We start from the raw sequence: 125,136 nt of genomic DNA, 5'->3' as shown, positions 1-125,136 counted from the left end.
CACCCAGATTGGACCGACCGTCCGCCCTGGTCGAGCGCCAAGGCCGAACGTTCACCCAGATTGGCAAAAAGGACCGAGCGTCCAACGCGACCGGACAGCAAAACCATATGCCCGCCCACCCAGGTTAACATCCCTGGCCGGCCATCCTTCCTAACCTACATGGTTAAAGGGTGTGATTGGACCGTCGTCAGGCCCACTAAAGGTAAAAGGGTCGTTATCAGGCCCACTAAAGGTAAAAGGCTCGTTATCAGGCCCACTAAAGGCAAAAGCCCATTACAATCAGTATAAATAAAGGTTCCAGGTATGAGTTCTGGACCAACTTTCCTTACAATGCAACACATGCATCACATATTGCTCTGTCATATTACTGACTTGAGCGTCGGAGTGCCTTTGGCAGGTACCCGACCACCCGGCCTGGAGTAGGAGGACCACCACTGGGAGCGCGTAGGGAGAAACCCGTCCGGCCTCCAACCTAGGAGCAGCGTCAGTCCGCCACTGTGCCGTCTGCCACATACATGCCCGGCCTCCTTCAGCTCGTGGGATTCAGCAACGACCGTCCGGTTTGCGCCAACTTCCAGCGCCCCCGGCGCCAGAACTGCTCGATCTGCATCAGCCAGTGACTGCTTCACCGTTCGCCCGCCCGCCTTTACCGTTCGTGATCGCCCGCCCGGTCTTCGACAAGCAAACTTGTGTGTTTTAACAGGGTCCTCACGGACAATGTCGAAACAGATAATAATGTGGAATATATTTATTTCTTTTTTATTTTTATTTATCATAACAATGTTTTCCATTTATAGTTATAGTTGTATATTCATTATATTTTATCCATGACTCAAAGATTAGAAAAAGAAAAGTGACATGAAAGGATAAGGAAAAATAATAAAGTAATAATGACTATTTGCTTGCACGCTAACTTTTTTTTTTATATCAATCAAACCACAATAACTCTAATCTTGAAGGAATTGATTCAAGGTCATGGAATTCATTCTAATGTCTTGAAATCCATTACATTGTCCTATAATCGGTTACGTTAGTTTTGAAATTGAATACATGAGCTTTGGAATCAGATACACCATTTCCTAAAACCATATATGTGACCTCAAGAAATTGGTTAGGCGAACTCTTGAAATGAATTCTAATTTGTTTGCCGCTTTGTGGAATAGGTTGCACGTCAAGAGAAATAGATTCCTCCTTCGTCTTCAACCTTAATTCGAGCTTCACGAGAATAGAAATCTGCGACAATATAATCAGTTTCTTCGTTCGACTGATTCTCAAAAGTTGAATGCAAGGTAAAAGAAGTTATTCAAGGATAAAAATAATTTTTCAATCTCATAACCCTCGTATCTAAGCATATCAGCAAAAATTGAAAAAAAATTGAATGTCGTAAATCATTCCTTCCCCTCATTTCCAAATACACAAAAATGAATACTACTCATATTGTGAATATGTAAAAAATAATGAATTACCTAGCGAACACAATGTTAAGGATTTAGTTTTGTGAAGAAAACTGAAAAAGAGGGAAAGTTCCTCCGACGAAAATGGATTGAGAGGGAAGGTTATAAATTTAAATTAAATTATATTTTATTTACCTAACAAAGCGTTGGGGACCATGCTTTGACATATTTCATTTTTTATTGTAATTATTTTTTGGATAAAGTTTCTTTAACAACCAAAATGTTGCCAACTTTTTGACAACGCGACGTGGCGGATGACAATTGGTCCGTTTCAAACGTTACTTTTTAAAAATGAAATGTACGTTGAGGACATTTTGGGAAGGCAGAGAGAAATTGGTTTTCTCCTTTTCAAAGTTTCATCTCAGGAAGCCAACATTTATTTTCATTCGCGGTCTCACTCTCTCTCCCTTGTCCATCTCTCTCAACCATTGGTCTCAATGGTCTCACTCCCTCTTTGTCATCTCTCTCTCCACCATTGATCTCATTATTTTTCCACCAGAGTCTCACCGGATTGTTTCTCTATCTCGCTCTTCCTCTCCATCGAAGCATATTTCCCCCTTTCTTCATCTCTCCCTATTTTTTTTGGCGGCTTTTTCTCGTTGTCCTCTCCATCGAAGTACATTCGACCTCTTCCCCATTGTCCCGATGTCAATCAAGGAGTAAAGGTGTGTCCTTTCTTCAAGGTTTCGGCTTTTCGCAATGTCGAGGTTTGTAGCACCAATGTAAGTAACACTACATTTGTTAAAAGGCTTGATGAATGTGTTGATGGTTTTGGTGTTGTGGTAATATCTTAAAGTTGATTGTGTTGATTTCAGGAGGAGTTGCTCGGATTTAGAAAAAAATATGTATGTGACTGGATTGTAGACAATGACAACGTGTGAAGAGAACAAGTGCTGCTAGACTTACAAGTATTATAGGATGTTGAGTTGTTGTGTAGAGATTTTGATTGTATGAGAGTTGTACAACTTTTTAGTATAGAAAGCGACATTATGCATGATGGATAATATGTACTTATTAAATATTATATTAATAAAATTTTAATTTTGATTAATACAATTTCAATTTTGTTATAGTTTTCCTGTGCTTTTGGGCGAGTTTTTCCACTTTTTAAGATGGATGATTGAGTTTATTAAACATGGCTGGGGTTTACTTCAGTAATTTACACTACAGGCCCTTAATTTGTTGAGTACAATTCCCATTTACGTGATTTAGACCAAGTTAATTGAGTTCCATGTCATTGTTGCCCCAATAATGCCCTAGTAATCGATTACAAGGGTCCTGTAATCGATTACTAGAGGTCTACGGGCCATTTGTACAGAAAGTTCAACTTAACTTCCAAACTAGAAGAACAAGACACCCCAAGATGGTTTTGCCTCTATTCTTGTGATTTTTCCCAGTTTTTGAGATTGGTGAGTGAGTTGTCATGGGTTGTGTTTAGTGTGCCAATGAAAATGTTAGGGCATGGAATTGTTGAGAAAAAAATGTCATTTAGGTGCTTTCATGTAATTTAGATGAGCTCCATAAGTATTTTTGGCAATTTTCTGCTCTGGTAATCGATTACTGGGGTCTTGTAATCGATTACCAGAGGAAAAATCGTCATTTGTACAAAAACTTCAACTATATTCCTCAGTTGGATGAATAACACTCCTCAACTCTGTTTTTCTAACCTTTGCTGTTTGTTTTGCTCTTAGGTTTCTCCACCAAACTCCAAATGAGTTGATTCTTGTTTTGTTGGCATCTAGACTCAAAGAGCTCTCAAATGACTGCTAACTCATAATTTTTAGACCATTGTACTAGTAGTAATTAATTTCCCAAAAACAACATTTTTCTAAGCTTCCTAAATGAGTTTAATTTCAAGTTATTGTTTCATGTTTGTTATTTTAGATGGGTAAGTGGGTTTAATGGTCATGAGTGGTGTTTAGTGCACCAATGAACATTATAGGTCATTGAATTGTTGAGAAAAAAATGTCATTTAGGTGCTTTCATGTAAGTTACATGAGCTCCATATGCATCTCTGGCCATTTTCTGCCCTGGTAATCGAATACCATGGTCTTGTAATCGATTACCAGAGGAAAAATGGTCATTTGTATAGAAACTTCAACTATACTCCCCAGCTGGACGAACATCCCTCCCCAAATCTGTTTTTCTGACCTTCGTTGCTTGTTTTGCTCTTAACTTTCTCCACCGAACTCCAAACGAGTTGGTTCTTGTTTTGTTGGCATCTAGACTCAGAGATTTTTAATGACTACTAATTCATAATTTTTAGACCAATGTAGTAGTTGCAATTAATTTCCATATACAACATTTTTCTAAGCTTCCTAAAGGAGTTTAACTTCAAGTTATTGTTTCATGTTTGTTATTTTAGATGGGTAAGTGAGTTTAATGGTCATGAGTGGTGTTTAGGGAACCAATGAATGGTTGAAAAAAATGTCATTTAGGTGCATTCATGTAAGTTAGATGAGCTCCATAAGCATTTTTGGCCATTTTCTGCACTGGAAATCGATTACAGAGGTCTTGTAATCGATTACCAGAGGAAAACTGGTCATTTGTATAGAAATTTCAACTATACTCCCCAGCTGGATGAACAACAGTCCCCAACTCTGTTTTTCTGACCTTTGCTGTTTGTTTTGCTCTTAACTTTCTCCACCGAACTCTAAATGACTTGGTTCTTGTTTTGTTGGCATCTAGACTCAAAGAGCTTTCGAATAACTGCTAACTCATAATTTTTAGACCACTGTACTAGGTGCAATTAATTTCCCCAAAATAACGTTTTTTTAAGCTTCATAAATGAGTTTAATTTGAAGGTATTGTTTCATGTTTGTTATTGTAGATGTGTGAATGAGTTTAACGGTCATGAGTGGTGTTTAGTGTGCCAATGAACACGTTAGGGCATGGAATTGTTGAGAAAAAATGTCATTTAGGTGCTTTCATGTAAGTTAGATGAGCTCCATAAATAGTTTTGGCCATTTTCTGCTCTGGTAATCGATTACTGGGGTCTTGTAATCGATTACCAGAGGAAAAATCGTCATTTGTACATAAACTTCAACTATACTCTCCAATTGGATGAACAACACTCCTCAACTCTGTTTTTCTGACCTTTGCTGTTTGTTTTGCTCTTAAGTTTCTTCACCAATTTCCAAATGAGTTGATTATTGTTTTGTTGGCATCTAGACTCAAAGAGCTCTCAAATGACTGTTAACTCATAATTTTTAGACCATTGTACTAGTATTAATTAATTTCCCAAAAACAATGTTTTTCTAAGCTTCCTAAATGAGTTTAATTTCAAGTTATTGTTTCATGTTTATTATTTTAGATGGGTGAGTGAGTTTAACAGTCATGAGTGGTGTTTAGTGCACCAATGACATGTTAGGTCATTGAATGATTGAGAAAAAATGTCATTTAGGTGCTTTCATGTAATTTAGATTAGATCTATAAGCATTTTTGGCCATTTTCTGCCCTGGTAATCGATTACAGGGGTCTTGTAATCGATTACTAGAGGAAAAATGGTCATTTGTACAAAAACTTCTTCAACTATACTCCCTAGCTGAATGAACAACACTCCCCAACTCTTTTTTTTCTGACCTTTGCTGCTTTTTTTGCTCTTAAATTTCTACACCGAACTCCAAATGAGTTGGTTCTTGTTATGTTGGCATCTAGACTCAACGAGCTTTCGAATGACCAACAAAAATTAAAATGAAAATGACAATCACAAAGGGAATAACTTGCATCTTTATTAACATTCAAAATATTTATTATAATACATTTACATTTACATTTACATTTGTCTACATTGATCTCCTACTGCCAATAATCACTAAATAAAAAAGTCACTCATGTTCTAGACGATATCCAATGTTCAGGGTTCTACAAGCTCTACTCTTGTAATGCTTTCGTCGTCATTCCTTCATAAGGTTGTTTTTAACGTGTTGGTTTTTTTTGTTCCTTCAAATCCTCTCCAATTGTATTAGCTGATGCTTTAACAGAGGATTAACAAATTTCTTTGCTTGATGCACCGACATCATCAACGAACTGAAATTTAACAAACAATACAATTGTATAAAACCATAAAAGGAAATTCTAACAATAAAAGAAAGGGCAAAAATCGAAACGAGATAGGGGAAAACCAAAAGTCATACAACATATATGTTGCTCTCATCGGACAACTCCATTTCGTGCAATACAATCTACGAAATCAAACCAAAAAGGTGAGACTTTGAACAAACAAAAGAAAACTTTCATTTATAAAAGCAAAAACGAGACCTTAAAGAAAGAAAGGACGCACCTTCAACAGAAAAACGAGAAACCTTCAACAAAGAAAGGTCAAACCTTCAACAGAGAAGAAAAATGACATACCTTGAACTGAGAGTGCAGAGAGAACGGAGGACTAGAGAGAGAACAGAGAGTGGAGAGAAAACGTAGAATTTGAATTGTAGAGAGAGAATTAATGAACTTTTTTTCTAATGAAAATGACAAGGGTATTTTGGGATTCATAAGTGTAATCTGATTATATTTTCCCACGTTATCTTTTTCAAATAAAAAAAATCATTTTAACCTCCTCCAATACTATGTTGACACATGGCAATTGTGAAAAAGTTATTAAAGAAACGTTGTCAACATATCAGTATTTTCCCAGAGTACTTATTGACTGTATACACGTTTATATCAATAAAAACAAATTTTTTTATGACGTGGATTAGACTCATGTAATTTATTTAATTATATTATTAATTTAATATTTGGGTTGTCAAATAAAATTGCATTTTTTCTAGCGTGGGTTTAGAGTAGGTTTAGCGTACTATATTGTTCATATTTTATTTAGTGTCATTTTAAAACTGGTATAATATAATCTGTATTAGATCACGCTTTTTTATGGCAGCTAAATACAAATATTCTTATAGTGTTCCAACATATTTTTGTTGTCACTTTAAGAAACACATAAAGCTTCAAACGAGCTTCAGCATATTTCTATTTGTGGAAAAGAAGAATTGTATTAACTAAGGACTAATTTGTTGAAGATGATAGAAGACTTAAACTAAATAATAAATATGGTACATGATTTAATGTAACGTTGATAGTTGCACTCGATAATGTTATCTTATTGGTTATGCAAAAGACGAAGTGAATTTGACTACTATCATCCAAAAATCTCTTTTAACGAATAAAAGTTTGAATTGATGTTGAAAGTGTTATTAGATAGTGTTATTAAATTCCTTTAATATTCAATTAATTAGATTTATAAGCCTCATTTTTTATCTTTTAACTTAGAATAACTAACTTATATATATTAGCTAATTCATGATCTAGTTTTGAGTTTTTTCTTTTCTTTTACAGCAATATTTAGTGTTTTATTTAGTATTCGAGTTCGAGAGTATACAGCTAATTGTAATCGTAATTCAAAATTTACCAACTAGAGTATCAGATACATACAAAATAAGGACTTTTTAAAACTTTTTCCTTTTATAAAGCTATCGTCAAAAATCTTATACCTTTCAAATCTCATCAAATTTTTCTAGCTTTTAAACTTTTCACACTATTATTCATGTTCAAATTTGTTAACCTATACCTACAGGTATTGGAGAAAAAGGTTAGCAAAGAAACTGAACTATAGTAATTAAAAAAAGTTCAAAAAAGTTAAACAAACCGTTAAAAATCAAACACTAACCGTAATAAAACATGCTAAATAACCTTGTCAAAGTTAAAATTTTTTGCTGAATAACAAATAGTGTTTACCATTTGAATTCTGTGATGAACCACTCTTCTTAAAGTTACCTTTTAGAATTTGTTGACCCTTTTTAATTATATTATACATATTTGTTTATTTTTAATTTTTAATTTTCATTATTTTTCAACATATATAAATACTTTTAAAAAATATTTCACGAAAAAGACTAACTACCACTGTTACCAAATGAAAAAAAAAGTCAAATGCGACCACCAAAAACCACCGGTGAATATTTAACCGCCAGATGCGACTTTTTAAAGCAAAACGTAAGTTTTCGAAGTGCCTTTAGACCATTGAACTGACCAAAGCAATCTAAGTTTGACTGGTACAACATTGTTTCTCTGATATCCTAAGTTAAAATGCTTCAAATCTAATGTTTCAAAAACCATTGTTTAAACACCACAGATCTCAATGGAAAACCACGTCACGTTTCTCCTTCTCTTCCTCTTCATCACCATTCTCTTACCAGCTGCTGCTCCTTCATCTTGTCCAATCAACTTCACCTACGTTCAAACCTTCCCTTGGAACACTTCAACTTGCACAAACACAACCAACAAACAACCTTGTTGCTCAACCCTCAAAACCATCTTCCACATAGGCCTCTCCCAACATCTCAAACAAACATCGTTTTTTCAACTTCCCAATGAAAACACTTCCTCCGTTTGCTTATCAGATTTCCAAGAAAAACTCACAACCTTGTCAATTCACCCATCTCTGGTCCCTTCTTGCTTCCCTAACCCCTCTCAGTTCGTCACAAACTCTTCCACATGTGCAGGTGTGGTGACTTCTCGAGATTGGGAACAGAAGGTGAACTCGGTTAGACTTATCCCGATGCAAACTTTATGCAAAGACCTTGATGACCAAACTAGCTGCAACAATTGCATAGCAGCAAGCTTGAAAGTGGCTCTTCAGCTTACTATTGATAACCCAAATGCCACTGAGACGGGTTGCTTTTCGTTTGCATCGCTGTATGCTGCAGCGGTTGTTAATCCAGAAGGCACAACTGATGTCACCACGATCGGTTGCATAATGGGTGTGCAACTTTCTAGTGAAGTGGCAAAAGGGTCATCAAATAAGAGAGGAAAAGTTCTGAAGGTGGTTTTTACGTTATTGGGTGCTGTTGTTGGGGTTATTATTGTTTTTGTGCTGATGGTGGTTATGTACAGGAAGTGGGAAAAGAGAAGGAAGGAAAATGCTTATCACAGGGAAATTGAAAACGGTATCAGGAACAGTGTTTTGACGAACACTGGTGCAAAATGGTTTCACATATCGGAGCTTGAACGTGCCACCAACAGATTTTCGAGGAGGAATAAGGTTGGTCAAGGTGGTGATGGGGTTGTGTACAAAGGGAAGCTTGCAGATGGCACTTTGATCGCTGTTAAGGAGAATTTGAATTTGCAAAGTAAAGGGGATGAAGAGTTCTGCTATGAGGTGGATATCATAAGCAAAATAAAGCACAGGAACCTTCTTGCTCTTCGTGGTTGTTGCATTTCAAGTGATAATTTCATAGGTAAGAGAAGGTTTCTGGTTTATGATTTCATGCCAAATGGCAACCTCAGTTACCAACTGTCACTTGGTGGATTAACATGGCCACAAAGGAAGAACGTGATCCTTGATGTGGCTAAGGGGCTTGCTTATTTGCACTATGAAATCAAGCCACCAGTTTATCATCGTGATATAAAGGCTACAAACATACTTTTGGACTCCAAAATGAATGCTAAATTGGCAGATTTTGGGTTGGCCATGCAAGGTAGTGAGGACCAGTCTCCTCTCACCACAAGGGTTGCTGGCACGTATGGTTATGTGGCACCCGAGTATGCTTTATATGGGAAACTCACTGAGAAGAGTGATGTGTACAGTTTTGGTATTGTGATTCTGGAAATCATGAGTGGAAGAAAAGTGCTTGATACTTTGAATTCATCTGCAGATGCAATCACAGATTGGGTGTGGACACTAGCAGAATCGGGAAAGATGATGGAAATTTTTGATGAGTCAATAAGAGAAGGGCCAGGGAAAATTATGCAAAGGTTTGTTCATGTGGGAATGCTCTGTGCTCATGCAATGGCTGCTTTGAGACCTACCATTGCTGAGGCTCTTAAGATGTTAGAGGGTGACACTGACGTTCCTAAATTACCAGATAGGCCTGTGCCTTTGGGTCATGCGTCCTTTCAATCTTCTCTGTTGCATGGTTTGCAAGGAAGCGGAAGATCTATGCAACAAGTTTCATCCTATTCATGAGTACAATATTGATTCAACCTCACACTTTTGTTTGTATAGGCAACTTTCGTTTATACTCATAACATTACTTAGGCGTAGGATTAACCCTTTAGAGAGTTTTTTTCATACAACAATTTCAATTTGAGACATGAAGATTCAATTTGTGTCACTTATAATTAAAGTGTAATATATATTAAGGATATGATTCATTATATGGAACTATGGTACATACCTTTTTCAGTAGAGATTTTTATCAACCGCATAGCATCCTTAATTATTGTTATGTGCTTTTGGACAAATTATTATGTGTGCGTAAATCATATATATAGAATTCTTGTAATGAATTCTATGTTATGAGAATGGTTGAGTGTCCTAATCACCTTTATTAAAAATTATGGGAGTGATTTGAAATGTTACAACGTCGTATCGGTAAAAGTGTTAAGACATTATATTATATTATGTGTTCTCGTTCACTACGGCAAATATATAATTTTATTATGATATATAAGCTATGACTTTAAGAAAAACGAGACATATAAAAACGAGACAGTATTTGTAATTTCTGACAAGGTATAGGTTACGGTTCAGACAAAATCGTAGCTCTTACTTTGACCATCAGAGTATATACTATAATTTTACAAAGAAACACAGTCTATACATCTCACTGAAAAAGGTTAAATTTTTTGCCACTCACCACTGCAAACCCTTTAATAGGGTTTTCTCTCTCGTTTTTCTTGTTTTCTTCTTGCATCATCTGTTCAAGTTCATTTCTATTGTTTTCTTCCTCGTTTTATTAATTATTCACTAGTGCAAAATTAGGATTTAACGTAACGATGTTTACCACCAAAACTTCGTGAAAAAAAAAACGTGATGACAAACTTGTAATAAAGCATTAACTTTTAACAATAATTTTCTTAAAATCGTCTTCATTTATCTTTCACAACACTTTTAATGACGGTTTGGAACTGTCGTTGTTTCTCTCACATGACTAATAACGACAGCTTGAAAGCATAACCGTCATCAAATAGCTTAAGTGGAGAAACAAAAGTAAATCTATTTCATAGTAATTCTTCCTTCTTACTACTCTCCAAACCTTTCATTCTTACTATCGTTGTTCACCATTTGCTACCAGCCTGTCATTCATCGCCACTGTTTCCTCCCAATGTAGTCGGTGATGTTTCGCTCCTCTCACATTCTCGTATGCATTGTTCCCTCATCTCTCATTCTTGTGCATTTTTTAGGTATCCACTACTATCCTTCCTTCCTTCTCTATTTGCACAAGTGTTAGCACATTCGTTCGCATCTCCGTGCCATTTCACCTCCTGCTCCGTTTGCACATCTGCTTATATCTCTTCCTTCTCTGTTAACATCTCCTCCTTCGTTTGCATCTCCACGCATGTGCTACCTATTTGTGTCACTACTACCGCTCATAGGTTATGGTTAGTGACTATTATGTATTTAAGAAATGTTTACTACTACATTGATCTTGAATGTGCACAAAGAATTTTTATACCGGTTTAAATCAAAAGATTTTACGTCCAGTTGTTAATCACTATAAAAGAGTTATTAACCTTTCACTAAAAATCACTTTGAAGTTACAAGATGAACAATGAAATAACAAGAACAGAAAACACCTTCCTTTGACACACGAGGGAATGAACACCAGCTAATCAACTTGGTAGAGAACTATTTGAACCTTTAGACACACTAAAATCAAACATCTCTTTCTTCAAGACTTTGATCAAGCTAATACTTAAACTCAAGAACATCCTCAGAACCAATTATGTTCTCTCAATAGTTTAGGTAACCTTAGAAAGGTTTAGGAGACTTCTATTTATTTATAGGCCACAAGTCAGAAAATGAAAAGACAAGTCCCAACTGTCAATGATAATCGATTCTGAAAAGTGATAATCGATTATTTCAGGTAGTTAAGGGTTTTGAAAAATGCGATAATCGATTATCGTTAGTGATAATCAAGTATTGCCGAACACTAATACAAAACATCGTATAACGTCGGTGTTTTTTGGCCTTTCACGTCTAATTCGAGGTGAACATCATATCAGGAGACGTTATACTGACGTCGAACATAGAACAATTCGACTTAAAGCAAATTAACATCAAATTTTGTCAATATTCGATGTGAATATTTTTTTTTTGTTTTTTTAATTCATTGTGATTCTTTTTATAACTCTACGAGACCTGAAAAACAAAAAAAGAACAAATTTCAGTTTTTTGTATTTTATAAAGCATGAACTATGAATGTGTAGTGTAGTATCAATAACAAACAACAATAACAAACAACAAACAAGTTAAATCAAACAACAACAACAAACAGGTTCAACCAAACAACAACAGCAAACAAGTTCAAGAAAAAAAAAACAACAAATAAGTTCTTCAAAACGAAAACGAAAACTAACCTTCAAAAGGTGGGTTCGTCTGAATAAAGTGTTGCCACCAGTGAGAGAGAAAGCAGAATGCGCCTATGAAGGAAAAGAACACGAAAATAATCGGTCAAAACAAACGAAAATCATACCTAAAGTAGTTAATTAACATGCATTTGTAACAAATCAAAGAAAGATTACATATGATGGTTGTCAAACTTCGTTCTAGAAAGCTTGAGCAGAAAAGAGGGTATCGCGCGCTAAGATAAAGTGAATGAATTTTCAATCTCCCACTCAAAATTTTATTGAATTCGATAACCTTTTACGTCTAACGTTGGGGCATTCGATGTTTTATATCCTTTTGACGTCTAATTCTAGGGAATTCGATGTCATACGTAAATACATTTTCACCTTCGCACCAAACATTTTTTGCAAAATTTATCCAATATAACAAATTTGACATCGAATTCCGATTCTAAACGATGTCTAATAATTGCATTTATTTACAAAAATGCCACCGATCATTTTTAACGTTGGTTATTCAATGGTTGGACGTTGAACACGTGACGTTATACGATGTTTTTGCACTAGTGGAACCCTGGACAATTTAAAACTTGTGGAGATAATCAATTATCCGTAGTGATAATCGATTATTGCTGAGACAAAATCTTATCTACTTTTACTTGTGATAGTCAATTATCCTCTATGATAATCGATTATTGCCGCGAAAACTCAATAAAAAAGAATAAGTTATATGAAAGATAAACCTAATACAAATGATTCTACAAAAAATGCTTTAACAATGTATGTGAAAGTTCCTTGAAGTCTTCAAGTGCATCATCATCAAAATCTCTTCAAAGCATCAATGCTCCTCATTGGCAACAGTCTAAACTTAGTCCTAGAGGAAATGATCCTTTCAAGGTGGTCCAAAAAAATCAATGATGATGCATATAGATTAGAACTTCCTATTGAATATGGGGTCAGTCCTACTTTTAACGTTTGTGACTTAATTCCTTTCACAGGAGCTGATGAACAGGAAGAAGAACTGAGGACAAATCCTTTTCCAAAGGGAGGGTTTGATGGAGGACCATTTGGGAGACATATTGGACCTCTCACTAGAGCAACGACATAGACGATGGGAGAGGAAGATGAACCTCAAAAGAACTCTACTTTTATGGAAGATAGACTACTAATTATTCCTTCTTTTCTCTTAAAGCTTGTAATATGTATATATGTTTCTTTTAGGCCTTGTATTTGACTAAGGACCTTTGCTTAGTCTTTCTTAATCATCATTAAGAAGAGTTTGCGTCAATTTTGGGTTGATTCATGAGCCTTAGCGCCATTTGGACTGAAGTTCGGGGTTGAGCGTCACTTTTGAGTGTCTTTTGGCTTGGTTAAATCTTCATATCCTTAGTTAGTTGAAGTTAGTTAGAAGGGAGGCACCCTTGCATGTATTTTGAAAAAAAATCAAGGGAAGAGACACTCCTTCTTTGCACTTGACCTTTAGAAGCTTCAAGAATCATTGTAACTAGTTCGTTATTTGAAAAGACACTTCAGCTCTCTCCTTCAGCTATAAAAGGAGAAGCTCCACCTCTTATATTCTTAGAACTTTAATGACATTATTGAAACACTGACAAAATTGCAATTTCACTTTTCTAAGTTCTCTTGGAGTTGTCTTTTTTCTAGACTTCTTTTATCTTTTCCTTCAAGGTTTGTCGAACGTCCTTCAAGGATGCATCACTTACCCATTCATAAAGCCACTTCATCTCATCTTCTTCATGCTTTCTTGTCTTCATCATCTTCATCAACTTGGTTGAAGGAGCTTCCATCAACACTTTAATGGGATGTTGATTTTTAGATTATGGGCTAGGTGGGATGACGACAAGCTAGGTAAAATAGAATAGGTTATATCTATGTTTAAAGGAAGGAAAAAAAGAAAAATATGTAAGCTTGGTCTGTGTTTGGAGTGAATTACCTGAAAAACACTAGAAGATAAAGCAGAGGGGGGGGGGGAGAGGATTGAATAGTGTTTATGGAAAACATTTTTCGCAACCCTTCTAATATAGCACATTATCGAGCATTTGAAATATTCTTTTGAAAGTTTAAATGCTCGACTTGAAATATATGTATATACGTTGATAAGATTGTCGTGATATTCAAAATATTTCTACTATAGTGTTTTGTAAGAACTTCCTTAAAAAGAAAAGATTGTTTAGCTTGGAAGTTCTTGTATTTGAAATATAAAGTTCAACTGCAGGTTTTCCAAGAGGATCATTTAGTTGAGAGAAGAGAAAATCACACAAGAGATTTTGTACTAGTTTGCTCCAACTAAGCTACGTCCATATTGTCCACATATAGTTCCACTATAATCTTCACACGATTACAAATGAGTTTTAGCACCACTCTTGGTACTTAGCTACTTCACCGATATTTCCTCTAAGTATTAGCACCACTCCTAGTACTCAGCACCCTACCGAGATTTCCTTTGAGTATCTGCACCACTTCTGGTACTCAGTTCCTTTCCGAGATTTCCTTTGAGTATTCGAACCACTCCTGGTACTAGACTATCGCACCTAGATTCCTCAACTCAAATAGAGTTCAGTTGTAAGTGTATTAATTCTCTTCAGAATTGCAATCAACAATTGCTTACAATTAGTTCAGACTAAATCTCTCCACGAGAGGATTTGATTACAATACAATGTAGTCTAAACACTGACAGGTGTTTCTCTCTTCTCTCTTACAGTAGTAAGAATTTTGTCACTTAAGCTCGAGAGTATCTCTTTCTCTTTTTCTCTTCTCTTCTGTTTTCTTCATCTCAGATGTATTCTCTTATTTGAGTTTTTTTTCTCTCTTTTTCTTTTTTAGGATGGATATATCGTTGTAAGATTTTCTTTTGCTCTTAAGTTATCATCTTGATTTTCTTCTTGAGAGATTTTTTATTTATAGGCTTCATGAGTATTTTTCCGTTATACTGAGTTTATAGTTTGTAGCCTTGATACTTGTGTTTTTTCTTTCTTCTTTTCACAGCAGTCGTTATGTAAGTCAACTTTATTTAAGCAGACATTGTTTTTCAGTCCTTTCCTTTAAGTAGGTTGTACGATCTTTTTAGACTTTGATTCAAGTGAGGAACATTCCGTAATTATCTCCTTTATCTCTAACGTCCACATTTTGATATATGATCTGTAGCACTATGGATGCATGTAGAATAACTTATCTGCAAAATTATAGTAAATTGTGTATGCAACAGATATGACTTTTCTTATGACTTTTGTTGTTTTTGAGCATTTATTGTCATTTAATGCTTACTCAGAACAACAAAGTGATTTTTGATTTCTACCGTTAGGTAGCATTTTACAAAGAAGTTCTTTAATATGAAGATATCAGGGCGTATATAAATACTTCATCAAAAGATGATGTGTTTGTTTAGCTCATGGTATCGTTTGATCAAGTAAACGCTTCTTTGGCTTTTTTCTCTCTTTAGACACATAGTGTTTAGCTTGCTTAGCCTTTCTTATGTGTTTTAATAATTAATTCTTTTAATGTATTTGTCGAAGACATTCTCTTGACCTATTTTTGTTTTCGAGAGAAGCCAAATACTTTATCCAGATATTTGGTGGAGGAGAGAGAAACTACGAAGCACAATGGAAAAATGAAAAAATGGAAAGATGAGAGTAAGGAAGTGTGCTTGGAAGGTTGCTAGAGGAGGGTCCCTAGGATTCTCTAGCCTTGACTTTCAAGGAGGAATTGCTTTTGGGTTTCAAAAGTGAATGTACAATTGAGGAGCTGAGTATTTATAGTGATCCATGCTCCATTCAAGTTAAAAGTACTATACAATGAACACAAAAAATACAATTAGAGAACACTAAAAAAGGTTTATCAAGCAACATTCCATCACTTATCATGCCTAGACAAGCAATTTTTTTCTATTCAGCGAAAAACACATGACCTAACACAATTGGTTGACTTTGCGGCATTAACATGCCCTTACAAAAATATGTTTGTATGGATAAACTTTTAAGCACATTCTCCAATAAATATTGATGTAGACACATCATCACAAGATCCTCTTAATAGAAAAAAAAAGTGTCAAAAATTGTGTGCACAAAGTGAATAAGCGTTTATAACTTTGATGTGTAATATGAATGTTCAAGACATTATTTATAAAAACAAAGTATACTCATTGTTTGCCCAAGAAAAATCTTATCAAACGAAGTAGAAGCAAAGCGTTTGCATTTGATTGGTTGCACTACATGTGTTTGTTAAGCTAAATAAACACTTACGTTTGATGAGATCTAACGGTTGTAAAGATATAATTTACATTTGTTGTTTAATCAAAATTAAACAAAAGTGTCGGTTAAACTTTGATCTAACATTTGCTTTGTACTAACACACTATTGTGAGCATTAGGAAAAACGTTTGTTGTATCATAATGTGTGAATCTAGAGTATGATGGTTTCGTAAGACTTTATATAATATATTTGTAGGAATTTATTTAATTTAATATTTTTATGGGAATTAAAGTTGGCAACGCTATTGTCAAGCAGCTGGTGAGTAATTTTTTGTGACTTTCCACTCAATATATATTTGTAGATAGCTATGCTTACAAATGTTACTACTGTGAACTGTAGGATGATCTCAGTTGCCAATGTTGTTCCATTATGGTGTGTTTCAATATTTCTTTTGTTGTTTCATCTGTACCTAATTTCATTATTAGAGATGTGCTAGTCCAACTATATGTGCTTCGATATATCTGGAGATTCTCTTGGTATCAGGGGTAGGTATCCAATGGAACATGGTTTTTGGTTTGTGAAATTTTTTCGATTTGCATTTTCACTCTTTGGACCTAAATGAGTTTGATCTTGTTCTGTAGGTGAAACCTGATGACATATGTTCCCAAGTTGGTTTATGTTCCACCAAAAGGATTCAATCTAAGAGGTCAGAAATGTCTATGGCTCTTTTATATAGATGTCTCTACTTTCTGCTTCCCTTGCAAGTCTACTATAGCTATGTCATTTCTTATCCCCTCCCTTTGTTTTCAGATTTCATCAAGCTTGAAGAAGGTCTTCCACCCAATAATTTTTTGTGCAACATTTGTAGAGCTAGCAACAATTGTTTCAGAGTTTCTTTCTGAGTAGAGTTTGATTATATTTTAGGTGTAAATTATAGTTTAGTTAATATTCAATTCTATATTGTACAAGGACCGGTTTGTTTTGAATTCTATTTATTAAGTCTTTCAATAAAAATTTTATGTTTTAATTATTTGTTTTTAGCATAATTATATATTATAAATTCTTTACATTTGTTAAAAGTTGAAACTAATAGCGATAACCTTATATAATATTATATTTGTAAGTTTTTTTTTTATTTTAAAGCTTTCTGTTTTTTATAAATATTTTTTCTCTATTTTATGTTACATACAGATTTATCCGTATGTAAAAGAAAATTATTTTTTTGATGTATTATATACGGATATTATATACGGATATATCCATATATAAATTACATACGAATATATCCGTATATAAATTAAATACGAATTTATCCGTATATAAATTATATACGGATATATCCGTATATAATTTATATACGGATAAATCCGTATATAATTTAGCTACGATAGTTTTATATACGAATTTTTGTCCTTATGTAAACCGTATGTAATCAAATGTTATATACGAATTTTGACGGTATGTAATTTAATTTTTTAGTGTTATAAAATAACTTCCTATACATTTAATCTTGTAAGAGCTTTAGAAGAATATCTTCAACTCATGAAAAATAAAACATTTTTTTATGCCATAGTATTGTTTGGAACATTTCAGAGAAATAATCTTCTGGATTTTCCTTATAAACATACTTTAAAATAAATATATTAGTTTTTCAAAACTAGACCTAGACATTATTTGTCATTATTAAAACTAAGAATAGCATAATGTATCTCTAACAACAAACACTAGAGTGTGACAGGATAAATGGTTGAGATAAAGTCATTACATAAGAACATGTAACTTTGACAAATTCCTTAGCTTGTTTTTTAAAAAAAAATAAAATAAAAAAACAATGTTAACAGTGACTTACAATTTTTTTTATTTATTCTCATTACAAGAAAATTATTAAATAGAAATTAATTTAAATAGAAAAAATATTAGTTATTATATTAGAGACCATTTTATGAACTAAAAATTATTATCTAAAATCGTCTTTGTTAATAATGAAGAATTATAATTGTTTATGGTCAAATTGGTCTCTAATAATAATTTTCAAAGTTTTAACTACTTTTTATTATTGGATTTTAAATTAGTTTGTAATTAATAATTAAGACTAATGCTAGTAACTAGTTAAAATATAGTAACTAATGTAAAATTCATAAACACTCGTTCACATACTAATAACAAATTTTTATTAATATAAATTATTTTATAACAAATAATTTTGAGTTTATAAAATAATATATAATAATATAGATAATACAATGATTAATTATTTTTTTATCTTTAAATTAATTATTACTTAATGATGTTATTGTAGTATTAATTTTTTTATCATGAATTATTTTCCTTCTTTTCTTCCAATTATATCAAACAACATCTTGAGATATTCCTCAAGAATAATGAGCGCTTAGCAGATTCTAATGGTTCCATCAAATTCAAGTTGAAGGTTAATCTTGGACAATGCCCTGTGTCAAGTGAAATAAATAATTGTTTTAATATTCTTGTTCGAGAAATATCAGTATCATGCATTAAATATAAATATTTCTCTTCTTTTCAAAGTTTGAAACTGATTCGTATTTTGTATAGATTAATTTCTTTCCTTAGACTCAACTCCTACAGATGAAATAAAGAATTGGTATACTTGTTCATTACTAATAACCTTAATGATTTGGAATTCGAATCTTAGCTGGATATAATTGAAAATTCTCAGCCAGTCTGGCTTGCGACCTGTTAAAATATACAGCCGTTGAAATTGGCCAACGGCCAAAAAGCGTTGGGGCCATAAAGTATGAAAAATCTTTAATATATATTTCTATATATACAATGGCCGAAGGGAACAAGAAAGTTCTTATTCTCTCAGCTTTAAAAGGTTTTCTTTTTTCAATGTTTTATAGATTTATTTATTGTGATGATCCAATTCTTTTATTTTTAAGAAGAGGTTTATTTTCATTTATATATTTTAAATTGGTTTATGATAAAAAAAATTAAAGAATGACATGTAATAAATATTTCGAAAGAGGAAAAATAATCTATTAAGACTAGTTTATTTTTTCAACTTAAAAGGCAAATATTAGACATCATAGGAACTAAGAACTAAGAGATTAGATCAGTTTAGAGCCAGGCAAGAACGCAAACAGGGTTCCTTGCTTTCAAAGCATTAGAATATACATTCACCAAAGAAAAGGGAATTAAAGTATATTAGGATCTTTATAAAGTCTATCCCCGAACGCTGTAGATATGAAAAACGCAAATTTAATCTGAATAAAAAATAATCAAATTACAAGTATACAAAATGAAAAAGAATCCAAGATATTTACGGCACGATTTTGAAGGTCAAATTGAAGGTTCCAAATGGGAAATGGTGGGCGTGAATTGCTGACTAAGACCTAATAGTGATTAGTTTCTTCAGCACAAGCAAACTACTGTAGACTTTGCAATCTATGTTGTTCTAGTGCTTGATGAATAGGATGCAAGATATGAAGAAAAATAGGAGGATGATCCTACGCTAGTTTGCAAACCATGCTGCAAAGAAGAATGGAAGGCCTCCTGACCCAGTGGCACTGGTCTGTCAGGTAACTGGGGTATGTCAATGTCACCCTCTAACATCTTAAGGGCCTCGGCAATGGTAGGTCTTAAAGCCACCATCGCATGAGCACAGAGTATTCCCACAAGAACAAACCTTTCCATGATCTTCTCTGGTCCCTCTTCCTTTATTGACTGGTCAAAAATGTCTTCCATGTTCCCTGATTTTGCCAGTGTCCATGCCCAATCCGTGATCAAAACAACCGATGAATTCATGGTATCAAGCACTTTTCTTCCACTCATGATCTCAAGAATCACAATGCCAAAACTGTACACATCACTCTTCTCTGTCAGTTGCCCATAAAGAGCATACTCTGGTGCCAAATAACCGTATGTGCCAGCAACTCTTGTTGTGAGATGAGACTGGCCATCATTCCCTTGCTTCGCCAACCCAAAATCTGACACTTTTGCTTTCATTTTTGAATCCAAAAGTATGTTGGTAGCCTTTATGTCACGGTGATAAATTGGGGGTTTGATCTCATAATGCAAATAAGCAAGCCCCTTGGCCACATCAAGGATTATGTTCTTCCTTTGTGGCCATGTTAGCCTATTAGCACCAGAAACTGATAACTGGTAACTGAGGCTGCCATTTGGCATGAAATCATAAACCAGAAACCTTCTCTTGCCTTTCAAATTATCACTTGAAATGCAACAGCCCCGAAGAGGAAGAAGATTCCTGTGCTTTATTTTGCTTATGATCTCCACTTCGTAGCAGAAATCTTCATCCCCTTTTGTCTCCAAATCAAAAATTTCCTTTACCGCAACCACAGTGCCATCTGAAAGAGTCCCTTTGTACACAACCCCATCACCACCTTGGCCAACCATATTCCTCTGAGAAAATTTACCAGTGGCTCGCTCAAGCTCCGATATGCGAAACCATTTCGCACCAGTATTAGGCAAAACACTGTTCCTCACACCGTTTTCAACCGACCTGTGATACTTATCTTCCTTCCTTCTCTTATCCCACTTTCTGTACACCAAAATCAACACAAAACCAAGCACAACACCAGTAACAGCACCCACCAACCCAAAAACAAGTTTCAGCTCTTGTTTTTTATTCGATGAACCTTTCACAGACAGCGGCAAGCCCAGTATGCAACCAGCGGTGCCCAAATTTGTAGGACCATACTGATTAACAATAGCCGAGGCATACAAAACTGTGAAGTAAAAGCACTTTGTGCCATTTGGGTCCAAACTATTGAGGTGAGAAGTCACTTTGAGACCAGCATCAGTACAAAGGCTGCAACGGGTTTGATCACTCATGTCCCCATTGCAAGAAGTGTCTAAGGGGCTAATCATACCCACTTTACTCTTCCAATCATCTACAGTTATGATTCCTGCACAAGTGGAAGTGTTGGTAACAAACTCAGAAGCTCTAGGAAAACAATAAGGGACCAAAGAGGAGTTGATTGACAAGGCTGAGACTTTGGTTTGGAAATCTGACAAGCAGATGGAGGAAGTGTTTACATCAGGAAGTTGAAAGTAGGAAGTGTTTTTGAGGTGTTCGGCCAACCCCATGCCAATTACACTGAGCAAAGCTTGACAACAGTGCTCCTTATCAACAACAGGGTCTCGGCAAGATGAAGCATCCCAGGGAAAGGTCTCAACGTAGCTGAGATCCATGGGGCATGTGGTGGATGAAACACCAGATATGGAAACAGTGAAGAAGAAAATAAGGAGAGAAAGAAGAACCACTTGCTTATCCATTTTCTGGGGCAGGCAAAACCTTGAAACCTTGATTTTGTGACCATTAGTCTTTTATAATACAACCACTATCGGATGGATAACTGCAAGTTTTACCAGTCAAACCTGGCTTGCTGTGATCAAAAGCCACGTTTAGAATAGAATGCACAGTAAAACTGAATTAAAAATTTGATTTTGATGTCGTTTTCAAAGTTAAGTAACAAGAGGGTTCGGTGTATTTTATGCTGACCCAGGTCAAATTGTTGCTACTATTTTGAATTTATGTTTTTGGTTTTGGTTTCTGGACAAAGACATTTGCGGTCTCTTTCGTGTTTCCTTAGTCCCAAGTCTCAATAAGCGAGCGTTTTTAAAAGCGCGCCAGGTAATAATGGTTCATCATGAAGGGACTAATACCTATTATTAGTATTCTTTTAATATTAATTATAATATTTTACGATGTTAAATAAAAATAAAATTATAGCTCTATTTAATAAACTTGTCAACAAAGTTCACTCGGTGGTTCCAATGTCGTTGAGCTTATATGTTGACAAGTTTTGTACTTGAGTTAGGGAATTTAAAACTTCTAATATTATATTAATCCAATCTTTAAAAAGAAATTATTAAATATGATTTTAGTATCTAAATATGAAATTTGGATATGAAATAGGTATTTGTTTCTACTTCAAATAATTTAGATATATTTTTAGGTTGATATTTGAATGAAAATTTATTAAACATGTAAACAATTTAAATTTAATCGTTGACAATTTAAACAAATTTAATATAATTAAATTAAAAAATTTATATTTATTTATTTTTAAATTTTGTGATCAAATTCTATCAAAATTTATTTATAATATAAGACAAATATATACATATACATATTTATATTTTTAGTTTAATTAATGAATTTATATTATTCTAAAATAGCTTAGTTTGAGAGAGTATAGAAAATTTGTAGTAAATTAAAGAGTATAAAAATGTCCTATTTAGTAATTTACTTATGATTATTAATTTTATCATAATATTATAGTTTTAAGACTTTGCTTTTGATAACATAAGCTTTTACGCTTTATTTATTTCTATACATTGCTTGTTTTTAAATACTTGTTTTAATATAAATATATTTTTTTAGATTTTTAATTTCTTTTTTCTATGACTTTTAAGTAAGACTTAAACCTAAAAAAAATTATGTTAGTTTTACATTTTGTTTTCTCCCAACTTTTGTATTTTCATATGTTTTATTTTACAAATGGTTAACAAGTAGGTTTTTAACGTAACTTAACCTCATAAAGTTGTAACACATGCAAACTCTAGAAAAGTGAGTTTGAATAAAATTTTAAATCTTTTTGCAAAGCAGTGTTTAATCTCTTTTGTAGGGGTTAAACGATCTGCAATAATTATTACACACATGAATGTATAAAACGTGTAAGGAAAATATTTGAAAACAAAAGTAATAACACACTTATTTTTATATTACGTCCAGTTCCTCCTTAAACACTCTTAAGGAGTTCCAATAATCACAAAAGATTATAACAAGTTTAACCACTCTTAATATACAACAAACTCAACTAGTTAGGACGAGTATAATCACTCCTAGTATGAACTAGTCTAACTGACTAGACGGTTTAACTCTACTGAGTTAAACTTACAAGAGTTCTACTTCACTTCTTAAAGAAAATAACAAAGGTTTTATAGATCAAAAGAATAGAATATGTAACTCTCGTAGAGAATATTTGAAATGTATAAAAAGAAATTATGAAAACTTATAAAGAACTTTTTCTTTTTCAAAGAACTATCATTAGACTATGTAAGCTTTAGAGAGAATAATAGCAAGAGAGTGTGTACCAATAATTCTTCTTGTTTCTTCTCTTCATGTAGTCCTCTCTATATAGGCTTTTTTGAAAAATATTCGTTACTCCAATAGTGCAGCAAAGGGAAACGACAACGGTTGTTTTTTAATATACGCTTCGGTTTTAGAACTGCGGCATATACAAGCGAGGTAAAAAGGTCTAACACTTTAGGTCGCGATTCCAACCGAGGTAATAACCTCGGATATGACAACGGTTCTTGGATGAACTGCGGCCAAAACCCTTTTTTTTAATTTTCGTGTAACCTTTGGCCTCGGTTTTACCACAACCGAGGTAATAACCTGGGGATATGACAGCGGTTCCTGCTTGAACTGCGGCCTAAACCCTATTTTAAAAAAAAAAATTTGTGTAACATTTGGCCTCGATTTTGGCACAACCGAGGCCTATTCTCCTGCAATTTTTTTTAATAGCAGGTATGTTTTTGTGATATCCGCTATCACTAAAACAGACCTGCATATCAAACAATATCATAACAAAATTGATTCAACACAATAGTCAATATCATATCAGACATTGGGCTCATTTCGTTTTTGGCACCTCCAACTTTACTGGTGTACCCCTATCTTTAGGCCTGGATAAGAAATTTTGAGTTGAACTCCTGGTTTATATCTCTGCACTCCTATTCTTATTGGATTATTCTTGTTTTTATTTTATTTGTCTAACTATTAGGTTTTATTGTATGTAACCTCTTGTATGATAGCCCCCACCCCTTTGTTTTATTTTTATCGATTGGACTTGTTTGTTTTGTTTTACATAAAAATTACAAAATAAAAAAAAAGATAAAATATTAAAATTACAAATATTTTAAATTAAAAAAGGTATAAGTATTCGTGTGATCCCTCGCATCTTCCTAGTGCTTAATACCTTTCTTTTTTGTTAAAAATAAATTAAAAATAACAAAAATATTTTAAAGGTTAAGCACATGTGTGATCGGTCGCATCGTCCTTGTGCTAAAAACATTTTCTCTTTCTTTTATAAAAAATACAAAAAATATTTTAAAGGTTAAGCACATGTGTGATCGCTCGCATCGTCCTTGTGCTAAAAACCTTTTTCTCTTTCTTTTATAAAAAGTACCAAAAAAAATTTTTAAAGGTTAAGCACATGTGTGATCGTTCGCATCGTCCTTGTGCTAAAAATCTTTTCTCTTTCTTTTATAAAAAAATACCAAAAAATGTTTTAAGGGTTAAGCACATGTGTGATCGCTCGCATCGTCCTTGTGCTAAAAACCTTTTCTCTTTCTTTTATAAAAAAATACCAAAAAATATAAAATCCTTAAAAACTAAAACATTTACATTTTCAAACGAACTACCTTTCGGCCAGAACTACGTGATCCTTGATTCTCCATCAAGAGTGGAGATACGTAGGAGCAAAGCTAGTCCTTGTGAGGTTCATTTCCCCAAAAATCCAAATTTATCCATAATCAATTTCTCAAACAATTCCTCAAACAAACTTTTCAAGCAGTTTCTAAAAGAACTACGTAACCATGATTTCTCATTCTGAATGAGAATACGTAGGAGCAAGGTCAATCCTTGTCGGGCCCCAAAAAACTAAAAAAATATATTTTGTTTCTTTAGAGTTTTATTTTAGGGGATAGTTAAACATTTTGAAAACCACATCATATTTGCGTATTTAGTTAAAGGTACTGCCTTAGGGCAGGCGTTGTAGGGTGCTAATACCTTCCCTACATGTAACCGACTCCCGAACCTAGAATCTGGTTTTTGCAGACCAAGTCTTTCTTTATGGTTTTCCCGTAGTTTTCCAGAATAAATTATGGTGGCGACTCCAAATCTCTTTTTCAATCTCGTTCCTTTTTTGGATCGTCGTCCGGTCGCGATTCCAGTTGCGACAACATGCAGGGGACAAATAAGTACATTTACCAATCTCTCTTGGTGCCAACTCTTCTCGGATATTCATGTCAACCAAATCCAAACGAGCATTCACTCCATCGTTTGTCTTTCCCTAAATGTTGAGTAGTGTATCAATCAAGCTATCACACACATTCTTCTCTACATGCAACACATTTATGCAATGTCTAACATCTAACTTTGACCAGTATGGAAGATCAAAGAATATTGATTTCTTCTTCCAAGGGGTCGGTACAGATGACTTCTTGGATGTTTTCCCAAATACATGATGTATTTTATTAACTTTTTCAAGAATTTGAAGGCTAGTAAGTGGATTTGGTGCTTCGTCCCTCTCTTGATATCCATTGAATGCTTTTTTTAACCTTCGATATGGATGATTACATTTTAGAAATCTCCGATGACGCAGATACATCGTCTTTCTTCCGTGTTTCAATTGATGAGCTGCAGTGTTTTCTTCACATATAGGACATGCTTTATGACCCTTGACACTGTATCCTGACAAATTACCATAAGTTGGAAAGTCATTAATGGTGCAAAATAACATTGTGTGCATCACAAAAGTTTCATAAGCGAATGCATCAACCCCATCCACCCACAACAACTTCAAGTCTTCAGCTAGTGGGCTTAGATAAACATTTATGTCATTTCCAGGATGCTTTGGATCAGATATCATCATAAACAACATCATGTACTTCCTCTTCATGCACAATGCAGGAGTTAAGTTGTAAATTATCAATATAACTGGCCAACAACTTTTATTGGTACTTAGATTACCAAATGGGTTCATTCCATCAGTGGCTAAACCAAGTCTAAGATTTCTACACTCTTTACCAAATTGGGAGAATTGTTGATCAATATTTTTCCATTGCTTTGAATCAGCTGGATGACGAAGCAGCCCGTCAATTTTTCTCTCATCTGCATGTCATCTAAGGTTTTTAGAATCTTTGGATTCGCAAACAAACGCTTAAGTGTAGGCACAATTGGAAGGTACCAAACAACTTTCAAAGCAGATCCATTTTTTTATATCTGACCATTATCTTCACTATTATTTTTTGACTTGTATCGTGATAACCCACATTTTGGACACTTTGTCAAAAATTCAAACTCTTTCCTATATAAAATGTAGTCATTGGGACAAACATGTATCCTTTTATACTCCATATCCATCGGACAAAGAATTTTATTCGCATCATAATTACGAGTGGGTAGTGTATTTCCATTTGGCAGCATTTCATTCAACAATGTCAACAATTCTGTGAAACTCTTATCAGTCCATCCATTAGTCGCCTTCAAATTCATGAGCCTTGACACTGCTGACAAATGTGTGAACTTAGTTGAACCGACATACAAAGGTGTTTCTGCATCAGTCGACATCGTCTCATACACACGAGCTTTCGCAAAATTTTCTGCGCCAACATCGCGGATCATGTCCTCTAATTTGTCTTCATCCGGGCGATCTTCTTCCATGGTGGAATCAATAACAATTTCAGTTTGAGAGTCACTCGGAAATTGCATTTCTTCGTCGTGCCATATCCATGTTATATAACATTTTAGGAAACCATCACAGATAAGATGTTCTCTAATTTGGGTTGCGTTCAACTTTCTCGCATTCAAACAGTTCACACAAGGACATCTAAACTTCACTTCTACCCTCATTACATTGCGCAAATTGTATAAATTCCTCTACCCCTCTCTCGTACTCAGCATTAATGCATGGTAAATTAATCCAATTTCGATCCATATGTAAATATTCTACAAAATTACAATCATACAATTATACAATATATTCAACATACAATCAATTCAATCATACAATCAAACAATTAATAAACATTCAAATTATCAATTCAATCATACATAATTATTCATATTCAACACACAAAAAATTAAAAATTAACAAAATAAAACTTAATAAACAGAATAATACAATCATACAATCAAACAACTAATAAGCATTCAAATTATCAATTCAAACATTCGATCATACATAATTATTCATATTCAATCTACAAAAAGTTAAAAATTAACAAAATGAAAATTAATAAACAGAATAATACGAACATGGGAGCGTGAAAAACCACACAATAATGGAGAAGATGGAACAACCCGCGGTCTGAAACGGAACAAATTTAAAAGAAAAACGCAATACCTACAAAAACATACAACATGTAAGTTTCATAATCCGAATCAATAAAAAAACGAATCAAACCAACCCAAAAACTCCAAAAGAAAACGAAAAAACTCCGGCGACCAAAGCCAAATTTGATCGGATACAAACGTAGGTGATGAAAAATGAGGAAGGAAGTCCCTCTATAGTGACGACGGCGGCGCAACAGTGGCGTAAGGAAGAAGGGAGAAAGATCGCGGCGGCAAGAAGAAGTTGCAGAGAAAATCGTTGGAGAAAATTGTTCGCGTTCGAGGAAGACGAAAATGTTCACTCTCTGTAATATTTTTTTAACCTAATCAAATGTTACTACCGTGGTTCATCAAAAAACCACGGTAATATAGGGGATACAACCTCGGTTCCCAACATAATCGAGGCCTATTCTCCTAAAAAAATTAAAATTGATCTAAAATGACAATTTTGAAATTTTCTTCAACCTTTATGTCGCGGTTCCCCGCCTAACCGAGGCCTATTTGCTTAAATATTTAAAATTTGTTCAGATCAGGGAATAAGCCGCAGTTCCCCTAAGAACCGAGGCCTATTCCCTGACGGTCTGACTCCAAGTTTATTTCAGGACTGCCTTAAAGGAAATGTTAGAATTTTGCAGGGACAATAGGTCGCAGTTCCCCTCAAAACCGATGCCTATTCCCTGACGGTTTGACTCCAAATTTATTTCAGGACTGATTTGGCGGAATGTCAGAATTTTGCAGGGACAATATGTTGCGGTTCCCTCAGAACCAAGGCCTATTCCCTGATGGTCTGACTCCAAGTTTATTTCAGGACTGACTTGACGGGAATGTCAGAATTTTGCAGGCACAATAGGCCGCGATTCCCCTCAGAACCGAGGCATATTCCCCTGCAAATTTATTAAAGGACTGACTTGGCGGGAATGTCAGAATTTTTTCAGGGAGAATAGGCCGCGGTTTCCCTCATAACCGAGGCCGAAAGGCATATACGGTCGCGATTCTGTTGCAATCGAGGCCTATACTGTCGATATAATTTAAAAAATGTCACCGTGCAATATTATGCTTCGGGTTCTGGTGAACCGATGCATAATGTGCACGGTAATAAATCAATTTTGAACTAGTGCCCAGAGCTTTCGACTTTCATATAGAGATGTAGCCTTTTTGTATTAGGCTAGAAGCTATATTGTGTCTTGTAGAGGCAATTGTGTGGTGTACGGAAGAGACTGGCAAAATAAAGGTTTCATCCCTAGACACTTAAAACACTTGATATCACTAGTGCACTTGGAGGAATTTGATCCATCTTTGGGTTTCTCAAACTTTCTAGGAGGATCCTCTCTTTTGATTTGTTTTCCCTCCCTCTTGAAGTCTCTTTTGACATTGGAACTAGAGTGGATAGTTTTCAAACATTTTTTCAATACTTGTTTCTCTACCTTAATGTAAATGTGTACCAAGTCATTTAAGTTTTGGTAGGGCAACAATTCTACTCTATCTCTAATCTCAACATTGAGACCACTTAGAAACTTAGAGATGATGGTCTCTTCTTCCTCATGAACTTTAAGAGGGAGAAATAAATTTTAATTTTATACTAATTTGAGAGAGAGAAATAAATTTCAATTTTATATGACCTTTGATTAAGAGGGAGAAACAAATTTCAATTTTAAATATAATTACAAATATTTAATTACAAAGATTAAAAGTGTAACATCCCAAAATTATACAGTCAGCAACTATATAATAGAATATTAACATGTATTAATATTATATAGCAGTTTTACAATTAAGAGAGCAGTGTGCAAAAATGGCCGAACGGCCTTACATATACACACAAAAATAACGAGCGTTCACAAAAGAATAAGAACGAACGGTTTACAAAATATTGGCCGAACGTTCAACTATTTACAATCCCCAAAAGAGCGCTCGCTCACAGCCGCTCGCTACCCAAATATACTAACTGAAAACCGAACGTCTTTACCGCTCGGCCTTCACTTCCACTTCAACGAGATTCTCCTCAGCTAAGACTTCTTCTTCAAGTGTTTGCTCCAGGGAAGTATTACCTTCTGCTCACATCCACACGGATGATCATGGCAAGGACAAGACGGATACACATATACCGACAACGCAAGGAAAGTGCAAGGGTAAGCTTATTGAATTTAATTTAAGTAAAACATATATTTCATACTTATCAAATACAGCAAGTAAATTCACAAGCATGTACATACAATACATACAATAATTCCATCCAAACCCTGATGCTAGACCGACCGTCCGGACTGTATGAAACCTGTGTAGCTAAGGCGTCCGTGCACTCAGGTGGGGTAACTGGAATGCTCATCAGTAGCCACCTGAGGTTAGTCTATTCTGTCCAAGTTACAGTTATGGACTAGACCTCCTGCCATTCCCACGTATGACATACTCCTCTCTACTTGAGAACGAGCACTCACGGAATATCAGGATGAACCACCATCTAAGCTTACCACGTTCATACTTACAAATCTCAATTTTCAACCAAGAGTCGTTCCTCCCTGGAACGCTCGTTCAAAATCCATAATCATAATTTCAACTCTTATAATGTTTCGCACAACTTAATTCTTCTTCTTAAATACATTTTCATTCTATGTTCCACTTGCATAAAAAGACGAACGTTCACTCCCCTTCATAACGAGGACGAACGTTAAGAGCTATACCAAGAAAGACTCCATCGAATCAGTTAAATGAACTGATTCCAGTACGATCCAAATAATACTTAGAAAAATCTAAGTTCAGTAACACTTGAACGAATCCAATGGATAGGTGAAATTTCAAGTTGTTTAGATAAATAAACTAGACAAGATTTTAATCCAGGAGACAACTGTCAGTCAATGACCGAGCACGAAAATAAGCTTTTAATAAATCTTGGACGAACGTCGCTGAGGACTTGGACGAACGTCAATAGAACTATTGGACGAACTCTATTTAGATAGTAAGGACGAACGCTATTCCAAATTTGGGACGAACACTATTACCGCTCGTTGATAATTTAGAAATGAACAAACGTTCGGTATAGGACCGAGCGTTCCTTTACCACATACTCATTTGGACGAGCGTTCAGTTATAAAATCGAACTATGCTTTGGACGGACGCTAGGTAAATGACCGAGCACTAATTAGAACGAACACTATTTAGAACGAACGTTCGGTATTAGACCGAACGCTAACTAGGACGAACGCTCAATCTAAAACCGAGAGTTCATTTGGACGAACGCTCAGTATAAGACTAAGCGCTACCTATGACGAACGCTGGAATATAAAACCGAGCGTTACTAATTACACTTCAATTTATTTCAACCGTTGGACACGCTAGGCTGAGCCGAACGCTCAAACCTAACCCTTCACTCAAAGGACGCTCGCTCTTCATCAGGATCCTTTCCGAATGAAAGAATTCTTATTCTAAGTCCTTTTCAAGGGAAACCGAACGGTATAAGACAGTTCGATGACGAGCGTACATTATCAAGCAGAGAATATGAAAATTTCCAGATTTTTCATTTTACAATAACTTTACAGTTTTCATACGATTCATAACTTATAATTTCTCTCCACCATGAATCTCATACATTACAAAATTCATATTATCATACCAAACCATACAGAAATTTAATCATACTCCGAATCATACGTTTCATTCTCAGCATACAGTTCAAACAATATTCATCATATACATCCAGTGCAACCATGCTCGTTCATGCATACTTAAACATCAAATATTTCATGCATTTCAGACATCCAGTACACTTCATTGCTTTCATACACATCAAACAAGTATTAAATTAAATTACTAAAGCTTCCCTTACCCGGATTGCGCGTTCGTTCTTTAAAAGAAAAAACCAGATCCCAGTATAACTCTTCTACCCTTTACGTTCCAACCCAAACTCCTTAAACTAAAATTTCAGCAAACCAACACGGGTTCAGAGAAAGTGCATGCAGTTCAAAACGAGGCTTACATGGGTATAAATGAAGAGCAGTTAAGGACGTGAAACTTACCCGTTTCAGAATCCAAAACTGTTCGGTTTGATGGAAAGCTCACGGTGCAGGGATGCTTCTCACGGTGCTGAAACGTGAACGGGGCAAAGGATGGTGAGTTACAGAAGAGAGAAGAAGAAAGGTTTTAGAGAGAGGATGGAGAATTTAGGAGATCAGAAATTTAGGGAAGAAGATGAAGTGTTCAGAGGAATGGGAAGAGTTTTCCAGAGAAATAAATTTCTCTTCCCACGTAGGACAATCGTCCATCAGCATACTGCCACGTGGATCCCACTATCATTTTAGAATGTTCCACAGTGACACTTGTCAGAGAGAAATCAGAGAATGTGAGTGCACATTAATGGCACAGCACGTGGAGGGGCGTGGGTGCATTAATGAGGTACAGAGGCATTAAATGGGGCGTGACAATCCCCCTAACTACAAAAATTTTCGTCCTCGAAAATTAAATCTTACCGGGAAAGAGGTGAGGGTATAAATCCTTCATAGCGTCTTCCACTTCCCAGGTAGAGTCGCCCGTCTTTTCGTCCCACACTACTTTAACTAACCGAACGTCCTTTCCCTTATATAACTTAGCGCGTTCGTCTTCAACGCGAATCGGGTTCATCTCTAGCGTTCGGTCTTGTCGAAGACGAACGTTCTTCAGCTCCAATATGTGCGAGGGATCGGCCACGTACTTTCGGAGTTGCGAGACATGAAATACTGGATGAAGGTTGGATAGTTGAGGAGGCAAGGCTAGCTCGTACGCTACTGGTCCAATCTTCCTTAGAATTTGATACGGCCCCACGAACTTGGGAGATAATTTCTTTGGTCGTAACACCCTGCCTACTCCAGTAGTTGGATTCAGTCTCAAGAAAACGTGGTCGCCAGCTTCGAACTCCAAGGGTCGTCTCCTCTTATCTGCGTAGGACTTCTGCCTGCTTCTGGACGTCTTCAACCTCTCTTGAATTAATTTCACCTTTTCAGTCGTTTGTTGAACGAGCTCGGGTCCAGTCAATATGTTTTCTCCTTCTTGGAACCAGCAAAGTGGTGTGCGGCATTTGCGTCCGTAAAGAGCCTCGAATGGAGCCATTCCAATGCTTGATTGGAAGCTGTTGTTGTAGGTGAACTCCACTAATGGTAGGACTTCATCCCAAACGCCCATGTGATCAAGTACGCACGTTCTTAACAAATCTTCAAGCGTCTGGATTGTTCTCTCGGATTGACCGTCCGTCTGAGGATGGTACGCTGAACTCATTTGGAGTTTGCTGCCCAGTTCGCTTTGCAACGACTGCCAAAACCGAGAGGTGAATCTTGTGTCTCGGTCAGAGATGATACTGGACGGCACTCCATGCAGACGAACGATCTCTTTGATGTAGAGCTTGGCCAAGTTGGTTACCGACATCTTCAGGTTGATGGGTAGGAAGTGAGCACTCTTCGTTAGACGATCCACTATTACCCAAATAGAATCGTGATTCTTGACCGTGCGAGGCAAGTGAGTCACGAAGTCCATTGAAATGCTGTCCCACTTCCATTCAGGAATCTCCAAAGGTTGCAGTAGGCCGCCCGGCCTCTGATGCTCCGCCTTCGCTCGCTGACAGGTCAGACAAGATGCCACAAAACGTGCAACGTCATTCTTCATTCCTGGCCACCAGAACGAACGTCGAAGGTCTTGATACATCTTAGTCATGCCAGGGTGTATGCTGAGACGACTATGATGTCCTTCCTCCAAGATAATCCTCTTCAGCTCGCCATCATTGGGAATGCACGTCCGTCCCATGTAACGTAACATGCCGTCCGTTCCAGCGTTGAAATGCTTGGCTTGATCCGTACCGAGCGCGCTTAAAATCTTTATCAATTCTTCATCCTCTCGTTGTTTCATCCAGATTCTGTCGAACACATCACTTGATATTCTCAAGGTGCAGCATTTAATACTGTTCGGCTTCAACTCGAACTGCAACCTTAGGTCTCGAAAACTCTCCACTAAACTTAGCTCTTTAACCAACATTACCGAGACATGAAACGCCTTCCTACTTAGAGCATCCGCCACAACGTTCGCTTTACCAGGGTGATAAAGCAATTCGAACTCATAATCCTTTAAGAATTCGAGCCACCTTCGCTGTCTCATATTCAACTCCTTTTGATCAAAGAGGTACTTGAGGCTCTTATGATCGCTAAAGACTTGGAAGACGGATCCATACAAATAATGTCTCCAAATCTTTAATGCAAAGACGACCGCTGCCAACTCTAGATCGTGCGTTGGATAATTCCTCTCATGTATTTTTAACTGCCGAGAGGCATACGCCACCGCTCGTCTTTCTTGCATTAGAACGCACCCCAACCCTTGGTGAGACGCATCACAGTAGACTTCAAAGGGTTTGGCAGTGTCCGGAATCACCAAAACTGGAGCGCTCGTCAACTTATTCTTCAACTCTTGGAAGCGCTCTTCACACAAATCAGTCCATGCGAACGGTTGATCCTTCCTTGTAAGACGAGTCAATGGTGCTACTATCTTAGAAAATCCTTCAATGAAACGCCTATAGTAGCCTGCGAGTCCCACGAAGCTTCTCACTTCCGTGACCGAGCGTGGACTCTCCCATTCCAAAACCGCTCGTACCTTAGCCGGATCAACTGAAATTCCACCCGCGGATACAACATGACCCAAGAACTGCACTTCCTTCATCCAGAATTCACATTTAGACAACTTAGCGTACAGCTCTTTTTCTCTCAACACTCCAAGTACCACCCTTAAGTGTTCCTCATGCTCTTCACAGCTCTTGGAGTAGATGAGAATATCATCAATGAACACCACCACAAACTTGTCCAAGTACGGCCTAAAGATCCTGTTCATGTAGTCCATGAAGACTGCTGGAGCGTTCGTCACACCGAACGGCATGACTACGTACTCATAATGTCCGTAGCGTGAACGGAAGGCCGTCTTCTGAATGTCTTCTTCCTTAACTCGAATTTGATGATAGCCGGATCTCAAATCTATCTTTGAGAAGACGCTCGCTCCATGCAATTGGTCCAGCAAGTCGTCAATCCGAGGCAATGGGTATTTGTTCTTGATGGTCAGCTTATTCAATTGACGATAGTCAATGCATAGCCGTGAGCTGCCATCCTTCTTCTTCACCAACAATACGGGCGCTCCCCAAGGTGACACGCTTGGGCGGATGAACCTCTTGTCCATCAATTCTTCAATTTGCGTTTTAAGCTCAACCAATTCAGCAGGTGCCATTCTGTATGGTTGAACGGATATGGGAGCCGCGGTCGTTACCAAATCAATCGTGAATTCCACTTCACGAACAGGAGGTAGTCCTGGCACTTCATCCGGAAAAACGTCCGGGAATTCGTCCACAACCGTTCGTCCTTCAGTGTACCTATTGGACGAACGTTCAAAGCTCTTATTCGCACCCTCTCGGTCTTCATGCGTCATGATCAGAAAGCAACTCGCGCCCTCCATGATGTCTTCTTTCAACTGGCCGAGCGTCACCCCCAACTCTTCTTCATTTTCTTCCGGGAAAATCAACTCCTTAGCTCCACAATCTATGAGAATGCGATTGGTATTCAGCCAATCCATTCCCAGAATTACTTCTAAGTCTTTGAGAGGCAAACAGATGAGATTCACCTTGTATCTATGCCCTTCTACCTCAATAGGACATCTAACGCACACAGTAGATGTCCTGATTTCACCAGCTGCTGGGGTCGACACCACCAGATCAAACTGCATTTCGCTCTCAGCTATTCCCAACTTAGCAACGCACGCCTTCGAGATGAAGGAGTGTGTCGCCCCCGAGTCAAATAACACACAGCAAGGTATTCCATGAATTAAGCAGGTACCAGTGACGAGCGTACCTGAGCTCGCTGCTTCTGCCCCAGTGATCGCATACACACGCCCCACAGCTTGGGCTCGTCCACCTCTTCCTTGTTGATTCCTTCCAGCGTTCGGCGGCCTCACCACTGCGCGTCCGCCCATATTACACTCATTCTCCAGATGGCCGTTCCTTCTACATCGAGTGCAATATTTCCCTCCGATCAACTGAGGACATGACGACCTGAAATGGGGTCCCCCACACTGGAAACATCTAACCGGTCCCTGTTGTCCTGACTGTCCAGCAACTACCAAAGCTTGAGACCCACTATTCTGCGCTGGACGAGCGTACGGTGTCCTGTTCCGGTTCAGATTGGGCCTCGACAGAACTGGTGCCCTTGACGCTTGTTGTTTCTTATGTTGTGCTGCCTCAGCCATATTTTTCTCTAACACTTTAGCCCTCTCGACCATTGCAGGGAAAGACCGAATGCAAAGACTGGAGATCAATACCTTTAGATCGCTCCTCAACCCATTCTCAAATTTTCTACATTGCCACTCTTCACTGGTTGCCATGGTGTTGAAACGAACCAAGTGTTTAAACTTGTTCGTATATTCAGAAACTGACTTCCCTCCCTGTACCAATTGCAAAAATTCCACTTCCTTAGAAAAACGAACGCTATCCGGAAAGTACTCCTCATAGAACTTGCCTCTGAATATTTCCCAATTAATAGGACTGTGAGCGTCCGTCAATAAAGCCTTCACGCTCGCCCACCAATGGCTTGCTTCTCCAGTAAGCAAATATTCCGTGAAAGCCAAACGATTCTCATCTGGACACCTCTTGGCGTTGTAAATCCGTTCCATATCCTGCAGCCACTGGTCTGCCTCATCCGGAAGACCCTTCCCACTAAACTTGGCCGGATGGTGTTGAAGAAAACTCTCCAAACTCCACTCGGTATGATGAACGGCATTGGAAGAGGACGCTCCTGGTGTGCCCCTTGTGGCGGCGATGAGTTCCATTAATTGTCTCTGAGTGGCTTCAGAGTTCTCGCGTGCGGCCTCAAGACTTCTTAAAGCAGCTGCGTTCTGCTCCATTAGTGTAGCGTTTTGTTGTTGCAACCGTTCGATCACAGTTTCCAACAACCTGGCACTGTCGGACGTATCTGGTCCATTGGGTGGTGGAGGAGGAGGAAGTCTAGGCGCCATTTGTTCTCTGAGCCAGAGAAAAGCGAACGTTAGAAATGTTTAAGAGTTAAAAACAATAACTCACCAAACATATAATAAGCACACAGCAAAAGCACAGTGCACTCATATCCTACAGTGTCCTTTTTATAGAACAAATAATGTAACATCCCAAAATTATACAGTCAGCAACTATATAATAGAATATTAACATGTATTAATATTATATAGCAGTTTTACAATTAAGAGAGCAGTGTGCAAAAATGGTCGAACGGCCTTACATATACACACAAAAATAACGAGCGTTCACAAAAGAATAAGAACGAACGGTTTACAAAATATTGGCCGAACGTTCAACTATTTACAATCCCCAAAAGAGCGCTCGCTCACAGCCGCTCGCTACCCAAATATACTAACTGAAAACCGAACGTCTTTACCGCTCGGCCTTCACTTCCACTTCAACGAGATTCTCCTCAGCTAAGACTTCTTCTTCAAGTGTTTGCTCCAGGGAAGTATTACCTTCTGCTCACATCCACACGGATGATCATGGCAAGGACAAGACGGATACACATATACCGACAACGCAAGGAAAGTGCAAGGGTAAGCTTATTGAATTTAATTTAAGTAAAACATATATTTCATACTTATCAAATACAGCAAGTAAATTCACAAGCATGTACATACAATACATACAATAATTCCATCCAAACCCTGATGCTAGACCGACCGTCCGGACTGTATGAAACCTGTGTAGCTAAGGCGTCCGTGCACTCAGGTGGGGTAACTGGAATGCTCATCAGTAGCCACCTGAGGTTAGTCTATTCTGTCCAAGTTACAGTTATGGACTAGACCTCCTGCCATTCCCACGTATGACATACTCCTCTCTACTTGAGAACGAGCACTCACGGAATATCAGGATGAACCACCATCTAAGCTTACCACGTTCATACTTACAAATCTCAATTTTCAACCAAGAGTCGTTCCTCCCTGGAACGCTCGTTCAAAATCCATAATCATAATTTCAACTCTTATAATGTTCGCACAACTTAATTCTTCTTCTTAAATACATTTTCATTCTATGTTCCACTTGCATAAAAAGACGAACGTTCACTCCCCTTCATAACGAGGACGAACGTTAAGAGCTATACCAAGAAAGACTCCATCGAATCAGTTAAATGAACTGATTCCAGTACGATCCAAATAATACTTAGAAAAATCTAAGTTCAGTAACACTTGAACGAATCCAATGGATAGGTGAAATTTCAAGTTGTTTAGATAAATAAACTAGACAAGATTTTAATCCAGGAGACAACTGTCAGTCAATGACCGAGCACGAAAATAAGCTTTTAATAAATCTTGGACGAACGTCGCTGAGGACTTGGACGAACGTCAATAGAACTATTGGACGAACTCTATTTAGATAGTAAGGACGAACGCTATTCCAAATTTGGGACGAACACTATTACCGCTCGTTGATAATTTAGAAATGAACAAACGTTCGGTATAGGACCGAGCGTTCCTTTACCACATACTCATTTGGACGAGCGTTCAGTTATAAAATCGAACTATGCTTTGGACGGACGCTAGGTAAATGACCGAGCACTAATTAGAACGAACACTATTTAGAACGAACGTTCGGTATTAGACCGAACGCTAACTAGGACGAACGCTCAATCTAAAACCGAGAGTTCATTTGGACGAACGCTCAGTATAAGACTAAGCGCTACCTATGACGAACGCTGGAATATAAAACCGAGCGTTACTAATTACACTTCAATTTATTTCAACCGTTGGACACGCTAGGCTGAGCCGAACGCTCAAACCTAACCCTTCACTCAAAGGACGCTCGCTCTTCATCAGGATCCTTTCCGAATGAAAGAATTCTTATTCTAAGTCCTTTTCAAGGGAAACCGAACGGTATAAGACAGTTCGATGACGAGCGTACATTATCAAGCAGAGAATATGAAAATTTCCAGATTTTTCATTTTACAATAACTTTACAGTTTTCATACGATTCATAACTTATAATTTCTCTCCACCATGAATCTCATACATTACAAAATTCATATTATCATACCAAACCATACAGAAATTTAATCATACTCCGAATCATACGTTTCATTCTCAGCATACAGTTCAAACAATATTCATCATATACATCCAGTGCAACCATGCTCGTTCATGCATACTTAAACATCAAATATTTCATGCATTTCAGACATCCAGTACACTTCATTGCTTTCATACACATCAAACAAGTATTAAATTAAATTACTAAAGCTTCCCTTACCCGGATTGCGCGTTCGTTCTTTAAAAGAAAAAACCAGATCCCAGTATAACTCTTCTACCCTTTACGTTCCAACCCAAACTCCTTAAACTAAAATTTCAGCAAACCAACACGGGTTCAGAGAAAGTGCATGCAGTTCAAAACGAGGCTTACATGGGTATAAATGAAGAGCAGTTAAGGACGTGAAACTTACCCGTTTCAGAATCCAAAACTGTTCGGTTTGATGGAAAGCTCACGGTGCAGGGATGCTTCTCACGGTGCTGAAACGTGAACGGGGCAAAGGATGGTGAGTTACAGAAGAGAGAAGAAGAAAGGTTTTAGAGAGAGGATGGAGAATTTAGGAGATCAGAAATTTAGGGAAGAAGATGAAGTGTTCAGAGGAATGGGAAGAGTTTTCCAGAGAAATAAATTTCTCTTCCCACGTAGGACAATCGTCCATCAGCATACTGCCACGTGGATCCCACTATCATTTTAGAATGTTCCACAGTGACACTTGTCAGAGAGAAATCAGAGAATGTGAGTGCACATTAATGGCACAGCACGTGGAGGGGCGTGGGTGCATTAATGAGGTACAGAGGCATTAAATGGGGCGTGACAAAAAGCATACATATCCATAATTTAAAATATAAAAGAATTAAGTTATTATATTATTTATTCATTTTTCTTCTTTTTTTTTCAATTTGTTGTACAAGGGTGAGTAGATGACAAGCACGTCTTTGGATTCATGGTAATTAAACTTTATTTATAATTTTATCATAAATTATCTAATTAATTTAATTGTTGAAAAAATAATAAATGTTTTTCTATAACTAATTGTTAATAGTTTGAAAATAAAAATAATATGATAGAATGAAATGATTTTACTTTGATATAAATTGTTTTTATTTTTATTTATCCTAATAGAAAATCAGTCGGTTTATTACATGATTTTTTAATATATTAATTCTATATAATAATATTAATAATAAATTATAGCATTTAAAAATATTTAAAGTATAATTCTTTCAAAGTTTAGAAAACACGTTCAGTAAATACTTGATTGAACCAACTTATATTAGTTTTAAAAATACATTAAAATTTCAAACACAACTTAAAAAGATTGTATTAAAAATAAAATAAATTAAATAATAGAGCAATTAAATTATTCTATATTTAAATCAGAATTATGTATGTTTTTAATATTTGTCTCTTTTTCTCAAAATTCAAATAAAATTGATCTCTATACTTTAATATAATAAATAACTGGATTTCTTTTAAAATACATGTGTTATGTGTTCTAATATTTTAATCCAATCAATATATTTATTAGACACGTCACCTAAAAATTAATGTCGTTTATTCTACTAGAATAAACGTATTCCTTATTACTAAAGTTCATGGATGAATTTTATATGAATTTTGTTTGTAAGAGCTAAAAACATACTTAACTAAAAAAACATAAGAATGAATGATAACATTTAATAATACACAATCTTCCTCCATAAGATAAGAGCTTATGTTTCCATGTCTTTAGTTTTCTACCAAAATTTATTTCCAAACATCTCATCTTTATTTCCATGTCAACTACAAAATTGTGAACAAAAGAATGAGAGGGTGAATAACAAAGAGAAAATAAAAGTATAAAAAAGTGAATGAAGAGAGAAATGGAGAAGGGTAACATTGCTTGTTGGGTGAGTGAGTTGATCACTATCTAGAATGTAACATTTCAAAACCACGCATTCTTGCTAGGAAAAGGTCATAAACAGGCAAGAGCTTTCGATTTTTAAAAAAGACAAAACCCTTCTACTACTCTTTGACAATACTAAATGTTGAAAACACAACTTCTCTTTATTAAGACAAAACTTAGTAGTATGACGTTTCTTCTTGTGATGAAAACTTGGTAATGTATCTTAGATAACAAACACAATAAAAACAACCTGCATAATCCTCATCATCAATTTGAACGCCGTTATTCTTCAAATCCATAATTAACATCCAGTTATTCACTAACTATAATTTCATTACTCATTTTGTATGAGTACAATCCGTGCTTCGAATTTAAAGACAATTTTTATTAGAGATTATATAAGCTCTTAAGCTTCTTAAAGTTCATGAAGTAGACTTGGAGAATATATATATTTTTTTGTGTAATTTCTGGTTTTGGGTCTTTGTTGGATCTTGTAATTGTTTTATTTTCTATTTTGTTTCTATTAGATCTTATACACAATTCTATTTTTGTTGTGATTGAAGAATTTTTTTTAACTCCAGTTAAGAAGCTTGTTAGATGGGTCGTAGAAGTATTTGGGCGCATGAGTAACAGATTCTTAGTATATAGGTCTTTTGGTACACTTTTGTACTCCAAATTACTTATCTTATGGAATTTGAATCATTATTTTAAAGTGAAATTCTCTTTTAGTTCTTCTATTAAACTTTGGTCCTTATTTTTGAGTTTCCAATTCAAAGTAACATATTTTCCTCTACTCATTAATTTCTTTTTAATATTGTGACATCAATTAAGGTAGATTGGAGTTTCTTCATCTATAATTCCTTCTGCGTTTTTTTCTTGAAACTTGCATCAACACCTAGTCATGAAGGCTTAGAACAATTGCATTGTGATCCTTTTCCAACTCCTATTTCTCATCCTTCATGTACTGGTGATCCCCAGAAGGCCTCGACAGACGGTACTCGAGAAACATCAAGGTCAGACGGCCACGACAGGTGGATTTCCGAACATGATTAAGGTAAAACACTGATTAAGGATGATTGGGTTGTGGGTTGGGCCGTGATTAAGGCTTTGCTACTTTGAAGCCCACGACCAAAACTATAAATATAGGTCAAAGGTAAGAGGTAGACAGGTTCATTAATTACGCATTTATTATAGCGCTTAACTTATCTCGATCGGACTATCAATGACTTTGGCATCGGAGCACCTTTAGCAGGTACACCCCCGGTCGGTGCACAGGAGATTGAAAAAGGCTCGACTGGACAAAGAGAACAAAGAGAGTGTGGACTGGACGATGTCTGGAGAAAATTGTGCAGAACTTAGGTGACTCGACCCTATACCGGAACACTTCCCGTCATGGTTACATCAGGCTTGGGTTCGCTTTGCTTCAAGGAGACCTTCTTAATTAACTAAAAAAAAATGTGTATCTTCAACCGTCATAACCAAAAATCATTCAATTTAGATAACTTCTCAACCTCGTACTTTTAGAAAGTTATGATGATCAAATTTCAAGTGTATCACACCAGTTTGTTATAGAATTTATCGTACAAGTTTTGAAAAGTCGTCTATCACAAAAGCATAAACTTATAACAAAATTAATATACTATATTCACTATAGAAATCCAAAATAAAACAGATAGAAATGAACACTAAAAATAATTATGACTCAATGGAAGTATGTACAACTTCAATATGTATTACCTACATAATTCACAATAAAACAATAAAGATTATAACTTTAGTTTGATTGCTAGTTAAAAGTTTATATCAAAAATTTTAACTAAAAGAACATCACTCTATTACTAAGTAACAATACATACTTCTACAGACACTAAAGAAAACTAGAAATTTTTTGTTTTAATCTTATTTATCTGAATCAATCTTCACACTCAGAAATCTTTAAAACTAAATCTCTTGTCTATCTTTTTTCTTCTTTTAACAACATAAACGTCTTACCAACCCCATCTTTTAAATATCCTCCATAGTTCCATCACTCCGTATTGAAAGTGAGAAAAACAAAGTTAGATGTATCCCAAAAATGATGATCGTTCTGTTTGTATTTTCTCAATTTGATCATGATTTCATGGGTGCTTTCTGCTTTTTCATGTGGGTCAATCTCCCCCGCTAAACTACCCACTCTATCTCGTCTTTCATGACTTTATTCGTTAATTAATTATATTCATCTATTGTCCACTGATAATGTTTTGTCAGTTTTCAATACTGATTTTCTTTTTTATGTTTATAAGAAAAATATATGATTTGATCTATAAAAATATTGAAAGATTAATAAAAAGAAGTATGTTTATCATTTAAATATTCATGTATCATTGTTAATTATCATTGTCAATGATCAGGGTAGTCCAAAGTCGTTTTATATATTTTTTATTTATATATGTTTTGAAAGTGTAAGATATATAATTTGATGTATGGAAAAGGGTTAAAGCACATCAATTGCTTCTTATATTTTATTAATTATTTATCGTTGATAAAAATAATAATTATATTTTAAGTTCTTAAATTTAATTATTAACACAGAACACTTTAGTCCCTCAGATTAAGAAAATACAGTCCTTTAAATTTACCGTTTAGGAATTGAAAAAACACTTTAATTACTCAGATTTAGTATATAGCCTTTTTCTAAATTTGGAAAACTGAAAAATTTAAAATTTAAATGGGATTTACTTCACGTTTTATGAACTAAAAATATAAGTAAACCTATTTTTTCAATGTAAAACGTGTGGTTTAATTGAATAATATAGTTTTACCATGTTATCATTTTCAACATTTGTCCTTCGTTGTTAAGAAACTCCATCCAATGGACGAAAGACACGTCCTAGACAATGATTTCCAATACAGGTAATTATAAAATACACCCTTAACTAATTTTTTTTATTAATATGTAATAATAATAATAACAATAATAATAATAATAATAATAATAACAATATAAACTTTAAAAACTTTATCATTATTCTTTATAATAAACTATTATCTCCTTTAATTTTCATACTTTTTATTTTATCCTCAATTATTTTTTAAATTTTGAAAAAATAAAGAATAAAAGTAATTATCTAAATGATAAGAGCACACATTTCAATCCTCCTTTTCACTAGTAATACTAAGGTGAATTGTCAAGTAATTATATTTTAAAAACTAACTGTCAAAATATAATTTTTTTAATCATTAATATAAAAAAAGCTCAGCCATGCTAAAAGGACCAAAATCAGTGATTATCCAAAGAGAACATAACTAAAAGTAATCACTGTTAATATGGTATAGATAAGATCGTACAAACTATTATTTTTATTTTGACAACCATCATAAAAAAATTGAACATAGTGCGATATCACGTGGATGTTAGTATTAACACAGATAGATTGTAATTCGACAGTTATTTGAAAAATTATTTTCAGAATAATTTAGAAAAAAAAATTGAATATGTTTACAAATTTTAATAATATATCAAAGTGCCAAACACACAAGAGAATATAAAGTGAGAATATAAAGTGAGAATAAGGACAAAAAGAAAGTAATAATAGTAAAAGTAAACGTAAAATATAACATGAAATAATACAAAATGTTACTATATATAACAAAAGAGAGAGATGAAACAATAAAGTCACAGAAGAAATAATTACATACTTTGATCATAGTCTCTACAGCTATTTTTTTTACCAATCATTGCTCAATAATTAAAAAAGTGATTTAACATTTAAACTTAAACGTGCTCAAACCTTTAATTTTTTTCACACGCACGTGCTCACTTATAAACCCTCAGTTTATTTTTTTTTTCTTTTTGTTAAGTGAAATCAAGAACTAAAAATGAATTAAAATTACAAAAAAAAAAAAATCACTGGCGGGTAATGATAGTTGCATGGTGTAGTGTTGGTTCCTACCAGAGAGATTTAAATATGTTTTTTAGAAACAAAAAGAGAGAGACAGAGAAACAGAATTATTAAAGGCACACAGTAAAAGACAAAAGGTTTAGTTGTCAAGTAAGAGAATAGAGATCTCCATCCATTCGTGGATCTCACTGGCGCCTGAGGCGCGTGTGCATTTGGGGTTTCTCAAAAAATAGAAAGATGATAGCTTGGAGAGACAGTTATATAGGCACCCTTTCCACGATCACTTCCTTCCTAAACCCAAACACAAACCCACTCAACACCACTATATATTTTTTCATTCCACTTCATTCCCTCAACCACAACAACATGAGAAACCCTTCATCAACATCAACAACCAAGAACAAGAAGACTGGTGGTGGTAGTAATAGCACTACCACCAGCTACAATAGCAACAACAGCAACAACAATAACATTAGTAGCAGCAATAATAATGGTTCCAACACCAACACTCCATGCTGCAGTAAAGTTGGCTTGAAGAGAGGACCATGGACACCAGAAGAAGATGAGGTGTTAGCCAATTACATCAAGAAAGAAGGAGAAGGGCGTTGGAGAACGCTCCCCAAGCGTGCTGGCCTTCTCCGGTGCGGCAAAAGCTGCCGTCTCCGCTGGATGAACTACCTCCGCCCCTCCGTCAAACGCGGCCACATCGCCCCTGACGAGGAAGATCTCATCCTCCGCCTCCACCGCCTCCTCGGCAACCGGTAATATACATATTGTTTACATTCAGGGTTTAGGGTTTCTTCTTGTCAAAAACAGAATTAGGGTTCGTGTTATTTCTTCTCTTTTCTAGCTAGGGTTTGATTTCTTGTCTTGTGTATTAGGTGGTCTTTGATTGCTGGGAGGATTCCTGGAAGAACAGATAATGAAATAAAGAACTATTGGAACACCCATCTAAGTAAAAAGCTCATTAGCCAAGGGATTGATCCCAGAACTCACAAACCTCTCAACCCACCGTCCATGAATATCAATATTCCTTCTTCTTCTACTCCTTCTACTACTTTTACCGTCACTCCACCCTCTGTGCCTCCTCCAATGATCATCACCGGCCACAACCCTTGTCATGATCTCACTCTTGTTAATCAAGGAATTCATGCGATTCATCATTTGGGTCAACACCTCCAACCTCCCGTTTCAAACCCCTTTGATAATAACAACATTAGCAATCAAGTGGCTGCTGTCACAGATGATGTTTCTGCAATGGGGTTCATGGACAGTGAGGATTGCAACGATGATATCAACATCAATTATTACTCAGATGATGTTTTTTCTTCCTTCCTCAACTCCTTGATCAACGAGGATGCTTTTGCGTCCCAGCAGCACCACGTGCAAACAGAGCTCCCCAGTGAGCGTTGCATTCCACTGCCGTGTGATGATCGTGTGGATGATCCTCTGGTTTCAATGACAACTGCTTCCACATCGCAGGGTTACGATGATGACCTTGGGGTTCTCTGGGAATCGCCTCTCGTGCCTTCTACTACTTTCGCCCATCACGTTAACGATCCCATCATCAAGATGGCTCATGATCACCATCACCACAATCAATAGTATCTACCACTCTTCTTATCTGTTAACTGCTTCATCAAATACCAAGTGTCCGAGAATACTGTGATTTTTATGTATACATGTTTTGTTTTGTATCCTGTGAAAAGATATGAAGAGAAGGACATTAGAGGAGTCATCAAGAGGGATCTCACAGTGAACAATACCTTTTGAAGCTTTGGCTTTAATGGAGCTGAAAGACAACTAATGATCCATATAACAGATCTTACATAGTGAGATAAGATTTTATTGTTGTTGTGTTATTCATGGTTCCACATATGTGTAGTTGCTTTTGTTGTATGATACTTTTAGTCATGGACTTGTTGAGTTTGGCGTGTTCAATTCCATGACATGCATATTGCTTCTAGCTTGCTATGCAAAACACAACAGGTTTATTACTGTACTATGATTTGTGTTTTAAATCATAGTACCGTTTTACTTTAATGGTTTGTGTAAGCTAAGTGGAATCAAGATGTATTATGTGTGGTTTCTTCGCTTGATTAAATTAAACTTCTTTCTTCATCACTTAAAAGATATTCATGATCAATTTTGATGCTCTCAGAATGAAAAGAAAAAAAGAGAGTTTGTTTTCTTGTAACAATGAGTTTGAATAAGACAATTTAAGATATACTCTATAAATAATGTAATAATAGATATACATTACATGTATAAAATTTCTCAAATAAATTCTTTATTTTTCTAATTTGAGTATAAGTTCATTTTAATTTATATAAAAAAATTTTTTTATAGATTTTTATGAAAAAATTCAAACAACTGGGCCTGTCGTTCCCACGTATATGGAAACATAACCACATGTGAATGAAGAATTATATGTGTTTGTTCCTGAACTTTGTAGGGAATGTCAAAGGATATTTTCTTGTTTTTTATACTGTCATCATTAAAGAGGTCAAATCAGCCTGCACAAAGTTTAAGAATATAAATTATCCCTTAAGAATTTACCCCTTTTTTACGGCAAGAAGAATTTACTTGAGGAAAATCAAATTTTACACTAAACATATCACTAAAAAAATTATTTTTAGAAATAATTTAATCATTAAAAAAAATTAAACTCTTATATTTGTAAAGTAAAAAGGAAATTAAAAAGAAAAATAATAAACATAAAGTGGCTGTAAAAATTGATTAGATGTCTAATAGTATACTTTACGTTAACCACAAGCAAATAGTGTATTTTATATACATATACTACGTTGGCATATATAAAAGAAAATTCATATATATTACGAGACTTTTATGTAAGCCATACAATCCGGTGGCCATTAAAAAACCTTTTATCTAATAATTATCCGATTAAAATATAAATTTTATAAATTACATTACAAACTCGCCATCTGAAGAAAATGTTAAGGCAAATCACAGAATCCATAAAGCTTTTTATTTTCTGGTGAGACCATAAATATGTTACAAAATTCAATCACATCTAAGACCACAAATAACTTTGTACATTGTTTCAGGACAGATGAAAAGAAGGTGAATGAAAATATAAGGTGAGCTATGATTTCATCCTTTTTGAAACGTATTTTCCAACACTATATTTTTTTTTCTCATGTTAATTGCCTTTTGTTTGTATTTTATCAAACAACATATTCTATGCATAATATAATACATCAATGTGCATGAATGCCCATAAACAACTTAAAAAAGATAGTGTTCTTAACTGAAAGAATGGTATTTTAGAGAAATTGAGTTTATCCTCACGAGAGATGAAGGCCAAGCTTGCTGGAAAAGATTGAATAAAGATCCACATTGGAAAAAGATAAAGTAGAAAATCATGATTCTTCAACTCTTAAGTGAATAAAAGTTTTATGATATCAATGTATCAATGTGATGAGTGAAAAAAAAATGAGTAAGCATTTCTAGTGAAAAAATATATTTATTGACTTTTAGACCACTAGAATAAATGCTTAATAATCAAAAGATATAATTAATTCTATAAGTATTTGAATAATATACATATAATTTGTTTATAAATAAATATAACCATTTTGTTATCGACAAAAGGATGTGTAATATAAATATAAGCAAGATGTTCCAACCCATATATAATGAAAAGTAAAAAACAAAAACAAACTACTTAAAAAAGACTATAAGATTCTCATACTATATACTTTCTACTACAAGCTATAAACCCAGTCACACACAAATAAAATTCATAAAAACTAACCTAATATAAGTAACCACACTTATAAGGGTTTGTTTTAATATGCTCAATAATCATAATTTACTAGTTGAAATTAAGGAAGGTATATATTTCTTTAATTTTTCAAAGTGCATTTTAAAAACAAACTCATAATAGAACTCTGAACTCCACCCAAAGTAGATCATATACGTCAAATATATATAATAATAAATTAATTTAAAGAAATTAGGAGCCCCTCTTCATTAACCAGAGTATTCACAAGTAATTAGTATTATATATTATAATAGATTTTTTCCTCTTTTGTGGAAAAAAAAAGTATTGAAAACGTGTAGGAGTGATACATCAAAACAACTTGTATTTAACACATCACATGTACACTAATTGGATTAAAAAAACATAATTTCTCTTCAGAAACTTAAAAAAATGCTTTATTATCCAAGTGTGATATATAAGGTGAAATAAGCTAACCATATTAAAATTCTCATGCCTTAAAAGACATCCTTTGAAATAAACTAATTTACCGAAAACCATTTAAGCATGCATATTCGGACCAAATCTCTATTCTGATAAAATGAGACTTACACAATGCCAGCCATGCATGAACTGCTACCCATGTCATGATGTCAGACCTGAAATTTCAAGGTGAAAAACTGATGAAATGCATTGATCATGGCTTACATAAATAAACACATATGAAGAGTTTTACTCAGATGAAAGTATATATATCTCTTTCACCAAATAGTTGGAAATGGCAAAACCAGAATTCACTAGTGCAAAACATAAATCCAAAATTGAAAAAGTAACCCCAGAATTACATAGATAGAGCTTATACTATAAATTTGAAGGTTATCTTCATAACTATCTAAAATGTATAGCAGATATGTATGTCCAAGTATTTCAGAGAAGTAGAAGTGAGGATAAATGAAAATGTAACAACTGTAAATAGAAATTAACATTCACGCAAAGATTCAACTTGAGTCAAACCCAAACCCACATTAATAATAAACATCACCTTTAATTTCAAATCTTAAGATAATAAATTTGTAGATTTTCTTTTTTATGTGTTATTCAATTTTATCATTTTTTATTTAATATAAGATATAAACTCAAACTTAAATTCCTAAATATTATTAAGTGATTCTCATAATTTATTCCAGGTTTCGAAAGAACAAGAGAAATTCATCAAGTACATGCTCTAAATAACTGAAATCAACATCAGCATGGTGAAATATTATAGTGATATTTCTTTTTCAATCTGTTTTCTAGTATATATTATTAATTTATTGTTTTCTTTTATATTCACTCTCGTGGTTGTTCTCTCGCACGGGGTTTATATTAATTTTAACTTTTATTGTTTTTTATATCTATCTTTGTTTAAGAAAATGAAACTAAAAGAGTTAAAAATGTGTACAGTTTAAGGTTTAGGGTCATATTCATATCACTTACAGAGATAAGAAATGCATTGCACACTTTATGCTTACATAACAAAATTCACCACACAAAAAATGTGACATGGATCAATACATGAAGCATTTCAAATTCCGCAATATATATTGTTTGACAACAAATTTATTATGTGAATTTCACTTATTTGTGTAATTAATGCAATCAACAACAATTTATAGATTCATATTCTTCACCGTTAAAACTGACAAAATTGGATAAAAACGGCTAAAACATTAATTATTCATAAAACTGGAATGACTAATACATTAACTATGCATAAGAATGACTAATGCATTAACTATTCATAAGATTTCAACAAATACATTTAAGTTTATTCTAACCCCAACAAAACTCGTCCATAAAATTAAATGTTTATATCCTTCATCCCAATCTTGTATCCTTCATCCCAACTTTCCATGTGTAGTAACTCTTCCTCACTTTCTTGTTTTTGGGTGAATTGAAAATACACATAGTGCCCGAGTTACTAATCAACTTAAGATCGGTACCCAAGTTGTCAAGCTCGATATGAACGATTCCTCAGTTTAGACCAATGTTTGACCTTCTCATCATCATCAATGATGCCTCTTTTTTTTCAACATCCTATGAAAAAGTTGGTTATTTCTTCTGTTCCATTCTCATATCAATAATTCTTAGCTAAATGTTGCTTGAGTAGCAAAAGTACTCAACATTTGAGTTGTTCGACCAACCTACTCTCCATGGTCTTCGTATCAATTTTTTTGGTTGAACTATTCTTTCTCTTCTTCACACTAGTGCAAAAAAGATATTTAACGTCTATTATTTTGGTTTTTTAACGTCAGATTCAGACCCGACGTCTTTGTGGGTAACATTAATCAGACGTCGAACTCCACGGGTCCAACGTCTTTATAGACGTCAGACATGCATTAACCGACGTCTAAGGGCTCTATAGACGTCGGACATGGCATTAACCAACGTCTATTGCAGCTCGTGTCTTTGGGTAGCGTAATAGCACTTTCTTCCTTTGCTAGTTTCGTCATAGAAAATGTTGCGTCTTTTGGACCTCTTATGGCATTTCAACCGAAAACCGAATCTGGGTCCTTGCCTAGTTCCATTCCAACCGGCAATGAAAACGAATACGGTGACTTGAGAACTAGGTAAGGACCCAGGTTCAGTTTTGGGTTGAAACGCTATAAGACATCCAAAAGACGCAAGTTTTTCTTACGAGGAAACTAGCAAAGAGAGAATGTGCTACTACGTTACCAAAAGACACGAGAAAAATTACACCAAAACACAACAAAACAACTCACTTTAATCGGTTCAAATGGAAGATAATCAATCAAAGACTAATGTAATCGGAGTAAAAGTATGTTTAAACGGTTCAAAAGAGACAAAAACGCACCTGGAAATACAATGCCACAGAGAGAAAAGGCGAGAAGGAAGACAATGAAGTACGCGTAACCGCGGGTTCGATTTCTAATTTAATAGGAAACAAGACGTCAGACACCTAGGGAACCGACGTCTATTCTCGCCTAGACGTCAGGGCCCTTACTAATATGACGTCCAAAACAACTTTTCACCTACCATGTCAGGCTATTTAGACGTCGGATGGTGGGATCCGACGTCTATATGGTAGAAAAAAAGAACTTTTCAACTACCTGTCAGACATATACACGTCTGTTAAGAGGGGCACCGACGTCTATAATCGTATATAGACGTCAGGGTGGCGGGATCAAACGTCTATAAGACAGAAAAAAAGAAATTTTCATCTACCTATCAGACATATAGACGTCTGTTAGAAGGGGCCCCGATGTCTATAATATTATAGACGTCGAGGTCCCTCCTAACAAACGTTTATATGCCCAACTTATTTATGAAAATGTCACCAGTCAATAATTTACGTTGGTTATTTTGTGATCCGACGTCTACAGGGTGACGTTAAAGGCCAATTATGCACTAGTGTCATGTCCTCGACTTCTACCCCTAAAACCACTTCCTCTACCTCCTCAGTCACGTCCTTTACCTAAAGTGCTCTAAGCTTTCTTGTCTTTAATTGACATCTTTATTTGGAGTAACTAAGTGGCTTCAACTTCTTTCACTTCTCGTGTCTCTTCAACCGAGAGCATTAATAGGACCTTTGACTCGTTAATCACACACAACACATTCTTAAAGTCATTAGTCAACGATCTCAAAATCTTCTCCACAACTCAGCTAATAAATAACATTTCTCCATTTATAATGAGTTGGTTCGCAATGATTTCTGCCTGAGTTATGTACTCGACTACTCCTTCAGTCTCTTTCATCTTCATGCACTCCAACTCGCACTTAAGTGTTTAAAGTCGAACCTACTTCATTTGGTCATCCCCTTTATATGACTTCTCCAATATATCTCATGCTTTTTTGAAGATTTGGCACTTGCAATCTTCTCGAAGTCGGACTCATCAACAACTCGGTACAATATGTACAAGACTGTCTTATCCTTGGTGTGCACTACTTTCAACGCATTATTCTGGGCATTGGTAAAACCAGCGGTGCTTTCTGGTTCTACAAAACTATCCTTAACGACCTCCCAACTATCTTGGACACCAAGAAGAGTCTTCGTCTAGAGACTCCAATTATCATAGTTGACATCTTTTGTCAAACAAGAAAGGAGCACATTATTTGTAAGGTTGACCATCTCACTTAAACTTCTCAAACACTTAGACACTCAAACTCTGATACCAATTTGTAGATAAAGTATTTACTTTATGAATAAACCTATTCACCTATGTGTTGTTGTGTTATTCATACAATCAACCTCATAATTTATAGACTCACATATTCTAATCGTTGTAGTCAAAACAAACAATTACAACTAATACATTAACTACACATAAGACTCTAACTACTAATTCATTAACTATTCATAAAACTTCAATGACTAATACATTAATTACCCAAGATTTCAATAGCTAATACATTAAATACCCATAAGACTTAGACTAATACATTTAAGTTTATTTTAAATGCAACGTATATATATAAGCCATACATGCGGTCCAGAATGAAATTAAATGTCAGTACATGCAATAAAAGCTACCGGAAATTATGAACTTGTCAAATTAACTAACAAGCTTGATCAACGTCTTGAATCACGAAATGAGTAAAGAAAATATAGTGTTAAAAACTATAGAAAACACTTGAATTGAATATAGAAGAATATCTTGAGAAATTATAGATTGCGATGGATAACCTATAGATACTATTTATTGAATGAAGGATAGTGAAATAGCTTAGATATGTTATTTATTTGCTACAATAAGCAAGCCTAGAAGTTAGCATAGAAATCAGTATCATTAATAGATGACAAGAAAATATAGCCCAGTCATGATCTTTAATTGAGACACAGAATAAGAGAAACCAATTGAAGTACAAATATAATAGTTAAATATCATATAACGAAAGAGAAATAATAAGTATTAATGAACTGTATGAATTAATTAAGATTTATCTTACTCTACAGACATACAATTTTAATCTTTTTTATCTCACAAATATTATTTTTTTAATCCTTTTTACTTTACCATATAACATTTAAAATAGCTTATACAAATAGATTGACAAATATTTGGACGTTCAAGATGGTGTCTCGAACTACTTCACGTAATCCACCGAATCATTTCCAAAATTCCACTATGTGTAAATTATTGAAATTAAAATATTTGTTTAAAAGATGCAAATATGTAAAAGAGTTGTTATAATAAATATTTAAAAAAAATTTATTAATAATTTTAATTTAGTGATTTAATATGTAAAAGTAGTATTATTCTTAATTTATCTAACTAAATATAATAATTATATAATTTAATTTTTAATAAATATTAACATGATTAATTTCTTTAAATATATATACATACTAAAACAATAAAATTAAAAATTAGCGGGTCCACAAATCAAAGACTCATAGCTAACTATGGCGAGCCTCTTTGGCTTGTTTTTAATTTGAGTTAATGTGTAAATTAAATTTATTTAGTTACAAGGATCAGGTGAATGATTTAATTTTTTCTAAAATATAACATAAAATTGATTTTTCACAATTTGTTTTCAATTTCAAGCAATTTTTTATTTTTTATTTGACTTGTGAATAATATATTTTAACCTCTTTAAAAGGAGATGTTAGTTCTAAAAATGAGTTTTGAATAGAGCCAATAAAACATTTAGGGAACCGTTTTCACAAATAATTATATTATAAACAATTAGAGGGTTGTCACGTAATTTTAAAAACGAGCTCATAATATTTTTACAAGCATCTAACATAGGGAGATATGAGTAATGGAAAATGATGATGAGTGTTTTGTTTATTAAAATTGTTGTTACAATTAGTTATATTGTCAATTTTACCTTATTATATAAAGTTACTTCTAGTTATCCTCTAATCTCTTTTTAAGATTAAAAACAAGCACATAAACTACTTATAGTTAAATATACAAAGTTATAGCTATACAACAAAAGTTAACAAGAAGAGATATATACAACTAATCACTCCTTATTATAAGGCTAACTACAAATAACATACTTTTATTTATCAAACAAATAAGCTATTTTTATAAACACTTAGAACCTTATGAACTTTTTCATGTAGTCTTTAAATAGTACATGTATATTTGATTATTTATGCATTAGATCATTAACTCACTCACTTGTTATTTTTTACATAGGAAAATTTCCTATTATGGATGTCCTAAATTGAATTGTTGTAGTTTATGTGCTTTCACTTGTCCTATGTTTGAGTCTTTTCATAACATAATATTATATTGATATATTTTGTTATTAAACTCAAATTGTTGTATGAAAGACAAGTTTTTCTTTAATTAATCTCTATTGTTTCAAGTACACCAAATTGAACACACAAACTTAAATGGATCTTCATCTATGTCATAATTAATTTTGGAATGTGTTTTGATCAACTTGTTATTTTAGACAATTTTCACATTTAGTCAATTTGTCTTTATTATGTTTGTGTATAAGACTATTTGTTCTTGGCACCTAACATCTTGTCTTTCTAAGGAATACTCCATATATTCTTCTATGTACTGTTTTGTTCTTTTATGATCTTATTTATATTGTGTATATTATTCATATGAATCTTGCCTTCAAGGTTTCGCCTACTTTTTAAACACATCTAGCATTTTGTGCATTCTTCGCCTAGATCTTTAATAGGTGTTGTCTAGTGTTGGTCATCATCTTAAGATAATAGTCATCTGATTTGTCGATGTTAGATTATGGATGCTCCTTGAATGGAGTAGTTTACCACATTTGATGACATAAAAGGTATTTGATAGACAATTTCTTCTAAGAAGGTTGACATTGGTTTTTTGCATATAAGAATACATGATGACATTATTTGTACATTGATTAAAGCTAGGTATATTTCAAAGCTAAAGAAAAACCTTATATCAGTTGGAGTCTTAAGTATGAATGGTTATAAATGTTGTTTGGAGAGATATTCAACATGAGGAAGAAGTAAAGTTATGGTGAGGCTAGGATCAAAGGAAGGAAATTTGTATTTTATTCGATGTTTTAACATTTGTCCTGTTTGATGACGCCTTATTTGGCAGTGCAATTTGATACATGTGTCATAGACACATGACTACTAGAGGGTTGGACATCTTGTCCAAATGGAAGGTAGTGGGTAGTCATAAGGTAGGAACTTTTCCATTTATGAACATGTGTATTTGGGAAGCAACAAAGGTGGAGTTATCCTAGGATTGCATAAAACAAAGATCATGTTAGACTATGTTGATATAAATTGTTGGGATCATCTAAATTTTCATCTTTGAGAGGTACAATATACCTTTTTTGAGTAATTCATTATCAATAGCCCATATGAGTATTCGTGATGAAATAATAATCAAAAGTCTTCAATAAGTTTAAGAATTGGATCCTCCTAATGTTTAACCAAATAAAAAAAACATTCAAATATACGAGGATAGACAACAATTTAAAATTTACCTCAAATTAGTTCAACAACTAGTAGAATTTAAATATAAAACTAAGTAAAAAAACACTTAAAAAAAATAAACGAACTCTTGAGCATTTATGAAAAACAAATACATTGTTTAAAACAACATTTCTAAGACATACTATATTTTTATTTATAGAAAAAAATTATAAAATTGTAATATAAAATTGCTAAATAAGAAGTAAGATAATGAAGATAGGATATATGAAAATGTAGATTAATACAATGCCCAAAACATGAGGGATGTGCCAATACATGCTATAGAAGGTGTCTACAATGCTGCTAAAGCTCTAAGATAGGAGGGATAATGATAACAAATGATAAAGAAGTATGTTTTTGTCTTGATATCAAATTTTGACAGATGAATTTAAGTAAGAATTATAGAGTGATAAAGGGAGTATATGATTGCTAAAGTGGTTCAGATTTGGTTTCAGCTTTTAATGAAAAACATGTAGGATAAAAAAATGGAGATTTTTCAATGAGTTTCATCCCTTAGAGTATAATCCAATAAATTTCATTAAAAATATAACATTCCATCTTTTCAAAATAGATCACAAAATTAACTAATAGTTATTGAGTCAAGTATACTATAAACTATTCAAATGGTTCAAGCTTTGTGGCACCAAAAATATGAAACTTTATCCAAAATTTCAAGTCCTCAAATTAATAATGTTTGGAACTTAGAAACGTGAACTTAGTCTTGAACTGGCTAAACTTGTTTTTTACACCCTATTACATTTCTTCATCCACCCCCATAAAAAACCTACTTTTTCCGTGATAGGGAGGGGTGATTGCTGTTCGAAAAAACAAATCCGAAATGTTTCAGAAAATAAATTCCACAAGTGTTAGGGTGCAGAAAGAAAAACAGTGGGTTGCATGAAGCAATTCCCCTTGTTTTTTGTGTTAGTAAATGCTTTATAACTTTAAATAGTAAATTAATCATTTTTTCTTAAATTTTATTTTTTATTAATTCAAATCTTATTTGTATTTTTACTTTATAACATAGTTAATATGATTCTTATAGGTTAATTTAAAATTTAACTTGATCTTGGACAAAATCATGCTAAATTTTTACCGGTATTTTATATTATATGAATCAATGTTTTTACTTGTTTAATTTTAAGAAATAAATTTTCATCATTCAGCCAATATTTAGTTAAACTGTAACTTCTTTTTTTTCACTTCAATAATCTGTTCAATTTTAAAATATTAGGCATGATTTATTTTTGACTTGAAGAAATGTAAAACGATCCAAGGTGATTTACTAACTCAGCCCAACGTTGAACCATTTGCTATTAGATTTGGGTAATATTTAAGATTGTATTATTGCATGCGCGCTAATATACTATATTTTAACCTATAGATTTTTTTAAAATATATATATATATATATATATATATATATATATATATATATATATATATATATATATATATATATATATATATATACACACACACACACACGTTTTTTGTCACTTTAAAATTTTCAAAACATCGATTCTAGACTTTCTAAAATAATTGTTTACTTTTAATTTTTCCAATTCGGAAATACACTACTTTTAGTTTTCACAATTTGTATATTTGAAAATTAAAATGATGAGAAACAAACAAATGTGTTTAAATGATTAAATTCAAACCTAAAAGGAAAAAAAATATAATTCACTAAAGAAAATCTTATAAACATAAATGAACAAGTTCTAAGTAACATTCTAATAGTGTTGTATAATGTACAATCTGAAATTTTTGTAAGTTGAATTAGAATAAAACCAACTTAAAAATAGATTTCAATATTATTTTAATGATTTTAATGAAACTTTGTTAAGTTGTACATTTGAGATGTCTAATCTCAAAATAAGAAGAAAAAAGTCTATGGAAAAAATACATCAATTAGAAATAAAATTAAACTATAGTATATATAATTTCAGTGTAAATCTTTATTTTCAAAAAAGTTCTTTAGGATTATACTATGAATCACATCATGCATAATTGTTTTGGTGTGTTACACTATATAAGTTTAGGAAACGTGTTTTGAAAGAGTATTTAATGACGTAATAAAACCAATTTCAAAAGAAATATTCTAAAATATAACACATACTCCATAATGATAATCCAGAATAATAAAGATTATGGTGCTTGTTAATTGAAAAAATAATTATATTATGTTCTATAATATTTTCAGGAATATAATGAATTGCACGTATCCATGTTTTAAAATGAGTTAAATAAATTTTTAGCGTCTAACTCATAATAAATTTGGTATTTTTGAAATATTGTCAGTGTTTCTATTTATTTAAAGTTTAATCAATATGTAAATATGATCTTAATAGTAACTTTATTATTTTTAAATTAATGGTGGCATGGTCATTAGGTCATAGTATTTAAATTAAGTGTATTGAGAATAGAATCTTCCCACATTTCTAACCTTAGTATGTCAAAAACTAATATCCCTATAGGTAGGTATATGAGTTTAACAAAAATAATAAAGTAATTTAACCACGTTAACTTAACTAAGGAATTGTTATTGTATTTAATTTGAATCATTCCTTCAAAATTAAATTGTGTTAAAAAAGAACCAAAGAAACATATGTTAAATGTCTTCTTTCACCTCGAACCTGGTTATTATACAATCAAATAATAGCTCCACAAGTTTGCATTTGTACGTCTCTTTTGAAATTTTGTGAATCATTAATTGAAACTTAAATGATTAGTAAAAAAGCAACAATTCAATAAAAAAAATAAAGGTGAGAGGATAAATTATTAGTATCTATTTTGAATGCATGTCAGAAACGTTATATATATATATATAATATATATATATATACATATGTATATGTATACATATACATATGTATATGTATATATATATATATATTTAATATTACTTAATGAAATTTATCCATTTACCTTCCTTAGAGCAATTATAAAGTCTGGACATTTTACAAATATGGAAGGCGACAAAAACTTTTACCAACATAATGATTTTGAACTCAACTCAGAGTAATCAATCTACCAGTCTTTGCAACTCATATTTTCCAAACTGTGTTGACCGTTTGATTGATTTTTTTTTTCTTTCATGTGCAAATCGTACTGTGTCTTTTTATGTTTTGTTTAAAAAAACGTAATGGAGTACACATCACTATATAGTACAGGTCATTTTTACGGCAGAAAGAAAACCTTTATTTTGTGTTTATTTTTGTACTTGAAATGTTTATTTCACAAAGCACTCTCCCACTGCACAAAATTTCCCTTCTTGGGAAACAAAATCTGTAGCACCAGCATTACTTCTTTTTACATGTACATATCTTGAAAAAAACAAAAAATATTTTTCTTTAGAAGAAAATGTGGGAAAATTCTGCACTCATATTTTCCTTTGCACTTATATGCAAGTAGTTGCATGGTTTGTGTAACCTATTGATAGAGTATAATACTCAAGAATGAGTATTGACTTACTTTATCCACCAGAAACTGATACACTAACTCGTTTTTAAAATTAGAAATATTCATGTATATTTAGCCATCAAACAATAAAAGGGACACAAAATGAATGTTTAAGTATTTCATCCCAGAAACAAGCTTTGATCAACTCAAGGTGTTGTATATTAAACTAACAGGGCCTACGAAAACTGCACTTAAATCATAAAAATGAAAAATAACCAAGCAATGTGAAATTATTCACCTAGCATATTCTTATTGTATTTATGCACGAAAAGGGGAAACAAGTAATGATGAGGATAAATAATAACCCAGACCAAACTGAAGGAATGGCACTAGAAATTAAAAAGCACAAGCACATGCAAACAGCATTTCAATTCATGGTGCATATTGAATGGCAGGGACTCACCGGAAAACTTGCGACGAAGAAAGCTGCATACTCCAAAGAGAACAAGCTGAACAACGCACACTTTCTTGCATTCGAGAGCAACCCAGCTTCTCTACTCTCCCAGCTAACTCAACTTGGATTTTTCCTTTTAAAACCGAAACTCTGGATCAACCAGTCACGAAGTGGAAAAGGGAAAGTTGATAAATGGTGGGTTGCTAGTGATATGTAAATATGTTGTGACATGTTAGGTCGCAGCAGGTGGAATAACAGAAAATCTATGGCTATGGCTAGTTAGATGCTTGCATTGGGATTTGACTGTTAGATTTGAGTCCAGAACAAAGAATGAAGGATTCATTGACCAAAGTCCAATACTAACCAAACGTTCTTCGCGCCACCCAAACCAACTTTCCTTTCAGCATTCAAAGTCCAACACTGCTTCTCTTACGCAGTGGCAGAGATCCATGGTGTCTTTAACATCTAACCAATCAATTTAATTACCTTGAAACTTGATTAAATCAATGTTCTAATCCACCGACATCAAGGAAAATTAAATGCAAAAATGGATTAAGAAAATATTGGCATACAGTTTAGTGTAAATAAGTGAACAAAATTTTATAGGAGATTGAATTATGGATACAGAATACAAAACTAATGTTATAAGCTGTTTAACACTTGAGATCGTATGCGATATCTTAGAACCTATGACAAAATTGTGATCCCTGAATTTTCAGGACATATGCACAAAAACCGTTTAGACATTTGAACCCGTACTAGTCATCAAATCTTCCAAACTTCGTCTTCCCTTCATCTAAGATGTCCACGTCCTTTCTTTTCTTGGATAATTTAATAGCACCTTGAAATCCTTTGTGGTCGTCACTAAATTGAGAAGCTGTTCGTGCTCGCAGTTCTTCCAAACTCTCACCTTCTTTCGCTCTCTCTATTACCTGAAAATAGTGGTTATTAGTTCTAAAGTACTTGGAATCTTAACAGACCTTGATAACCAAGACAAGGGGGTAGAGGGACACTAGGGGATTCACTAAATTTATCAAATGCAAGATTTTGTTTCACTTACCAGATGTCTCCCATAGAGATGGGTGCTTGAAAGTGCTTTGAGCGCATTTTGTGCCTCCTGCTGAGTAACATACTCTACAAAAGCAAAGCCTCTATGGCTTCCAAACTTCATTGGCAACCTTAAGCTTTTAATCTGAACAGTTTAGAGCAATTAAACACGAGTGAAAAGAAAGAAATAAAATGCACTGGAAAACTGAATCTACATGTTCTGGCCAAAATAAATACACATAATTAACCAAAATCCATGTGAAGCTCATGCACTAGATATCTCTTTAGATATAAGCTAAAATTGAGCAAAAACAGAATTCAAAATTAAGGTAAAATAGTCACATAACAACTCCTATAAACAATAGCTACGATATCAGGTTCTGTTACTTGTGTCTCAATTTGGAATAAATCTCATTCCAATGATGTAAGACGTAACAGATAATTTGGATTTATCGTACATGGTAACTGCACCAAAATCATGTGCAATATTAACACAACTACACACTATCATTTTAATCCAGTGTGGTTCATCACCAACTGGCATAATAAGTATTCATATTTTGATCGCTCGACTACAGGATGTGACTGGAAATAGATTCATTAGAAATAATTTGGTGAGGAAGAATGAAAAACTCACCTGCAATTGGAACAAATTACAGATGGCGACATGTAGAGCTTAAATAAGATACTGAAACACTTGTCCCCCTATAAACATTTAAAATTATATACCCGTACCTTTACCCATATTCACATGCGTAGCAACTTCGCCACCCATACCCTTACCTGACAAGTATGGTCTCTCTGATAGGTAACCTCTATTACCAGTTAGCCATGTCAGGTTCGTTACCCCATAAGTTAGATTAGTGAGTTAGATAGACTGAGTAAGACATTGTCTATAAATTTGTGGGACAGTGAGAGACATATCAAGCTTGTCATTCATGAGAGCGTTGGGAGGGGGAGGTGAAACCTTCAAAGTTCTGCAGTGCGAGATCTTTTCTATAAACTGGGAATTGTTTTCCTATTCTTTCTAGTAAAGGCAATTTTCTGTGATTCTAATCCAGTTTCTACTACTCTGATTATACGAATTTGTTTTACAAATTAATAAAACATGATTGCTATCATAATATACTAATATTACTGATAAAAATCAAAAGAAATAACATATTGATTGAAAACAAAAATGCATAGCTTAATAGAAGAAAATATTCAAAGATACTCCAATCTTTAATTTTAAAAATGTCGATATATTACGCCAGAATGAGTACGGTTGGTGACACAGTACCCATAATTGCACCCCTACCAGCATAATTTTGTAAGAAACAAACTTCTTATACCCAAACCATAATTTGATGGATAGATACCGTAACCATTGCTCGTAACTTTTAAGAGTATCCATTGGGTTTGGATCTGAATAGCATCCCTATCTCAAATTAATTATTTCAACAATAATTAATCACCTGGCCAAAGGGACTAAACAATCGTCTTAGATCCTTCTCTGTTGCCTCAAAAGCAACATTTCTTACGAGCAATTTTGTTGAACTCTTATCCTTCTCAATTGTCTTTTGTTTCTGCGCATCATTCTTGACATGACAAGGTTGTAAAATAATAGCATGGCTGTCCAAAACTGTCCCCTAAATCCAAAAAACAAGAATGGAATTTAAAAAATGAGAAGTAGAATTAGGATCTGAAAATGTGAATAACATGTAAATACCTGCAAATCTCTGCAAACATTTGTAGCAGTTTCAGGGGAGTCAAACTCAATGAATCCAAACCCCATAGAAACATTTTTCCCATTTTTCAAATGCTTCTTCACCTATACGTGAAAGCAACAAAAACTAAAATATGAAACGCAACAAAACAAAATTTCGAAGTACAGCTGAGTCATACAGTGTTAGCAATTAAAAAGTACCTTCACACTCAAAATTCTTCCCTCTTTCACGAGTTCACTAAAATGTTTCCTCAGATTTTCATCTGTTGTCTTGAAATTTATGTTCTTGACAAATAAGGACCGAGCCTAAAGCATGACAGATTAGTCAATAATTAGTGATGAAGAATAAGCATTATGGATTAGTTAGAAGCAACTAGTTTCAAGCATATAGAATATTTCTACAAAGTAGCACCATAATTAAAAAATATAGACAGATGACTAATCATTATGAGCAAGGACTCAGAAACCAAATTCTCATTTCTAACTATTTTATAAGGCATGGCAGCATTATCTTTTTGAATATAAAATGCTAAGTATCATACTGACTAGACAGTCTAGCTAAAGGATAATTTCAATCATATGACACGTGGAGAGGGTAGAGACTGGACAAGTCAGAGACTGCGTATGTATTCAAGCAGAATCCTGGAACATATATGAGGCAAGAACATACCTCTCCTTTCAGGGAACCCATACCCTTCAATATTATAATCATCTAAGAAAATGAAATTTTCAAAACTGTTCTTATTTACATAGATAAGAAGAACCTCGAAAGAATAGATATAGGCCAAAAAACATTTAAATGTAGGGACCTTCAAGAAAAGTTACAAATGCTTATGGGATAAATACTTATGTCACAACAAATATAAAAGGAAAGAAAAATCTTCATTTGCAAAATTAAGAGGGGCTAAATATTCTTATTTCCAATATTTGTTCTTTTTCAAATAATTTTAGCCTTGATTGTATGACTGCGTGACTTGAGTATTTTTCTAGTGTCAAATAATTTTCTCACATATTGGACTTTCAAGGGTAGTAAATGTTGAATGGTCTCATTTTTATCCTGTTTTGTTGTCACTACCATATAAAAAGACCTAAAACATCTCTGTTTATGTTTATACTGACATTATCTTTCATTTTCTTATCCCCCAAAAGACTAATACATCAGATCAGAAAATAGAACACAATTAAACGAAAAGAATATCAAAAGAAAAGGATTTAATAGGTCAGACCTCTACTCTGTCTGGATCAATATCAACATCTGTTATTCTTTCCACGTTTTGCTCCAATATCTGCCTCTTGGCATCATTTTCACCAATTGCACCATTCATGTCATCATTTTTTGATGTTGAACTTTGACTAAGAATATTGGAAGGAGCCCACTCCAAGTATAGTGGAGCATCCCTACAGTGAATTGTATATGAAACAATTAAATAACCTTCAATTAATCAAGACTGTAAAGGTTTTCATTTGTAGATTTTCTTTTATATTGGAAAAGGAAGAGAGGCTGCTTTAACCAAGATTACTAATCCATTCAAGAGAAAAAAGTATAATAGTGATTGTATGAGGCCTCTTGGGGTTACTTTTCAGTCCCAACCAATCAGTTAATATAAGTAAAAACAAAAAAAGTTACATTACAGTGTTAATTTGTTTTTCTATTCTTCCACAATTAGACCCAAAGAGTTAGGCGTACAGTACATAGGAAAGGGTTAAAGTGGGAGTGAGGAAATGATAGCAAATACAGAGGACGGGACATTATTTTGCGAATTCTTGGTATTGGCAATTCTGTGTGTACGTGTGTGTGAGGGGGTTGGGGAGCTCTGCGGCTAGAGGTGAGGCAACATGTTAGGTGATTTTGGGAGACTGGACAAATTACCAAAACCAATCTCATTTGTCTAGCATTCAGAACATGTAATCACTTTGATACAGACCTGGGATTGGCTTTAACACAGCTTGCACATATTGTTATTTCTCTAATGTCTATGATTCTATTTATTTTTCTCTTATGCTTCATGCCTCACACGCTCCACACTCTGTGTGTAACAAAGAATGAGCTCTGACAAAAACCACTCTCACATAATGCTTTCATTTTCCAAACACCACAAGAGGAAAAAAAAAATCTTACTTATAACGCTTGTAAGCTAAACCTCTAAAAGCTGCTCGAGCTTCCGCTGGTTCGAGGAAAACAACCTGAAATATCATTTCCAAATAACTCAACACTAGTCACAAATATAATTAAACAATGAACAGGTAATGGTGACAGCAATAGTTTCTCCAATCCATATCACTGCTGAAAAAAAGTTCTAAACATGAAAAGTAAGCAACATACCAGCAGTATATTCTGATTCCCATACAACAAAAAAATTACAGTCAAAGTGTCATCTAAAGAACAAAATATGTAGGATAAAAAGGTCCACAAATGAAAAATTATAAACCCTTTTGTCCCTTAGTAAAAATATTGCATTTAAAATGCAAAAGTAAAAGGTGTATAATTTACAAGCATAAGATTGTTATTTGCTATTGGATATTTTGGGATATATGGCTGTTTCATACCCACATACTCTGAAGTAAGAAATACTAATAAAACTAAATAAAAAAAATGTATTAGAAACAGGGACAAAAACTAGGGCCTACGACAGCATAGTTTGTAGCAAATAATCCAACATAAATTGCAGTGGCACATCACAAACATCAAAAAGATCGTCAAAGGAGGAGAAAATATACCAGTGCCAATGTCTTTGTCGGAGGGAGAATTATTTTATCCAAACTACCAAATTTCCCAAACATCTTTGCAAGTTCATTTTCTGTGGAACCATAAGGCAAGTTCTTCACCAAAAGCACATGATTACTTCTTTTTAAGCCATCTATTTTGTTATTAGCAAGTTCCTCCAAGGCCTCAACATTTACACCAGCATTTTTAAATGCATTTTTTGTTTCTGAAATCACTTGAGTCTCTCCCAGAGCAATACGTACAGCAAGATCGTCAGCTTCTCCGTCAAGTAAATCACTTTTATCTACACCATATTTCCGTGCAATGTTTTCCACAATCTATTATCGTCAAGACACCATTAGAAATATAAACAAGGAAACTCAAGAACACAAAACACAAGATTACAAAAACAGAAACAATTTTAGAAAGAAAAATCAAGAATAATGTTAATTCCGTCACTCATCAAAGTCAAAAAAGAAACGAAAAGAATCCAGGAATAAAGATTCTATTCTCAAAAAAATGTGTATGCATCAGAGAATGAGAAACATCATTGCAATTTCTCCCACATCCCATGCCTCCAAAATAAGAAATGATACTCATACAACCCTGTATGATATTTTATAGAAATGGAACTTATTACAAAGACAAAATGTACAACCATACAAAGGTTCAAACCAAAGTACAAAACTTGACAAAAAGTTATTTTAGAAACCCAAACTTTATGGATGCCAGAAATAGCAATTCCATGGAAATAACCATTAGCTGAACACTAATGTGATGCCATAATAATGACCCATCCCAAGTTAAGGGGTAGATAGAGAGGCAATCCTAAAAATAAGAGATATGTCCTCCAATCAGTGAATTGGTAGATTGCTTATTGTCACAATATTCTTTGTCAAATCCTAAAAACCTAATAAGCAGAAACTAATCCAGAGTATGAAGAGAAACCCAGTGCTCACCAAGAACCATCCAAAAAGCTTATCCCGTGAGAATAATTGCCAACAGAGTATTTCAGAACTAGAGCAGCACAGACACACAAGGGGCAACACAATGGTGAAAAATTGAAATCTAACCAGAAAAGGTTGTTTTCTTATTAAAATTAAGATAACCATCATTCAGAATTTTAATTTACAGTTGCCTATTCAGCAATTCAACAAAAACTGATGAACTAGAATCATGAATTGCAGTTTAATAAGTTTCAAGAGACATACTGTATCAGGGCGCATGAACAGACTATTCCACGCTCTAGTATCTCCACTAGCTTCATTTGCTTTTCTTTTTTCCTCTCTCTGTTTTTTGAGGGTTTTGGAGCTTTGGTCCTTCAAAACATTGTTCCTATAAGAAAATTGCAAACCATAAACTATTGGACTGGTGCAAAAAGAATGAGATCCCAGCTCATACCGAAAGATTTATGTTTTACTTACTCTTGATTCTCTGAATGTCTTTGTAAGGCTGGCATAACATGCAATAATCTTCCTTGAAAGATTGAATTGTCTAACTCTTTCAAAGCCCTGATAAAACAATTATCACAGTCATGTAAACTATCACCAAAAATTTGTTACTATCACAGATGACAAGTAGTAACAACTACATTTCAGAGGCCAGAGAGAATCAATACTGCCAACCTACATAAGATTTATTGCAGAAAAGAAATGAAATGGCTTAACTTGACAAATTAAAAGAATATCCTAAAACATCAAATGACCTACCATGAACTAAAAGAATAGTAGCTACAACAAAACAACAGTTGGTCTAATATAAAAAATAAAATAAAAAAAAAGGCAAGACAATAACTTCTAGGCACCCAATTGTTACCTGTCTGCAAATTCTGGAGCTGTATAAAGAATATATGCTATTCCTTTGGATCGTTTTGTATCTTTATCAACAACTAAATGAACCTGTGAGATACTACCAATGTGATTGAAATGTTCTTCCAGTTCCTCCTCACTGTGAAAGACCAAAACAATGATTCAAACCAACAATATAAAATAAGAATATTAAGTTCAAGTGAACCACAAAAACCACAGATAAATACTAGTAATGTAGATGATTCAACTTGATTAATTAAGATAGTTTTTCTTTGGAAAGCAATGCAATTGGAAACAGTGCCAAAATAATATCACCCACGTATCCAAAAGAAAGTTCAAGAAAAAAGAGAGAAGATATATGTAAGGATATAAGTACGTGGTCGTGTATGGCAGATTACGGACAAACAACCGACAGGACTCAAAAACTCCTTTCACGTCTTCTGTTTTTGATAATTGGCCCCCATGCTCAGTCACATTTACTTGAGATTTTTCATGGGTAACCTTCTCTCTACTAGTATCTTCTTTGCCCTCTACGTCTACCTCTCGAGCATCATTTCTTGGATGACTTATTTTTCCATCTTCATTAACATCACTATTATCATCTGATGAGGCGTCATTATCATCATTGTCGTCATCTTCTTCATCACTGCTTTCAGAATCAGACCACTCTTTCGTCACCTTACTCTTGAAATAATCCATATCTGAAATGACCTCATCACCTTCAGGCTCAAGTGTCTTGCCGCTGGGCTCGGAAATATCCAGAAATCCATCTTCCAATGAGCCACTGTCATCAGTTGAAACTGATGCACCTTCATTATCCTTATTTGAGACCCCTCGGTTGTTGTCAACACTGGTCAAACCGGAGGTATCATTTGCCCACATCTTAGAGTTAACCCGAGGCTGCATGACCTGAAGAAAATCTTGAAGATGCGGGTCATCAACATCCACACCATTCTTCAAATTGTCTTTCCTGCCCTTAGTTCTAGCAGGTTTCTCCACATCCGGCACAGTCCCTTTGTCGTCTTTCTTCTTCGAATGGCGACTCCATGGACGAGGAAGATTTTCATCCCCAAGTTTTCGAGCTACCTGCTTGATTAATGAGAAGAACATTGTAAAACACCTTTCATGGCTTTCAGTTTCAACAACACAAATTTGAAAAAAAAAAAAACATAGTAAAACATATAAGAAAAAATTAGCACATATAACATACCTCACATGAAATTTTAGATGTGCGAAGGAAAGAATTATTGAAATATCGAATGGCTTCATGAGCTTCATTTTCTGTTCGATACCCTATAAACGCAAATTGCCGGCTCTTACCGTCTCTGAATTAAAAAGCAAGTCACAACCAAATAGAACAGTTACAATTTCAATTTTAATAAGGATAGAACGATTCTATGAGAGAAAGAGTAGTATATTACTTAGTACGCATGAGCTTGACGTCAGTGATTATTCCTTTCTCAGAAAAGAATTCCCGTAGTTCATCCTCCGCAACATGTTTGGGAAGATTCTTCACGCAAATCCTCGACCTATACAAACAATCGTAATGACGCGAGCATTTTAAGATAGAATATGAATTAGTAGCAAGTGTTCACTTACATGACTGCGATTGCACTTTGAAACAGTAATCAAGCAAGAGTTACAACTATTCAAAATTCAGGGAAGGGGATGATCTTGTCCTCTTTTTAACCCTAAAATGTGCGCGCCTCTTTAATCTGGTTTTTTGAATGTGAGAATGGGCGGTGTTTTGTTTGTGAAAGGATTTCGGGTATGGTGGTGTCTGCCACAAATACCCCGGGCGAATTCTTTTCTTTTCTTTTCTTTTTCTTTTTCTTTTCTTTTCTTTTCTTTTTCAGTTTAAAACTTTCCAATACCTTTTGAATAACTTTTATAGTCTAAAATGTATAGTTTTTAAAATATAATTCTATTCCTTTAAAATATGTAAAATTCAGTTTTGATACTTCTAAATTTTATGTACTTTTTATTCATTAATTTCAAAATGGATAACTTTTTATCCTCTAAATGTTATTTAATAATTTTTTTTTAAATTGCTGCCTTTTTTATCCATGAATGTTATTTTTAACTTATTTTCCATTCATAGAGTGTTACCTAAACTACTTATAACCTTACTACATTTGAATATTAGAGATATCAAATAGAGAAAAAAATTAAAAAAATAAAATTAGCCGTACCATATTTTCTTACTGATTTATTTCTTGTAATAAATACATTTAAGTATAATCACATATTGGAAATCAATTTTACCAAATCTATTTCTTTCGAAAATTAATTTTAGGAAGGTTTACTCAAACTTTACAGGTGCAGTGTGTGAGTAGGTTTTTCACTAACTTTTTTAAACTATCATACAAAGTTAAAAAGACATTTTATAAAAATTCTTGTTTGATCACTTTACAATAAAAATATAAATCAATACTTTTTTAATAAAGATGATTCTTAAAGAAAAGGTTTTTGAAAGAAGAATAAGAAGCCAAAGAGAAATTGTCATGTATTATGTATATTTTAGTTAATAAAAATAAAATAAAATATTCATAATCTTATACATTTATTATAAACTATAAAATACATTAAAATATGTATTATTTAAGTTGTGCCTTTAACATCTTAAAACAAATGTAAATAGCAAAATGAAAATGTTAGAGTGATTTTTCCTAAGTGTTAAAGTATTTTTTTTTTCTAACCATTGATACCAAAAAGTCTAAGTCAACATATTTTACACTAACATTTTCATACTTTAATAATATAATCGGTGAAAAACATGTAAGAGCGTACTGTTCACTATGTATGATAACAATAAATATTATTATTATTATTATTATTATTATTATTATTATTATTATTATAAAATTAAAATAAATATTTTTTATGATTTTATTGTAAATAAATTTATAGTTATTTTGCAAATATATGTATTGTTTTAAAAATATTCTTCTGGCAAAATTATATGTGTACTGTTTTAGAAATATTTTTTAATAATTATGTTAATAAAGTAGATGCGTTTTTATCACGAATTGTTTGAGTAAAATTAATTAAAAAATTTCTTAAAAACTTATTTAGTAAATTGGATTTTTTGTTTCAAATATTTCTAAATAACTAAAAATATTTAAACATGTCATCGAAAAATATTTAAATATAAGATTATAAACAAATAAACATATTCTTTATCTATAATTTAAACATGAATTATATCTAAATGATACTGTAAATATTTTTACTTTTAAATTTAAATTATATAATATTGGTAGTGGAAAGAGACACTCTCTACCACTAAATTTAAAGAAAACAAAAAGTTACATAAAAGATAGTAGATGCTTCTTGGTTGTTTTGTTGAAACATATTTGTAAGGTGATGATTAAATATTACTGACTTAGTAGTTTTTCTTATTTTATATTTTAAAATACAAATAAGAATAAAATAGAAATATAAAAAGTGTATGCAAATATATTTATGTTAAATAATATATATATATATATATATATATATATATAAATATATATAAATAATGGAAAAATATACTATTTTCATAATTTTAATAATTACATGCTTTTTGAATTCAAGATTAAACACAATTTAAATATTTTTTTATTGTTGTGATGTGACTTTTAAAGACTAAAATATAATATAGTTTCAATTTTTAAATAAATAATACCTCAAATTTAATAATTAATTTTATACATTTTATTTAAATAGATTTAAGGTCGTAATATTGACACAATATTGTGAAGTTTGTGGAGATGAAAAAAAGTTCTATATATAAACTTTCTTTCTCTTTCAACCTTGATTATAAAGAGTTTTGTTTTATTATCTAAACACTCTCATATTATTTAAAGAGTCAAAGTTAATAATAACTATAAATATGAGTTACAAAATAAACAATACATAATCATATTATTTCAATTCACTTAAAATCTGATCTTATTTTAAATGTTGAAGTTATTACTTTAATTTATATTTATTAATTGTGAAATTTTAAAATAATTTAGATATTTGTTATATACCATAATTTTATTTAGCTAGAAAAAAAAGAAAGTAAGTAAAACTTAAATTCTAAATTTCAATTTATTTAAATCACCTTGGTCGAGAGCCTTAACGCTTCCCCACCAAATTGTTACTAATGAGGAACATTGGTATCCTGAAGATAATGATTTTGATGATGTTACAAAGTGAAGAATAAGAAGACTTCTATTGTATGAGTTTAAAAGTTTCTGTATAAGAGAAGACACCAGGACTGTGTAGATAAGACCGAACGGTAGAAGGCATGAACGAGACCGAGCGGTTGGAAGGTGAAGTGGTGGTAGAATTGAACCTAGCATCTGAGCAAAGGCATGACTGAGACCGAACGATCACATGAAGTGGTGGTAGAATTGAACCTAGCATCTGAGCAAAGGCATGACTGAGACCGAACGATCACAATCAGTCAAAGACCGAACGATATGTAATAGTTGAAGGTTGGACGGTGTATAGCAGTTAATGGTCGAACACTGTTCAAGACCGAACAGACACTCACAGGACCGAACGGAGTTGAACATTGGCCAAACTCAGTTGAATACCGAACAGTCACTAACAGGTGGAGGCCGAACACAGGCTAAACACAGGCCGAACAGTTAATGACCGAATGGTGTCGAACACAAGCCGAACACAGTTACGGACCGAATGGCTTTGTAAAGAAGTTGAACGATATTGAGTCCAACAAACACTAGAATAAAAAGTTAAGTGTTGAAAGGTATACGAGAAATAAGCCAAGTGGTGGAAATCTATGTGAGAGAAGAAGGTAACCGAACGATGGAAGACAGTAAGGAATCAAACCGAGCGGTGGAAAGCTATGGGAAAGACCAAGCGAGGTATGACCAAGATCGAGCAGTTAGCACCGAACACTGGAAAACTGTGAGGAACCGAGTTAAACGGCAGAAGGTGATAAGGGGTTGAACTGAACGACATGAGCTGTGTCGAATCAAACCGAGCGGTAGAAGGTGAAGAACTGGAGTCGACCGATCGAAGAGTTAAATATCCTAACTATTCCAAGTCTCGCATATAATCGATTATCACTTATAATAATCGATTATCACTGGCAATTGTAATGCGTCTTTACAGTTTCGGACCAGTAGGCTATATATACCTTTGCCAAACACTTTAGAATTCATCTAAGTAATTTGAGAATACAGTGTGATTTGAGGAAGTTTTCAAGTGTTAGTTCATTGCTCTTGTCAAGTCTTGTGAATAGGAGAAGCTCGCGCTTTGTGTGTCAAAGGTCGGAGCGATTCTCTTCAAGTTGGCAGAGTTGTTTTCTTCCGGTTCGTTGGTCGAAGGAAGATTTTTGCTGCACTGTTCCGGTTCGTCTGTCAAAGGAAAGTGTTCGCTGCTTGCTTCTGGTTCATTTGTCGAAGAAAGTTTCCTTCCGATTCGTTCGTTGAAGGAATGTTTTATCATTCTTATTTCATTCACTATATTGTAATTTGTAAAACTGTTTTTAGTGAAAACGTTAATCACTCTTTATAGTGATTAACAACTGGACGTAGAATCTTTTGATTCGAACCAGGATAAAAATCAGTTGTGTGATTTTTTTCTACTCCCTACACTCTTATATTTTATGCTCATCAACTGTTTGATAAAAAATTTATAAGAGAATTAAAGGAACCATTTTTTTTAAATTGACCGAACAAGCTCTTTGTTTTTAACAATCCGTATCGTACTCTGTTTTAATATTTCTGCTGCGCAAAATCGGTACCGGTTGTTCCAACACAAATTCCGCACCATATCATCCTCCCAACCATCTCAATGTTACTAGTTTTGATCCAACCTAGCTAGGAAGAGTGATATCAAGAGGTCTCGACTCATTTGAGTAAGGATTGACCCACATTCAACCAAGTTAGGTTAAGCTTAAGTGGTCTTAATCTAATCAATACCAAATTGGGCGTAGCTTAATCAAGACCATGTCAAGTTGAGTTGAGCCAAGTGGCTCAAGCGAGCTAATTTAGGTCAAGTTATGTTAGCTTGGACGTAGGTTGAGTTGAGTTGAGACAGACTCAGTCGAGCAGAGTCGACCTAAGCTTAATCTAGTAGAGTCAGCCTAAACTTGGTCTACTAAAGTCAATCCAAATTGGTCGACCCGAGTTAACTCGGATCCAAGTTGAACCTACTAAATTCAATCTTAGCCAAGTCGACTCGACCTTGCCCGGTTGAGATAAGTTAACTCAGACCCAAGTCAAGTCAAGTAAACTTAAGTCTAAGTCAAGCTAAGTTAGGATGAGGTCATGTTCAATCAAGTTGAGTCCAATTTGATCATACCTAACTCAAGTTGGGTTGGGCTCAAGTGGGACCGAGATAATCTCAACCAAGTTTGGCCAAGTTGAGTTGAGCTTGTAGATTGACAAGACATTGAATCAAGACCATATCAAATTAAGTTGGATTGATCGCACATCAAGTCAAACCAAATTTACCATACCGAACCAAATTAACTCGAATCCAAATAGATCAAACTAAAAAACCAAAATATAAATTTCAGAATGTGAAGAATTTCAATTTTTGTTTTTTGGAATTTGAAATTCTTTTCTTTTAAGCAAACTAATTACTTTAATTTTTGTTGCATATATTTTTCCTGGAAATAAAGCCTTTAAACCATTTTTATTCTAAAAAGAAGGAGACTGACGTACTCCCAGTAAAATGAAAAGTTACAGACTTGAATAACCACCTATATCCACTCATTCTTTTACTCTCTTTTTTTCAATTTTTAAATGAAATTAATTTTAACATTTTTTATCATTCCTAAATGTAATATTCCCGAAACATTATTCCTGCAATACAAAATCATACCGTCAGCCGAGAGATATGTGAAAGAATTGCAATTTCTGCTTTCCATATTGTTGCATGAAAATATAGTTGTAGGTCAAATAGAATTCATATTTGCCGAGGGACTTAAAGAAGCCTAGCAAACAATGATACAAAATTTACTACTTATAAAATGTATATACAACAACATCTTGCCATTATAACGTGTTGAAAAACCATTGGCAAACCCTATCTTCACAATGGTAGCCAATGTAATAATGTGGAGGTATCGGCTATATATCTAAGTTATGTAATCTCAATGTACAAGCTGTACAGTAATTATACGAGTTTTCATCATAAGGGCAATGAATATCTGTTCTTCACTTTCACATGCGTCACAGAGCCTTTTGATCAAGCCTCTCGTTCCAATTTAGGCAGCGAATCAAGCTATGGAACCAATCACCCGTTTGGTCAAACTTGTTAACAGTTGGAAGGGGATGTTGACTCATAGATATTCGGACAGAATCACCTCTCGAGAGTTGCTGCCTTCTCTTCCCATCAAATGAAACCCAGGCATTACTTCTTGCATCGTCTGGAATCTGTTATGATAAACCCTATTTAAGTATGCAACTCACACCCTTTTACTTAACCTTAAATTATTGAACACAAACGAACGCCTAAGTATATTCCTCATGTATCCTTTTTTCTAATACAAGCCGGTGATGCAACTCAACTTAGCTCAAAAAGGGAAATCATTTGACAGTCGAGACACATCATAAGGCACGAAATAACAACATCTAATCTGTTAGGAGGGAGAGGAAGATTAACTTCACCTTTAATTCTAATTGTGCAGAATCTGGAAGTATAACTGGCCTAAAGGAAAGTGAATGTGGACAGATTGGAGTAAATAGTATGCAAGGAACATTTGGATGGACCTGCAAGTATTCTTCTGAGATTAGATTAAAACATCAAGCAAAACAATTATGGATTCTAGTATAAACTAAAGCTGGTCCATGTATTGTACTAACATGGGGACACCATACCATTAGAAGATGAACATATATCACATTTGAGAATTTCTATGACAAAAAGCATACAAGATGATTTCTATGTTTCTGTTAGGACACAACCTCCTATTACAAAGGTCTATTAAAGAAGGAATAAGGAAAAAGGAAAATACAGCCTGCTTGTTTTAATTAAAACAGCTGTTAAATCTGTTAGAAGTTATATAGTTGTGTGTGGGGTAGTTGTGTATATGTATGTGTTTGCGGGTCAGGGTGGAGGATAGGAAGATATAACTTTGTTGTGGGAGGTTGCTGGACCCTCTAAGTGTCAGTGATTGTGTTGTAAACTTGTACGTTGCAAGTTCTATACGAATTCTCTTTTTTCCATCTAAGAATTCTTTCCTGTTAGAGTTTTCTAATCCAGTTTTGTTAGATATGTGGTTAAGATAGTACAAGATATTGTTAGTTACATTATTGTGTGTTAGTTTTAAATGTAATGAGCTTAGGCTCATCTCTTTGTATTTTCCTATTTATAAATACATAACCGTATGTGCTCAACAGACATGAGGGATTCATCCTATGTCTCTTTCTAGTTTATTTTAACATGGTATTAGAGCTATAGGTTAAAGCCTATTCTATCAAAATTTGTTGTTTATTGAATCTATTGTTTCACCCGCTATTGGATCGCTATCGAACCACCATTAAATGTCCTGACGTGAGGGATGAGGGTGTTAAAAGTCTCACATTGGCTAGGGATAATGTCCTGACGTGAGGGATGAGGGTGTTAAAAGTCTCACATTGGCTAGGGATAAGACCAATTTACAGTGTATAAGTGGATACAAACCTCACCTTACAAGCTGGTTTTGTAACATTGAGTTAGACTTATAATCCACTTCTTAATAGTTTCTATAAACTAGCATCAGAGCTCTTTTCGGGCTTTGTAGGTATGGCTCATGGTGACTACAAGAATGACGGAGTCAAGATTGGAAGCACTACAGGATAGTAGAAAAGGGGCTTCATTTACCAAAGGGTTTTGAAGCAAGATTACATGTAAGATTGACCTAAATGGAAGCAAATTTGGAATCCCGTCTTGCCCAACAAGATTCATGCATGGCACAATTGGAAAAGATTGTGGAAAAATTTATGAAAGAAGGAGGGAAAGGTGCTAGTGCAAAAAATTCTATGAATCGAAGAGTCTTGACGGACGTGTTAATGTATTTGATTATGTCTTTATTAGATTATTATTTTCTATCTTTAATAGATTGTTGTTAGCATTTATTCGCATTTACTCCCTGTAAATAGGAAATCTCTTATAATCTCTCCCTTTATTGCATATCTCTACAATCTTCAATATTAATGTAAAAATATTCTATTCTTCCTATCTAAGAAAAGAGGGTCGCAGAATACAAATAAGCAATTCTAAGCAAAGAAATCTCTCATGCTTTCTTTTGTCTTGACATTTTGACATGGTATTAGAGCCAAGTTTCTCAGCCGTGGTCTTTTCTTGGGTTCTAGTAGATATCTTGGGGATGGAGTAAACACCTTTGAATTGTGGGTTTTCTACCCTGCAGAGCTACAACCGAGCCGCACATGGTTTTTCTCTCTTCTTTCATCATGTCTTATGATAAATTTGAATCATATCTTATTCGTTTTAATGGCAAAAATTATGCTGCTTGGGAATTTCAATTTAAGCTCTTTGTCAAAGGAAAAGAATTATGGTGTCATATTGATGGCCGAGTTCTAGCACCTACTGGAGCAGCAAATTTGGTGAAATAGGAAAGCAAATATGCCTATATAGGTCTTGGATTCTTAGCTCGGTTAGCCATAATTTATTCTTAATCTTAGGCCTTACAATATTGCTAAGGACATGTGGAATTATTTGAAAAAGGTTTATCATCAAGCCAATAACAACTAATTTAGCTCCATCCAATTTATGGGCAGAGGCAAATTCTTTTTCTCAATCTAGTACCAACAAGGGTAGCAATGAGGAAAAGGCTAATAGTGTTGGCCACAACAGGCAACCTTAAAAGGTTGACACAATCAGAACTTCAAGAAAAGATAAAAAAAAGGAGGATGTTTTTGTTGTGATAAAAAGTATAGCGTGAATCATGTTTACAAGAACAAACAACTCAACGTCTAAGATGTTAATAGAAGGGCATGAGGAAGTGGAGTCCGTACATGGAGGAATTTCTGTAACCCCTGAACTTTTCCCACAATTCCACCTTGAGAACAAGGTGATCTTGATGGGCCAGGTATTGTTAGGACACAAACTCCTATTACACATGTCTATTAAAGAAGGAACAAGGAAAACGGGTAATACAACTGTTTGTTTTAACTAAAATAGATGTAAAATCTGTTAGTACTTATATAGATGTGTGTGGGGGTAGTTGTGTATATATGTGTTTGTGGGTTAAGGTGGAGGATAGGAAAACATAGCTTTGTTCTGGGAGGTTGTTGGACCCTCAAAGTGTCGGTGATTGTGTTGTGAAATTTTTCTACGTTGCAATTTCTATACAAATTGTCTTTTTTCCATCTAAGATGACTGCAAATCTTATCTTAGCAAGGCTTGTTGAGCCTATCATGCACCTTCTATGGGGTCACACTATTGGACCACCCACACATATGTAGTCTCTTGTTTGAGATGTCCAATTGTGTGGGGAGAGAAAGTGTTGGAGATGCCTCATCGAACAGAGATATGACTAAATTATAGTATATAAGTTGATGGAAAGTTTACATTGCAAGCCGATTTTGGTTGGTTGAGTCTACTTTTTAAGATCATCAAATCAGAATCATTTTGGAAGATTGCCTATTAGGAAGGGAATTTGGAAATAAAAAGGGGTTATGCAATTAGTTGTTTTGGGGGAGAGACTTTCTCAGAAGGTCTATAAATAATTTCCCTTTGGGAGGTGTTAAGGATCTAACCTTTTGGTATTGAAAGTCTTTGACTTTGGTGACAGGGTATGCCATGTGTGAAAGAAAGCTTTTTCCTTTGTAAACATAGTTCTTTTATGGCTAATAATCTGTCTTGTTTTTCTGGTCATTGTTTCAAGGTGCCAAACACTGCCGCAAAACAATCTTCCACAATTATTGGGGGTGTAGGAAGAAATACCCATTCCCACTTGTATCAACTACGCTTCCCACACCAAGCGATCCAACCACTAAAGCCTGAGGTCCAACTTCGCTTAACCCAAATCATAGCATAAACCCTTCAGGCTGTTTCACCCTGCAACTCCAAACATTTCATCTGTACCTCCAATTTTCCAAAAATAACCTTAGAAGTTACATTTTTCTTTATCGGATTTCGAAATTCGATAAATTCGGTGAAGGATTTTTTCATATTGGATTTCAAAATCCAATTAAGAATTTTTCAAAAGACTTCATCGAATTTTGAAATAATGAAGAAAATGAAAAATCCTTCATCGCATTTCAAAATTCGATAAAAGAAAAATTCTTCATTGAATTCCGAAATCTGATAAAGCAGTGGGGTGTAGGGATTTCTGAATTACAGAGGACAATTTTATTCATTCCAAAAATCATGTTCTGGAAATCTTGTTCCAGAAATTCTTGAAAGCATGTTCAGGAAAGTTTCTGGAGCATATAATCCGGAAGTCGATTTTACAAAAGTATAAAATAGTCATTTTGAAAATTTGAAAGGGTGTGCAAAGAAATTATGGGGGTGCAGGAAAGGGTTATTGATAGTGGGCCTCCCACTATACAAACAAACTCATCACGGCCCATTAGAAAGATTAACAAACTCACATGGCTCAAAGACTACATTTGACCTACAATGAACCGTTATGAGTATTCTCTATTAAGAGTATTTTCTGTTAGAATAATTAACAGGTGTCACACATGTACCAACTTCTTGTAATTTTGGTCCTTTTAAGACCGACACCATGAATGAAAATGGCAGAAAAGAAAGTTATTGACCTTTTATTAATTTTATTCTTTACTTTTCCTTTCCTTTTCTGATTTCTTCATATCAGTTTCCAATATACTAATTCAAATTTCATCAATAATTCTTCAAGAATTGTCTTGAAGAGGAATAACTGTTTACTTCATGACATCTAAAGGAGTGATTTACTCTTACCACATGTATTTAGTATTTTTAGTTTACATGTGCGATAAGCTACAATTGAAGTGTAAATTAGAGTGTATTATCTTTAGGTGATAAGGTAAATGTAATTACTGATGACATCACATGGAACCCTATTTTATGAAAGCAAGGAATAAAAGAAAACACTGTTCACGTATATATTTCACCCAAGGGAAAATTTTGAAAGAAGAAAATGAAATACAAATAACAATGTTTAGATATTGATACTGCGACTCATTCAGCATTGTGTACCAAAATTTGCAAAACAGGAAAAAAAGAATTTAAACTCAAGCAATTTTACTACCGCATTGTTACATTATAAAGAATCTCAAGCAGTTATCTTTTAAGATAAAATTTTTAGTCCCCTTTAAACTCCAAATCCCTGATTTTGGTCACCTATTCTTTTTTCTGTGCTTTGACTCTTCACATTTTAAAAAATCTGCCATTGCCATCTAATCCTCAAATTTGCACATGTTTTATTTGTTTTTATTTTGGTTCAATAGAACCCTAGCTTAAAATTTCATTTAAGATACCTACAAAATAACTTAATTAACATATAAAAAATAAAAGTAATAAATGTAAGTGAAGTTGAAGATTAGACAAAAATTGTAGGTTTTCTAAAATTTGCTGACCAAAATTGCAAGAAATGAAACAAGAAATGAAACAAGAAAACCAAGATCACTAAGAAGAAATTAAATGGGATGAAAATTGTAATTTAGCCTAACTTCTAAGTTGCCATCTATAGTGCAATGCTGTAAAATATGGAATACACAGCATATTCAAAGTCTACCACTCGTGCAGAGAAAGCATCGCAGAGAAGCTTAGGTCAAAAGCAAGAATATCAAATCAACGTATCTAATGATTGGTAAAACTCTAAGAAGCTTACCATGGAACCTCCAGCAGCAGTAGAATAGGCTGTACTTCCTGTTGGGGTGGCCACGATAACTCCATCACCTTGTACCTGAAACACATGACACTCGTCATACAGAAGGTATGCCACGGATTAATAGAAGTGTTGTGAGATATGAAATTTCAAATATTTACTATTTTCATCATAGAATACTTATAATTATAATTATAGAAACAAGGAATTGATCCGATATGATGATGAAGAATATCTAGATTATATAAGTATCATTAGGAATGTTTTCATTTATTCACGTATCATATCTTTGTCATTAAAGGATAACAAATCTCTATTTATTGTATTGATTCCTTTTTCTCAACATACACAAAGCATCCATGCTGCAACGGAAACACTCAATTTGGTTTTAGCTCAATGTTTCTCTCTTTCCCAGAGTTTAACAAAATATAAGAAAAGAAAAATACTAGATATTCAGAAGGCAATAAAGACAAAATAAAACTCACTTTGGTTATAAGTCGATCATGTTCATAGCATTCAATCTTTGAAAGGTAAGGATTGGAGCCCCGATCAACAACAACCTCATTGAGGATGTCAAATACTTTCCCTGGCATTGCTTTACCTTTATGAAAAATTTCACACCGGAGACGCATTCTGAGAGTAATATACACACCATCTCGTGTATTATTTCCATGGATGACTTGTCGTAAGTCTTGCTTGTAATCATCAAACTGCAGAAGAGCAATACAGAAGTCAAAAAATGGAAATAAAGCTATGTAATGTATCTATGTATATTATTTATAGTGAAACAAATTATGAATTTGGAAAGCTTACATCATGAGAAGTTAGAAAACCAAGGGAGCCTAGGTTAAATGACACAATAGGGGGAACCGCTTCTCTGAAAAGATTTGATGCATGCAGTATAACGCCATCTCCTCCCAAGCATGCCACAAAGTCTACTTTTTCATGTAGATCACTGAATCAAACACACCGTATGTGTTAAAAAAAAAATAAAAATGAAAGTAACACTTTTTTAGGAACAGAAAAAACTGCTCTGAAGCTATTCGATACAATTTACAATTGCCAGCACCTGGTATCTTGACTGTAGAAGGTCTGAACAAATCCAAAGCCTGGAATTCTAGCAAATATGTCATGCACATCAGGTTCCACAAGAACATTCATTTTCTCTTGGTGATGAAGAAAAGTGGCAACCTGCAGATTATATATAAAAAATAGAGAAAGTACGTAGTGAAATTGGTTATAGAAGTGCATAATAAATTTTCAATCAACGTTTTAATTGAAAACGGACCAAATGCACTTATACTATTCAAAGTCCAAAACCACTCCAGTCTCATGTTCCCTAACAGATTTTATTCCTAAATTCCTCCATGTCTTTATTACACAAGGAAGTAGAATTAAAATCCTTTTTGGTCCATTCTTTATTATTGAAAATCTATATCATGCCATCCCCAAAACACTGTGGGAGCAAAAATTTCAGTATCCTATTTTCTATATTTTACATCTATATTTTGTTCTTTAAATTAACCAGTATTTTTATCCATCCAATTTTCTGTATTCGAACAACACGTTATAGTTTTAATTACCAAAACAATATAACCTACAATTATAAAATATTTTTTATATTTCTTTACCGGAATTATTAAATAGTCAAGCATAGGAGTAATTCTCAAGCTAGGCTTGCTTCTTTAAATATGTTTCATTGCTATCTTAAATCAATTTATTTACTACATGAGACAGACCAAGCCCAAGCCTCCTGCTAAAAGGCTAAGCACCACCACAATCCAACAAATGGTTCTTCAGGTTAATGGTGGAGATGATTATATAAGGTTTACCAATGATACAATAGAACTAGAGGCATAGAAGATGGAAAACAATGCCAATGATTATCATGTTCAATGTCAAATCTTTTTGCAAAAATATTGTTTCTAAACACTAATATGAAGATCATTTCTTTGAACCACTTTCATGCTTTCTGCAGTCTAAGAAAATCCTTACCATTTTTGCTTCTTCCATTAGTTCATCTCCAAGTTTTTTTAACAATAATACATTCTTCGGCATAGACTTCCACATAAGCATCTGCTGCTGGGTGCTAGGATGAGTGAAAGCCAAAGAAGATTCGGTCACTTTTTCTCTGGTACAAGAAAATCCATCTGTTCGAACTAGGAACATCTCAGCCTTCTTTCTTGATTGCACTCTTACAACTCCTGTTGAAGAAGCACACATATCTCCTTCGATGGATCCCAAGTCATCATCATTTAAGGCTAACCTATGTTTAACCATATGATCTTCAATCCTTTGAGAGTTAGCTGCGACATTATCAAAATTATTCTTCACAGTGTTGGAACCATTGCCATTAGTCATGTATTCATGGTCACTAAATCCATTTACTGTTGTCCTAACAGAACTAGAAGTACTCCCGTTCCCTAACTTCCTATTGCCATCAACTGTAATCTGGGACTTTCTAGATGGATAGTCCACATGGGCTGATCCATTTGAACTTTCTGGACCTACTATTTTAGGTATAGGATTATCACTACTGCTGACACCCACACCTCCCTGTTGTTTTGTTATATTCATGTTCCTCTGTTGCAGAGAGCCTTCCAACCTTCTACTCTGATAATTGACATAAGAGGGCGGTGAGATCTTCCGGCTTCCCAAAAATTTTGACATCTCTCTTTTGGAAAAGATATCACAAGGAGGAAGTTGAGATTTTAAAGGGTTAATTTTGCTGAAGTCACTTGGAAAAGATCTTTCCCCATTAGCAGCAGTTGCTTCTGATAATTCCTTGTTATCAGTAGAAACTTCACTCAAGACTGTAGTACCTTGTGCTTCACCGTTATACTTCTTTTGAGAGGTGCTTTTGTCAAATGCACCAACAGAACTACGTGTTGAGTCCAAATTCTCGGGCAATGAATTGAAATCTTTTTCCAGGGAGGATCTCTCTGCAGTTGTTGAAGAATCCAGAAGTCTAGCAGACCCATTTGTATATCGTGATAACATGCCATAGGGTGTAACTGGTGGATTAGAAACAATCTGTGATGAAGATCGAGTCATGTACTGCCTCCATCGGGAGACCATGGCAGATGTTCTTAAAACTCCTTCCTTGCTGTGAAGATAGATAGGCCTTTTGCTGCCATTTAAAACATAAGATGCAAACCTCAAAACCTGCTCCATTGTAGGTGCAGTCCTAGCTTCAACTGGGATTTTAACCAATTCAATTCTTCCAGATGAAATGGCATCATGTAAAGCCGCTTGATAGAAGTTGTCTTTCACAGTCTCTGCTCTAAGATCTATAATGGTTTTATATCCTTTATCCAGTAACCACTTCAGGCCTTCTTCTGTTACCTGACCACCACTGCAAAAGACTGCTTCTGTGTCTTTGGTTTCCATGTCCTCTTTAGAAGCAGATAAATATACAGGATTCCAATTTGAAAATAGCATGTGACAAGGAAAACCCTCCCCACGAGGAAAACCAGAATCATAGCAGACATTCTTCAGTCTTTGAAGTTTCCTCCATACATTTAAGCTTCGATCATCATCAAGTACTAAATAGTTTTCGAGAGCTACATGCAAGCTCTCACAACACCTTTTCATCTCACTCCTAAAAAGGGCTAGTGGGGGGAGCTTATCATCTGTTGTGCTGACATCTGCAGCACGAAAGGAATTCATAATTGAGGATCTTCCAGAAAGAATATCCTCCCTTCCTTTGTTCACAAGAGATACCATGCATCCAAGAACAGAAACTATTTTATCTTCTAGTTGAGGTTTCTCATCTGATGGAACCTCATATGAAACACTACACTCACCAGTCAATGGGTTACATAATGCATCCATTAATGCAGAATGAAGCCTTTCTGAATTCCTAAAGATCCTACAAAACGCCTCAACTTCAGCAATATCACCTGGAACTGGACCCATCCAAGACAACCGTGATGTATCATTGGATTGGAAGGAATTCAAATTCTATAAAGAAAAGTATCAAAAACAAATTTGAAAGATGGATGTCAGTCCATGACATGAATAACAGGAGTTAAATCATTAATGCATGTAAATTGAAATATTAAACAAAAGAAAAACATAGAAGAACAAGATGACACACGCTAACAACAAGATGCTAAAGCACACATTCAAAATTAAAAAAAAAATGGACCTCAATAGTAAATTGAAGAGTTTTCGGTTTAGATTTTAGGTAAGGCAGTGTAAAACGACCTACCCATGCAAGTACATAGCGAGGAATTTTTTGACATTAAGGAAGGGTACGTAATTTAGTTTTAGATTTTGGGTACACAATCGATTCTACCATGAGTAGTGCTGATATTCAGAGAAGTAAAAATTTTAGTTTTCAGTTTATAAGAATTGATTTTATGTGTGCAACATACAAAAAACACTTATATTTACACTTGTAAAGATATAGTACTTTACTTCCTAACTGAATAAATTCTTGTACAAGGTATTTGGTTAGAGGAAAATGGAAGGGAGAGAAAGGGAGGAGTTTTTTAATACCTTTCTTGTTTGATTCAATTTTCAGGAAGAGGGGAGGGAAGCAAAATCTACTAAACAATTTACAAGAGAGGTGATTTAAAACATTTCAAGTTTATTTACAAAAAAATATTTATATTTATATTTTGAAATCGAAAATTATAAAAGTATGAAAGTAAATTAGTTTTTGAAACTTTTTATATTCTTTGTGCTCCAAACAAGAAAATGACTACTTTCCCTCCTCTCCTCTTAACTAAACAGGATACCTTATCGAAATCTCTCCTCTTCCTTCCATTTCCTCTCCCTCCCCTACACTCACTTTTAAAAAATCATTTTCAAAAGCAAATCGATTCTTTCAAAACCAATTCTTTAACTTATTTCAAAATTAATTCTATTAAAATTTAAAAACAAACACACTCTTTACTGCATGTGAACCAACATCAAAGTAAAACTGAGCTCCGTATCTAAGCTTCTTATACACACGAACACTTGTTTAAAGAACTAAACTAAACTCAGATGCAGTTCCCTAACTGTTTAAGTAATGTTCTCCCATAGAAATTAAAGTTTCTTGAAAACAGCACCAAAAGACTTCGTTTACATATGCTTTGTCATTTCCCAGAACATACATTTGAAAACAGTCAAGACAACCCACATCGATTTCTTAGCTAAACATCACACCGGACAACAATTAACAAAAAAATATAGCATTATTTAAATTATCCATCATGTAGAAAGCATCATCTACCCTCAAATACACTCTCACATCAAACACAATATTTTACAATAAAATCTAAGCCACCGAGCGCCGTAATCGACATAAAGAAAAAGGAAAAAGGCTTGTCTGACAACATATTGAGTCTACCAGGCACAACTAATAAAAAAATTAAGAAACTATATTAAAATAATTTCAAAAGGAGATTTCCACTTGCATCACCATTGTTTTAATTACTTTTTCACAACCATTATCAAATTTCAGTACTCGCATCAGAATTGCTAATTCGAGTAAATCAACTTAAAGAAAAGCTGAAAGTAGTGTATCATAAGCTGAAAAAAGAAAAAAAGTTGCAGAAGAGAAACAGTTACGAACCGGAGAGTCGAGACCGAAGCTAAAGGAAAAGGAGTTGGAAAGTTGGGCGCTGATGACCAAGTTGAAGTGTCTACGGAGCTTTCTTCCCTTTCTCTGAAAGTCCAGGCCCAGGCCCAGGCCCAAGAACGACGGAGGAGGCTTGAAGAAACAATGATACGAAGGTGACAGAGCCGCGGCCATGTCCGCCGAGAATGCCATGTCGATGCATGCTACCATCGGAGTTCGCCACGATCTTCCAAAATAAGAATATTGTATATGTATTTTTTAAATAATAATTAAAATATAAAAAAAATCTGTTCCTTGGTTTTATTATTATTTTTGTATCGATATTTGCGTGTGGGTAAAGGGATAATGAGATGGAAAATGAAAAAATTGTGGCTGGAAAATGGCGGAGGATAATAATAATTTTGGTGGTGGAGGCAACATGTCCGGTCTATGGACATTTACCGTTTGTGCTTGAATCTTGATGTGATGTGATGCTTATTATATGGATTTTACCTATTTTTCTTTATCATTATTATCCATTTTCCTTTCTCATATTTCATTGGGCCAGGTCATGAGACAACATCTACTTTATCTCACTCTTGTTTTATTTTACATATAAAGCAATTGAAATGCTAACTGTATTTTTTTCTACTTTAGATTGCTTTTTATAGTTTAATTAGTTGATTTTAATTTGTATATTTAGAAAATAGATAAGTTTTGCCTTGTAATTTTAATGGTTTATATACCGTCTACATAAACAAACAATTTTAGAATATGTTGAAAGAAATTTTATAATTCTTTGTTTAAATTAAAAGATGGATTTTAAAGACTGTAAAATAATGAACTTGAAAAAAAAAGTGAAAAGTAAAGTGGTTTGAATTAAGAGATGGAGAAGGAAAGTGAAAAGAAAGACATAAAGAAAAGATGTAAACTATTTAATCGATGTAATAGATAGAAAATATTTTAATTGATGATATTGTAATATTACTTTTTTTTTTTTGTCTTTGGTTAAAATTATTTTAGAATAAAATTTATTAATTTAAAATAAAACATTAGTTATTATTTAAAATAAAAATATAATTGTTATAATTAATTTAAAATAAGAGTGTAATATTATTACTTATTTATTATTTTTGTTGCGATGGAGAAACTCTCAACACATTTATTCTTCTTTTTTTTATTTACTTATTCACATTTACTTCTCGTTGGCTTACTTTTATCTCATCATATCAGATAATACCTACAAAATGGACTTTGACGCTCAAGTAAGTTTTTGAATGATATAAGCCTAGAACATGCAATAAATTATCTTACCTACTTTATTGATAACACTCCTATTTATAGTTGTTCTAATGGACCATGCCTCACTTTGGGGTTTTGGTGAGGCGTAATTCCCCTTAACCCTTTTTATCATAAATATAATGAGTTAATTAAAGTAAATCATTCTTATTTAATGCTTGCTCCATGAGTAATAACCTTTGTTTGATTCTCCATTAGTCCTCTATCTTGGATGTTAACATTTAGCGACATGGTTCAACCTGTTTCTTGGTTTTACCTTTATGGCTCTTTTAGTAATCGGTTATATAGTCTTTTGTTTAATGTCATAGTCTTGCGTCAGTACCAAATGTATGTATTGCCCATATAGTATATTGCCCCCTCCCCTTGAGCCCACAAAGACGTAACGAAATGTGTCTTTGAAGGGACATAATGCTCTAGAGAATGTGCTTTGTATGTCATTTTTTTGGCCTTTAAATGGTTGTGGATCCAACAACTAAGATTAGCATATGTTGGGTTCTCACGCACGTTGAATACCTATAAATAGCGAAGGCATTTGAAGAAGAATTTTGTTATTCTACAATGTTGTCTGATAGCTTGTTTTTTATCAACCAAGAGCACAAATCATTTTTTGAGGTGATGATGTCTTCTAGCTTTAGTTATGCCATCTAAGGAGTTTTTAGGTCACTAAGACAAGGGTTATCCTGACGAAGAAATTGTAATGGTGTTGGGTTCAACCAGACTATGAGAGATTCATACTCGACCTGGTTGTTGGATAATTTAAAATTCAAATGTAGGGGTTGTTTTATCTTTCTGCCTCTAGGCCTTTCGACTCGACTTTGATCAAGACTGAAGGTGTTGTTTTAAATAGTTAATTAAAGTTTGGTAATCAGGCTAACCCACTTTGTCCCTGACCCTATGATGTGAATCCAACCAATGATGGGAATGTGCCACTTTGCTACAATTTTTAAGTAATTAATTTGTTTAATTAATGGCCAAATCCTTTGTAAAATTGGATGACCAAATTATGTGTTGGAATAATTAATTAATGAGTTTTATTTTGTTTTTATTTCCAGTTTTAATAAGGGTCCAATTGGAAACTTAGTCATCAGTCTTTGGGAGACTAAAAGGATGCATAGCCCAATGCTTTTATTTGGATCATTATTAGCTTAGTGGGATAATTCTTAGCTTAAGTAAAACATAATTAATGTTTTTATTATTATTTTGATAAACAACCATCAACTTAGTGGGATCATTATTAGCTTAGTGGAATTATTATTAGCTTAGTGGATCATTATTAGCTTAGTGGAATTATTATTAGCTTAGTGGGATAATTCTTAGCTTAAGTAAAACATAATTAATGTTTTTTTTTTTATTTTGATGGTTTAAACTTCTATACAAGTTGATACCATTGTAATCAAATAAATATAAATTGAGTTTTATTCAAAAATATTAGTTTTATCTCTTTTATCTTAGTGAGAGTAATACTCCTAAGTTCTTGAGTGATTCAAGAACCCTTTGTATAAAAGGATTTTCCTATCCTTTGTGTGTTGCCTCCCTTAGAAAGAGTGATTCGTTCCTTCCACCTTTCATATTCACCTCTTGCCTTTTTCTTCACCAGAATTTTGAAAACTAATTCTGCCCACATTTCTTGCCTACTAACATTCCAACCTAGATAGATTCGTAAAAAAAAGAATCCACCCCTTTGGATTCTCATCATATGGTATTAGAGCTTCAACTCTAGGTTTGGAATGACGATGGAAACTTTCTATACAAGGTGTTTAATCAAAGGCTACACGTGTTTAGTTGCATATGATTATGAAAGTGGCAACAATGTTATGAGCAAAAGATTGGTGGAGAAACTCCACTTACTAATAAACTCTCATTTGAATCAAGCATGGATCAAATTCACTACAGGATAGTGTGTGTAAGAAGTCTTATGTGATATCGCTCCAATGGACTCTTATCCTCTTCTTTTAGGATGATCATGGCTTCGTTTTAAAACATTCAATCTGAAGTGTCAAGAAACACTAGAAGGGGGGTTTGAATAATGTTCCCATAAATCCTTTCTGAAACTGATGTTTGACCAAGGTGGATGGAGATTAGATGATCACCATGATCAACTTGGTTATTATGCTATAAACATTGTCCTGATAGGTGTGTTTATGATCTTAATATTTATTCTGTCTCCATAGCGTTTAGGAGAGGTGACTCTTAAAGAAGGAGGTGTGTGTTAATAAGTGTGCATGTCAAGGTATTGCTTACAACATAAGATAAACACTTGTAAATCTAAAACATAACTCAGACATTTTGTACTGGTTCACTCAACTAAGCTACATCTAGTTATCCTCTAAGATAACTTAAAGGGTTTCACTAGATTTTAAATGAAGTACATGTGAGTATTCTTACCATTCCTGGTTAAACTAGTCAACCTCAGTAAATTTCATTACTGTGATTAGTACCAAGTATCACCCACTCTTGGTTGCGTAATATTATTCACCACTCCTAGTTATTAAGACAAAATCGTCAATAGGACTTATATGTTTAAAGGCTCTCATGTTTTGAAGTTTAATCAAATAACGTTAAACGACATAATAATATGAAAATGCTAGAAGAATAGGATAGGTAGAAACATAATTGTTAGGATTAAAATCCCTACTTGACGAGCAACATAGGAAAGCCTTAGAAAAACACTTAGGAAACACAAAGCAGTTAAGTTAAAACATCCAGAGGCTAAACGAGTCACAAGTCAAAACGTCTATGAGAATTGTGCTAAACACGTAAGCAATATTGTACCAAAATGATAAACAGTTAAATTCTCATAAAGATAAGGACGTTGAAATATCAAGACAATGTTTTTTGCAAAACTCTCAAGTGTCCAATCAATATTTCCTAAACCTAAAAAAGACAGAACCTGCTAAACGCTCTTGCTCTAAAAATGCAATATCACAAAAAACGTTTACAACAGAATAAATGATACCACGAGCTACACCCTTTACTTCGTCAAACGATGAATTTCTCACTCAACGCTTGGTATCTTATAAGAAAAACTAATTGATAAACGCTACCTCAACGATAGAAAATATAAAAAATACTTTGTTGTTCTGACAAGCATTAAATGTCATTAAATGTTCAACATTCAAGAATAACTAAAATGATAAAAGATAAGACATATCTATTACATGCAGAATCTACTCTATTCTATGCAGATGACCTATTACATGCATCCACTTGCTCTATTCAAAGTATATTAGAAGTGGGCATTAAAGACAGAGAAGACATTCACGAAATGTTCACCTCATAAGAAGTCGTGCCCATAAGTGGTGAAGAATATTGCACAACCACAAGTGGGTGAAACTCCACTAGGCAGCTAATACGTTGTCGTTGAAGCTATCAAATTAATACTACTTTACAAGACAACTTTAACATTGCCAAGTTAGTTGTCAAGAAAATAGATAGGGTTAAAGTAACCATGAGTCGTTTCCCAACGAATACAGAATTGTTTTTCAATACTTGACTCTTATGTAGACTCTTAAAAGGTTAGTAAATGCTATGCAATGCTTAAAAATAAGAGTGAAAACCTATCCTAATGAATTTGATGTTGAAGAATGTTGTGAGTTTAATTAAAGAACAAATGAGAAACTTTGAAGAAATTATAATGAAATAGGCTAATTCCACTGCTTTTCCAAGATAAATTGATCATCGATTATCCATAGATTATTGTTCAATTGATTATTGTTTGGGTTTCGAATTAATTAAAATACATTCTTAATTAATTTGAGGGCAATCATACAATTAACCAAAGTAAATTCTCAATCAAATGAAAGACCTTTCTAGATTATTCACAATGAATTCAACCAAAGTATATTCTTAATCGAATCCTATTGTGTTTAATCTTATCTATTCTTAAATCTCCTAACCAAATTAAAAGGTAATTAATCAAAGTAGATTCTCAATTAAATAAGTTGAAATTCTTACTATTAATCAAAGTACATTCTCAATTAGTAGCAAAAACACGTTTAATCATATGAAAGTTCCTAAATTTAATCAAAGTAAATTCTCAATCAAACCTAGAAACCCTTGAACTCATATGATTAATATGCATGTAAATTCAAGCACCTTATGATGCAAAAATCATTACTTCTAATCTGATTGAAAGATGAAAGACATAGAAGAAGAATAACTCAAATCAATAATCAAAAGAAACAAATACATTGATTCAACTTAACCTCAGAATCCATAATGAAATTACAGTGGAATAGCCCTAGAAGCTTAGCCCTTTATGAATGAAGTACAATATATGGTAAAATAAAAGTGAGAGGAGTAGTGGATGATTGCTTCCAGTAGAGGAGTCTGAAAGAATGAATGAGTACTTATTTTTGTCTCTTTTGGGTCTCTTTATATAGGGTTTGATTGGACTTGAACTCTGAATATTCTGTTGATAAGATCTTTTATCTTATATATTCCAAATAATTAAAAGATTAAAATAATTATAAAAATATTTAAAAGATCTTTTTTGTTGATATTTCTAGATTTAATTAATTATTTTTAAAATATCAATTGAATTGTCTCCTAAATTTCATTTATGCCCTTCTTAATTTTCCAAAGTTGTAGGAAAACCCAGAAATTTCCTCTATTTACACTTTATCCCTTTCTTTCTTTTTCAAAATTACAATTCAAACTTTAATTTTAGCTACATCAACAATCATTAGACGATTATGGTATCCTTCAAATACACTATCTAGTTGAGTTTAACTCATTGTTGGTTTTCGTTGTCAACCCAGTAACCACCGTTACTGTGACTATGACTGAGTTTCACCTACTCCTAGTTGTGCAGTATTCTTTACTACTCCTGGTATCCCTAGACACTCCCAGTATCCTCTAGATACATTGTCTAGTTGAATTTAACCAATTCCTGATTCTCGTTGTCAAGCTAGTAACCACTATTATTGTGACCATGATTAAGTTTCACCCACTCTTGGTTGTGAAATATTCTTCACCATTCTTGGTATCCTTAGACACTTCCAATATCCTGTAGATACATTGTCTAGTTGAGTTTAACCCACTCTTGGTTGTCGTTGTAAACTTAGTAGCCATTGTTACTGTAACCTTGACTAAGTTTCACCCACTATTGGTATCCCTAGACACTCCCAGTATCCTCTAGATACACTTGTCTAGTTGAGTTTCACCTACTCCTAGTTTCCATTAGACACACTTGTCTGCCTACTGTTTAACTCCACCAAGTTAAACGTCAAAGTTTCACCCACTCTTGGTTTCAACTGACACACTTGTCTAGCTACTGTTTAGCTTCTCAAAGTTAAACGTAAAAAGTGATTTAATTCTCTTCAAAATTTACAATCAAAATATTGGTTACAAGTCCTTAGACAATAACTCTTTGATCGAGGTCGTTCATGAATCAAATTAATATGCAATTAAAGTGCAGTATACTAGGAGAATGACTCCTAAGTCGTCCCTCAAGGACCAAATGTGGTTCAAGAATTAGGTCGAACACGTGGTGGGGGGTGGTTATGTGGATAGTTTTACTAACTAACAAAGACTCGAATTAAAACAATGATTATGACAGGTTGGTTATTGGAGTCCCAGCAATGATTTCAATCCCTGATTAAAAATAATTATACGCGCTCTCTTCACCCTAATCCAACACCAATCAACCAACTAAGCGAAGATTAATTGGGTTTTCATAACCACAAATTAAGCAAACGCGATTGCAACAATTAATCAATTCTGCACACACGAATTACGTAAATAAGCGTATACCTAATTTGAAAAGCCCAAAACAGATTAATACTATGCAAGGTCAGGAGCACAATGACAACAAATTAATCTCATGGAGATAATGCAGTTTGACCAATTACCAACCCAGAACAATTAAATTGCCATTGAATTGAAATTAAAACACCAAAACGAAATTGAATTCATGGTTAAGAAGTGCAAACATAATTGGAATTCCAAACTGAACAGAACCTAGAAAATGAAACTTAACCTAGAAAAACGAATTCAATGTAGCAAAACTGATTCAATCCAGAACTGGAAAACAAAGAACAAGGTGCGATGAATTTATACCTTTTTTTATCCAATGAATCCTAAAAAGACATATTTGTGCAACCTATCATATAATTTATAAAGACTAAGACCAAAATTGTGAATATAACATGTAGACCCAAAGACTCTAAATGGTAAGGGATAAAGAGGTTAATGAGAAAATAAACTAGAATGATGAATTTTACTATGTAAAATAGAATATGACATGCGATTAATAAGATAATACTCACTAAGAATAACATCACTCTAGATTTATTAAAAAACCTCACCATGGATTAAAATTGTGAGTTGTTTCAACAAGATATCTATTATTGTGCTTAACCATCCTATTTTGTTGAGGTGTATCACTACATGAGGTTTAATGAAAAATGTCACGAGAAAACATAAAAGAATGAGAAGGATATTCCAAATAACCTCATGTTAAGCATCATTATGAACTTTGACATTTGAGTTATACTGACACCCTAATTGAAAAGGATACTCACAAGCATTATCACTGCTCAAAGTTTGTACATTATGAGACATAACCCCAAATGAAATCCTAAGTTTGACATAACACGACTTGGTCCCCAAATGTCATAACTAACTAAGACAAAAGAAGACGAAGCACATTATGAGACACTTGAAGGGAAAATTATGACTATGTTTCCTTAATTGCCACAACTTATACAAAAAACTTGATAGGTTAGATAAAAACTTCAAACAAGTTGCTATATTCTGACAAGGTTAGAATGACCTAACTAAGATGAATAAGAGAGGAAGATTCCATTATTGAATCAATATATGTAGATGTTCATAGATGATAAAGACCATGAGACTCATATTCAATGCTAATTATTTGTTCCAAACTATGGTCCTGTAAATAGACATAATCTTTGGTAAAGGAGGTAATACAATCAAAAGAATGAGTGAGATGACTAAGGGGTATTAAGTTAAATGAAGATCTAAGGACATAAAGAACATTATCATTGATAGAGAAGGAAGAAGATGAATAATATCAACATCATGTCAAGAAACTCTAGATTTGTTGACCATGATAATAAAAGCTAAGTAACCCAAGATAGGTAGAGAATGGAAAAAAGATTTATTACTTGTAATATTATTTTTGACACCCGAGTCCAAAACCTAATGGACATGAGAGTTAAAGTAAGTACTACCAACAAAAGTTGCATGTGTGAATCAGAAACAATGGATCGAAAGTTATGATGATTTTCATGCCATTTAAATGTAATAAGCTATATCAAAAGATCAAATGACATACAAATAGCAACAAAAAGATACCATAGATACTTAAAAAGAGAAAATAACTATAGGAAGGAGGAAACAACCCTAAAAATAATGAAAAAAAAATTTCTATGAACACCCATCGTTACAAAAGTTATAGATATGGAAAGAAAGTGACAAGACAAGTCGAACGATAATAGTATCTGTCAAACAAGTTGTTGGACCATGACCACGACTCACAAGAGAAAGTGACAATAGTGACAAGTACAATTATATAAAAACATTTTATTTATTATAATATAATAATCATAATCATGAATCTTATTTATCAACATCATATATAGATTAAAATTTAAAAGATAAAACATTTGTCTAAATTCAAATTATTAATTTAATTTTTCTTCTATGTACAATTTTATTAAAAAGATATATTATAATTTTTATTAGTATATAAAAAAAATTACTTAGAATTTAGAAAAAGAAAATAAAGATTTGAATTGTCATAAAATTTTTATTTTTGTATAATTGTATAATATTTTACATAATTATTTCATTTTAACATGATTGTTATTTGATATTCTAATTTAAAATTTATATACAATTATAATTTTTTTTCAAATATTTAAACTTTGAAGAAAAAAAAACGTGCATTATATATTAAATATTTAGTAAATATTATGTTTCTTTTGATGTGATTTTAATTTTTTATAAAAATTTAATTAATTGACATTAAAAAAATAAAAAAGTAAGTACAAACCAGGGTATAATTATACCCTTTAACGGGTAGGGAAGAATCAGATAAAAATCTTATTTGTTGCTATGAATATGGAGATGAATTTTTATTTTGGAGATGAGAAAGAGATAATAAAACAGACATAATTGATTGACCTATACTAAGCTGCTGATGTGCTGATGTTCCCTTCGTTAGCTGACCAAGGTTGAGTTTTCTTCTTTTATCTTTATGTTTTGAAACCAGGACAAGACAGATTCTTGTTCCTATTCACTGCGTGCTACTTCGAGTTCGGTATTTATCTATAAGGCTTTGCCTTCCTGACAAATCTTCTTCATAACTAACAACCTGCATTTTACAAAAGTAAATGAGATTCACCAATTGCACTCAAATAGTCATTAGTAAGTAGCAAGTGCAAAAGGTAACCAATTCTTGTTCCAGGGAGAGACTGGTATATGTAACAATAAATGTTTAAACAAAAAAGAAGTCACAAACAAGACAAAGTACTTGAAAAAAATTGAAGAGTAAAAGCAGTAGCCAAGGTCCAAAATATAACCTGAGATTCTGTCTGTGTTTCACTAAAACCATCGTATATTCCTGCTCGTCTGTCTTGAGAAGCCTCCCCATCATCTTCCTTTCTGTCATTTCTATAAGAATATATGCTCTCAGTACTGATTCAAAGAAAGATGAAAGAATTATATGCATTCTCGTATATTTTACTTTGTCACCAAAATAGACAAGAGTTTGAACTTTATTATCACACTTTTCACACTAAATAAAACATTATCCAAAAATAATAGCTGTGCAAACGAAACCTTGAGGATTTCATAGTTATGCTCCAACCAGATGCGTGAGTTATTGCACATTAACACAAAGGATATCTCTTTCTACTTCAATTTTAACCATCAAAACCAACCCACCAAAGGGCATATCCAGCTTATTCCAAAAGGCAGAACAAAATTTTTTAAGGAGACACAGGACAACGTAAAAACGGATGAGACGCCAATTCTAAGAAGGCGCCACCCATGGTATATTAAATGAAAGAGCCGTATGTAACTAGTTGGATATTGTTAAATATTAAGAGAAAATATATTGCGAGGTCCTTGGCCAATTCCAGGATCTACATAATTATGATAATAAAAATACTAAGATATCTATAATGATTCTTTTATTTATTACCAATACTTTATAATCATTCCTATTTAGCATAACTTCCAACCTCCATGTGATGGAGTACTATATGATATTTGCATGAAAACGTTAAGAGAGAAGAATTGCTAGGTGGTTGAAATTTATAAGAAATCATAAAATTGTGTGAATCCCATTCTTATTTAACCAGTAGAAACACAGGCTGGCGTATGTCCACAATTTTATGATAATAAAAAAAAATCAAAATTAATTATTATAATAAAATTGATTAAAAAATCTATCTAAAAATTATATTAAACTTATAAAAATTTGTTACATAAAAATAAAATATGAATAAAAACATATATTTCAAATTTTAGTAATTGTTATAATTATTTACTTTTAATCTTTATGGGTAATAAAAATTAAAAAACACAGTTAACGAATATAACGATACAAAGGGTTAAAAAAAGTGTATATCAAAAAATGGTTACCAGATTCAATCTACATTATTAATTCTTATAGATAAACATAGTGTTCATTAGATTCTAATCAATAAAGTGATCAAATAGGTCATTTGAAGGCCGTGGACATAAAACAATCTAATTCTGACAAATAAAGATTATGTGGCGACATGAGAACAATATGATAAATTTTAAACGGGAACTAAAGAGCTAACCTGTTTAACCAGTGTTTAGATAACCCAAAAACGGTATGGGGATTGGAATTATCTTCACCAAGGACTGAAAGATCAGATGGGTAAATCTATTCTACCATCAAGGATAACTACTCCCAAAAATAAATTAAGGAAATTATAAAATAGAACATCTATGAAATTGATAACACTTTAAGGATACACCTCTCTCACACCCTGTATGTGCTGGGGACCTCTGACCATGCATCTTTGTGAGAAGAAGAAAACAAAGAAGTTGAGCAGGAATACTTTGGCCATGAGCACAGTAAAACAAATTTAATGAAATATCAACATAACAAAAAAAGCAGCTCTAGTACCTTACTAGTCTGCTCTAACAAGTCCTCAATTGCAGCAGCAACATCAGGAACAGTACGACAAACCTCTCCACCATCTATTAGCATATTGTCTTCAGAAAAATTCTTTCCATAGGCATGAATACCTGAATTTGATGCCGAAGGCATCTTGTTGGATAGGCAAGGTTCTTCCACAAGTCTTGCCTTTTTGCTATAAACACTTGGTTTCTTAAAATTGGTCTCATGATTACCAACTCCACAACCCACATTTTTATCTGTGATGCCTCTCAAAATTTGTGATTGACTTGACAATTGCGAGGGCATGCCACTTATCATTTGAGCAGCCTGGGTAGGAAACTGACTTACGGTGCAAAGTCCTGCCTCTTGATCTTGAGCAGTTACTTCTTTTGGTAAAAATTGATCAACGGCAACAAGTCCATTCTGGAAAAGAAAATGTTGCACGTAGATAAGGACCATTTTAGTAAATAATACATAACATAGAAAATGTATGTAGACATTCATGAAAAAACAAAATGTCAATGCTTTAACATATATTGAAGCTCCCACTGCCCTGTACACGGTCACCATAAATAATATTACCTGTTTGACGCATTCAAATATCCATTCACATGTAACTGATTGAATCCCCCATTTACGAGCACCATCATACTTGGGTCCATTGGTGAATTTACACAACAAATGCGTAACCTTCTTATGCAACTTCTCCCCAAATTTAGCTCCTAGTACAAAACACAAGTTTCTTAGGAGATTTCTGTCTTTCTCCTCATACTGTGAAACACAAAACCTGAATCTTTCAAATCCAGGCAAGGGAACATGGCAGGGAAGTGGAGAATAAAGAATGTGACTATCAACATCCAGCAAGGATCCAGCCTTCAAGAAAAATAATCAAAGTATAAGTAGGTGTAAACCAACATATTCTCAAAGAATCCAGCTTTTAACAGAAAAAGGAATCATCATACACAATGGTAATAGAAGTACATACGCCACTATGGACCCCTCACAAATATCTAGTTCCAAACTCGAGATATCCTGTCCTAACATGAGCGGGTGTGTAGGAGATCACATATTGATTAGAGATATGACCAAATTATAGTATATAAAAACTTCACATTATAAGTTAGTTTTATAGGGTTAAGTTAGTCTTATAGTTTACTTTTTAAGATTCTTTCGTTTGTGATAACAAATGATACCAAAGATCAGAAAAAGAAAGGTGTAATGTAACCCCAATTTCAGCATTTAAATTCAGAAGAATATAAGGAAAAGAATACATGCATGCATCACATGTGATTGAAGTGTTGAATTTTTGCAGCTATATAAAAATGGATCCAACTGTCCATCATTATTTTATTCTTGTGAATATCACTTTTGATATAATAACTTGGGACACATGGACCAAGACTAGTTTGGGTTTTCACCTTCAATCCATCCTAATTATTCAATATTTAAATCAAGAACTTTAGCCCAACAAGAACCAAGACTAATAAAGCTTACCTCCAAACAAGATCGTATCCAGTGACTGGAAACAGACCAACTCTTCGAATCACCAGTCGACATGGGTGTTACACCATGACACTCAACAGTATAGTGGACAATCTGTTCTGCTTGCCCACTTATTACCTCTCCTCCCCCTTGACTTATCCATTGAACAATCTCACCTCTCTGAAAAAAGTGATCGAAACTAAAATTAAACAATATCCATGAACATATATATGCGTATATCTGTGGTGAAACATCACATTTATGATTACTTATAAAGCAACTTTAACTTTGGAAACCAGAAAAAAGAAAACATTATTATAATTATAAAAATAAGTCCTATATAATCAAGAATATCTAGATTATATATGTATTACGGCACGATTATATTTATTTGTTTATCATATCTTTATTCTTAGAGGATGTCAAATTTCTTCTATTTGTTGTATTTATTCTTTCTTCTCAATATAAATACCATGTCGGAACCCGTTTCAGTTCAATGTCTCTCTTTCCTATAGTTTAACACATAAAAAACACTAAATAGCTAGGTTATATCAAAATAGATGATTCAGATATCAGGCACACAAAAAATGAAGAGCCCAAGCACCAAAAGGTTGTGATTGAAATAGTTACCATGGTATTAGATTATCTTAGTAATTTATTTAAATTAGTCTACAAATCATATAAGAAATCACCTATAGCATGTAATCTAGGGAGTGTTCCTTGTTGCCCCTTTCTTCTAAAGCCAAAAGGTTAAGTTTTAGCACAGGGTAGGGTATATTTGTGCATCCACGCTTACAAGACCAAGGGATTCATGTGAGGCGGCATGTTTAATGTAAGAGCAGTCAGGTTCCTTCACCAATCAACTTACTTTTTTAGATGATTGGTTCATGTCTCTATGTTTCCAAATTTATCATTAACAAAGACTGGTACACCATTAAGCTCAATTTGATGACTAACTACTTGACACTGCCTTAAGTAACCTCAACTAATGCTTGAGGTCCGTGGAAAAATAAACTTCATTTGGACTGATATATCTAAAAAACAGAAGGGTTTATTTGGTTGATTGAAATGCTGCATTTGTTTCCTAATTGTCATGAACCAACTACCCAAAAGCTTAAATTGTTAAGTGAAGTAACACATATAGTTTATGTTATAATGAAATCAGCTGTTACAGATTTCCACGGAATAAGAAGTTACATAATCTAGGAAATTAGGATGATTGATTCCTAATTATTAGGTATATTTATTATAATTGATTTTGTATTATGCTACAAATACATGTTGTGAGGTCTACATTAGACACACAACTTATTAAGAACATATACAATTCTATATGATATTAGAGCCAGGTTCTCTGAGTTTCTTCTACCGCTATCTTTGCCGCCTACTGATGGCCAATGGTCATTGGCAACGGTTAGATATATTCTATCTTTTATCTTTTAGTTAGTTTGTTATTATTTCTCATTTGTATTTTGGGCTTAGCCCATATTTCTTCTATTATAAATAGAGAACCCTATGTGTGTATTCAACACAAGGGAGATTAATCCAAATATAGTTTTTCACTATATTCAACCTGGTATCGGAGTAGGTTCTCTGATCTTCTTCCGGGGTCTCTGTTGTCTGCCGGCCGCCATGGCCGCCGGCAGCCCTTAGAATTTCGCCGGCAGCCCCTACAGTTTCAGTCGGCAGTCCATTTTCTCTTCTTCTCAGTGCAGCCAGTCGCCTCTGCCGTCGACCATCGCCGCTTTCCGCTGCCGTTGCTGCTATCGCTGACACCGCCGCTGCCGCCACCGTTGCCACCGCCGGCCACCATCACAGTTTCGACGGGTGACCTGCGGATCTGGACCGTCTCTTCGAGCGACGACCAACCACGCTGGTTTTGAGAGCAAGTTCTCAGTCACGCGCCGCCACGCAGCGCTTCTTTCCGGCCAGTCCGTCGCCGGCCGCCGTCACAGTTTCGACCGGTGACCAGCAGATCTGAAGCGTCTCCTCGAGCGACGGCCAACCCTGCCGGAGTCAAGACTAGAATCCTCTCCACGCGCCTCCACGCGCCGCCTGTCTTCAGCCAGTCTAGGGTGCGTATTTGTCACGCGCCGCCGTCTCGTCGACGATCGTCACAGTTCCGACCGTTGTACAGTGGATCTGGACCGTCTCTTCAAGCGCGACCTAACCCTGGTGGTCGCCGTCTCTGCCTTGTCTGCATGCGCCGCTACGCGCCTCCTCTTCTCCGTCAGATCTCGGGCGCGTGTTCATCACGCGCCGCCTTGTCGGTGTCGGCATCAAACCACGCCGCTGCCGGTCGTCTCGCCGGACCTCCCTCTCTCTGTTCAGACCTTCCAGAGAAGCCATTGCTGCCATCTTCGTCTCCGCCGTTAAGGGGGAGTACGTTTCCAAGACACTGCAAGTCACACATATATATGGGTGTAGTCCCTGCAGTTTTGTAGATTTCAGCTACTACTGTTGATCCCGTCACCCAGCCATCATTGATGAGGATTTAGTGTAGTCCCTGCAGTTTTGTAGCTCTTAGCTTTCAGCTATTACTGTTGATCCCGTCACTCATCCATCATTGATTGGGAATCAGTCCTTGCAGTTTGTCATTGTCCACCACTGCTCTCCTTCATCCACTTTTGAAGTTGAAGTTTCACAAGCTGCTGTTAGTCCATCTATGTTTGCCTCACACTCTTGAAGACAAATCATCTAGTTCAACACTGAGTTCATCTATTCCAAGCTTAGTTCATACAATTTGTATGCACCAGCTTGAGGGGGAGTGTTAGATATATTCTATCTTTTATCTTTTAGTTAGTTTGTTATTATTTCTCATTTGTATTTTGGGCTTAGCCCATATTTCTTCTATTATAAATAGAGAACCCTATGTTTGTATTCAACACAAGGGAGATTAATCCAAATATAGTTTTTCACTATATTCAACCCCGTAAATTTTTTTTCTTTCAACAATTGTGTTTGAGGACCTCAGTCCTGCTCTCCTAATTTCAGTTCTTTGCAGTCCCTCTTTTACTGTTGTCCGTTGTCTTTGTCCACCGTTGGCCATAGTGTGCCCCCTTTTTCGGTCACCGAGCATCCTTTTCCTCCCGTAACCACCGTGATCGATATCGGCTTCCTCCGTCGACCACCGCACTTCATTCCCCCCTCCAACTCAGTCGACCGTGCTCCCACCCGGCTGACCATGCTCCAACCCGGCCAATCGTGTTCCAACTAGGCTACCTCACACCCCGACGGTGCTTTTTAGCCCATTTCCAATACTTTTTTCCATGGCTTCCATTGTCGTTCCTACTAATTTTATCAACTCTAATAATCAGCTAGCTGACATGTTCATCAAGTCCTTAGAGGCCCTCAGATTGAGTACAATTGTAACAAGCTTAGTACAGATGACATATATGCTCCAACTTGAGGGGGAGTGTTAGAATGAAATCAACTGTAATAGATTTCTAGAAAATTAGGCATTACATAATCTAGGAAATTAGGATGATTGATACCTAATTATTAGGTATATTTATTATAATTGATTCTGTATTATGATATAAATACTTGTTGTGTAGTCTACATTAGACACACAACTCATTCAGAACATATACAATTCTATAATTTATTTTATTGCATCTCTAACATGTCATTAAAGCATAAAACCAACTATTATTAGAAGAATAGGGATAGCATGAATTGAGCTCAACTATTTTGTTCATAAATCCTTTGACAATTAATATCATGTCATGAAATAACTATCCCCAAAACTTAAATTGTGATGTAAACGTGCATGAATGTTTATGCCTATTAAGATCATAATGACTTACCTTTTCTTCAGGAAACAAATTTGAAAAACAAAACAGTTTTCCTCTGAAAACATTTGCTGATTTTTCATATTGAACACTGAAGTCATGCTGGCTCATTCCTTGTGTGCTCAATTTATTATCAGGAAGTTGATTTTGCAACATTGTTCTACAATTTGCTTTACGGAATGAGTGACCATTTATATCCATATCTTGTATCTCTTCTTTTCTTTTCTCTGAAGATTCTGGCTTCACAATTTCAAAGTCCACCTGGTGCGAGCTTTGATGACAGCTGGAGCTTTTACTGTGATCCATAGATGTGCTTTCTGTTACAGCTCCTTTTACCAAGCTTGCTGAGTTTAAGAAATAAGCCAACAAATAAAGCATGAATTCAATAAAATCAAGTTTATAAATTATTTAAGAAAAATCTAATAAATTAACTAAAAAGTGCTCTCCAGCTTGAACAAGATAAAGAGATAATAGACACAGACTACAAAAGCGAATATGCACATCATAATACCAGACCTTTTGGATGAAGTAGATCATACGCAACGTGTCTCCTAAGCACTGGGACTTCTTTCTTTTTATGGTCACAATCTTCAAGCCATGAGGTTTTAACAACATAAATTACACCTAAAGCAGCGAGACTCCTTACATCCTTCTTTTCCCTTGAAAAACACAATGCATGTGAAGACATCAGAAAAGAAAAGGAAAATGAAAATAAGGTTTGCAAAACATTTGACAGTGATACAGGTAACAAACTAAAAAGCAATTTTCATGAAACTATCAAGAAACATAACATGAAATGCACCCATAAAGATTCTTCATAATATCAAAGTTGACTTACATTTCAGTAGGATTCCCAACTATTATGTGTGTCAATTTGTCACTAAAAGACATATACCGGGAGCCTCCACCTTTGCGCACAATATTAATTAGTTTCCGCATTTCTAAAGCTTCAAAACCAACTAGTAATATTCTGCACTCTGATAAGTACAGGTCATTATCATCAGATTCAGAATCATCAGCAACAATATTGTCAAGGTTCAATTCACCACTGGTCTGCAATGGAGGTTCAGCATCTGCCTCCTTAGCAAATATACGGGTTTGTGAAACTGAGGACATAAATTCTGATGGCATAGCTTCATGATCTCTATCCCTGAACTCAGCACAAGAAACTTGCACATTTGAATCTGTAGTACCTGAGGATGCCGCAGATTGCAATTTCCCAATATCCTTTTCTTGGCTATGTTGCATTGTTAAGTCCCTAGTTACTTTATGTGAAGATACAGATCCATGCTGAACAGGGAAGAACTCCTCATTCAGACATGCTATCCATGAAAAGAAATACAAATAAATAGATGATGAAAGTCAAATACAATGAGTGGTATTCAAAGTTTAGAGATGAGATGTAAAGTAGTAAGGAGAGAGGATATTTCACATGGCTCTAAATAATTGTATAGTAACACAAACAATAACTTCAAATTCCTACTGGCCGAGTAAAGATTCATTTGCTCCTCCTAAGATATTGGTCAAATCACATTGACCCCCATATATAAATAGATCAAATTGCTCCTCCAAAAATATGCATTATTGTACCATAAATTAGATCACATGCACAAGTCCATTCTTATAAACTTCAAACTCAAGATCTCTAGTCCTTATGGTAAGGGAGTGCTGAAAATCTCACATTGACCAGTCACATGGCCAAAATAGTGTATATATGGGTAGAGGGTACATACATAATTTTGAAGTTGAGTTGGCCTAAACCCTAATTTTGAAGTAGAGGGTACATACATAATATTATATTTTAACATATGGCATTCTACTATTCAATTTCAAACCCGAAAAGTAGTACAACATCCTTATAGCATAAAAGTTACCTCTTCGAGCAATTGATTGATCAAACCATTTCTTTATCACAATATGAATGTGGCCCCATCGTTTTGCTACCTTATACTTGTCACCTTGTGGAGCGTAAGAACAGTCAAGAACACAAATATCCACCAAGTTTAAATAAGTATAAGATATCCTTGAGCTCATGTACTGAATTAGTCCGGCATAGAGGATCTCACAGAAAAAGACAAGAATAACCTTCTAAACTTTTACACCACTAACAAGTAGAACACCTAAGCCTCTAAGCTATCTCATTTGAAGAGACCGAAAAAGCACAACACAGAATAGCATACTGAAAATGTATTTCACATACACAAACTTGTGTTATCAAAAGGTTCACTAATTGAGGTGAAACAAAATTTCACCAAGCCAGCTGGTGTTGAAAACAGCAATCTGACAAATATGGCAGATTGTTAGAAAATAAAAACAAATAAATGTCATACATTCAAACCATGTGTACTCTCCAATAGGGTAGTCTTTTCCATGACATTGAAAACCAACTTTGATATCAATTAGCACCCAAGCACTTGGAAAACTCACCCTTAAAAACTAGCAACTACGGGGAGAGAACCAAACATTTAAATATTTCACTGAGTATCCCATAATACTCAATGTGGGATTTAAGTAACCCCATAATATCCAAGTCCCTATTAGAAACACATAAGTTTTTGGCATTTTGGCAGAACTACTGAAAAATAATGTAAGACATGTTCTCTACTCAAATAATAGACGAATATTTGCATGTTCAAAATATACGCAATCATTTACAACAACTATGAGAAGGATATCTCAGAAATCAAATGTGTGCAATTCTTCGTCAATTCTGCAGAGTATTTTCCACCATTTTGTAAAATAAGCTTCTCCATCTCTTTACGAACATCTGAAAAAAATCTCAAACTCATTAGCATCCAACAAAGAAGCATTCTATTATGACCAATACTAGCAGATAGCTAAGTTACAACCTGCAGGAATTCCAGTAACACAAATCTTTAACCCAGAGAAAGGAAGGACCTTGTATGACTCTTGAGGAACAACACGATGCTCCTCTGAGCATTGTTTTAGCCATTCATACGTGACTATTGGTTTCTTCAATTCATTCAAAGCCCACTGCCAAACATAAAGAAATGTATTAGATAGTAAAGCATGAACATAAGTTCAATATGACAATTAAAACCTCCACAAAGATTGAATAAGACAGAATAACTGATTTCTTGAATTATTACAACTTAAAATACAAGTTGCATATTCAGAAAAGGCAGGTGAGCTTTTAGTATCGGCACATTTGCATAATCAAATGGCCATCTAGATGCATTGTAGGGAAATAGACAAAGCAACTCAATAGATAGGCCAAGAAATTGCACATATGAGCTCTATTAAGAACCATTTAGCCACCAACAGTTTGGAAGTTAAACCACGCACAAAACATAGTGCCAAACAATAATTTATATTGTACTCCAGACATATATTAACTACTGGACCGTGACCACAGAAAAGAGCATTGGTTGAATTCATTGAAAACTATAATAATATAATTTCTATTTATTGTAATAGTAGTGGTCTATAGGAATATATCTCTGGTTTAAAGGAAGCAAAATATCCTCAATTTAGGTATAGTTAATGCAATAAGCCTATATAAATTTACATTTTATGTAATATACACATACAATTTCATCTTAATTAAGTCTATGTTTTTCTCTCTCTTTCAACAAGTCTATTTTGCATCTAATTATTGTTGTTAAGTCTATTGGACCACCCCTGATTGGGTCATCATTGAACCAGTTGCTGATGCTGAATGTTGCAGATTTCATGCTCAAGATGTCTAATAAACATGAGGAGGGTGTTGGTAATTTCGTATCAATTAGTGATATGACCAAATTAATGATTGTAAGTGGGTGACAATCCTCACTTTCGAAAGTGGTTTTGTAAATTTAAGTTAAATCCAAACCATAATACAAGTTGGTGTAAGATTTTCTATCTAATTTTAATATTACTTTCTGTCAAAATATATTTTAAGAAATTTTAGATATTATTCCCATGTATTTAATTTGTTATATTTTCTGTATCTTGCTATTATTACTAGTATAACAATCCCACAATTCCAGGGATTTGTTCCGTAGAATAGGCTACTTTTATTTCCTAAAATATTCACTAAGCTCTTGTATATATATCCAATGTATGTGAGGAGACAAATAATAAGAAATATATTCTCTCTCCTAAATTTAAGATGGTATCAAAGCTCCCAATCCTTGGGAGCCTCTGACCGTGTGATTTGATTGCAACCTTCATTGCTCCCCAACCCTAGAGTTTCATTGCAGCCTTCATTCCTACGTGATCTCAAAGACTCATCATCATTCTTCATTTCTTTGTGCCTTGCACATATCTTTAATGGCTTAAAGGAAAAATGTAGACAAGTTCTAGAATACAGGAAAGTTGTAGAATGTTCATTCAGCTTATCTATTGAATGGAAAAAATTATCTTAAATGGTCTCAACTCATTAAGACCATTCTAAAAGGGAAAGGAAAGGTCAGTCATCTCAATGATGATGCTTCTGCTGAAGAAGATGCCATATTCAAGTCATGGGATGAAGAAGACTCCATGATCATGGCATGGCTATGGAACTCAGTGGTTCCAAAAATTAGTAAGACATGCATGTTCCTCACTTCTGTGAAGGCTATATGGATTGCAAAAGAGCAAACCTAAGGCAAAGGATGCTACCCAGATTTATGAGGTGCAAGTAAAAACGATGGAAGCTAAACTAATATGTATCTGAACTCTCAACACTCGCAATAAACCGAATGAATAATGAAGGAATGGAATTCTTTTATTGATGATAAAATCTGACTTAACAAAAGCAAACAATAACTGGGAGCATAACCTCCTTCAGTCACTTGGGAGCATAACCTCCTTCACAAAACTCAATAATCAAAGGCCTGCCTTCCACCATAGCGTTAGGCTTTATTTATATTAAATATTTCCCTAGAATATAATTCTATTTACTATAATTAACTTATACTAAATATCTCCCTAGGATATAGCTCTAATTACTGTAATTAACTTATACAGAGTATTTTCCTAGGATATATTACTGTAATTAACTTATACTGAATATTTCCCTAGGATATATTAGGGTAATTAACTTATACTAAATATTTCCCTAGGATATAGCTCTAATTACTGTAATTACTACTAAATATTTCCCGCCTATCCTAACTGCTGTCCCAGTTAGGATAGTCTTCTTCAACCGATCGGCTCATGGTCTTCGTTGCTCCACATCGCTCCGCTCGAGCTCTCACCGCCTTTGGCCGTTCGGCTCGACTCCTCCCCGTCTTCCATTGTTCGGCCTGTTCGGCTTGGTCTTCCTTCCTCCAACGTTCGGCCTTCTCCTTCTCTCCTAAACCTTTTTCTTTCATACACCTTCCAACCCCTAACATAAACAAAGCACTAAAACTGTCATGGAGTATGCTAATCAACTCAAATCATTATGGATGGAATTAGATCATTACAGGGTCATAAAGGCCAAATGTTACGAGGATTCAACAATTTTAAGAGAATACATTGAACAAGATTGGGTGTGTGATTTCTTGGTAGGCCTAAACCAAGAATATGATCAAGTCAGAATCCAAATATTAGGCAAGGAGAAGGTTACTGGACTCAATGAAGTAATGGCAATTATTCGGAGTTAAGAAAGCAGAAGGAGTCTAATGCTAGAGACCCCAATTGAAGATAATTCAACTATGATTGTTGAAGGAGCAATAGCCATGGTTGCATAACATAAGAAAGTAGGCCCTATTCCAAAAATGGAGAAGAAAAATGAAGGAGTTTGGTGCACCTATTGCAACAAGCCACATCACACGAGGGACAAATGCTGGAAGTTACATGGAAAACCTCAAAGCAAAGATTGAGGACACAAAGGAGGCCCTCCAAGGAGAAGGGGGCAAGCTCATATTGTTGGTCCTGAAAGTCAAGAAGGATTTGTCCAACTCAACCAAGAGGAGTTAGAAAGAGTAAGATCCTTTCTTAGTAAATTGGAAAAACCCACATATACGTGTTCATTGACATACTCTGGAAAGTTCCCATTTTCTTTTGGATTTAATGTCTCAAATACACCCTTTACCCGTTATTGGATACTAGACTTTGGAGCCATAGACCATATGACACCATTCTCTAAACACTTCTCCACATATTCCCCATGTCCCAACATCAAGAATATTTCTACAGCTGATGGAACCCTCATAATTGTAGCTAGACAAGGAGATATCCAAATAATCCCTGTTGAATATAGTGAAAATTATATATGGGATTAATCTCCCTTGTGTTAAATACACACATAGGGTTTTCTATTTATAATAGAAGAAATATGGGCTAAGCCCAAAATACAAATGAGAAATAATAACAAACTAACTAAAAGATAAAAGATATAATATATCTAACACTCCCCCTCAAGCTGGAGCATACAAATTGTATGAACTAAGCTTGAAATAGATGAACTCAGTGTTGAACTAGATGATTTGTCTTCAAGAGTGCGAGGCAAACATAGATGGACTAACAGCAGCTTGTGAAACTTCAACTTCAAAAGTGGATGAAGGAAAGCAGTGGTGGACAATGACAATCTGCAAGGACTGATTCCCAATCAATGATGGATGAGTGACGGGATAAACAGTGGTAGCTGAAAGCTAAGAGCTACAAAACTGCAGGGACTACACTAAATCCTCATCAATGATAGCTGGGTGACGGGATCAACAGTAGTAGCTGAAATCTACAAAACTGCAAGGCTACACCCATATATATGTGACTTGCAGTGTCTTGGAAACGTACTCCCCCTTAGTGTGAAGGGCGGAAATGTGGAATATCACAATTGTTGGACCACTAAAACAAAACAAAATATTAAGCTACAATGCTGAAACAAAGGCATCAAAGATATGTTGGAGGTCCAAAATTCTTTGCTGGACAACTCCCAAGTGGTGATACTTAGCAGTGTATCACAAGAAGATCGGGCTAAACTCTAGCCCAAGAAGAACTGACGCAGTTGCGTCTGTCTGAGAAATTGTCATCACTGACTGATGGGACTGATGGGGCCTGTAGTGGCTGGAAGCGACAAAATTACAGGGACTGCCATCACTAACTGACGAGGTGATGGGCGGCGCCTGGACAGCGGCAAACGGCGCCTGGACAGCGGCAAACGACGCCTGGACCGCAACGGCGCCTTGACCGCGGCAAACATCGCTTGGACAGCGGAAACCCTAGGTATGAGCCCAAGCCAACAAAATGGAGAAACAGGAACCAAAACACACTCAAGAAGCTCCGGCGAGACGATCTGCAGTGACGCGGTGAAACTCCGACACCGAGAAGGCGGCGCGTGCAGAACACGCGGCCGAGAATGGCCGAGAAGAAGCGGCGCGTGGAGGCGCGTGGAGAGGAGTCTGGTCATCACTCCGGCAGGGTTGACCGTCGCTCGAGGAGACGCTTCAGATCCGCTGGTCACCGGTCGAAACTGTGACGGCGGCCGGCGGTGGCCGGCAATGGCAGAGTGGCCTGAAAGAAGCGCTGCGTGGCGGCGCGTGATTGAGAAGCGGCTCTCGAAACCGGCGTGGTTGGCCGTCGCTCAAATAGACGGTCCAGATCCGCAGGTCACCCGTCGAAACTGTGACGGTGGCCGGCGGTGGCGGCGGCGACGGCAGCGGCAGCAAAGGTGGCCGGAGTTAGCAGCGACGGCAGCGGAAAGTGGCGGCAACAGCAGTGGCACACTGGGTCTGGACTGGTGCTGACTGTGGCAGAGATTTAAGAAGAAAAAATGGACTGTCCACTGAGATTTTAGGGGCTGCCGGCGGCCATGGCGACCGGCCGCCGACAGACAGCAGAGACCCGGAAGAAGATCAGAAAACCTGCTCTGATACCATGTTGAATATAGTGAAAATTATATATGGGATTAATCTCCCTTGTGTTAAATACACACATAGGGTTTTCTATTTATAATAGAAGAAATATGGGCTAAGCCCAAAATACAAATGAGAAATAATAACAAACTAACTAAAAGATAAAAGATATAATATATCTAACAACCCCAACCATAATACTAAAAAATGTTCTTTATGTCCCTAAATTATCCATAAGTTTGATATCTATACAAAAACTTACCAAGGACCTCTTATGTAATGTATTTTTTCATAGCAATCTTGTATATTGCAAGACAAGAAGTCAGAGAGGATGATTGGACATGCTAAAGAATGGAATGGCCTTTACTACATGGAAGATTTGAGTCTGCCCATTGAGAATCACTCTCTAATATCTGAATCCTCCATGGCCAACAAAGAAAAAATCCAATTGTTTCATTGTCATTTGAGACATCCAATTGTTCTGTAAGGTATAGAAAATTATAAGTGTAATCTCTCCCAAGGAAGCCTATCTTCCTCCACCGGCAAATATGCCCAGTCTATACTCAAAAGAATTAACCTCCTTCAATAGAGTTACAAGAAGACTATTTATAGTGTCGCCTTCCCAAGCCCTAACTTTTCTGCTAACCCAAATTGCTTTTACTAAATACCGTTCGGTCTACCCTTCCATCTTCCCTCCTGGCTACCGTTCGGCCCTTAACTCCCTCTTCCCTTGAAACCACCGTTCGGCCTTTAACTTCCCCCTGCCTTATCGTGATACCGTTCGGTATACTTTTCCTCTATTAAACCGTTCGGCCTAGCTTCCCCTCTCTTACTCCGTTTGGCTAAGTTTCTCCCCTGCCTTACCGTTTAGACCGTTCGGCCTCGCTTCCCCCTTTCTTTCTGTTCGGCCTTACTTCCCCTTTGCCTTACCGTTCGACTTATCCTCTGATGCACCGTTCGGCCTCATTTCCAACGCACCTTACCATTCGGTATTATGTTACTTCCCTCTTTTATTCCTAACACACTTGCAAATGGAACTTTCATTACAGTTGCTGGAAAATGAGATATTATGATAAATCATAATCTAATTCTGAAGGATGTTCTGCATGTTCCCAAATTATCTAGCAATTTGATTTTTGTTCACAAACTTACAATGGATTTACAAATGTTTGGTGTTTTTTTAATCCTATAACCTGCCAATTTCAGGATCAGGGAATGGGACGGTCGACTTGCTAAGGAAGACAATGGGCTCTACCTTCTAGAGGATGCTAACAGGACACATAGCACTAAGAGTCAAATTTCTTTGCCTTTGATGTACAAAACAACTCTTTCTGATAGAAACTAAAACTGAACTGAATAGCTAGGTATGTATTACTTAACGGATTATGCAGTAAAATAGTGATGAGCGTACAGCTCTACAGCAAACAAAGTAACCCCAGAGTCACAGACTCCTCCAAAGAGTAACTCTCCCCCAAGCAAGCTAACAATTCCTCCTGCTCTAACAAACTCTCCCCTCTCTCATACCAGAATCCCACATAATAGGGATTCCTTACACGTCTTCCCCATTTCCTAACTAACTTCTCACTCCTTCCCCACTTGACCCCACTTTCTTTCTCCTGGTATAAACATTCCATATTTTGGGCCTAACTACCCCGTCTATAATTGTTCCTTGTTGAATAACAGACCGATGCTCACTTCTCATAGTATGAGTCCTATTTGGAGTCCTATCACTTTCTAATGTAGAAAAAATCTAGTTATACCACCTTCATTTAGGTAATACGTCATTCAATACCCTGGAAATTATGTTTCACAATTTATTTCAAAAATTGACCAACAAATGTTTCATTGTTATACTTTTAAATTTGCGAAGCACAAGCATGTTGTGTTTCCCTTTAGTAATAATAGAATGACAATTTCCTTTGTATTAATAATAGTGTATGTACGGAGACCCTCTAGTATTCCTAATCTATCTAGGGCTCATTGGTTTGTCATATTCATTGATGATTGCACTCGAGTGTCATGGGTATTTCTCTTGAAACAAAACAGTGAAATGAGCCAAGTTTTCAAAACATTCATCCAAATGATTAAAAATCAATTTGAGACAACTATTAGAAGAGTCCACTCAGATAATGCCAAAGATTTTTTCAACCAAACGCTATCCTCCTTCAATGGACAAATGTCAAGTATTGACGTAGCTCTTTCAATTAACCTTAGCATGCACAACTACATACAATTCCCCTTGTTCATTGCATGTGTGGTACTGTGATGCTTGTAGGGAGGGGGTGATAATAAGATGCAAGATAGAATATACACATAAGCTAATAGGGAAGAGGAATAAAACGCAGCATAAAATGATAGAAAGAAAAATCCACCTGCTTGCAACAATATTTACTCAATAACATGTGTTAGTGTGTGATATAATTAAGAATAAACTAGAAATATGGGATAAAAACTTGTACCAGACCTTGTACTTCCTAGCTAAAACATTTTTCACAATGACAAAGTTCAAATCCAACGATGTTTTAGTGTGTAGAACTCCCCCCATTTCCGCCACTAACTCTTCTATCTTAACCTGCAAGATCACATACATTAAACACTGCCAATTGAGATTAAAAATAATGCAGAAGAATCATATGAAAAGACAACAAACAATAAAAAAATCTTATCCCACTTGGTGAGGTTAGCAACAAGGATCACATGATGCCATCAAGCTCAATTAAAGAAAAAATTCACCGGAATTTTATTCAACATGAGATCCCTCGTCACAATCAGATCCTTATTGTCTTGAATCCTAAGCATAACCTACTTTAATTGATAATAACATCCTATTTTCAATTATTTATTTTTAACAACATCTTACATTCTCCATTATTTGTTCCAATATCTTGTTAAAACTCTTCAAAAGATTTGGACTGTGTCCCACTCACAGCTTTCCTTGTTTTCTTTCTAGTAGTCCAATGCCTTGTCTAATTCTTAACATTTTAGCATGATTATAAGACTTTAAGCACTGTCTTTTGCTTCTTAAATTGCCTTGAACATTTTCATTCCACCATCAAAATTGCTTATTTCACAATTCAAAACCTTTTGATTCACAAGACTATATTATCAACCAACCAAATTCTCTCAGACATCTCATCTAAAATGAAATTAGCACTACATTGTAAGTTTTAATTATCTTCCTTCAATATATTTTCTTAAAAGTCAAATATTTATCTTCCATGGCCTATCACCACTTGGTTCTTGGATTACTTGTTGAGTTTCTGAGCCTTTGGCTCTTCAAACAAACATACATGATCAAAATAATTGAAAGCAGAAGCACCTTAAGCACACTGGTAACAACTTCTTAACGAAGCATAAGAAAACCAAAAACAACGAAGAGAATGAAAACATCAAAATATGAAAAGTTAAAATTAAATGAAAGGAAGGGAAGGGCAGACAAAATATGAATTGAAATACATAACTACTTAGCTACAAATAGTAACAATATTTAAATCAAAGGTTGCTTATATTCAAGAAACCTTTCATAATTCTGATTCTTTTTATTTTCCTTTTTCCGTTCAAGAATGTTCTGGGAAAAAGAGACACGTTGTAGTTCATGGGAATGCTGACAAAGAAAGAGAGCTAGAAGGGCTGTTGTCAAAAAAGAATATATGATCACATCCTTATGCCGATATCCAATTGAGTATACCTCTGACTTTGGTTGTTGAGATTGTAAGTGTTCACATTAGCCCCTCACTTTACAAAACTTTCCCTCCAGTCCCTGACTATACAAAATGAAGTAAAGTTTTATTCATCTTAACCCCTAATGACAATGGGAAAAAACCTAATGAAGAAGAAAAGATAACAAAATTTTGAAACATTTCTCATGTTTAGGGATTGAATTGGATCGAGAGATTTTCAAAGACGGGGTAAATAAATAGTCCTCACAATCATAACCACCAAAACGATGATTTACAATGAAAATATGAGCACACAATCGTGGACAACAGCGAAAATACCTTCTCTTCCGTATCAAAGCCAGATGCAAGTACTTTGACGCCGTCCATGGCAAGGCAACAAGTGAAGCCTTGTTTAGGCAAAGGCCTTCCACCTTTGGCACACGAAAGAACACATCTAGGACCTGTTGAATAATAAAGAAGAAACAAAGCTCACGAACAACACCAATTTCAATTTCAACTACATAAACCAACACAAAGGCACACTTATAAAGAGTGTGTGGACTCATTAAGTGGTTTTGAACTACTACTTGGTCCGAACTAATGTATGTAACTTATGTAAATTTTAAAATCAACATAAAAAAAATTAATAACACTTGATTATGTGCCACGTGAAGATTGAGAAAGACAATGGAAGAATTTCTCGTATACCACCACTGAAACCTAGAACTGCCATGGTCTAACACAGACATTACAATCCAGACAGGTTCAATTAAAAATAGAAGGCAAATTCAAACACATAATCGAAGGAAAATAGAAACGGAAAATTACCAAGCAACTTGCAGCCCTTGGATTTGAGATCATCGAACTTCTCCTGCGAAACAGAGAGAGGAATCAGAAAAGAAAGAGCAAAAAATGAACGAGAGCAGAGTGAGTAACTACTTACGTGTTTACTGGAAGCAATGATGTGGTAATCGTCGGGGCCGTTACGGAAAGGATCGCAGCAGAGGTGGAGTTGAGCACCGTTATCTTTAACGGCATCGTGCAGCGCGTCGAAGACTTCCGGCGGCACGAGGTTTCGCGACATGAACACATTGGCGCCTTGGAATGCTTTCATCTTCAACGTCTTCGTCTTCAACATCTTCGTCGACTTCGCCTTCGTTTTCGTAGGAGAGGAAGAACTATGGAGAGAAGATGAAGAAGTAGAAGAATTTTGGGTGAGAGAGATTTGATTTGTGGAGTGAATTTGGATGGAGAAGAAAGGGAAAGAGCGAGTATACAAAAACGCGGGAATGTGAAATCAGACAGAGGATGTGAGTTGCTGATGTGCTTGGATGGAGTAAAGTGTGATGAACAGCCGGTGGGATCGTTAACTCAATCAGGACCCTATATCAATGGTCAGATGGCTATATTATATATTTTAATGGAATTTGAAAATTTTAAATTGTTTATTATGATAAATAAAATTTAACGCAATAAATTTTATAGTTCAAATTTTAAATAACATATGAAAAAAATAAATAACATCAATTTCTCCCTAACTATATTTAAGAATCCAAGCATATTAAAAAAAATATTTAAATAAAAAAAATTAAATAGATAGTATAGCGCGGAAGAGAACTTAAGAGTGTGCTTCAAGAGGAACTGAAGTTTGATAATGGTGGATACTCCAGTTCGTAAGTGCATAATGCTTCACCTTCGCAATGCAAGAATGTTCTCCTTCACCAAAGCACTGAAACATTTTCAAATCATTAACAAACGAAACAAAAATGAAAAAAAATAAAAAGGAAATTGTGTTCGCAATATACAATGTTACCTTGTTTATGGAGGGTTCGCAACATATAATGTTATCTTGTTTATGAAGGCTTCGAGTTCGAGCATAGGAGTGGCGCGGAGGCTTCGCATTCGATAAAGGAGTGGCGTGGAGCCTTCAAAGTCACATTTTGTGTACCCAAGAAGAAGAACGAATGGAGAGTCGTAAACGGAAAAACGAAAAGTGAAAAAGGGAGATGAAGGAGATGACAACGCTCGCGGAGAAGAGTGGAGGATATGGAGATGGAGAAGAATAGACAAAAAAAAAGAAGATGGCTATGGCGTTCCCAATGAAGGCTTTCGCGAATAGAGCTGTCATTTTAATTCCAGTCCTGACCTTCTTTCAGGGGGCTTTTCCAAAGCCCTGGCCCCAAAAACCCTATGAAAGGGGTTGACATTGGATTAGGACCGGGTCAGCTCCTTGCCCCCAATCAACAAATTTCTGGCACTGCAACACTCTCACAGACTCGTTTTTCTGGCACCATTTCCTCCACGTCTCTCAGAAACTTTCTTCCCAGATCATTCTCTTCCACGCAAAAACCTACTTCAATCTCTAAAATCCCAAATTCAGATGCAGAGAAGACTCCCCCACCGATCCCAACATCTTGAACAACCATGACCAATCGCTGAAGTAGTGGTAGCTTTCTATGTTATTGTTGGTTGGTTGTTAGGTTTGATTTCCAAATTATCAATAGTGTGGTAGCTTTCTGTCATCTGCAGGGTGTTGTCCACCGTGATCTCAAGCCAGAGGTAACTAGCTCATAAAGCTAACCAATGTTTATCTGGAAAAATTAATCAGGATAGGTTTTGCCTTTCGGTTCTATTAGATTATAGAATGACGTTGTTACACTCTGATATAAAATTTACCTGTTTAAAGATGCACAGTTTATTCTAGTTTAATAGTGACCTTGTCTACTCTCTGATATAGTTCCATACCCCAAATGATTCTTTCATTTTGGCATTTTATACCGTTTTCCTCATTTTTAAGAAAGCTGATTTTCTGCCGCAGAATTTTCTCTATATTTCTGGCCTATTGCATCAGTCTAACTTCTCTGATTTTTTACCAAAAACAAAAACAATCAGGCGTTTTTTATCTCTTAATTAACAAATGAAGGCATTTTTGCAATAAAAGAATGAACAAGGTCTTGAAACTCTACAATATTAAACAAACAGGCGTTTCTTCTTACCGTAAACCAATGGCTAGGAAAACACCTAAAGGATATTAAAAAAAGCAATGGTTTCCTCTAAAAATGATGGGTAAAAAGAAATTGAACATTACATTGTAAGCTTAAAGAATTACCTTACCGAAATTTTCAGTAATTTCAAAAAATTAAATATACGATGTTTGAATTACTTGTAATTATTATTTTTTAAATATTTTTTTAATAGAGTAATTAAAATATTTTATATTTTAATTTCTTGTTTGAACAAAGTAATTAAATTTCTCATTTAAAAAAATCATTACAAAAAATATTAGTTAAATTTAAATATTAAAATAATATTTAACATTTTTTCCGATATGAATATATATGTGTAATATATTAAGTAGAACTCTCAGTTTGATCGATTTCATAGGTTTGATCCTTGTATACATATTAGAGTAAAAAAAGTCTATAAAATAAAAATAAAAACCCACGTAAGAAAATGTTCATAGACCTAAAAGAGTAAAAAAGACAAAATAACCAATATAAACTGAAAGTCGACTAAAGTTGATTTGAATTGAAAGTCAAGTGAAGTTGATCTTGGCGATTGAACGGAGCTGGTAGAAGGGAAGAAGGCGGTGACTCTCAATGGAGATGAAAGGGTGTCGTTGGTACATGGGCTAGAATGAAAAGTAAAAATATTATTTCATAAAGCCTATGTGGGTGCAGGAAGAAAACATGGGATTCAAGAATTTCATTCCTGTAACAATGTGCAGTTATCAAGTTAAAAATCCATCCTGAAATAGAAGTTATAGAAGTTGGGTAGTTAATGACCAAATATTGAAGCCTGTGAAGCTGAAAAACTAAACAAACGTATTCCCTTAAATGTCTTTTAAAGGTCATCTCATCCATCGACCAAATAGCGTTTAAGAAATGTTTACTAAAGATTAAAGACATGGTTGTCAATCAAAATGCGTTATATGATTCAACTCTAAATAGAAGCCTTAGGATGTACATAAGTCCAACAAGTACTCCCCAAAGTATCCGCAAATAAACCCTAAGTATAATTATTTTAATAAAAGTGAATGTATATACAACTTTACACAAACCACCTTACAGCAAAATTTGTCATTAAATTGATCAATAGATATTAAGTCAGTCCATTGCAAATATATTTATAACCGCTTCCATATGTTCACAATTTAAAACTTTCTTTTTAAGAATTAATTAATGTATTGACCCACACAATGAAAAATGACCCTCTTAAAGTTTTGGCAAAAAGGCTTTTAAAGGACTCCTATTACTCAGACCATCTCCGTTGTAAGAATCATTCTACGAAAGTTTAATTTACTTGTAAGTTTCATTGCATCATATCACGTTTAAAATAAAAAATCTTATAAAACCCAAATTTTAATTATTTTATTTAGTTGTTAGAACAAAGAATATATTTCTAAGACCTTTTTAGTTATTCAATCTTACATTTTATATCTTGTTAACATACTTTAATGCGTTCTTATAAAACCCAAGTTCTAAGCTCGTAATCCTATTTACCCTATCATGTTAGTTTAACAAGGACTGATTCATTGCACACTCACTGCCTCCAGAGGAAGGCTTTTCTCAACCCTCATAATTTGGTATCAGAGACTTCAATGGTGATTTCCAGATTACCTATTCTAGAAATCTCCGAAACATGTTTTCCAGAATAAAAATACAAATATTTCAAACGTTTCCAGACCATGAAATGTTGTCCAGAACAAGCTTTTCAAAAAGGATTTTTCGAAACCCTACATAAATACGATTCCCTACTCCGTACTAGATAAAAAGGGATGAAAGGCTCTCATTTATGCTTAGACTCCTACTTTACTTACTAACAATATGGCGGGCACATTACAGATTGATCAATCTAAAAAGGAGAAAAAAAAACTACGTTTCTTCCTATAAAATCTCCACCAAACCCTATGTTTTGTCCTCTTTCTCTGATCCCACTGTCAGCAACGTATCCCAAGCTTTCCTATAGGCCATATAGGCAACACTACCGCTAATGTTGTCACATCATTGCAAGAATCAAAAACAAATAATGACAGCAAAACTGCATCAGAGAAGACACAGTGACAACAATGACTGTAACAACACCGATGACGTGGTGCACCGAGAAAGGATAGTTCAGTCTTTTTGTTGTAATAATGGGAAAGCAGGAAGTAAAAGCCAGAGAGGAATAGTGAGAGACTTGAGTTATCGATATGGCTCATCAACCAATAAATCTACCTACATTTCAAGGAAATTAATTACAAAAATGGTAACAGTATAGGATATTAACTGATCTTGGGAGGGGGACAGCACCAAAAAAATATATAGGTAAAAAACTGTAAAGGTGAGATTCTGTTGAGTAAACATCCTAGTTGATATCACGTTAGCTTGACTGCTCAAGACCATGGAGAGAACTTGGCTGAATGTTTGATTTGGGGAGAACACCCGCAGACTGCTTTAGAGACCTAGTCTTGTCAACTCGCGTAAAAGCCGTCATCTTCCCAGGACGAAAATTATTTCCTTCTAAACCCTGTTCAGGCCTTCTCTTTACTCTCTTCTTTACTAAAACATCTTCATCCCCGTCATCATCCAGAGAACCACTAGAACTTCGCTTTGCTTTTTCTTGTTTTGAACCATTCATAGAAGGATAGTAAATCCGTGGAGCGGCAATTGTATTAGAAACTGCCTTGTTTACTGAAATATGATTAAAACTGCTAGAGTCTGTAGCTAATCTCTCTCGCATGGGCTGTTGCGAAGTAATTGGATTAGCATCGAATCGAGCATTCTCATCTTGTCTAGGTGCAAATAACTTTTTCTTCTTAATTTTCTCCCGATCCTAACAGTATGAGGAACCAGTAAGATAAAAATAAACTAAAAACATCATCGCCACAAATATCAAATCCTGATTGTCATGAGTACATACAAAGAACAGAAAGCAAGTTCCGCAATTCTTCAGAAAAATTAAAAGACTACTGTTCCTATATAGTTATGCTACATAGGCATTTGCAGACTAGACCTGTGGTCGTGAAAAAACTCTATTAAATTTCCCAAACTGACAAGGAAAGGGTTCTTCTTTTTAAAGAGATTTTAGAATGTTACTACACAACATTAAAAGTTATTTCGTTGCATAGGGATACCTTATGTCTGATGTGCAGTGCTCGGCGCCTCTCCTTTGACCTGCAAATTGCACGCTTGATCCCATGGTTGTCCATGTAACCAGTTGGCCATAATTCTGCAAGCTGAAGACAATGCAATCCAAAGTGAGAAATCTTTTTTATCTATACATAGATATAGGAGATTCTTCTTTTTCCTTTTTGTATACACATTTTTTTTTTCAATTTTACTCTTAAATAACTATTATTTTAAACTAAAATAACTATATTTCCATTTTTATCTTTTAAATAACCATTAATTTAAATTTAATTATTTTTAAATTAAAATAATTATTTTACTATTTTATTCTTTTAAATCACTATTTATTTAAATTCAGTTATATTTTTAAAATAAAATATCTACAATAAAAAGAGAACACGTGCACGTAGCACTTGTTTCCACTAGTAAAAAATAAAGATATTAACTTTAGCACAAGAAACTACAATGCATATAAAATACAGTCACAAAGTAACACAAACTTCAGAAGAAACAGAATCATTTAATACGGAAGAATGGAAAAAAAATGACAATCAAGAAAATTTCCATGCATGAAAATACAACCGAAAATCCTTTTCTTTTCAAGGTTTCAAACATAGGTATCAATATAGATAGTGAAACCTCAATTTATAGCAGGATAGTGGATGGTACGATCATTGCTGTATAATAATATATTATCAAACAAATATATTATTATTCATCATTATGTACATAATTACATACATAGTGCTAAACAAATACTTGAAACTGATATTTCTTGGCATATTTACAAATACTAATAACAATCAATAGCAAAGTAAACAAAAAATGAAGGATCCAAAATTTCTTTTGTCGGAGAATAGACGCAAAAACAGAGATGGGTGTTGCTGAAAACAGTGGTTAAAAAACCCTAAAGAATGTGTAGCTTTTGGGAAAAAGGGAAATTCACTGGTTTCGCTGCAGACTGCAGTGGTGCCATTGTCCAGTGAAAACCTGCTTTTCTGCATCTATTGAATTTTACTGCGATTGTGCACTATTGATACCTATAGTCTCTAAAACTTGAAAAGAAGGGATAATAGATATTTTAAATAGTACTAATTACGTAATTTTAACATAAACAAGGATATATTCAAAATAAAATAAACCAAATCAAACCTAGGAAAGTAGGTACTCAAATTAAAAACAAAGGAAGATAAACATAGCGATAACACTAGCAATCTATTAACTCTGCTAGATCAATATTGAGAGGAAGACAGAAAATTTAACCACCTCAGCATACAACTTTCTGATTTGAGGACCGGCATTTTCATCTAAACCCTGGAACAATTGCAAACAAGATTCATTAAGGACAAATATTAACAAACCAAACAAGATCAACAAAATAAATATTTAAAGCTCGAACTTCTGTACATCAACGAAAAGGTCATAGAGATCACAAATCCTGTCTTCCAATGCAGTGTCCATACTAAAAATCTTTTTAGTTGTTGCTTTTCCATCAGGACCCATTTCTTTTTCCCCAGATGCTCCAGCTTGCTGCTGTAACTGAAAGGAAGACATTAACAAGCATCCCATATGAAATAACCAAAATATTTATTTATCAATCAAAAGCACCCTATTTCCTGAAAAATTGCAATCAAGATGCAAAGCAAACATGATAGGCCAATATATATAACGGAAAAAAGGAAAAACGGAAAATATAAGGGATGTGGAAAGTGAGGAAGTGCGTGGGTTTGAAAGACCAAGCCCGTGTTGAAATGGTGAAAAGAGGGATCAGCTGGCTTCATTGGAAGAGGAAAAAGGATTGAGCGTAACAGAATGAACACCTGGCAGCAGAGGAGAGGGGAGAAGGATACAGGAATCTCACATTATGGGAGAGATTGGGTATTTGGAGGAGGCGGATATTTTCTATTGGACATTATTGTGGCCAGGCCTAGTGAAGGAGTTGGTCCTTCTTCAGTAAAGGTTTTCATTAATTTTGGTTGGTTACTCCATATTGTAAGGAGCAGTGCTCCATTCCACCCTGCACCATTTTCAATGTCTCTGGGATGCTATATTTATTTTTCTATGGAATAGTAGAGTCAGCCCAGCGATTAATTTACCATCAGAATTATATCAGTTCCTTTCCAGTTCTTAATTTGGGGTCTGATAGACTTCTTTTGTCAAGAAGTCAATCAACTCTCTACGTCTCACACGCACACACAAAATAAAGAAGAATATTATATGTATTACTTCTGAAAGTATGAACAATGTACAATCTCACACTCCTAGGAGCACTCTCCCTCCACTGGGACAGATACCCAGTCTATACCAAAGAATACAAAAGAATTAACCAACCCTTGTACAACACACACAACACTCTTTATAAGGTTCCTCCTCCTTCACAACTAACTGCCTAACTGTCTAGCAGCCTTTCCCACTCTCTAACCTTCTAACCGCCCTCTCATTTTCTCTTCTTTCTTTCACACACCCTTAATACTCTATCAGGGTCCCATCAAAACATCAAGAAATATTGCACGAACAATAGGTCAATGGTTGAATTAAATAGCCAATATTTGTTAATGTATCAAAAGTACAATTATTTCATGAAAAATTGCAATCAGGTTAGAATGCAACCATAAAGAAATTTAGCAAGAAACTACATTGAGTGTCAGAATTACAAATTACAATTAATGAAATCCCTGTCCAGGTAAAATGACTCATCCCTAAGTAACCATGCCAAATAAAGTTCTGCATATAAAACTCAAATGGATTAAACCCATATAAAGAAACATCCACAAGAATGAAAATATAACTGTCATATGGGGGAACCAAAACGGAGCTACATGAACCAGCTAAACAAGTAACTACTGAATGAGTGGAAAACTGAAAATATGACACGTTAAAGACAGTTTACAAATATTTGATTTTAATACGGAATAAATAGCAATGGTAACTGTAATAAACCTTCGATTCCATGGATGGGGTCTGCATCTTAATCATCTGAACAACTTCCTTCTTTATCTGTTGAAACCTATCATCTTTCTCCTGCTTTGCAGACAAACCCATACTGATCATAATTTTTAAGTTTCTCTGTAGCAGGAAGACATTGCATGAGAAGATAAGTTTCAATTCAAGCAATATTGGAAACTAAAACTACCTACATAATGATGTTCGTAGATATAAAATATAAATAAAGAGAAGAATAGTTGCAATATGATGACCAAAATAACATAAATAAATAATAGGTGGCAAATTACTATTATTTGGATTGGATTGTGTTGAATATAGTGAAAACTGTATAGGATTAATATATCTAACAGATTGTTGAATGGAGTTCAAAGTTGAGTATGTTTAATACTGAAGGATAACTTGAAATGTAGTTATAGACACGACTTGAAAATTAGAGTCCACAATTGATAAGATTAATTTTGTAGGAATGGGAATAAATACTTTTCTGTGAAAAATCACCAGCTTGGTTTCTACTGTTAGTGTTTAAAAGGAACATTTATGTGATTATAATAAATAAAGAGCATGTGCAGGTTCAGAACATTCTACAATTTTTTTCTAAAGCTCGAATAAGTTCTTTCTCACCGAGGCAATACAATTTTACTCTTCCTAAATTTGTTTCTACAAATAAAAAATGTGGGCTAGAAAAACTTCACAAACATGGTCAATTGCAATTAGTGTGTGCTTAGTTTAATTTATTTTGAAGGGATAATTACATATTCTTGCCCAGTTCATAAGAATTTAAAAAATAAAAAAATAAAACTAGTATTTCTCAAAAACTAATCTATACCAATCTTGAACTAAAAAGCCCTTCAGGAAGACCATCTGTCACTCTGAAGTAAGCAAAAATGTCTAAAGCTAACAAGTACTTCATTCCGGAAGGAAAACCGGATTAATTAAAATGAAAGTTGGCAAACTATCAATTAGAAATAAGACCTTCTTAGACACAGAAGTACACCATGTCAAGCAAGAAAAAACAAACAATCTTCATAAGGTCACAATGGGTCACGGATGTATTCAAAGCCTAAATATGCTAATGCATAATCACATCCAACAAATAAATGAACAATTGTATAGAAGTTCAGTATGGTGGACTCGACAGCAAGATATGTGATTTGCGAGATACAATCTTTAGTTTCAATTTTCATATTTAATATAAAGTTGGGGTTCAACAACTAACAGTGAAAAAGAAATCAGCCATCTATAAACGCATTGGGGGTATTGTGACCAAAAGCTGAAATAATACACACTAAGGGATTACCAGTCATGTTTATCAAGCTGAAATACCTTTAGAGTTCTAAGTTGAATCAGATGCCCAAGAATACTCATAAGACGGTTAATTAAATCCTTTGATACTTTCCCTTGGCTTGCCTGCTGCGTCAAAAACATTTAGTTAATATTATTATGTGATAAATGTTCTCTACTCTATTAGGTTCAGTGAGGTTGAAATAATTCTTTCTTAGTGCTCTCCCTCACTCCCTCTGTCTATTCTAAGAGAAGATCAAACTGAGAAGATTTCGAGAAAAAAAGTACTAAATTGTGCAGATCTAGAAGCACAAAGCATGAAATCACAAAAATAAATTTTCCATTACTGCTAATCTAGCCACTTTAGCAAGTTTCAGCTTTATGTCTCTAGGCAATCTCCGTTTGACAGTCTGAGGTGTGTTATCACCCTCCTGGTTTTCCATAGTTGGTGGCCTTGCTGTATCATTATTAAAAAAAAAAAAAAACTCGCATTAGCAACAAACTTCCCACACTGCTAATTTGAGAAATGTAAACTTAAAAAATTTTCTGAACTTACATTCCGTGACTATCTTCTCCAAATCTCGAATAGCTTTCTCAAGTGTTGTAATTTTTGACCTAGCACTAGAACCATCTTTCTTGAGCACATGTTCAGATTTCTGCATAAAAGCTTCAATCAAGCTCTCAACTAATACGGTATACGTTACAGACATAAAACAGTCCACTTTCACAAATTTTGTATTCAGAAGTTATAGTAATAGGAAAATGTTATTTCACCAAGTGCCTGCTACAAGGATAGTATAGTTTGCCAAAGCTTCAATTTAAATCTCTCTTAAAGATAAACCAACCCTGTATACCAATATGCCTTAAATAGAAATTGTTTTAAATGGAAAAGAATATCCTACAACAGCCAAGTTAATGGGGAGTGTTGAATTTGACGCACACACAAAAAAAAGGGGAATCAGTAATGCATTTCTACTTATTAATTGTCACATGCTGTGAAATGTGGCACTGTTTAGATCCGAGTGCATGGTGAAAGTTGAATTCCGCAATAACAATAACAGTCAATGGCAGGTGGAACCCAACATCTGTTCCATAAGATAAATGTCTTCCTACACCCAATCAATATCCAAAACAGATTCTCCCATCTTTTCTAACCTTATTTGTTACGTATCCGAGTAGGAGACGTAATTAAACACGATCACAAGAGGTAGAAAAGACAATAAACAAATGATAATGGATGAATGAATCTCTTTTATTGATGGTAATATCTGAATCAACAAAGATAAACAAAGATAACTGGGAGCATAACCTCCCTCACAGGACTCTAGCTGCCTGTCAACAAAACTCAATAATCGAAAGCATGCCCTCAACCCTAGCATCTAGGCTTGATTTATATTAAATATTTTCCTAGAATATAGTTCTATTTACTATAATTAACTTATACTGAATATTTCCCTAAGATTTAGCTCTAATTAATGTAATTAACTTGTACTGAATATTTTCCTAGGATATAGCTCTATTTACTATAATTATTACTAAATATTTCCCGCCCAGTTAGGATAGTCACTCTTCAACCGATCGGCTCAGGGTCTTTACTGCTTCTCATCGCTCCGCTTGAGCTCTCACCGCCTTTGACCGTTTTGCTCGACTCCTCACCATCTTCCACCGTTCAGCCTGATCTCTCCCAGCCTTCCACCATTTGGTCTGACCTCTCCCCGCTTTCCACCGTTCGGCTTGGTCTTCCGTCTTTCCCCGTTCAGCCTTCTCCTTCTCTCCTATACCTTTTTCTCTCATATACTTTCCAACCCCTAACAATATTGCTAGTATTGAAATGTTGGATGTGTCTAATCATTCAACGTGGGCTTTTGAAATCAGCTTATGGTTAAGTGGGTTGGGCTACAAGTCCCATCTTAAACCTATTTTCTCTTCCTACAATAGAACGCAAACAATGGATAAAGATTGATTTGAATCCACTATCTACACCTCACTCAAACCTATTTTGTCTCCCCATGATCCATGTGCATCAGTTTGGAGTGAGATTCATGACCTCCATGCCAATACGCCTTTATGGTATGTGCTAAGATCTTTGATACTTTTTACCACACGACAATTTGAGAAGCCACATCTTTGCTTATCTTCGGTGGCTTCATGT

General features: G+C 34.5%; 5 protein-coding genes, 2 long non-coding RNA genes and 2 pseudogenes across 12 annotated transcripts in view; 3 read left to right on the top strand and 6 right to left on the bottom strand.

The window, feature by feature from the left end:
* Positions 1 to 7,582: 7,582 nt before the first annotated feature.
* Positions 7,583 to 9,547, top strand: LOC124844962 (putative receptor-like protein kinase At1g11050 pseudogene; annotated as a pseudogene).
* A 6,704-nt stretch (positions 9,548 to 16,251) lies between these two features.
* Positions 16,252 to 16,755, top strand: LOC124844964 (uncharacterized). The gene is made up of 3 exons (XR_007029412.2): positions 16,252 to 16,321; positions 16,403 to 16,548; positions 16,645 to 16,755. It is a non-coding gene; the product is annotated as an uncharacterized LOC124844964 (long non-coding RNA).
* Positions 16,756 to 19,221: 2,466 nt separating this feature from the next.
* LOC124844963 (putative receptor-like protein kinase At1g11050 pseudogene) lies at positions 19,222 to 21,585 on the bottom strand (annotated as a pseudogene).
* A 22,232-nt stretch (positions 21,586 to 43,817) lies between these two features.
* LOC124848423 (uncharacterized) lies at positions 43,818 to 46,147 on the top strand. The gene is made up of 2 exons (XM_047326085.2): positions 43,818 to 44,690; positions 44,811 to 46,147. The coding sequence occupies exons 1-2, from the start codon at positions 44,167 to 44,169 to the stop codon at positions 45,532 to 45,534; spliced, it is 1,248 nt and encodes a 415-aa protein (XP_047182041.2). The 5' UTR covers positions 43,818 to 44,166; the 3' UTR covers positions 45,535 to 46,147.
* On the bottom strand, positions 45,488 to 59,195 carry LOC148204997 (uncharacterized). Its single transcript, XR_015782922.1, has 3 exons — positions 58,953 to 59,195; positions 48,269 to 48,315; positions 45,488 to 45,628 (listed from the first exon to the last, which is right to left on the bottom strand). It is a non-coding gene; the product is annotated as an uncharacterized LOC148204997 (long non-coding RNA).
* A 273-nt stretch (positions 59,196 to 59,468) lies between these two features.
* Positions 59,469 to 67,998, bottom strand: LOC148204996 (nucleotide/nucleic acid binding protein). Its single transcript, XM_088101753.1, has 15 exons — positions 67,810 to 67,998; positions 67,632 to 67,739; positions 67,421 to 67,535; positions 66,587 to 67,296; positions 66,218 to 66,349; positions 65,827 to 65,913; positions 65,614 to 65,737; positions 64,417 to 64,740; positions 63,818 to 63,882; positions 62,925 to 63,096; positions 61,900 to 62,004; positions 61,702 to 61,803; positions 61,448 to 61,621; positions 60,004 to 60,135; positions 59,469 to 59,875 (listed from the first exon to the last, which is right to left on the bottom strand). Coding segments are annotated over exons 1-15 (2,526 nt in total). The 5' UTR covers positions 67,812 to 67,998; the 3' UTR covers positions 59,469 to 59,701.
* A 5,149-nt stretch (positions 67,999 to 73,147) lies between these two features.
* LOC148204995 (NAD kinase 2, chloroplastic-like) lies at positions 73,148 to 84,823 on the bottom strand. Its single transcript, XM_088101745.1, has 8 exons — positions 84,543 to 84,823; positions 80,972 to 82,939; positions 80,046 to 80,167; positions 79,790 to 79,931; positions 79,462 to 79,686; positions 78,980 to 79,054; positions 73,827 to 73,928; positions 73,148 to 73,592 (listed from the first exon to the last, which is right to left on the bottom strand). Exons 1-8 carry the CDS (start codon positions 84,756 to 84,758, stop codon positions 73,389 to 73,391), a joined length of 3,054 nt encoding a protein of 1,017 aa, XP_087957871.1. The 5' UTR covers positions 84,759 to 84,823; the 3' UTR covers positions 73,148 to 73,388.
* A 9,032-nt stretch (positions 84,824 to 93,855) lies between these two features.
* On the bottom strand, positions 93,856 to 115,375 carry MEI1 (transcription coactivator). Of its 4 annotated transcripts, none has more exons than XM_088101731.1 (19): positions 114,461 to 115,375; positions 114,266 to 114,376; positions 113,591 to 114,030; positions 113,476 to 113,518; positions 112,987 to 113,108; positions 111,453 to 111,560; positions 104,078 to 104,222; positions 103,904 to 103,995; positions 103,103 to 103,196; positions 102,067 to 102,550; positions 101,745 to 101,887; positions 101,244 to 101,572; positions 97,447 to 97,614; positions 96,535 to 96,825; positions 95,959 to 96,375; positions 95,805 to 95,849; positions 95,627 to 95,712; positions 94,376 to 94,490; positions 93,856 to 94,167 (listed from the first exon to the last, which is right to left on the bottom strand). In XM_088101731.1, the coding sequence occupies exons 3-19, from the start codon at positions 113,783 to 113,785 to the stop codon at positions 94,090 to 94,092; spliced, it is 2,955 nt and encodes a 984-aa protein (XP_087957857.1). In that variant the 5' UTR covers positions 113,786 to 114,030; positions 114,266 to 114,376; positions 114,461 to 115,375; the 3' UTR covers positions 93,856 to 94,089. The 4 variants fall into 4 exon arrangements, with proteins under 4 accessions (XP_087957857.1, XP_087957862.1, XP_087957864.1 ...); XM_088101736.1 differs by having other exon boundaries at positions 94,376 to 94,466; positions 114,461 to 115,374; XM_088101738.1 differs by lacking the exons at positions 113,476 to 113,518; positions 113,591 to 114,030; positions 114,266 to 114,376; positions 114,461 to 115,375 and adding an exon at positions 112,677 to 112,752 and having other exon boundaries at positions 112,987 to 113,046.
* Positions 115,376 to 117,830: 2,455 nt separating this feature from the next.
* LOC124848400 (ubinuclein-1-like) overlaps positions 117,831 to 125,136 on the bottom strand; it is a 19,506-nt gene continuing 12,200 nt past the window's right edge. The window contains exons 6-13 of one of the 3 annotated variants that reach the window (XM_088101719.1): positions 123,541 to 123,640; positions 123,332 to 123,441; positions 123,027 to 123,113; positions 121,698 to 121,823; positions 120,165 to 120,290; positions 120,024 to 120,071; positions 118,763 to 118,864; positions 117,831 to 118,461 (exon numbers count right to left, since the gene is read on the bottom strand). In XM_088101719.1, the coding sequence (XP_087957845.1) occupies positions 118,009 to 118,461; positions 118,763 to 118,864; positions 120,024 to 120,071; positions 120,165 to 120,290; positions 121,698 to 121,823; positions 123,027 to 123,113; positions 123,332 to 123,441; positions 123,541 to 123,640 (1,152 nt within the window). In that variant the 3' untranslated portion in view covers positions 117,831 to 118,008. Of the gene's footprint in view, positions 118,462 to 118,762; positions 118,865 to 120,023; positions 120,072 to 120,164; positions 120,297 to 121,697; positions 121,824 to 123,026; positions 123,114 to 123,331; positions 123,442 to 123,540; positions 123,641 to 125,136 lie in introns of all 3 variants that reach the window. The other 2 variants (XM_088101704.1, XM_088101712.1) reach the window with 2 other exon arrangements.

The sequence above is a fragment of the Vigna umbellata genome, chromosome 1, assembly GCF_029865625.1.
Source record: "Vigna umbellata cultivar VRB3 chromosome 1, Vumbellata_1.0, whole genome shotgun sequence".
Lineage (NCBI taxonomy): Eukaryota > Viridiplantae > Streptophyta > Magnoliopsida > Fabales > Fabaceae > Vigna > Vigna umbellata.
The sequence above is the reverse complement of the archived record's forward strand: the minus strand, read 5'-3'. Positions and strand labels throughout refer to the sequence as shown.

What these genes read in the sequence shown, in the direction of transcription:
- LOC124848423 (XM_047326085.2), top strand. Translation starts at nt 44,167, where the DNA reads ATGATAGCTTGGAGAGACAGTTATATAGGCACCCTTTCCACGATCACT. An exon ending in CACCGCCTCCTCGGCAACCG is followed by an intron (nt 44,691 to 44,810) that starts GTAATATACATA and finishes CTTGTGTATTAG; the next exon opens with GTGGTCTTTGATTGCTGGGA.
- LOC148204996 (XM_088101753.1), bottom strand. An exon ending in AATCTGCCATACACGACCAC is followed by an intron (nt 66,350 to 66,586) that starts GTACTTATATCC and finishes GGTCTTTCACAG; the next exon opens with TGAGGAGGAACTGGAAGAAC. An exon ending in ATGTTTGCAGAGATTTGCAG is followed by an intron (nt 61,622 to 61,701) that starts GTATTTACATGT and finishes TTTTGGATTTAG; the next exon opens with GGGACAGTTTTGGACAGCCA.
- LOC148204995 (XM_088101745.1), bottom strand. Translation starts at nt 84,758, where the DNA reads ATGGTAGCATGCATCGACATGGCATTCTCGGCGGACATGGCCGCGGCT. An exon ending in TTCTACAGTCAAGATACCAG is followed by an intron (nt 79,932 to 80,045) that starts GTGCTGGCAATT and finishes TGTTTGATTCAG; the next exon opens with TGATCTACATGAAAAAGTAG. An exon ending in GTTTTCTAACTTCTCATGAT is followed by an intron (nt 79,687 to 79,789) that starts GTAAGCTTTCCA and finishes GCTCTTCTGCAG; the next exon opens with TTTGATGATTACAAGCAAGA.
- MEI1 (XM_088101731.1), bottom strand. Translation starts at nt 113,785, where the DNA reads ATGTTGAAGACGAAGACGTTGAAGATGAAAGCATTCCAAGGCGCCAAT. An exon ending in TGTTACTGGAATTCCTGCAG is followed by an intron (nt 103,996 to 104,077) that starts GTTGTAACTTAG and finishes GATTTTTTTCAG; the next exon opens with ATGTTCGTAAAGAGATGGAG. An exon ending in TCAATCAATTGCTCGAAGAG is followed by an intron (nt 102,551 to 103,102) that starts GTAACTTTTATG and finishes TTTCATGGATAG; the next exon opens with CATGTCTGAATGAGGAGTTC.